At 40.2% G+C, this 144,179-nt stretch overlaps 2 protein-coding genes across 2 annotated transcripts; both read left to right on the top strand.

Annotated features, from left to right (window-relative positions):
* Positions 1–36,441: 36,441 nt before the first annotated feature.
* Positions 36,442–57,250, top strand: LOC308286806 (intelectin-like; the record flags this gene model as incomplete). Its single annotated transcript, XM_080727930.1, has 6 exons — positions 36,442–36,511; positions 48,976–49,223; positions 51,035–51,193; positions 53,724–53,805; positions 54,847–54,953; positions 57,098–57,250. 6 exons carry the CDS (start codon positions 36,442–36,444, stop codon positions 57,248–57,250), a joined length of 819 nt encoding a protein of 272 aa, XP_080584056.1.
* Positions 57,251–59,405: 2,155 nt separating this feature from the next.
* LOC308286805 (intelectin-like) lies at positions 59,406–116,680 on the top strand (the record flags this gene model as incomplete). Its single annotated transcript, XM_080727929.1, has 6 exons — positions 59,406–59,430; positions 104,146–104,393; positions 110,957–111,115; positions 113,634–113,754; positions 114,271–114,377; positions 116,528–116,680. 6 exons carry the CDS (start codon positions 59,406–59,408, stop codon positions 116,678–116,680), a joined length of 813 nt encoding a protein of 270 aa, XP_080584055.1.
* Positions 116,681–144,179: the final 27,499 nt, after the last annotated feature.

The raw sequence follows: 144,179 nt of genomic DNA, 5'->3' as shown, positions 1-144,179 counted from the left end.
TTCAGATGCCCCATCTCACTGAAACCCTTGTCACACTGCTTACACACAAAGGGATGTTCTCCAGTGTGGAGACGCTGGTGTGTTTTCAGGTGAGCTAGCTGACGGAAACTCTTCTCACACGGTTTACACTTGAAAGGTTTTTCTCCAGTGTGGATACGCTGATGTGTCTTCAGAGTCCCTAACTTACTGAAACCCTTGTCACATTGCTTACACACATAGGGTTTTTCTTTGGTGTGGCCATGCTGGTGTTTATTCAGAGTCAACACCTCAAAGAAGCTCTTGTCACATATGAGGTTTGCTTTCCTGTCCAAGTAATTCAATGTTTCTTTACTCCTGGCTGAGTTAGAGTCCTCACAATATCCTGGTTGGTCTGTGTCCCCTTGTTTCTGGCTGGTTACACAGCGGGTGATTTTCTCACAGGAAGGTGAGGGCAGCTGTCCGTTGCTCATCATTTGACAGTAGAGGTCGTTGTGGCTCCTCTTCATGTCTTCATGGAGGGTGACCTGAGACGCAAACGCGTATGGACACTCGGAACAGGGCACCTGTGTCTTGGAAGATTGGTTCATGGTCACCGCTTCTTCTACTTGGACTGTGTTCGAAGGGGTTTCTTAGTCTCTTGCGGGCTGGAAAGATTAGGTTTTAGTATATTCTCTATCAATATCCTTCTCCCCCTCTAATTGTTGGTGTCTCGATAACGCCCTGCCTCTCTGACTCTCACGTTAGACTATCCTCGGTAAAGGCCTTCTCTTGGACATACTCAGACTAAATGTGATGTTTAAAAACTGCGTCACATCTTATTCAGGTCGACCGGAGCTCTGGTCTGACGTCACACAACACAAACCGTTGACGTCATTCCTAATAACACCGATTTGCACATCTGACCGTTGCAATTCATCCATCAGTGAATTTAGTTGAATCTAGGGATGCCACGATATGAGATTTTATAGTACGATATGATATACAACAAAATACCGCGGTATACGGTTTCTACGGTATTTCACAACGTTTAACAAAAGTATATACAGTAGGATATATATATATATATATATATATATATATATATATATATAGACTGAATATTTTAATAAGATGATAGGATTATTTTTAAATGTTGGGTGTTTGTGTTTCATGTTACGTTGCGGCTGCTGACCTCGTAAACTCGCAGCCGCTAGGCACATGCACAGCACGCAATGTGGGTAGGGCATCAAGGTGCCAAGGACTCCAAAAGAAGATCAAAAAAGAAGAGCCAAGCCAATCAACATCATACTATATGTATTTGGACGCCTAAATAATCACGGTATGCAATCTAAATTATATGCACACGTGCGGGAGGAACCCGGCAGCCAGTTGTGAGTAGGGCACTCAAATGACTAGAGGTGGCCCTGGTTAAACTGCAACATGAAGAATGTTTAATGTATTCTATGTGTATTATCACCACAAGGTGGCAGCAAAGTCTGTATACTTTGCCTCCATATTATAAATTGAGCTTTAAAACCAGGGAAATCAATTTATCTGTCAGTCAGTAAGTCAGACAGACAGACAGACAGACAGACAGACAGACAGACAGACAGACAGACAGACAGACAGACAGACTGAAATGTGCATATGCATATGTCTGCATATACATTTGACTTACTGTCATTAATGCTGTTTAAGACGAGTAGCAATTATTAGAAATCTGCTTCAAATTAAATATCACATTTGATAACATTATTAAAGAGCGTAAGACACTTTGAGCAGGTTTATATGGATGTAAATCAGTTTAATATCAAGTTGTATTCCTTTACAATGACAACAAAGCAGTTACAATAAGCACATCTAAACACTGTTTTAGAGTTTGGATAATTAATAAAAAATAGCTGATTTAAAAAGTAGCTGACAAGGCATTGTGATGTAGGCTTGAAACATTTTATAAAATCTTAAAGTAAATAAGTACATGTGGAATAATCATTGGGGTTTCCTGGGTCCACGTGATGTTGTTGTTGATGTTGTTGATGTTGTTGATGGTGTGTGTGTGTGTGTGTGTGTGTGTGTGTGTGTGTGTGTGTGTGTGTGTGTGTGTGTGTGTGTGTGCGCGCGCGTGCGTGCGTGCGTGTGTGTGTGTGTGTGTGTGTGTGTGTGTGTGTGTGTGTGTGTGTGGGTGGGTGGGTGGGTAATGTAGTCACCACACACACCAGGAAGTGGGACCCCTGTCGACCTGCTTCAGATGGGATGGAGGACAGGATCTGGACTGAAGGAACGGACCGGAGCGGATCTGAAGAACTGGACCGGACCGGATCTGAACCTGTGGATGAAACATCCATTGGTTTTCATTATTAACTGTGAGTAAATAAGTAAATAAGGAAATGTTTTTTTTTAGATACTAGAGGCCCTATTTCCACCCATGTCTTACCCTTTATCCCTAAACGTCTTTGCCTTTTTTACTATTTTGAGGCAAAGAAGGGATGGATGAAAATAGGGCCCCATATTTCCAGGCCACAACAAGGCCTTCCAATCCAGTCCAGTATTTTGTCCTGATCAGAGCATTATGGTCAACGAGTTGTGACCTCCCTCATCAAAAAACACTACTGAATCACTGCACAAAACCTATTCGTGTAGTAGTGACTGTGTAGTCATGTGTAGCAATTGTGTAGTAAATCTGTAATGTTTTCACTACTCATGACACACCAGTAGAGTTTTGTAGTGAAACAGTAGTGTTTCCAGTAGTAATCAATCGTAGTAGTGAAAAAGCTGTTGAAACACTACTGCTTCACTACAAGGGCATTTAAATAGTGATTATGTAGAGATTTTACTACTTGTTTATGTGTAGTAAATATGTAGTCACAACACTACATATTCACTACTCACGACACACCAGTAGAGTTTTGTAGTGAAACAGTAGTGTTTCCAGTAGTAATCAAGCTGAGTAGTGAAAAAAGCTGTTAAAACACTACTGCTTCACTACAAGGGCATTTAAATAGTGAATATGTAGAGATTTTACTACTTGTTTACTACTAAACGTGTAGATTCACTACTCACGACACACCAGTAGAGTTTTGTAGTGAAACAGTAGTGTTTCCAGTAGTAATCAAGCAGAGTAGTGAAGGCATTTAAATAGTGATTATGTAGAGATTTTACTACTTGTTTAAGTGTAGTGAATATGTAGTCGCAACACTACATATTCACTACTCATGACACACCAGTAGAGTTTTGTAGTGAAACAGTAGTGTTTCCAGTAGTAATCGGAGTAGTGAAGGAATTTAAATAGTGATTATGTCGAGATTTTACTACTTGTTTATGTGTAGTGAATATGTAGTAACAACACGTCTACAGAAACACTACATATATTTTTAATAGTGATCAAGTAGAGTTTTTAGTACTCATATATGTTTAATAGTGATCAAGTAGTTTTTAGTACTCAAGTATTAGTCAAGTCGCTTGTGTAATTTCGTTAAATTTTTCACTTCAGAGTATAACAAATCAGAAAATCAGAAAATTCCTTGGACTAAAAACAGCCCCCACGAAACTCTGAAAAGTGATGACTAATCATCCGTTTTTAGCCCAAGGAATGCTTTTCATGCAAAACAAATGCTTGCATTGGATTCAGAATCATTAAAAAACCCTCCTCACATGCTACTTAAAGCAGATTTTTTGGGGTATTTTTTCCTTTATAGTATAGTGTATATATAGTAAGTGAATGAGACAAACTTTCAGCAGCTGCCAAAAATTCCCCTACGGATTTTGCAAATGGAATCATGGATTTTCTGATTTGTTATACTCTGAAGTTTCTAAAAATATATAGTTTTCAAAATCCTCTGAAAATTTGAACGAACCTTTCATGTTTGAACATATTAAACTGGTCTATACAGTATATGTAATGTGGTAACCAGTAGTATCTCACGAAAGTCTGTGTGTGTATATACATACTAGATCTTAAGTATTGATCAATATTCTTCAAAATAGACAATGAGATGGCTGTGAGATCATAGTTTTAAAATTAATTTACAATTCAATAAAATTACTGTAAAATAGGACAGGAATAGGAATGTAGGATAGGAATGTGGCATGCTAACACAATAGACAGAAATTGCATTTAAATCATTTATTCACTTTGAGTTTGTTTACAGGCTAAAAGCCCTCCTCCTGAGCCTAAGACTCAATCTGTTTCTTTTCTTTTTAATGACTCAGTGTTTATTACATGTTTCACACAAAAACAGGATTAAAAAAAATATATACAAATTAAACATAAACTGAGTAAGACGCCTAAGGGCAAGGTAGCACAGGATGGAATTCATTTGCAAGTTTGAAGCGAGTTGCAGTTGGTTGTTTTTAAGTTGGACAAAATGTAGACAAAATATTTTCCCAAATATGGGTATGACTGACAGAATTAATTTGCAAGTGTGATTCGAGGTACAGTTGGTTATTTAAGTTTGACAAAATATTTTTTTCAAATATGGATATGACTGATGTTGTTATAGACCACATGAGACTCACACAATATGTACATAATATGGGTATTCCAACAAATACATTTTATGCTTAATATTGACGACATCAGGGGTCTCCATATTTGGAGATAATGTACAAGGACCAAGGACAGAATGTGATGTCGGAATGTGATGTCACAACGATGTGATGTTACAACAGGTCATATAGACATTGCAGCGTTACAGACAAGACACATAAGAACAGATTAAACTGCCACCTATGGTCACGGAAAAAAAATCAATCTGTTTCTTGGTGATTTGGCAAAGGGATGACATGGAGTCTCATTTCACTTTTAAGGAGCACACATTTCCGGAGTATCTCATGTGGTCTAATGGCAAAGAAAATATCTGTCAGTTTGACCTCTTTGAGTAGAGAGTCTAACTGGATCCCTACATCATAATGTCTACATGTATTTGTGTGTTTTTGAGACAATTTCCGAAGCACCACACATGTTTTCAGCTCACAGTCACACTTGTTACTTCTACAGCTACAGTGGATACACACCAGTTTTTCTAATACGCCAAATGACCCATCTCTAACGAGAACTACAGAGTTGTCTCGTCTTGATTCTCTTGCATAGTGTGCTGTGGTAAAAATGGAACCTCGGAAAGAAAACCTGTCATAACCAGACACCTGACTGTCCTCTACGTGACACCCAAACAGTGTCTCTATGGGCTTCTTCATGTTTGTCAGGGATGGACTATGATGCCTTGACATAACATAAAGGTCAGCAGCTAGAGGCTGTCTATTTTTCAGGGTTCTCGTTTTGGTGATGAGGGTCTCATACAGTGATTTGCACTTACTGCTTTCTTGCAGTAGATGAGATGCCCGCTTTACAAGTGCTCGTTGTAAATACAGCGACTTGCATATTTGTTCAGGAATGTGTCTTGTGCCATTGAACCCACTTAACAGAACCGAATTGTTCCCCTCAAATGAAAAAGTGGACGTCGCCCACAGTGGCCCAAGATTTAGGACACTCTTGGGGACATGGAGAAGCTGGTGAACATTGTAAGTGGTGTTTTCTTTACCATACAGTACTGGCATTTTCTTCACAAACTTTGTCAACATCTCATCAGCTTCCTCAACTGCAGACTTTGTAACAGTGTCCTGCAGCAGCAGATGAATGGCAAACGAGAGTAGAAAGAGTTGTCTCAGATATGCAGTGGGCAGGATGCCCTCCAAAGCAACATAACCATAAAAAAGAAGAAAAGCTCTCCATTCTGACCCTTTCCAATGTCTCCTCTCAGACATAGCCCTTGGTAGACGGGTTATCTCAGATGGTGGGGCAAAACTCTGCAAGCGCTCATCTATAGCTTTAATCTGATTGCCTATGTACCATGGTTTCCGGTGGTGAGTAGTCTCAAACCAAAGGGAAGCCAGCTGCCGCATAACACCGAGCAACACACAATGAAGATAGTCTGGAACAAAGCCATCTACCACATTGAATAGGGGCAGAGTCATTAAGGACGTTGGTCCTTTAGTGCCACATACAGACTTCTGAGTCCTGTGAGCTTCAAGTGCATAGTTAACTTGTTCCTGGTGGGTTCGAAGTATTGGTACATCTTTTGAGCTATATGATCTCATAAATCCTGCTCCCTTAGGTACAATTTCACCTGGTGTTAAGCACCAATCACACCCATAGATGCCATTGAATTGGGTTGTATTTTTGAGAAGAGGTCTTGCTATAGCATCAGCAGTGCAAACAAGGTTGAAAACCTTGGACGTTAGTTTTTTCCCTGTGATGGGATTTCTCCACTCTACACCATCTTGAGCTAGTCTATTGCATTCCGTTATGTATGGAAGCAAGAAAGTATCCATTTTTGGCTTAATTGGTCCGAACCAAAGGGCTATCATCATTATATTTTTTTTACGCAGTTTGGGTGGTAGCTCAATTAGTTGTGTTTGCAAGGGCCATATGGAGTACTTGGACGAACGAAAAACTGGGACGCCGTCACAATTCCAAATGATAGACAAAGAATCCTTATCTAGTTTCCCCTCAGACAATAATTGCTGGTAAAGGGCCCCATCCATTATATCACCAATGCTTTCATCTTTTCTTGTTTTTTCCCCCTTCAGATGTTTAGAAACATCTGACATACTGAGAAGGTCTTTTAACTGTTCAACCAGAGGCATGTAGAGAAAGAAGCAGCCCTCCTTTAAATTGTGTTCTGCATTAAAAGGGTGTGAACAGTTACCACAATGCAGAATGCCTGGACTTTCAATGTACTCAAAGCAGTTACTACAATAATGATGTATTTCACTTATTCCATTTTTTGAGTAAGAGAATGCCTTTTGGAAGAGATATTTTGTGGCTGGTAGCATATTTGGGAAAAAAAAATTGAAAACAGATAACAAATCTTCCAGAGCCACCCCATTCACACAGTGCCTTTGACAGAATGCCAAAAGTATCAGAAGGCTTTCACCAATGGTGACTTGGGAACCGGGATACAGAGGCTCGTTGTCACTGGTCTTGTGGATGGCATTGTCCTGGCTGTCTTCATCGCACCCATCTTCCTCAACCGATTCCATAGGTTCATTGACCTGTAAAGTTGTAGAGGGATAGCAACATAAATGGTTGGAAAACAAATTTGGGGGTCCTTTGATTAAGCCCTTCATACTGTATCTAAAATAAAAAAGTAGGGTACAGTACAGTTAGGTCTGTAGTCTGTTGGCTACAGTATATACAGTAAGGTACAGTGCAGTAAAGTTTGTAATCTGCCAGCATAAGGAGGGTACAGTACTACACAGTGTACAGTAGTACACTGTGTAGTACTGTAGTGCACTGTGTAGTACTTTACTTACAGTACTGTACTCTGTGGGCTGTAGTATGATACAGTATAGTATAGTAGGGTATAGTACAGTAAAGTCTGTAGTCTATTTGTGGGCTACGGTAAGCCCTATTGTAGCCCACAAACATACTACAGACTTTACTGTACTGTACCCTACTGTTCAGTAATCCAGCCCTACTTACACAATAATGTAGTTTTATTACAGTCATCACTTATTTTGTACCTCATCATCTTCCTCTGTAGACACAGAGTCCTCTTCTTCAGCAGTGTGCTGGTCTATCTGTATTAAGGAGAACATTCAACACCATATTACCATTTCAAATCTTTCCTTTTTCTATTGTTCAAACTCTTTAACTAAAATATGTCAAAACCTCTGGGATATTTTCATACCGTTTCATCTGTAATCTCCAGGTTGTCGTCATACTGGTTGTCATCATCATCAGCCATGTGCTGGTCTATCAGGTTGTCATCAGCCATTTGTTGGTCTATGCACAGCCGATTATTTCCATCAACCGTCTGCTGATCACAAAAACATTCAAACACAATATGATGAGGTTATAAATTAAAGGACAACTTGGTTATTTTTTTCAACTCAGGATAGGTTGGTATTAGAGCATATGAAAGCTGAGTGATAAAATGATTCCCTTTACAGCTTTCTTTACTTCTTTAGTTCACATGCTCTAACACTAGCGAGATAGTCAAGATAGTAAACGTGTACAATCTTATAACATATCTCTGTTTCTTGAATTGTTGAAAAGAACTTTGAAGAGATAGTTCAACAGGTTTTCATCATGAAATGGGTATTCTTATCAAGTCCTTTATTTCCATATACATTCTTGTTTTTTAATTCTTTTCACTTTTTCTTTTTCTTTCATCTTTTTTTCTCTTTTTTTGTTTTCTTTTATGAAAATAATAATAATAATAATAATCTGAACACTTACTTATAACTAATCAATGTCTTAATTCATGAATACGTAGGATAGGCATTCACAAGCGTTCAGCTTCAGCCTATTCCTTTTGATCACCAGTAACAATGATTATATGAATGTATGACCTGTATAATAAGATGATCAAATAAACTAAACTAAACTAAACAGTCTGGCTGGAACGTCAGCTCTACACATGCACAAATGCAAAATATAGGACACCAGAGTGCTTCTGCCAACTGTTAAGGACTACGCAGGAAGCCTTTTTTAATGTATTAGTCCGTATTTTTCGCTACAAAGAGCTTTTACCAAACAGCAGAAGAGCCTAGACCCAAAGCCAATGCTTTTGTATTAGTCAATAGTGCCACCTAGTGGTCAGAAATGATAAATCTGTCAAGGTACGTCCATGGTTTGCATGGCTTACATAAGAAATCTGTCATAACTCGTCCATTGTCCTGGAAGACTTAATGAAGGCTCTGTTACATTCTGGTGAAACAGAGCCAGGGTGCTGATATTGTGAATGTTGGCTCAATGGAAACACTCTAGGCTACTACACCGGTGGGTCCCAAAGTGTGGTCCAGGGTAACTTGGGGGTTCCAAAATACCCCTTAAAAGTTGTGTAACTCTGAGAGCATACAAATGGAACTAAATGGACCTGTAACGGTCCACTTGGTTCCATTTATATGCTCTAAAATCCCCGGGTAGATGGCTGTGTTCACTCTGAACTTGATAAAACACAGTGGACCAACGCCACCAATATAATGCAATGCTAGAGTTGCTGCACATTGTTTTATCAAGGTCTGAGTCAACACAGAGATTTTAGAGCACTTTGTGCTTCCATAGGTTGACAAGGATTGTAAATCCTTCTTTTGATTTTCATGAGCCGTATGCCATAAAAATATAAATGTAAAAAAGGTTTCAAATAATTCACTATATGCACAATGAATCTAGGAAAAAAAAAACTTTTACACAATATTCTAATTTTCTGAGATTGATCTGTATCCACAACTTTCCAAAGTCCCATCGTGCATTGCGCAGAAGGTGCAGGCAGCTTACGGCGCCGCAGCCGAGTGTGATCTACAAGCTCCCAACGGTTGCATCTGCAACGCGACGTGAGCTTGTATGTCTGCTGTTAACCGGAAGTGTCTTGCAAATAATGCTCCAGTAAATTCTCACGGAAACAGCTGGATATTCACATAAACAGAAATTCTCTCAGAAATGGTTGCACACCTGAGATTAGGAGCCTACCTCAATCATGTGTTGTCTTTCCATTTCTTGATCAGCTGCTCCATCATCAAAAGTCTGCTGGTCAACCTGCACGGGTAAGGAATAATGGTTACACATCTCTATTATCTATTGGCTATTTTTTACAATTTTAATTAAAACGGCTATGAATACAAAACATGTCCTACTAGTGTTTAAAAAAAAAGAAAGTTGTCAATGAGACACATAAAGGTCGATTGAGGAGGACTGACTCTGACCTCTAAGGACCTTCCAGGGAGAGTGCTCATGTAAATCTGGCTGTGACACCCTTGCTAGTTTATTTTTCCTTTCGAGTTTTTCTTTTGACACTGCACTATTAGGTTGTGTTAGTAGTTTTGGGTATTTTTGCTTGTGTTTGACATGCCAATGAGATACTTGTTGCACTAACTAGCATTGGCTGCTATGGTCACTTTGATTTGCTTTGGACACTGTACTATTTTGATAGTTGTGCTTAAGGACACTTTATATTATATATTTATATATTATTCGTTCCCTCTCTTGATGTACCTTGCTCTTTACTGTACTCTGTTCTTGTTTTTTTCTTTTTCTCACTTCTCTGTAACTTTGTAAATAACCTTATACTGCTGCGCTGCCTCTGGGCAACTGATTTTCCCCCTTGGGATAATAAAGGTATCCATCTATCTAGGTATATTTTCCAATTGGCAGCTCGATTTTGTAAGGCTACCTGCCACTCTGGCAGCTAAATGTTTGTATCAATGGTCACATAAACAGAAATTCTGACTTTTCTCAGAAATTGCTGCACATCTGAGGAGCCTACCTCAACCATCATGTGTTGTCTTTCCAATTCTTGATGATCTGCTACTCCATCATCATCATCATCATTAAAGTTCTGCTGGTCCACCTGCACGGATAAGGAATAATTAACTATTGGCCTTTTTTACATTTTTTAATGAAAACAGCTATGAATGTCATTAATAAGCCATATAATAAGCTACTTACATTTGTGTTGGTGCCAGAGGTAACGCTTGTCTTTTCTTTGCTGTCATCTTGCCTTCTCCACCTGTATCTTGTTCGTTGTGGTGGGAGTTTGAATTCCCCCCACAAATAGGACTTGTACTGGACAGGCATAATGACTTTATGTAGGCCTATAACCTATAACATAACGTTAATATATTAATACAATAACATTTATAATAGTTAGCTGGCCCACGTTGGTGAAGAGAGACTGCGTGACGAGTGTTGACTGTTGAAACTTCCGGTCCCCACACAGCAGCTCCATGCACCAAGCCTATTATATTACAGCTGCGTCATTAAATTGGCACGCGCACTCTGGCACTAGCCATAAATCATAATACCAGCAGAGGTCGCTAATATTCGGACGTTACGTCTCTCCGTCTACTCATATACTCTATGACAGTGGTTCTCAACCTTTTTACGCCAAGTACCACCTGAGAAAATATGTGTCTCTCCAAGTACCACCATAATAACTGATGTTAAAATACAGGTGTGTAGACCTACCCCATCCTATTCGGCTATGCACAGTTAACACTGGAGGCCAATGTATTCCTTGAATTCATGGAGATTCTTTTGTTCTTGTTGCATTTCTAAGCCAATAATATAAATACAGCCAATACAATATAAATATTTCACTCCATTTACAGTATGTGTATTTTTCTTATTTTTGGGAGACTCCTCTGAGTACCACCAGAGGGGGGCCCATGTACCACCAGTGGTACACGTACCACAGTTTGAGAACCACTGCTCTATGATATTAGCGACCTCTACTGGTGTTATGACTACTCTGGCACTATAGTCTGGCACGCGCGAGCCCTTCATTAGCTCAGCTGCGCAGTTCTTTAAGAAGAAGAAAACCAAGCCGTCGCGCATACACGTCGACTACACCAGTTACAGTTAGTTTTATTAACTATTAACCAAACTAGGAGGAAGAGCACATTGAGCAGGATGAGTGACAGCGAGTTATCAAGCATACTGGTAAGTATGAGTGGTAGAAAAAGTGCTACAATGTTTTACTCAAGTAAAAATATCAATACTGCAATGTAGAAATACTCTCAAGGCCTGGAATTGATAATGTACCTTAAAGTAACAAAAGTAAAAGTGTGCCTACAAAAAAACGAAAATAGCAGATCTACAAGCTCATAACGTGTCGCAGTCGCGACGCATTGTGAAGCATTTTCAAATAGCGTAGGTATAAAATAGGGCTAAAGTGGTTTATGTATATTTTATAATATTATAATGTATGTCTGCAAAGTCAATAATTAAAGTTTTCAGCTGGGTACTTAGTTTACACCATTGTAAGTGACGTTAGCTAGCGACGTCGTTGATGTTAGCTGCCAGCTAACATTAGTTAGCTACGTAGCTAAGTTAGCTACGTTAGCTAAGCTAACGTAGCTACGTTAGCTAAGCTAACGTAGCTATAGGTTTGAAGGGGTCCGTAATAGCTGCGTGTAGCGGGAGGCTCTCTCCATTCCGACATGTCGCCATTCCGAAATTGACTTCTTATTGTTTGAGTGGCGACACTCACATGGGGGTTCGGTTTAGGGTTAGAGATAGGGTTAGTGTCTGAATGGAGACATGTCAGCTAGGGGTCCCTGGCAGTGTTGTATCAATACAGCAATGTAGAAATACTCCGTTACAAGTAAAAGACAAGTCCAGAATTCAACATGTACTTCAGTAAAAGTATTGGCATCAAAATGTACCAAAAGTAAAAGTACAAAATGTTTGAAAATAGCAGATCTACAAGCTCACAACGCGTCGCATTGAGGTTTATGTATATTTTATAATATAATTTATATCTGCAAAGTAACTTAGTAACTAAAGTTTTAAAATAAATGTAGTGGAGTAAAAGTACAATATTTGGATGGCTACAATATTTGGATGGTGGATAGCTAGATCAGTGGTTCTCAAACTTTTTCATGTCAAAGACACCCAAATGTAGTCTTAACCCGAGGATCCCCATTTGAAAATGTGCCAGGGACCCCCATAAGAAGTTTCTCAGCTGTGATTCTCAACCATTTTAATTTCATGGATCCCCAGTTTGACATGCAAGGTTGGCTCTATGGCAGTGGTTCTCAACCTGTGGGCCGGGACCCCCAGGGCCCGGGGTCTCCAAATTATTTTGGGGTGGTCCCCAGATGATAAACTTGTTTTTCTCACTCAACAGTAAACAAACCAACACAGTTTAAGTGTTAAGAGGGCATCTGCACATTTTTAAAGTGTTAAGAGGGCATCTGTACATTTCTAAAGTGACAATTTAAGGGCTTTTTAATTACCTATTAAACATTGGCCAAATTGTCAAATATTAGAAGCAGAAATTGTGAAAATAAAATAGCCGGTCGACAATGCTCACAAAGCTAGGCGTTGTGAGCATGTAGATGTGTTATTTTCACAATAGGACCGTGTTATACAAAATGTAATGTCTCAACTCTAGTGCTTGTCAGATTGTGGGGGTCCCCAGTTAAATATGATTATTTTGGGGGTTGCAGCCTTAAAAGGTTGAGAACCACTGCCCTATGGACCCCATTTAATGACATTTCCATCTCTGTGACCCATGTTTCAATTGTAAAATCAATGTTAATTTAACTCAAATGGAACGGTGTACAGATTAAACCACTCTATTCCATTTGTAGAGTGAAGACAGCACCAGAAGGAGCTCCCAGAGGCAGCGGTCCAGATCCGTAGTGAGCAACCCAACCGGGAGGTTGCCTCCAGAAAGGTCCGCACAGTCTGGCAGTGGGATGGACCAGGAGTCACAGTGTGACAGCGAAGCAAGTCAAGCAACATGCTTTGTAAGTATGAGTGGTGGAAAAAGTACTAAAATGTTCTACTCAAGTAAAAGTATCAATACTGTAATGTACTCTGTAGCGCCTGAATCGGTCAATGTATCGGTCCTAAAGTTATTAATCGGTTCACTGGATTTTAGCTTTAAATAAGTAACCCACCGTGGAATCTAAACTCACTTACTCAGCGCTTACAATTATAAATCATTGCTTCATTGCTTGAGCATGTAGATGTGCTTTTTTCACAATAGAACCGTGTTATACAAAATGTAATGCCTCAACTCTTATTCTTCGTCAGGGTGGGGGGTCCTCAGTTAAATAGAAACGATGTTTTGATCTGGCCGCCGTCACCGCGTGTAGGGTAACCGATTTTGATAGGGCACGAGTTATGGTGTAGCGCACGCATTCCCATAGTATGAGAACGGCACTCACTATACGAAAACCGGTGCCTATAGAACTTTGTGCCACTATATAGAATACTTCTTAAGTAAAAGTATCAGCAGATATACTCTATTACAAGTATAAGTCCGGTATTAAATAACAATATTTTTTAGGTTTAGGTTTAGGTTAATTGGGGGAATTTGGTTGTACAAGGAGATTGAGACGGTGTCATAGGATTCAAGTGTTTCGACTTATTATTCCCAGAGTGAAGACAGCACCAGAAGGAGCCAGAGGCAGCTGGCCAGATCCGCAGTGGGGACTCTGGGGAGGTTGCCTCCAGAAAGGCCCACAGTGGGCAGAGTGCCTCCAGAACGGTCTGCAAGGTCTGGCAGTGGGATGACCCAGGAGTCACAGTGTGACAGCGAAGTAAGTATGAGTGGTGGAAAAAGTACTACAATGTTCTACTCAAGTAAAAGTATCAATACTGTAATGTAGAAAAACTCTGCTATGTAAATACAAATCTCAAGGAATACAAATATCAAGGTCTGGAATTTATAATGTACTTGATACATTATAAATTCAAAATGTACCTAAAGTATCAAACAAAAGTAAAAGTAGAAAAACAAAAATAGTAGCTCGACAAGCTCCCAAGGCAACGTGTTGTGAGTAGTTTATGTATATTTTATAATATTCAAATTTAAGGGTGTAGAAAAATATCGATATGAATCGGTTATCGGTTTTAACATTAACGATGCGACTGTCACTGCATCAACGTGCGTTTACCTGGATCGGTCAAAATGGCGCCTGAATCTGTCAATGTTTCGGTCCTAAAGTTATTAATTCATCATTGCTTCAAAAGTGAGTGCTGCTAAACACAATACAACATAAAGATAAAAAAGAGCTGCCTGCTATGTCCTGTGGGAAGAACGCAGATCTACAAGCCCACAGTGTGTTGCATTTCGATGGGTTGTAAACTTGTAGATTTGCTACTTCCGGCGCAGCACGGAAGTAAGGAATGTTATTCGTGCAAAACAAATGCTTGCAATGGATTCAGAAGCATGAAAAAACCCTAGTTTGACCCCTCACATGCTACTTAAAGCATATTTATATTTGTGTGTTTTATTCTGTATAGTTAATTTAATGGGACCCCAACTTTCAGCAGCTGTAACAGCTTCTCCTAGGGAAACTGATTTTCAGTCTTTGTGAGATATGTTACAAGACACCTTTACAAACACATTGGTGAAGAAATGTTTTGGTAAGGAATTTATTCCAGGATATGACCCTATTTCTGAAGATATCAGACTATAATAATGGGTCCATTTGGTTCCATATACACTTCAGAGCCTGTTGACCCAGAGGCAGAGGTCCAGATCCACAGTGAGGAGGGTGCCTCCAGAAAGGTCTGCAGTTGGCAGAGTGCCTCCAGGACGGTCGGCAGCTGGGAGGGTAGCTACAGAAAGATCTGCAGCTGGGAGAGTGGCTCCAGAAAGGGTGTGTAGTAGAAATCTATCAATATATACTATGTGTTCTGTATCTGTCACTTTTCTCTACAGTATTGACTTGATAGCAGCTGTCCGTCTGGACAGCTGAGTTGCTCCATGCTTGCTCCAAAAGCCATCAGTCCATTTATGGAAGACTTCTGTAAGAATAGACCTGTATCTATAGACACTGTCTAGTAGACACTCCTTTGCCCGTTCTTGTCCAAATTTCCTGTATAAATAAGACGCTGCCCAGAGAACGGGGTGAGGACACTTGAAAGCGCGTGCCTCAAAAGCTCTTAACTTTGTTGTTGAATAAATGTTGTTTCATGCTCACTCTACCTCGTGGAAATTCAATTTTATACTATATACTATATTAAAATGTAAAAAATGCTATTACAGGTGGCTCCAGAACGACATGCAGCAGGGAGGGTGCCTCCAAAACGCTCTGCAGCAGTGAGGGTGGCAACAGAAAGGGTGCGTAGTAAATTATCAATATATACTGTGTATCTGTCACTTTTCACTACAGTATTGACTTGATAGCATCTGTCCGTCTAGACAGCTGAGTGGCTCCATGCTTGCTCCGACGTCATCAGTCCATATGGAAGACTTCTGTAAGAATAGACCTGTATCTATAGACCAGGGGTTTTCAGAGTGGGTCACAGGGCAACCTGGGGTGCCGTGACGGCAGTCCAGGTGTGCCGTGAGATCATTTGATATTTGGAATTTATTTGGACACTTGAAAAAATATTTAGTATCATTTTAAACTTGAAGTACAAACTTAATTTCAGTCAGTTCTAACCAAAATAGCTATTATCTCAACATTTTCCTCGCAACATAATCACAAAAAATATCGTCACTGTCGGGCAGAAACCTCGTATCTCCAAGTTTCAAATGTGTACGTCTTTTGGTAAAGCAAAGCCCTGCTTCATCATACAAGACTGTCGCACAAAACTAGTGGAAACAGCCGATCTACAAGCACACGACGCCTCGTGATTTGAGGCATTGTGTGCTTGTAGATCGGCTGTTTTCACTAGTTTAGTACATTCCACCCGACAATGACTATCTGCTATAGATTTAAGGTGCTGGGAGTGAAAACGTTAATGTAGGGGTGCCTCAGATTAAAAAAATATTTATGGGGTGCCCTGAGACAAAAGTTTGGGAACCCCTGCTATAGACACTGTCTAGTAGACACTCCTTTGCCTATTATTGTCCAACTGTCCTGTATAAATAAGACACTGCCCAGAGAACGGTGTCAGGACACTTGCATGCGTGTGCCTCAAAGAGCACTTAACTTTGTTGTCGAATAAAGCCCTTTGCACACAGGCGCGTTTATCCGTGCGGATAAAACGGACAATTTCACTTTTTAAAAAGAAAACAATGATTCTCTACGACCTCATGCACACCGGATCCGAATTAGCCGTGCGACGAGTGGCTGCGGCCGTGCGTCTTTTTCTCGATCGAACCCAGTTTGATTTGTGCGTCTTGTCACATGCGGTAAAAAAACTCATCACTCCTTTTATGACTCCTTTTTGGATCCGCAGCGCCGATTCCGCACAGCCTTGCACACCAAATCCAATGCGTTTTATTCATGCCACAAACGAAAAAAACGCAACTGTCCTGTGTGCAAAGGGCTTAAATATTGTTTCATGCTCACTCTACCTTGTGGAAATTCAATGTTGTATTAAGATGTAAAAAATGCTATTACAGGTGCCTCCAGAGCAATCTGCAGCTGCACCAGAAAGAGCTGGGAGGTCAACTGGTCAGAATGACCTGGTTGCCAAGATTATGGCCCAAAATAGAAAGGTATGAAAATGGTTGGCATTGGTGCTCGTTGGACAGAATTGCAGTTTCATTTACATGTTTGATTGATTATTTTATTAGAACAAAATAGAGAACAGTACAAGAAATGCATCTAATGTTCTGGCAAAGTGAAATGCATCTAATTGGGGGTATCTTCTCTCAGGATAATGCACAATCATTGCTGCTTTTCTCATCACAAGTAAGTATTGAGCTCTAAACTTCCAGTACATCAGACTGTTTCAATACAATATCAATTTCCATAATTCACCCAAGAATGAAAATTCACATCATGTCGATGGAAGGTGCAGTCACATTTGAGTCCTTGAAACAATGGTGGAAGGCAAGCAAAAAAATCATAATGGAGGTCTGTGAAGCTCAATATTCAAGTGTCCAAAAAACACCAAAAAATCTCCATACTGCTCATAGTGTCCTGAAGCCCCGACATAAGCTGTGGTGTAAAGTAACTAAGTATATTTACTCAAGTACTTAACTTAAGTCAACTTTTGTATTCATACATTACTTGACTATTTCCAATTTCCAATACTTTAACTTCTACTCCACTACATCTCGGATCAACATATTGTACTTTTACTCCACTACATTTATTTGAAAACCTTAGCTGCTAGTTACTTTTCGGAAATAAATTATAGTATTATAAAGCAGTGGTTCTCAACCTTTTCAGGCCGCGGCCCACAAAATAATTATATTTTAACTGGGGGACCCCCACCCTGACGAGAAACCTGGCTATATTACCTAGTCTGCAGACCAAGGATCGCTATGCTAGTCTACCCACACGGGCTACAGGCAGGGCGGTGCAGGAAGTGAGTGACGGGCGCGTCACTGGCTTTGGGACGGAATACGCTCTGTGTTTTTAGCCAGCTGCGCACCAGAAGAGTTTATCAACTGCCACCATATTTTGGTCTGAGGGCACCCTAACGGAGTACTTCTATGTTGCAGTATTGATACTTTTACTTAAGTAAAATACGTGAGCATTTTTTCCACCACTAGACATAAGTGTTTTTTTTTTCCTTTTTTTTTTCTTCCTTTTTTTTAAACCTAATTGGAACTTGGAAATGAGGCGGAATCAGCCATTATATGCCCAGGCATAACGTTTAAAAAAAAAAGACAAACCGGTTATTGAGCTCCATATCCTCCAACACTACTCTTTCAACGACTCCAAAATGTCACTGCACCTTCCATTGGCATGAGGTGAGTATGGGTGAATTTGATTTCTTTGCTGAATTATCTGTTTAAAGTAACATTAACATTGTTATGTACTTTTCTGTCTTCAAGGATAGCTCGGATGATGCAGATGGGGCCTGTGGGACGGGTCTCCTACTTATTAAAATTCGAACGCTAGAATCTGAAAACTCCAAACTGAGGAAGGAGAACGCAAGACTCAGGAACAGTTTGGTGTTATTTGATAGTAAGTACTAGACCAGGGGTTCTCAACCTTTTTGACTTCAAGGCACACCTATTTTTATGTCCAGTGGACTGGGGCCAATTCCCTTCCCAGGGTGCACAGGAAGTGCGAGTGAGATTGGGACAGTGTTGATTCAAAATGAAATGCAATGCATGTACATACTGTAGGCTACATGTTTTACTCTGATAGGCTGACTCAAGTTAAAGAATATGGATTGGGCAATTAACAAAACAATTTGGTCACTCACTAAACACATTCCAAGATCAGCCAGTCACCTAGTCTAGAACTTAGTCGGTCACTCATTTATATGATGTTTGTTGTTGTGTTTTTACAGAGCTACCAGATCTTCTACACAGAGTGGAAGCCCTTTCAGGGGCAATGGAGGGGGTCGGCCAGAGGTCGGCCACTTTGCCCGACGCCGAAGCTCCTGTCGCACCGAAACAGGTAAAGAACTAAGGCTGGTATTAGGAAAACCTTAAAGATTCGATAAAGTTGTTGAATACCTCGATCGATATTACTCACAATATAGTACCAGTAAGACTCCCTAATCGGGAGATAAGCTACCACCATGTCGCATACACAAACTTAAGAAGGCAATGGGAATCAGGAGGAGGGAATATGGGAAATGTGACAGATCCACGTTGATGACATGACTGTAGAGATACTGTGCACCGCTGTGATTTTTAGGCCAGGGGGCAGTTTCCCAAAATGTGTTTTGCAAAAAATCAGCCTGATGGTGGCGCTAGAAGAGGGCCATGTGAGAAATGGTTTTATTTAAATATTTCAATTTCCCAACAATGGTTTTATTGAAATAACCACACCTGCTTACTGATTAGAGATGGGTATCGTGTGCGATACTTTTAATGGTATCGATTGCATGACGTTGATACTATCGGGTATCGGTTCACCTAAAAACGAACGATACCTCGTTTTCGACTCTGGAACGCACCCCTGGTCGGTCGCATCTGTAACAGCTGGGCTACTGGGAGTTGGATGACTGCTTTAGTAGGCTATACACTTAGCCGACAGCCGACAATAGCCTATAATGGTTATTATTATGATGATTATCCAACGTCTACTCTATACTCTCCGCTCCGCCACACTGTGTGATCAACATCAATAAAAAGTATCAAAAATTATATCGAAAAGGGTATCTTATCGATTCCCAGGTATCGAAAAAGGGATTGTATCGATTCAAAGGTGAACGATACCCATCCCTATTACTGATAGACCTTTTTTGCATGTGACTGTACCACTTTCTCCTGTCTCTTTCTGGTCAATATGTAGACAGTCTGACAGTAGACACCGGTGTCTTTTGTTGAGATCCTGAAATCTTAACTCTCCTGAATCCCCGTCTCTACACCAATCCAGTAACTTTGATTGGTGTAGGGCTGAGCATGGATCAGATTGTAAATACCATAATGTATTTATTTCACTGAAGATTAGGTAGGTAATCATCCCAAACCCTTAAATTCAACATCCTTTCAATGGACTAAAATCTTGTTTTATTTGATGGCCTTCCTGCCCTGGCATTTGGCTTTCGTGCCCTAAAAAAATGGAACACGAAGGCCAAGTGGCCTTGCCCCTAAAATAACAAAATTCCAGGTCTGGTTACATCGTAATCCTGTTTTGCTGAATGTTTTAGGGGTGCCTCCAGAATCCTATATGTTGTTTTACTTGGGTGTTCTATATTCTGTCTGTACTCATTCTGTACACAATGTTCTGTATTCTTTGCCAGACTGACATTGGAGGAGGGGTCTTTGTACCAGAAACTTCGCTCCGCTGCATCGACCACACAAAACATCATCGCCTTACAAATGGTGTGCTGACACTGCTCTTCAACCGAGAGACGCTAGCAACCAGCAGCCTCACAGGGAAGACCTGCAACATAAAAAAAGAGGCCAGTCCTAAGGCCATGCTGGACCCAAGGAAGGTTGAAGCAGTTGTTGGTGAGAAATTAAAGATCTTTTCTTGCTTCAAAGATTTCTCCCCTGTAGCTAAGGAGATTGAGTGGTGGTCCAATAACCGAAGACTTATTTAAACAAATCAGATTCCACTCTTGATGTTGCACAGATCTGATTCAGGCTGGATTTGGCTGTCAGTGTAAATCTGGCCTAAATGTAGATGGGTCACATGGAATTAGATTTTTACAAATGTGACTTACGCCACATCCAGAAATGGGAAATGTACAGGAACAACCAAGGCAATAAATGAAGACAAATCTCACGGCATAGCAGAAAATGTGTTCAAAAGGTCCTATCTGCAATGTCGGTCTACGTCGTTACTAACGTAACTAAAGCAGCTATGTCGACGTAGGGCGGCTTTGGGTTGATGTTGTTAAAATCAGTCTGAACACACAGATCAGATCTGGTCACACGGTTGGGCCAGAAGATGGGATTTGAGAAATAAATCAGATTTAGGCTAGATCAGGACTGGAGTCTAAATGGGGCCTGATTCTATCATTCTGTTTTTTTCCCCCATACAGGCTACGTGATGGAGAAATGCGGTGTTCAGAAGAGGCAAGTCCTGAATATTGTGAAGGCAAAACTCAATTATGAGGCCAAGGCATGGAAGCGTTAATCGCTGATGTTTTGAGTGGTCGATGCAACGGAGCGAAGTTTCTGGTACAAAGACCCCCCCCCCTCAAGAACAGACTAACTGGGCCCCAGTTAAGTGAAAAGGACCTTTTCTTTGACGATGGCTAACCAGATTGCTGTCATAGAAACATAGGTTTTTCAAAAAATCTTAGAAGGATTCAAAAGACACTTCGGTCAAAATTCTAATTTTCAACATTAAAAAAAAAATAGCAGATCTACAAGCTCGCAGTGCGGCACTCTGTGCCGCGCTGGTAGCTTGTAGATCTGCTATTTTTCAGTAGTTAAAGCATAAAATGACACACAAAATGTGTACCCGTTCTAAATGGGTTAAATTGTCACTTTGAAATGTGCAGATAAAGTTTGTTAGTTTGTTTACTGTTGAAAACAATGTTGCACATTAAGTTAATCATCTGGGCACCCCCCGCAATAATTTGGGGACTTTGTTTGTGGAAAAAATAAACCATTTTCATACCTGATTTCACGCCTCCCCTCATAACTGAACCTGAGCATGATACTGAATTATTAAATGGTAATGTGACCAGTTTCATCATCAGAAATTGTAAAGATATGCAGCGGCAAATGTGTAAGAATGTTGCAAGTAAGTATAAAAAAAGAAAGTCGAATGAGTAGCTTGTCATCATTGCTTAATAAGTAATTGAATGAAAATCATGTACAGTTTCAAAAGTGATTCAAATGGGTTTGTGTAAAAACATGGGTTTGTGTAGAAACAAAGTAATTGAGTAGTCATTAAGCACTAATTAAGCAGCACTACACACAATTCTATAGGGATTGTGAAGCGATGCAACAGTAAATGTGTAAGCATTGTACAGTTTCAAGTGATTCTAAAGGGTTTGTTTAATAGTAAGACAGAAGTAATTGAATGATAATAGTGTACAGTTTCAAAAGGGTTTGTGTAGAAACTTAAGTAGTGAAAACACTACATAAACACTACACACAAGGTAATTTTCCACAGGGATTGAAGAGATGCAGTAGTGAATGTGTAAGCACTACTTAAACACTACATAAACACTACACACACTCAAGCGATTGAATGATAATCGTGTAGAGTTTCAAAAGGGTTTGTGTAGAAATGAAAAGTAAATCAGTAGTGATAAAACACTACATAAACACTACACACACAGAGGTGATTGAATGATAATCGTGTAGAGTTTCAAAGGTGATTCAAAAGGGTTTGTGTAGAAATGAAAAGTAAACCAGTAGTGATAAAACACTACATAAGCACTACATAAACACTACACATACAAGGATGTATTAATTCCATTGGGATTGTGAAGAGATACAGAAGTGAATGTGTAAGCATTGTGTAGTAATTCAATAATAAATGTGAAATAATTGAGTAGTGATTGGGTAGTACTTTCCCAAAAGCCAATAGTGATACTGAAGTAATTAAGTAGCAGTCGTGCAGTGATTTGAATAGTCATTAAGTAGTGATTATCAGTAGTGATTCAGTGGGTGAAACCAGCCAATACTCTACTCATTACTACTGGGAATCACTACTTAAATCACTACACATTGCAATAGTAATCAAGTAGTGAAATGGTAGTGTTTGTGTAGACATTTAGTAGTAGTGATGAGTAGTGATTCAGTAGTGTTTTTTGATGAGGGCTTGAAGCGTTAAACACTGCTGTAACACTGTTGTAGCGCCCCCTGTGTGTGACACTTAGATTTTTAGGTCCCTGACACATGATGTCCCTGGTGTGACAATAGTGTCAGACCCAAGACCAGTGTTGGTGTCAGACATTCCATATCTAGGATCAGAAATAGTAATCTAGGATCACCAAGAACCATCAGTCTAACAGTAGAATATCAGAAAATCTATAATCTTTACATTGAAACTATACACACTTTGCTAGGTCTACAAATGCAGGCAGCTGTCTACTTATAATGTCATCTAATAGTAAGCGCATTTTATCAGATATTTGACAAATCTGGGAACTAACTCGTTACCAAGAAATGTCTTCACCAATGTGTATCTAAAGGTGTGTAATATGTACTAAAGGTTTGAAATTCAACCCCCGGGGGAATCCTCATAAAAAGCTGCTGAAAGTTGGTGTCCCATTAACTGTATTACAAGAAAAGAAAACATGCTTATGTAGCATGTGAGGGGTTTGCACGAAAAACATTCCTTGGGCTAAAAATGGCTCTCACAAAACTGTGAAAAGGGATGACTCATTTTTAGAACGATGAAAAACCCCTAGTTTGACCCCTCACATGCTGGGAGTTGAATTTCAAACCTTTGGTGCATATTATCACACACCTTTAGAAACACATTGGTGAAGACATTTCTTGGTAACAATGTAGTTCCCAGATGTTTTGCCTTACTATAAATGATGTTTTATGATTATATATTATGATTTCTTACCATCCACAGAGAGTTGTATTGCTGGGATGAACACAACGTGTCTCATGGTCACATCTCTGATCTCAACTGAACTATGGATTAAAAATAATATAATAATGTCGTACCATATAATATATTATTATGAATGCATTATAAAACATTACACATACATACATTATTACACACTGTAATAACACATCATCACATGTATAATAAGAAGAAGAAGAAGAAGAAGAAGAAGAAGAAGAAGAAGAAGAAGAAGAAGAAGAAACAATATACCCCAGCAGCAGGATGATAAAGCTCAGTGATCGTGTCATTCTGTCTGTCTGTCTGTCTGTCTGTCTGTCTGTCTGTCTGTCTGCCTGCCTGTCTGCTTGTCTGTCTGTAATTTGTGGTTCAAATGATGTGGATTGAAAGTCAGTTTCCTTAAGAAAAGTGAAGTACATGTACTTGAGTACAGTACTCACTCCAGCTGTACTTTGTCCACCACTTAACATGAAGCTTTTAGGAGTGTTTTAGTGACTTTTCTCCCCAGAGGAACATTCAGGCTGAACAACAGGAAGTAGCCGTTGAGCTTCCTGTGTTTCCCCTCCAGCAGCTGGAAGCTGCAGTTCAACGGTAACATACTGTACTGTAGTGTACGGTACGGTACCTCAGGGGTTAAACTCTAGCATACAGTACAATAACATACATGGTACATAGTGGCTCTATTGGACTGGTTCCCAAACAGTGGGTTGGGACCCATCTGTGGGTCGCATGCACATTTTTATGGGTCCCTTATTTTTTATTTTTTTGGTTTCCTTTATTTAGTTTTGATTATTATTTCAGAAAATACAAAAAAGCTAAGATTTCCATGATTTTCCTAAGTAATTTCACCATTAGATGTAAGAAATTCCATAAATTAGAAAACAAATGTTTAAGAAGTGGTGAAACTAACTGATTTACAAGTTCACAGCGCGGTGCGAAGTGACACGTTGTGAGCTTGTAGATCTGCTGTTTTCACTAGTTTGGGTCCCCGTCAAATGTCTAATTTCTCTTTTGGTTCACAGGCTCTATTGGACTTCAGTGCATCAGTGGTTGTCAGCCTTGACAATGTTCCACATGTCCCAGACTCTACATACAGGCTGCACATGTTAAAAAGTAATTTAGCATGTTATGTAGACTGATGCTAGGTTCATTGTAGTGTATAGTTTCAATGTACAGATTATAGTTGTTGTTGTTTTTTACTGTTAGATGATCCTAGATTACTATGAATGGGTGAATGTCTTGGATAAAGGTGCTATATAAATGCACCATTTACCATTTATATGATATAGGTGCTAGGTTTATCTATGATCCTAGATTACTATTTATATTTTTATATATTCTACTGTTAGACTGATGATATAGTGTCTTGGTTTGCATTTTATATGCATTTTATGTCTTACCTTGTGTTGTCCTTGTACTGTAAAATGACTACATTTTAAATTGTTCTCTGTTTTTTTGTTGTTGTCAAAAACCCTCATTTTGCATTAAACTCATTGACTGCCACAAATTATGTTTTTCACCAAATTTTGAAAAATCCCAGAATAGGACCTTCAAAAGATACCCACGGGTGTGCTAGAATCTGAAAATACTCCTTGTCCATATGCGATCCTTTTCTCTCTTGGACTCCAATACAACCCTCAATGTTAATGTAACTGTGTGTACAAATGGAACCAAATGAACCCTTAGGGTCTGAAACTGTCTCTGAGAGTGTACACGTGGAAACAAACAGACTCTTAAAGGTATGTAGCTCTGAGAGTGTACACATGAAACCTAATGAACCTGTAATGCTGCCTAGCACCTTCCGAAAACAAGTTACATAGTACTTCACTATAACAACTGTGGTGAAGGACTCCTTTCAACTTTGATTATTTGTGTTCAGCCAATGAGAGAGGGACTGGCAGCTGATTATAGCTGATCTACAAGCTCAAAAATGGCGATGCGTTTTGAGCTTGTAGATCTGCAATTTTTGCTACTTTTGAATTGGAATCCTGAAAAGTAATGTTTTAATTTGAAATGCATGTTATGAACTTAAAGAGATATTTCACCGCCAGTTGCCTACTGATAATGACGTGATATTGGCCGGGTTTCCCAAAGCGATTTTAACCCATCGTAAGCCCATCGTAGCTCACGCATGGTCGTAGAGCCCATGCCCCGATCATCATGTGCCCGTGTTTATATAGGTTCGGGCAAAGCAATTATTTAGCCCCTTACAACTACATCATCATTCAGATTTCACAAACAAAGTGCTTAATAAGGTCTCACACCTGTCTAAATACGGTACGGCTTTCTATAGTTACCCGTATCCTCCGTTTTCTTTAATAAGAAGCCTTTTTTATCCGATCACTGTCTGTTTATCTCAATGAAGTTGGTGCACACGGGGAACGCCAGGAAATACATGGGAAAACAGAACGCGATCGGACAAAAAGGCTTCTTATTAAAGAACACGGAGGATATGGGTAATTATAGAATGCCGTACCATATTTAGACAGGAGTGAGACGTTATTAAGCACTTTGTGAAATCTGAATGTTGGTGTAGTTGTAGGGGGCTAATTAAGTTGCTCTGCCTTGAACCCATGTAAACACGGGAACATGACGGTCGGGGCTTGGTCTCTACGATCTACGATATTAGAGAGAGAGAGAGAGAGATAGGTGTAAGACCTGTTGTTTGTATTGCGTGTTATAGGTATAAGTGTGCCAAAATGCTTAATTTTCTATGCATTTTGGGTGTTTTAGGGGGTTTGTCCCCCCATTTTCGCGGCATGGGCTGGAGGTGACTCCCCTATCATTTCTTCCTGCCCCACCTACTCTAGGCTAGATCCGGCCCTGCTATACAAACGAACTCATGTACACATTGATACAGTGAGTAAACACTAAACTACCGTATATTACCATTTAGTAGCCCAGGCGTTTATTATGCAAAATCCATGTGGACCCCGGGCGTTTAAAAGAGACCAGGTGACTCAATGCCACTCATCATCCTCCTTCTCTCTTCCTATCTAAATACAAAAAATAAATTATTAAAAATAAATGAAAGGATTTATCGAAAAAACACGACCTGCTCACGTATTAAGAGGGCGTCAGGAGTCACCGAAAAGAAAGGACAGGTCTTTTCATGAAATCTATCATGGTTAAAAAGGAGTTTGAACTTTTGTATTGTACTTTTGTATAGGAAGGGGGCATGCAACTCAAGCAACTCAAAAACTGTCTTGAGTCAAAAACTCAAAAATTAGAGGGTCAAAAACTCAAAATTTGGATTGGGAACCAGGTTCTTCATATTCAGCACCCTTGAATTATGTAAAATGGTCTGGTTCCCCACTTTTAACCCAAAAGGCCTCTAACCTCCTTATAGAAGGCCCTTTTTTCTGAAATTCCGCCTGACTAATATGGAAACTTCTATTTGCAGTTATATTTCATACCCGATATGAGTCATGTGTGACCTCTAACCAGTGTGGCATGCATTCTTTACATCCATGTCAGAGATTGAATGTGAAGGGATGAGAGTCTGAGAAGGGAAAGTCTGAACAGACAGGTAGGAGAAAGAATGCCTAGCCATGAGCATGAAAGAGAAGAAATGCCAAGGGAGCATAGAGCGATGCCTCGCGTCACATTGTGAGCTTGTAGATCGGCTGTTTTCACTACTTCTTAAATACACCCAGCAATGTATATTTTCACTCAAACAACTGGTTTGTGACGAGGAAAGGTGTTTCCACCAGAGTGGTTTCAGTGCAAAACAAATGATTGTTATGAATTCAGAATCATGAAGAAATAATATTACTAGGGCTGATTAATTGCGATTAATTAATTACAGAAAATTAATGCGATTAAAAAAAATTAACGCATTTTAATCGCACTTAGTTTTTGCACCACAGAACCTTCAGTTTCGGGCATACCGATCATAGCGATGCACCAACCAAGAAGAGACAACAAAGGCAAAGGGAGAAGTAGCCGATCAGAGCGCTTTGCTTGGCCCAGTGGATGCGAAATTTAGATTTAAAAAACTCACTCGTTGACTAACTCGTACAACAAAATGTGTTTTACTTGAAAAAGAAATGCTTATCGGGTCAAATATTAACATGCGATTAAAATGTGATTAATTGCAGGTTTGTGCCTTGCATGGTTTCCTCCACTATAGCAGTGTTTCTCAACCACTGGACCTTTGGTGTGCCCCTGAGAAGGGTCAAGTGTGCCCCTTGAAACTGCTTGAAATCCAGTATTGTATTTATCATTTTAAAAAATGATTTAAACTACTGAAAACAGCCGATCTACAAACACACAACGCCTCGCGGTGCGAGGCGTTGTGTGCTTGTAGATCGGCTGTTTTCACTACTGTTGTGCGACAGCCTTGTATGATGAAGCAGGGCTTTACTTTGCGAAGAAACGTACAAATTTGAAACTTGGAGATACAAGGTTTCTTCCCAACAGTGACAATATTTACACCCCCGTATTATGTTGGTGTGCCCATGGATTCTTGAGACATGAAATGTGTGCCCATGCAGAAAAAAGGTTGAGAAACACAGCACTATAGTATCTGTGTGTGAATGCAATGCAAAATCTATGTAAAGCCTTGGATAAATGCACCATTTACCATTGTAATATGTACTACAGCTTAAGATCACTGACACAACTTGTGACAATGTACATTGTACACCCAGCATTTTATGGAAAGTGAAAAACTAATTTAATTTTCTTTTTATTCGTCTTTTTCCCACCACCACTTGTTAAATGTAAACAGGTGCTGACATAACCTGATGAGATTCCCCTCCAGTGATACTGTTCATATTGATACTGATATTAAATGTAAACATAGGTTGATGAGGCTTCTTGCCTAACTGGTCCACATGCAAGCATCAGTCCATCACAGAGAGGAAAAAGTCTTTGGGATATTGAACATTTTGTGCAACATATTTGCCTGTGCATACGTGCTGTATTCTCATGTTTGTTTTGTATAACTGCTGACTACAGTACATGTCCCTGTCTGTCTAAAATATGCCAAAACTAAAGCTCCTTTAACTAAAACATACCTCAAGTTTTTTTTTCACAATCATCAAACTCACCATGAAGTGAAGACATCTTACAAACGAATACCTCTCTTATATCATCATATTTATAGGGTTATACAACAAAAATACAACTAAAAGTTAACAAAACACAAAATATGTCCTTTCCTCTGGTTTGGCAATAAACCTGACAGTCTCCAGTGCTAATGGTAATGCTCCTGGGGAATTATGTAATAATAATAACTAGTAAGACACCCAAGGGTGGAATGCGACCTCAGGGTGACATGAAACCTCGCCCTAAAGGGCGAGGTCGCGCCAATTCTTGACAATCTGGCCAACCACAGCGTTTCTCTGACGATTCTAGTTGTTGTCATTCTGGGGGGAGTTTGTTCATGTTTTTGTGAGGGTATCAACCCTAGGAGCTCAGCACACTCACAGAATCATGGCACACTCACAGAATCAATGTTATGCCCATACATGGAGTTCCCTGACTATGTTATGTCAAAACATGCCCATATGTGGACATTACCAAATATGGGCATTTCCAGATATGTCCTTAATATTGATAACATTGGGACAGGGATCTCCATATATGGGCATGAAACATATGTTAATTAGTAAAGCCAAGCTTAGGTTTGATGCCTTGGGATTTCTATATTTGGACATAAGTGTGTACCCAATAGGTCATCATCTGGAAAGGTAGGGTGTAAATCAGAGTAAAGCAGGCTTTTGAGCTAGTTAGGGTCAGAGATTGATGACATCAGAAATCCCCATATATGGGCATAAAGGGATTTTGCTTTTGGGAATGCCCATCTATGGCATTTATGGAGTTCAATATTGATGTTTTTGGAGAAGGTATGTTGTAAATGTATGCTACTTAGTAAGGGGCCTCGGGTTAGATACTCTTTGTATGGCCTCTGGAGGTCCTTGGCGTCGGTTAGTAGTATGCCCAGCACATAAGATGTGGGACGTCACAAAGCCTGCGGCCATGTATCATTTTCCATCAGGCCTGTTGGTTTTCACGCTCCAGTGCGGCGTTCATGCGCTGCAAGTCAATGGCAGACTTGGCAGTCAGACAGACAGCCATTGACTCCGGCCTAACAATGGCTACTTTCTATGACGGTAGTCCCATATGACATGATGGACTGGACTATCTCCATATATAGTGTTATCCACATTTCGTGTAGCTGCCCTGTACAGGAAGTGATGTCACAACTCGCTGACATCACACTGACATCACAGAGGCTTCGGAAGGACGGTCACGAGGCTTCGGACACTCAAGCGACACGATTCTTCAGAGTATATGCGACCTTCGGTCGCAACGACCTTCGGTTATGATAGAAAAATATTAATATCCAGTCAGGGTGAAGTCAACCATTTATTGAAGAAGATTCAGCATCAGAGAAACAGCATTATCAGCATCAGAGAGCTCTGGCCTGCTGGCCAGAGCTTTGCCCTGTCGGGCAGAAGACTTCCCTAGTACCATTACCATACAGCTCTTATAGTCCAAGATGCTATTCTAACATGTTAACATGGTCTTATAAGGATATGTTCTAAACATAAAGACAACATACAAATAGTTACCCAGGGTACAGATTTGCTGACAGAGTGAGAGAGCAAGCATAGGTGGGGGAGAGAACTCAGCTGTTAGATTGACAGCTGCAGGTACCGCTAAATGAGTAGCCTTGTGAGATTTAGACTTTTGTTACTCTATAAATATTTCCACCACATTCCATCCTTTTTTTTTGTGAATGAATAGTCTATTCATTTACATACAACAGGATATTTATAGAGTGCCAAATCAATAGACATTTCAGACAATTACATGTTGATATAGCAATTTAAATAATTAATTCACTATTCCCGACCTACGTTAATAGTTAATACTTGCAATGCATGACTTTTACATGCATGGTCAATCACAGTTCAAACTTGACTTGTACTTGGTATCTTATGTTTTATATAACATTACCAACTGGCTTGCTTGTTTGCACTGAAATATGCGAAAATTAGAATTTTAGTAAATGTGAATCTATATTTGTTTGTACTTTGAAACTCTGTTTTACAAAATCAAGAGCCCGCATGCACTCTCGTCCTAGAGAATATCTTTCGTCTGGTTACGGTAATATTTTATATTTATCCTAGTCCGGAGCTGCCCGACAACTCTGCAATTGTTGGAATACCAGAGTTTAGACCATAAAACCAAATATTCTCACATTAGTGGCAAATGCCTTGTTGACTCATATTTTAGATATCAACTTTTAGCTAATTACATTACTCAGCTTAATATCAAACACATAGTTGTTGTAGTCTTCATGGCTTCTCTCCGTTCCTCCCATCTTCATTTGGCTTATGGCATGTGGTGGTTAATGTCTCTGCCTCAGCGATCTCCACTGGGCTGGTGGGGTCCAGCGTCCAGTGGCTCTCACACCGCATGTGTGTCTCCTTGGCTTGGTATCCTGCTGTGGCAAAAGTCTGTTGTTGTTCGACGTGGTGTCGATTCCGTCACCTCTGCTGTCAATCTGTGTGATTTGGTGGTAGGCTTGCTTTCCTTGTTAGTGAACAGCAAGCTTCCCTCTGTCCATGATGTTGGAGCTGTCTTCACAGAATACATCGATCCGCGACGTTCCATTCTTGTAGATGAGATGAGTTGAGCCGTCCGCTGCCGTCGCAGACACCTCTCGCACCCGCACAGCGTCCTCCGTCGCGTTGTCCTCCGACGCTGCTGCGGTCACCATTGCTGTTGTCGTGTGGATGGGACTGTTGTCGTCACGGCCTGCGGTGTCCTCATGTTGCAGGCCGTCTGCCCTCCTCCCTCGGCCATGATCGAGGCACTCGTTGATTAATCTCCTTTCCAAAAAAGTTCCTTCAACCCAGAGTTCTTTTGACCAAGTATCATCTGTAATAATTCACCGGATAATATGATAACAGTTCAGAATCAATTCATTTGTTTATTAGAAATATACAGAATGAATAGATCAAATTTAGATTTTAGACAAAAATATTCAAATATTTTCTCAGAGGAAAACATGCCTCACTGTTCTTTGCTTGGCTGTTTAGTTTAGTTAAGTTGTATGGTTTATTTCAGTCATGATGAGCCAAATACAATTATGACATTAAATAAAAACTAAAATGTTTAATACAATGAAAACAAATATAGCTCCAAGGAGCGATAAGGGGCCAAGCAGGAAAAAGAAAAAAAAAGGGGGGGGGGGGGGGGGGCATGGGAAGAAGGGGGGCAAGTGGGAAAGGAGATAAACAAGAAAACAATGATGCGTGAGCATAGCAGCAGATTTGAACTGTACATGATATATTTATGGAAGTGAGTTAAGGTGCTAGAAAAAACACACACAAAAAAGAACTACTCATTAAATATTACTTTAATTTACCCCACTGGGCATGAAGGTGTGCAATGACGTCCACACACACACAACCACACACACACACACACACACACACACACACACACACACACACACACACACACACACACACACACACACACACACACACACACACACACACACACACACACACACACACACACACACACACACACACTCTCTCTCTCTCTCTCTCTCTGCTCAGTGTGTGTATCTGAATGTCGCTTCTCTCTTTTTTCCTCTCCCCCGTCAGAAGCACACAGCATGCGCCGGATGCACAAACCATGACAAAGCCTTGTGAATCGCAGTTCGGGTTGTGATTTCGAATCACTGAATCGATTCGAATCGGATTCGTGACAGCCTTACACCTAATACTACAATAAACCATTGAGAAACCTTTTGTTGCAATCTTTGAGGGGTCAAACCATATCTGCACAGAGGAAATTTGACAACACAACATTTTGACAACGGAGAGTCGGCAGGTTAGCTACTCACCCCACGGAGGTTAGGGTTAGGGTTTGGGTTAGGTTTGTTGCCGAAAAGATGACATGTAGAAATCGCGACACGCTCCCATCTGCACCCGCCTATAGCACATCGACAAACACAGCAGAATTCGGTACACAATATTGTTGCTGTCGGGCAGAAACTTTTTATCTTCATATTATTCACTTTTTATGTGTTTTTTATAGGTATATTCAGTGATTGTATTTCATTCAAATAAAATATAATTGGTACATTTTCCATTCATTCTCCTCACTAGAATGTGTGCTGACCATATAAGGACTTCCACCATGGCCCGTGTTGCGAGCATAGCTAGATTCGGGTTTCAGTGGTGGCCAGCCAGTCCTCGACCAATCAGGGTAGAGTATGGCCGTAGTTATGTTATGATGTTCAGTTATGATGGTCAAAATAAAAGTTTTGAGAACCACAGTCGCTCTGAATTAAGAACGTCTGCTAAATGCCTAGATTGTAAACTACTGAACTCATAAAATGCCACAGTCTCATAGTAAATCAGTGTCATACATATCCTGAAGGTGGAGACGTAAGCCTAGCGATATTCAGTGATTGGGTCTAATGATCAAAACGAGAACATTATAATGGTGTAAAAAATCTATAAAAAACTAAACATTTCCATGCTGTAAGGCCAGTAACAGACAAGCTGACCCCCGGCCACTTTCATTATCACTGAATACACCTTTAACGCACTACGTGATCATACTAGAGAGAGTCACTATAATCTAAAGTAGCAGATCTACACAGATTTCCTTTGGAAATACGTAAAAAAAAAGATCAAGAACACTTTCTGGCATACGTTTAGTCAATCCAGACTTGCATGGTTTCCTCCACTATCAGTGTGTGAATGTAATGCAACATCTATGTAAAGTGCCTTGGATGAATGCACCTTTTACCATTTTAATATGTACTACAACTTAAGATCACTGACACAACTGGTGACAATGTACTGGACACGCAACATTTTTTTGGAAAGTGAAAAACCCCTTTAATTTTTGTTCTTTTTTTTTTGTTCTTTTTCTTTTGTCTTTTTCACCACGGGCTAAATGTAAACAGGTGCTGACATAACTTGATGAGGTTCCCCTCCAGTGATACTGTTCATATTGATACTGATATTAAATGTAAACATAGGTTGATGAGGCTTCTTGCCTAACTGGTCCACATGCAAGGATCAGTCCATCACAGAGAGGAAAACGTCTTTGGGATATTGAACATTTTGTGCAGCATATTTGCCTGTGCATACCTGCTGTATTCTCATGTTTGTTTTGTATAACTGCTGACTACAGTAGACGCAGAAAGTGAAGTCGCTGCTGGATCTTGGTACACACATGATTATATGCATGGACATCCCATCATAACTTGCTGTCAATATGCACGCCCAAGTATTTGTATGAATCGACCTGAGCAATATTATATAAATTTTGATCCAGGTCATATGGGGGACCTCCATTACTCATAAACAATGTAGATATTGCTCAGGTCGATTCATACAAATACTTGTGCATATTGACAGCAAGTTATCCTGGGATGTCCATGTTAATCATGTGTGTAGGCCTACTAAGATCCAGCAGCAACTTCACTTTCTCCGTAGGCTCAGGGTGTTTGGTGTACAGCAGAGAGTGATGTTGCTTTTATATCATGCTGTGATCGAGAGTATTTTCCGTTATACAATTTGTGTGTGGCTTGGTAATTTGACTGTGAGGTCAAAGGCACAGATTAATAGACTAGCTCGGATTGCATTGAAGGTGATGGGTGTGAGGGAGCACCCCACCCTTCAAGAAATCTTTGAGGACAATGTTGTTAAAAAAGCTAAGAAAATAATTGCCGACCCCTTTCTTGTCCTTCATTCAGAATACGAACTGCTACCCTCTGGTAGACGTTACAGAGTCCTAGTCAAAAACAAGAAAAGACATCTGAATAGATACAAATACTCATTTATTCTCATATCCGTTACTCTGTTAAACTCAGGCCGTTAGTGGGGTGTGGCGACTATAGTGTAATGTAATGTAATGTATGCACTTGACCTGTATGTCAGCACTGTGTGTTTTGCACTATTCCTTGTCATTTTCCTTGTCTTGTCTTGTTGTATGTTATGTAGCAGCCTGCATGTCCAAGACAAATTTCCCTCGGGACCAAATCAATTAATCTTGAATCTTGAATCTTGAATGTCCCTGTCTGTCTGTCTAAAATATACCACAACTAAAGCTCCTTTAACAAAACACATACCTCAAGTTGTTTTCACAATCATCAAACTCAAGAAAATCACCATGAAGACATCTTACAAACGAATACCTCTCTTATATCATCATATTTAAAGGGCTATACAACAAAAAGTTAACAAAACACAAAATATCTCCTTTGCTCTGGTTTGACGTAAAACCTGCCAGTCTCCAGAGCTAATGGTAATGTTCCTGGGGAATTATGTAATAATAATAATAATGTAATAATTCACCGGATAATATAATAACAGTTCAGAATCACTTTATTTGTCTATTAGAAAACAGAATGAATACAGAATGAATAGATCAAATTTTGATTTTAGACAAAAGTATTTTGTCTCAAATATTTTCTAAGAGGAAAACATGCTGTGCTGTTCTTTGCTTGGCTGTTTAGTTTAGTTAAAGGGATATTACACTTTCAAAAAACTTTTGGTCATTGTATGGTCTAATCAGGCTTGTATGAACACCCTGAACAGTTTTTAATTTGCTTCATTCAGTATTTAGATATTTGATGTAAATGTTACCAGCTCCAACACGCCCAGGCCCTCTCCACATACACACCCATTGTAACTTCAAACTCCATTTTAACCATGATAGATTCATTAAAAACACACATTATTTTTTCTGGTGACTCATAATACCCTCCTAATACGTGAGCAGGCCATGTTTTTTCAATAACTTTTTTCATTTATTTTCAATAAAATATTATTGTATTTAATGTTTTCCATTTTCCCAAAGAATTATTAAAAATAAATGAAAAAAGTTATTGAAAAAACACGGTCTGCTCACGTATTAGGAGGGTATTGTGAGTCACCAGAAAAAATAATGTGTGTTTTTAATGAATCTATCATGGTTAAAATGGAGTTTGAAGTTACAATGGGTGTGTATGTGGAGAGGGCCTGGGCGTGTTGGGCCTGGTAACATTTACATCAAATATCTAAATACTGAATGAAGCAAATTAAAAACTGTTCAGGGTGTTCATACAAGCCTGATTAGACCATACAATGACCAAAAGTTTTTTGAAAGTGTAATATCCCTTTAAGTAGTATACCATAGTTTATTTCAGTCATGAGCCAAATTATGACTTTTCATTAAATAAAAACAAAAATGTTTAATACAATGACAACAAATATAGCTCAAAGGAGCGATAAGGGGGCCAAGCAGGAAAAAGAAAAACAGGGGAAAAAAAGCAGGGAAGAAGGGGGGGCAAGTGGGAAAGGAGATAAACAAGAAAACAATGATGTGTGAGCATAGCAGCAGATTTAAACTGTACATGATATTTATGGAAGTGAGTTAAGGTGCAAGAAAAAACACACACAAAAAAGAACTACTCATTAAATATTACTTTACTTTACACCACTGGGCATGCAGGTGTCTTAAAACCCCTCAGGGGCGTCAATTGGCTATGGCAGGGGTATGCAGCTGCCATACCATGGGTCCAGGGGGGAAAATAAAAGTTACTTTTAAATATAAATCCATGAATGTCTCTTTGTCTATCCGTGCTGGTTATTATGTTGTTAAATTACAGTAAAATAACTACAAATGCAACATTTAACAAAATAGTCACTTTAACAAGGTATTATAATTATATTCTCACACACTTGTATTCTCAGGTCAGCTGCACAGGTGCAAAGCATTATTGTTAAGTGTGGCACGTTTAATAACATGCCGAGTTTAGCTGCACTTGAACAACCGTTCCAGGCTGCCATATCCAGCCCAAGAAACTGTAGAAACTGGGGAAAAGATTAAATGTACTTCTTAAAATAAATGTATCATGCCTGTTGCTAAGGTATGGCAACATGACTGGTGTCTTGCACGCCATGTTGCCATACCTTGGCTTTTTCTGAACTGACGCCACTGAAAACCCTATCCCTCCCACTGAAGTGTATGTGACCTATAGTAGCCCTGAAAATACCCCTGCACACCTCCATCCAGTCCCGTCCAATCACAAAGAGACAACGCAGCAGGGAAACTGAATAAATAGGGATGAATTATTTGGGATGAATTATTACCAACAACGTTCACAGAGAATCTTCTATTGGTGACAAGTCAAAAATGAAGGTCTTCGTGGCGTCGCTCGTTCTGCTGTTCTGTCTGTCCGATGTGTCTGTCCGAGGTGATAATGGTAAGATGATTGATTGATTAATTGGTTAATTGAATGCTTTATTATCCGTTCGCATAGGAAAAGCACAGTTCAGATACAAGGTCCACCAATATGATTTAAACCCAAGAAAGCACGTTCACATTGGGTACTTTGTACTCAGTTCATTGAGAATGGTTAGCTTGCATGATAAGATGACGGGTATGGAAAAAGAAAACACAAAATAGGATATCTAGACCAGTGGTGGAAAAGTACTCAAATGTTTTACTTAAGCAAAAGTAAAAGTAGGGCCTATTCATTTTTTCAATGGAGGAAATCTATATGGGGATGAAGTAGTTAATGTATGTTTTGTAATAATAATCTAAATCAGTGGTTCTCAAACTTGTTGGGCTTCAGTACACCCTTTTCCTGATTGCTGAATCCAAGTACCCCCTTTAATCAACAACAACATTTTGACTAGAAAATACTGAAATCAAAAGTCTAGTTTTTAGTCAATATGTTGTAAATAAAAGTGAGTAGCAAAAGTAGTAACACTATTCAGTAACAGTAACATTTGTACTAATTTGGTTTAAAGCTTTACGGAGCACCATGTTTACATACATTTGTCAATGTTTTATCATAAAAAATAAATGTTTCCATTTTCTCTCAAGTACCCCCTGTAGTACCTCTGCGTAAATCTACAAAGTAACTGGTATTAAAGTTTTCAAGTATTTATAGTGGAGTGAAGATGTAATGGATTGTGTGTGTGTGTGTGTGTGTGTGTGTGTGTGTGTGTGTGTGTGTGTGTGTGTGCGTGCGTGCGTGCGTGCGTGCGTGCGTGCGTGCGTGCGTGCGTGTATATATATATATATATATATATATATATATATATATATATACATATATATATATACTTTCTTTTTCACCACTGGTTAAATGTAAACAGGTGCTGACATAACTTTACGAGGTTCCCCTCCAGTCTTAACTGTTCATACTGATAATGTAAACATAAGTTGATGAGGCTGCTTGCCTAACCGGTAAAAAAAAAGAAAAAGAAAAAAAAGAAAAATCCATGGGCTATTTAACATACAGAGTGCGTACAGAGCTTATTTGCAGGTACAATTTTCAAACATGCATACCTGCTGTCTTATAGGGCTGAAATGATTAATGTATGTTTTGTAATAATAATCAAAATCTACTGTTATCTCTGTGGATTGTGCAGTCCAGGTGGGGAATGAGACTTTACCCCAGGTGAAGGAGTTTAAAGGGGACCTGGCTGTCACCTAAAGGGTTACTGTCACTTTAAGAATCATCTTAAAAAACAAGTTAATAGTTTTATGATGTCATTGTGGGGATGCACAATTATAAGCCAATCAAATTAATTGTCTGTATAGCCTGACTGTATGCTACTTACTGCACTGGTCAGCTGTTGTTGGGGGGGCGAGGGGCAGATTACACTGTGACATGAGCTTCAGACTGTTTCAGACCTTTTTTCAGAGAAGCTCATGTCACAGTGTAATCTGCCCCTCAACCCCTTTAGGTGACAGTACCCCTTTAAAGGGACCAATAAAATAATTGAGGTGTTTTTAATTTTACACAGTAGTTATAGAGGACAATTATAATGTATTAAGGCATATTTGTCGTATTAGCCAGGGTTCCTTTTAAGCGCTGCCAAAATGAATTAGCCCCCGCTCTAAAAAAGCCCCCCCAGTCACATGGGGGGATTATTCAGTTGCTAATGTTGCTCAGGAAAGGGAAGTTTGGAGCTCTCAGCTGGAGCTGCTGCCCCCGTGACCCGACTCTGGATAAGCGGTTGAAGATGGATGGACGGACAAAATATTGTAACCAGTAACACGTTTTCAAATAATTGTAGTTGAGTGATAAAAGTACAAAATGTGCCACCAAGATGTAATGGAGTAGAAGTAAAAGTAACTGGGATATCTGCGTCAAATCATTAGGGATGACCTTCAGTGACGATAACGATGTTCAGAGACAATACTGTAATTGATATGCAAAAGCCAATGCTGCCACGTACTTTTTATGTGTACTGTACACCACTGCAGACTGCCCACTTGTGGTGCAGCTATAGTAAAGTTAAATATAATAAGTTGCCTATGGCATACCGGTATAGGCATTAACGAAAAAGTCGACAAGTCGACTCTGTCGACTTCATTACACAAGTCGACTCCCACCAGAAAAAGTCGAAAGTCGAAGTTGAAAAAAGAAAAAACGTTCTATTGTGAAAATAGCATACGATATCTATATGCTCACAACGCCTCGCAGCATGTAGATCTGCTATTTTCACAATTCCTGCCTCTATATATTTAACAATTTTGACAATGTTTAATTTGCCATTTTAGAGGTATTAAAAAGTCCTTAAATTGGCACTTTAGAAATGTGAAGATACCCTCTATGCACTTAAACTTTATGTTGGTTTGTTTACAGTTGAGTGAGAAAACAATGTTTCACATTAAGTTAATCATCTGGGGACCCCCCAAAATAATTGGGGGGTCGTGTGATGTGATGACGTCATCAAACGATAAAGTCGACTTCAACTCAACGTTTTACTGAGTCGAGTCGACTTGCAAAAATCACAAGTCGTTAATGTCCTATTAGGCATATAATGATGCTCTCGGAAACCTGCTGAGAGTCCCGACATCCGAGGTGGATAAGTGCCAGCCAGTTGTTTGTAACCAGTGATCTTGACATCATCAGTACACTACACAAACAATGTACGTGGCAGCATGTGGGATTGTGCATATCATTTACAGTATTGTCTCTGAACATCGTCATCGTCACAGACAGACAGACAGACAGACAGACAGACAGACAGACAGACAGACAGACAGACAGACAGACAGACAGACAGACAGAGTGCCATGGGGACCATGATGACATGTTTATTTTCCCTGTGCAGGAGCGCCCCCTCTGGCCAGAAGCTGTGAGGAACTCAAAGAGAGCTGCCACGCATGTAAAGGTGAATAATGTGAAACTCCACGGCTGTCTTGCTTGTTGGCTTGATCTATTATGTGTGTAAACATGTACTACATACTGTATGTTGTACAGTACAGTCTCTCCCTCTCTTTCCCCGTCTTCTTCTTCTTCTTCTTCTTCTTCTTCTTCTTCTTCTTCTTCTTCTTCTTCTCAACCTGCTGTTTTACAACCCGTGACGTGACGATAAAGACGATTCTGATTTGATTGTGTGTTGATTCCGTCGAATGAAAACTTTTTTCACTGCAAGAACTAAATAGCCTAAAAAGTAAGCTATGACATTGGGATGTGCTGGGCCTCTGATTCAGCCCGAGAAAAAGAGTTGTAGCGGCCCTCATTGCGCGCTATAGAGAGAGATCTCTCTCTATAGCGCTGCTGCTACAAGTGACAAGCCAGTGGACCAATTACTGTACATGAGTTATATTTCGTCGTTGTCGGGTGGAAACCTTGTATGTCCAAAACCATTTGTTTTGTATATCACTTTAAAATGATTTAAACTAGTGAAAACAGCCGATCTACAAGCACACAACGCCTCGTACCGTGAGGTGCTGTGTGCTTGTAGATCTGCTGTTTTCATACATACATACATACATACATACATACGTGGGTGGGTGACGTGACGTAGCGTTTTCGCTGTCCTCGGTGTCAAACATGTATAAATAAAAAATATATTTGTCAAAAACCTTCTGAATATTGTGCAGGACATTAAGCTTTATGTGAACTTACTCAAGATTAAAACATTTCATTCCTCATTTCTTCAGAATCTTCAACCAAACATGGTAAATGTCATCTGGTGTGACTGTCCCGACCTTGTTTCTCAAAGTGGGAACTTGAATAAAACTAAGAAAAAGAATTGCTAAAATTCATTTAAAAATGAATTTAGGCAAAAAAAAATGTCTATTTGTGAGCCTATATCTTTTCAAAGTCCAAGCATAATGTTTTCAGTCATTTCTGATCAAAAAGATTTTGTCCCCCAAACCAAAATCATCTGGTGTGACACTAGTTTGGAAAAATTAAACAGGCAATAATTTGGACACCTACTGGGCTAGAGAGGTCCTTCTTCTGTAAGGCTATTCAGCACTCCCAGCACAACTGCAAGACAGGTGTCTGAGGTGAGTTATGATTTTAACATTTTCATGAAATGCCATCTTGTTGAAACTTTGACAAGTGTGGCACTTCTGGATGTCATCTGGTGTGACACCTTTTTCATTAATAAAGCAAAAGTTATTTGAAACTTTGGTCATAATTACATGTAAATCTAGGTTGTTTTGTTATAGCTAGCATGTTGTTAGCATGCTAATGTGTACCTGGTAGCCTCAAGGTAGTCCTAAATGCAGAAAACGTCATCTGGTGTGACACTTCGTCATCTGGTGTGACATATCTGCTTGTCACGCCAGATGACTTGATTGTCACACCAGATGATATATACTGTATTTTCCTACAGACATAACAATAAATAACAAGTCCCATGTTTCTTTTGTCCATTTAAAACATTTTAACATGTTTAAAACAACGTTTTAAACATTTTTACATAATTTAATTTAGCTTCATTCGGTGATACAGCAAATTCATCAGACAGAGCAGAAACCCCTTCACAGAAACCTAAACCTTATATTGTGGTAACACTTTATAATAACTATCCGTTATAAGCAGTTAATATAAGACACTTGACAACAGAAAATGGGTGGTACAGAAAATGTGATTTTATTATTTCCAAAATACACAAACATACTGTATAGTGATGAATGAATGGATATGGAGGAAGGGCATTTAAACAAAACCATAGCTGTTCTTATCCTTACTTGGATACAGCAAAACAAAAAAAAGAAGGAAAAAAAGTAGGACTACTAGTTATAGATTTAGCACAATTCAAATAAATTGATTAATTTGGACTCACTGATGTGTTCAACCAGAGGCTCAGTGCGATTGCAAGTCATCAGCTCAACTGGCTTCATCAGGTGAAGCAGTTCAGACACATCAAGGAGAGCATCCAACCCAATGAAATGGTCTTGCATATAGACTTTTCTGAGAACTATGCATGTAAACTAAACACAGAGATTCAGGCGTTTCATTTTGGTGGCAATAGGCAGCAGGCAACAGTGCATACCGGAGTTGCCTACTCAGTCAGTGGCTCCCAGTGCTATGCCACCATTTCACAGTCCTTACGCCATGATGAGCGTGCTGTGTGGGCACACATCAAGCCAGTTATTGATGATTTCCGAGGAAAACAAGACAATGCAATTGACACCCTGCATGTCCTCAGTGATGGGCCAGCAACCCAGTACCGGAATCGCACAAACTGCTTCCTCATGAGCAGCATTCCTTATACATGGGGATTCAAGAGGGTCACCTGGAACTTTTCAGAGCGTTCCCATGGAAAGGGCGCACCTGATGGTGTGGGAGGGGTGCTGAAGCGTAAGGCAGACATGTATGTCCTCGGAGGCAGTGACCTACAAACACCGAGGGATCTGTGTGAGTATTTACAGAAGTCCTCTGAAAAAGTCACTGTCATGTGGATCGAAGAAGAGAAGATATCCAACATGGATGAAATGGTCCCTCCATCAGTGCGTCCAGTGACTGGCATCAGCACTACGCACCAGGTTCTTTCTATCTTCCCGGGAAAGATAGTTTACAGAGACCTGAGTTGTTTCTGCCAGTTTCCTCAGATCTGCACCTGTCACAACCCACGGAAATTACAGTTCGACCAAGTCTCCAGGGCTGAGGTGCCAGGTGACAAGACAAGTGATGAGTAAGTATAACTAAATCATTCTCTTTGCCAATTTTATGATACCTGTAATTGTACCTGTTTAATGACAATAAAGTAACTTATGTCATCCATTCATTCCTTTTCTTCCTTAACTAAGTGGTGGCCCATCTGCGGAACTGCCCCCTTCCCAGGTCAGCTGCAGGCCCAAAACAGCTTCCGGAGCTCAGTGAGTATAACATACTTGGCAAACTTGAGGACTTGCTAGTAATTACATTTTACTACTAAAAACAATCTACCTGACAAATAAATTACATTTAAATGTCTCCTCCTGAAGGTCTTCTACTCAGGTGCTGGACACAAGTGCATCTATTGGAGAGGCCCAAGCTGAGGATTCAGACACCTCCTCAGATGAATACACACAAGGACAGTTTGTCATAATCAAATATGAGGGAAAGCCATATGTGGGGCAGATTGTTACCATTAATAAGGAGGGGCTAGAGATAAACTGCATGAATCAACTTGGAAAAATGAAAAATGGTTTTGTCTGGCCAAAGGGGCGAGACTGCATTTTCTACAAAGAGCAGGAAGTTGTCTGTGGCATAGCAGAACCGCAACAGGGCAAACGGTTTGCTACCCTCACCAAATGTGACTGGCTGATGTACAATACAGTCTAAATGTCTAGATACCCTCACCAAATGTGACTGGCTGATGTACAATGCAGTCTAAATGTCTATTCTAATCTAATCTAATACTTTTGTACTTTCACTCACTGGACTGGACAATGAGGTAAGGTAGGACCCGAGACAAACATAGCGAAAATAGCTGATCTACAAGCTCTCAACGCATTGTGCTGCGAGAGCTTGTAGATCAGCTATTTTCGGAGTTGCACAACCCAGCACTCTTTAGCTAGTGGAGATGTGGTGTAACGACATGATTCGTAAATAAATTTGTTCAACTCAAAATGCTGTGTTCAAGTTCAGGAGACTTCGGAAAAAAGTAATACACCTGAATGCTGAGTTGTTTCCAATAATTGGTGTTAATAAAATGTTGCCTTGGCTCCCAGTGTGGCTATGCACCTAAGTTATTGTCTCTTTAAGATCCTTCTGCCGTGGGCCGGCAGAAGACTTAGGTGTGCGTAGCATTCCTGTGCACATCCTCATCATCCATCTACTACTACAATTCTTTGTTATCCTATGTTAAGGCCCAACAATACTATCCTGTTCAGAAATATTAAGGCCATGTTATTTAATGTTAAAGCAATTTTACTGTTGCTGTTTTTCCTGGGTAATTGTTTAATCAATCAGTAAAGTTCAGTACTCACTAATAGGTAGGTTAAAACACAGTTTGCTTTGACACATGAAGATATGGTCATCTGGTGTGACACTAAGTCATCTGGTGTGACATTCCAAATAGTGAGAAATCATACCTTTATTAATGATGAAACCGAAAAAATGTGTATGGTTTACATAGAAAATAGTATCAGGAAGAGTCACAAATATTTGTGTAATTTTAAAGAAAGTTTTTGTCAGAATAAAATTAAAATATGTTGAAAGATCGACAACATGGGCCTCACACAGAGTGTTGATTATGAAAAAAATATACAGATTCAATTAATTTTCACAAAACTATAGTGGATCACAGGTTAGTTATGATAAAGGACTTTGATAAAGTGAGTAACTTAAGAAAGGTGTACTCCATTTTCATTTTATGAACAATTATTGTCATGTCACACCAGATGACGGTTTTAGGCACAAGTACAACAAACTGCTCAATAAAGTCTGATTCCAATAAAATATCTAAAAACAAAATGTGTTTCCATAAAGTTGAGAGTGAGTAGAACAAAAGTAAATCATTTTTATGCCTGCTATTTAAAGTTTTTTAAAAAACATGTTTTTTGGGGCGTCACGTCACTGACCCACATACATACATGGGTCAGTGACGTGACGCCCCAAAAAATGTGTTTTTAAAAAAACTTTAAATTGCAGGCATAAAAGTTATTTACTTTTGTTCTACTCACTCTCAACCTTATGGAAATACATTTTGTTTTTAGATATTTTATTGGAATCAGACTTTATTCAGCAGTTTGTTGTACTTGTGCCTAAAATCGTCATATGGTGTGACATGAAAATAATTGTTCATAAAATGAAAATGGAGTACATCTTTCTTAAGTTACTCACTTTATCAAAGTCCTTTATCATAACTAACCAGTGATCCACTATAGTTTTTTGAAAATTAATTATATCTGTATATTTTTTTCATAATCGACACTCTGTGTGAGGCCCATGTTCATGATCTTACAACATATTTTAAATGTATTCTGTCAAAACTTTCTCTAAAATTACACAAATATTTGTGACTCTTCCTGATAATATTCTCTATGTAATCCATAAACGTTTTTTTGGTTTAATCATTAATAAAGGTATGATTTCTCACTATTTGGAATGTCACACCAAATGATTTAGTGTCACACCGTATGATCATATCTTCATGTGTCAAAGCAAACTGTGTTTTAACCTACCTATTAGTGAGTACTGAACTTTACTGATTGATTAAACAATTACCCAGGATAACATGGCCTTAATATTTCTGAACAGGATATTATTGTAGGGCTTTAACATGGGATTAGAAAGAATTGTAGTAGTAGATGGATGATGAGGATGTGCACAGGAATGCTACGCACACCTAAGTCTTCTGCCGGCCCACGGCAGAAGGATCCTAAAGGGACAATAAGGCGCATAGCCACACTTGGAGCCAAGGCATTGAAGGCAACATTTTATTAACACCAATTAGTGGAAACAGAACTCAGCATTCAGGTAAATTGCTTTTTTTCCGAAGTCTCCTGAACTTGAACACAGCATTTTGTGTTGAACAAATGTAATTAGGAATCATGACATTACACCACATCTCCACTAGCTAAAGAGTGCTGGGTTGCGCAACTCTGAAAATAGCTGATCTACAAGCTCTCGCAGCACAACGTGTTGAGAGCTTGTAGATCAGCTATTTTCGCTAGTTTTGTCTCGGGTCCTACCTTAACACTGTCCACTGTCCAGTCCAGTGAGTGAAAGTACAAAAGTATTAGATCAGATTAGATTATACATTTAGACTGTATTATTTGTACATCAGCCAGTCGTATTTGGTGAGGGTAGCAAACCGGCTGCCTTGTTGAGGTTCTGCTATGCCACAGACAACCTCCTGCTCTTCGTAGAAAATGCAGTCTCGCCCCTTTGGCTCCTCTCTCCTTGCTGGGTCATTGTTTAGTTTCTCCCTGTACTTTCTCGTTCTCTCAGCACTTGTCATTTTCCAGCTGACAAAAGAAAATGGAATGTATAGTTTAAGACAAAGAGAAAATATTGTTTAGATTGAAACAATATGTTAAGGTTTCTGTGAAGGGGTTTCTGCTCTGTCTGATGAATTTGAAGTATCACTGAATGAAGCTAAATTACATTTTATGTAAAAATGTTTAAAACAAATGTTTAAATGTACAAAAGAAACATGGAACTTTGTTATTTGTTGTTATATCTGTAGTTAAATACAGTATAAATCATATGGTGTGACAGTCAAGTCATATGGTGTGACAAGCAGACATGTCACACCATATGATTAAGTGTCACACCATATTACTGTTTTCTCCATTTAGGTTTACCTTGAGGCTACTATGTACACATTAGCATGCTAACAGCATGCTAGCTATAACAAAGCAGCCTAGATCTACATGGAAATATGACCAAAACTTCAAATAACTTAAGCTTTTTTTTAAGAAAAGGTGTCACACCAAAAGACATCCAGAATGGTGAGTTTGTCAACGTTTCAACAAGATGGCATTTCATGAAAATGTTAAAATCATAACTCACCTCAGACACCTGTCTTGCAGTTGTGCTGGGAGTGCTGAATAGCCTTACAGAAGAAGGACCTCTCTAGCCAATAGGTGTCCAAATAATTGCCTGTTTAATTTTTCCAAACTAGTGTCACACCAAATGATTTTGGGTTGGGGGACAAAATGTTTTTGATCAGAAATGACTGAAAACATTATGCTTTGACTTTGAAAAGATATAGGCTCAAAATAGACATTCTTTTTAGCCTAAATTCATTTTCAAATGATTTTTAGCAATTCTTTTTCTTAGTTTTATTCAAGTTCCCACTTTGAGAAACAAGGTCAGGACAGTCACACCATATGAGTTTTGCCATGTTTGGTTGAAGATTCTGAAGAAATGAGGAATGAAATGTTTTAATCTTGAGTAAGTTCACATAAAGCTTAATGTCCTGCACAATATTCAGAAGGTTTTTGACAAATATATTTTTTATTTATACATGTTTGACACCGAGGACAGCGAAAACGTTACGTCACGTCACCCACCCACATACATACATACACACACACACACACACACATATATATATATACCAGTAAGACTCCCTAATCGGGAGATAAGCGACCGTTGGTCGCTTATCTCCTGTCACACTGCTGACATCAGTATGACATCACACCGTACACAAATGACCCTTATATAAGACCGGCATTATCTACCGACAGATTAGTAACAAGATGTCAAAATCGTTGAAGGTTGAATCTCCAGATATGGAGATAACCAACACATCCCTCCATATATGGAGATAACCGACGAATCTCACTAAGTCTGACCTCACAAGCCCCATATTTGGACACAAACAACATATAACTCCATATATAGAGACATAGCTGCTGACATCAGTATGACATCACACTGCTGACATCAGTATGACATCACACCGTACACAAATGACCCTTATATAAGACCGGCATTATCTACCGACAGATTAGATGCAAGCAGGATCTCGACTCTGACACAACTCATCGGCTCATAAGCTGGTTCTCCCTCCATATATGGAGATAACCGACGAATCTCACTAAGTCTGACCTCACAAGCCCCATATTTGGACACGAACAACATATAACTCCATATATAGAGACATAGCTGCTGACATCAGTATGACATCACACTGCTGACATCAGTATGACATCACACCGTACACAAATGACCCTGACGGCACACACCAAGCAGTGTGATGTCATACTGATGCGGAGATATGAGCAGGGCAAAGGTGTGACGTGTGACGTGTGACCGACGGACGGACGGACGGACGGACGGACGGACGGACGGACGGACGGTGGAGGTTTTGATACTAAACTGCGACCTGACGGTCGCAATTATATATATATATATATATATAAGAAAGAGGCAATTGATTCCCATCCCATCTACATGTGTTATAGTTAGGCATATCCAATATCGGCCTCCCGATCTTATCATCATGCTGCAGAGCATGCTAATTCTCTTCTCTAGGTCGTCCTCAGACGAGCCTTCCATCGTCGCTTCCAGTCATCCCGGTTCTCCATACATCTGGCCAGCTCGTTGGTGCTTTGTGCTCCTACGTCTTTCTTGAGTACATCCACGTATGTTATTGTGGGACGTCCTCGTGACCGGTGCCCATGTGCTGGTTCCCACAGCACCAGTTTGCTGGCAGGAAGCTCCTGATGTCTTTGGCAGTGTCCTGCTAGTCTCATTCTTCTGGCAGCAATTTTCTGGCTAACCCTTGGTATTCCCTCATACAGGCTATATAATATAAATTGGGGTCCCAGCGATATATAAATGCCATCAAATGGGGGTCAGTAGCCTAATGCATATCAAACTGGGAGTCCTTGAAATTAAAATGCTTGAGAATCACTGCTAGATAGCTACTGTAAATATTATATTGGATTTATTTGATATTATATTGATACTATAGCTATTTTATTTAATTTTATTTTATTAGATATGTGATGTTACCTGACAATTAGTTGACTTTTGGTGAAAAAGCCAGCGTATCGGTATTGGTTAATATCGGTTAATATTGGTATCAGAAATTAAGAGTTGGACAATATCGGTAAAAACGTCTATATCGGACATCCCTAGTTATAATTTAGATAAGTGTTTTATTGTATGCAAGCATGAATTAATTAACACTTTCAACGTGGCGTCATTATAGGCGAACATTTACAAGCATTTTATCTTTTTGCCCCCAAAAAACAGTAAAAACAGTGGATCTACAAGCTTTCGTTGATCCACTAGCCTCCCTACTTTAGAAATACGGCTTAATAAGTTACCAGACCACTTGTAACGTACTTTTGCCACCCCTTATTTATTTCTGAAATTACGCCTCTGCGTCCACCTCTGTGAAGTTGGCACACCATATGATGAAAACATGAATAAAAATAGTGTCATTAATAGTGCTGGATTTGCGCTGAATTGTGCCGTACATTTTATAATTTGTGCCGGTAGCACAAATTAAAACATTTAGGGCACATGTAACGGAGATGATCCGAACCTCCCCACCCAGGTCTCCCGCGTGAAAGTCCAATATCTTAACCATTACTCCAAAGGGATATCCCTATGGAACGAGGGCAGATACTAGACTTTTGAGGCTTCAGGCTGGGGCTGCGACTCTCTCCGCCACTCTCACCCCCCTTTTGACCTCCTCCTACGGGGAAGCCCGGATCCGGGTCACGGCACCAATGTAACGGAGATGATCCAAACCTCCCCACCCGGCTTTGAACCCGGGTCTCCCGCGTGAAAGTTCAATATCTTAACCATTACTCCAAATGGATATCCCTATGGAATGAGGGCAGATACTAGACTTTTGAGGCTTCAGGCTGGGGCTGCGACTCTCTCCGCCACACACAATTCAGCACAAATCCAATACCAAGTAAAAAATGACACCATTTGTATTCATGTTTTCATCCTATGGGGTGCCAACTTCACTGATGTTCTGCGTCCTGTACCCACTCTCTCTCCAGATGGCATCTATCGCCTCACCACGGCCGATGGCGGCACGTACGAGACCTTCTGTGACATGACCACGGCGGGCGGTGGCTGGACGCTGGTGGCCAGCGTCCACGAGAACAACATGCACGGCAAATGCACGGTGGGCGACCGCTGGACCTCCCAGCAGGGCAACGACGCCAAGTTGCCGAGCGGAGACGGCAACTGGGCCAACCTGAACACCTTCGGAACGGCACTGGGAGCCACCTCCGATGACTTCAAGGTAGGTCAAGGTCAGGTTTATTCTTCTGTCGCCAAACTGGGCAATTCATGCTACAGCAGATCATTACAAAACGCTCAAAAAATATTGAAGCAATAAGCCACAAGAGGCGAGTGGTTACCTTGTATTTTACACCGGCTGAGAGGTGTAGGGAGACACAAGGCGCAGCCGAGTGTCTCCAACCCTCTCAGCCGGTATAAAATACAGGTAACCACAAGCCTTGTGTGGCTTATTGCTTTTCTAAAACGGTTACAACATGGCAACATGACAAATCATGTACCAATTAAAACTGTTCTATTTCACTAATAATTCACTATAAGGTCTGCTATGCAAGAAAACAGTCCACAGCTACATGAAAGTAGTTCCCAGCCTTTTGCCAACAACACAGGTGTAGATAATTGGTGCACTAGCTGTGGAACACTGTGGAAAGAAATAACACATAGTAGCTAAATGAGGCATTAAAAAAAGTTACAAATTCCTATCGAATATCTTAATTACAATGAAATGAAGTTGACATGTTTTTTTTAAGGGCAACAGTTGTATAATCGCAATATTACACTCGAGGGTCTGCCTTATCACGGTTAATTGCACTTCAGCCCTGCCAACGGAACTCGCCTTTGGCTCGTTCTTGCAGCAAGGCTGGTGTGCAAATAACCGTGATAATGCACACCCTCTTGTGTAATATTGCTTAAAGGCCGCCTGACACGCCCCGAAGTTTAACATTATGATACAGTAGGTCACGTGGTATTTCTCCAAACAGTCTGAATAGGGGGAGGGGCCGTATCAGTTAGTAGTGAATGTATATTTTGTCCGTTGTGCGGTGCCGCGCACAACGGGACCGCACAGCTATTTTCGAGAACTATTGTCTGTGTGTGTACACACACGCACGCATGCGCACGCACGCACGCGCACGCACGCACGCACGCACGCACGTACGCACGCACGCCCACACACGCCCACACACACACACACACACGCACACGCACACGCACACGCACACACACACACACACACACACACACACACACACACACACACACAGAGAGTGGACATCAACGCAGTGACGTTGCTCTCTTCCCCTGCAGCACCGGTGCTTCTACGTCTCAAAGCTGGGGAGGAGACACGTTGGACGGTTACTAATCTTTTACATCTTTTTGGTAGAAGACTAATTAGCGTTTTTGTGCGATTCTATAGCAGATTTTATAAAATTTTTACCCCTAGAACTGCTTGTTTTAAAATTAGTTTCATGAAGTCGCATTTTCTCCTCCTTGCACAGTTCTGTTGGGGTAGTTTCACAAGATAATGCTCAGTGCTCAACTCCGCCCCCTACCGCCATATTACCCAATCAAATTAATTTATTTCAGTTACTGTACAGAAAGTACTACTTTCAGTACAGTAACTACAAAAAATTAAAGGAGCTAGGGCCGACACTTTGTTTACATCCTAGTCTATTGACTAGAAGTGTCGGTCTGACAATGGCCAAAATGATTATTTTATCATTATTTTACGCTTTTTGTGGTCATTTTTGAATAGAAACACATATATGAAGCTTATTTTTTTATAAAATATTTTCGAACCATATTTTTTATTTTAGCATCCGTTTTTCAAGAAAAAGTTGACTATAGCTCCTTTAATTTGATTGGGTAATTTAACATGGGGGTACATGACATCATCAAACAATTATGCTAATTTGATAGCCTTAATTCGCTGTTTTGGCCGTGCCACGCCCACCTTCAATAAGAACATAAACGTAGACGATGAGGATGATGATTAGTTGACAGAATCCTGACATTAAGTTATCATTTATTTGACAGAATCCAGGCTACTATGACATCAAGGCGAAAGACGTGTCGGTGTGGCATGTTCACAACAACGCTCCTGTCAGCCACTGGAAGAGATGGTCTATCTTACGCTACCACACCACCAACAACTTCCTGGACCGCTACCATGGGAACCTCTTCTACCTTTACCAAGTAAGACCAAGTGCATGATGTTCTCCTCAACCTTTACCAAGTAAGACCAACTACATCTTGGAACTTCCGCTACCAAAAATTGGCTGGATAGGGCAGCGAGGGGTGGGTCTTCACTCCAGAACCAGTAGAAGCCCTAGAAGTAGGCCTGTGACGATTCACTTTTTCCCGATTCGATTCGATTTCGATTCATTGGGTGACGATTCGATTATATCACAATTAATTGCGCTTTCCTGCGATTTGCGATTCGAATCACGATTATTGCGATTTTCCCCATAAATTACACCTTTTTTATATTGAAACATTTTAAAAACAATTCTAAACAATATAAAACATTAAAAGTTGAATCATATACTTCAAAATCAATACTTCAAAACCCCAAAATAGTAATATTTTAACATTTTGTATAACACGGTTCTATTGTGAACATAGCAGATCTACATGCTTACAACCCCTCACGTTGCGAGGCATTGTGAGCATGTAGATCAGCTATTTTCACAATTTCAGCCTCTAATATTTGACAGTTTGACCCTTTGTCAATTTAATTTGTCATTTCAGAGGTTGAAAAAAGTCCTTACGTTGTCACTTTAGACATGTACATAAACCATCAATACACTGTATGTTGTTTTGTTTACAGTTGAGTGAGAAAACAATGTTGCACATTAAGTTTTGGACTCCCCAAAATCATTTTGGGACCTCTCTGGGGTCTCGACCCACAGATTGACAAACGCTATGAGGCGTTTGCCTGGCTGCAGTGTGCACTAGAACCCCTTTTCCACTGGCCCAACACCACACCACTCCACACCGCCCACTTGTGACAGGTTTTCCACTACAAGGACCTGGGTAGAGTGGTGTGAAAGTAGTACTAATTGTGGTACTAAAAAGTATCCAATCTAGAGTAGGTCTGAGCTAGGCCAAACAGGGCCAAACTTATATAGATATTTTTATGTGGTGTGGTGTAGTGTGGTGTGGTGATAAAGCTGCAGTCGAAAAGGGGCTTAGGTGCTGTGTTGTGTCGAGCGCACACACTGCGCATAGTAAACAGTGATGTAGTAGTAGAGGACTTCTTAAAAAGTTTTAGATTAAGACAATTTGCTTGCATTGCGATGCAGCCTCGTGCCGTTCTGAATCGATGCAGTAACGTTACATAATTGTTACTTTTAGCCTACGTTTGTTGTTGTTTTTCCTCCAGAAGGAACGTGACTAAATCGTTAGCATGCTAGCGCTTTAGCCCCGTTCCTTTAGCCTTGGAGGAGAGGAATAAAATCATTACAGTCAGGCAGTTTTCAAAGCAGAGAATCCACCAATCATACGGTTTACAACAGCTTGTACCGTGCGCTACTTCATATCAATGCGTCGCCTCTCCACACCAGTCCCTGCTATGCCTGAATGCTGCTGTCTGGGCCGGGGGACAGCTGGAGTTAGAGCAGACGGCTCAGTCTTTGATACAAAATATGACGGAACGGACAATAGCAGGCGATCCTCCAGCATTTCTTCTTTTTTACTCATCCTCCAACCAGGTCGCACCAAAGAGAGAGAGAGGAGAGGAGAATAACAGCTCTCCTCTGTCTTTCGCCTAAATAAAAAGTTTTTTTTTTTTTTTTTTTTAATAAAATCGGGAAAATCGATTCTGAACTTTGAAAATCGATTAATTGAATCGCCAGCCTTAACATCGCGATAATATAGTGAATCGATTTTTTTGCACAGGCCTACCTAGAAGCATGCCCTACTTTATCATTATTTTAAAAAGATAATGTGAACATGAAAACGTCAAGCATATATGAACATATTTCATAGTCAGGGCAGGTTATATCTTCAGAAATAGTGTTAAATCCTGTAATAAATTCCTTACCAAAACGTTATTCACCAATGTGTTTGTAACATATCTCACAAAGACTGAAATTCAGTTTCCCTAGGAGAATCCGTGACAGCTAATAAAATTTGGGGTCCCGTTAAATTAACTATACAGGGTAAAACACACCAAAACAAATACGTTTTAAGTATCATGTGAGGGGTCAAACTAGGGGTTTTTCATAATTCTGAATCCATTGCAAGCATTTGCTTTGCACGAAAAACATTCCTTGGGCTAGAAACGGCCCCACAAAAATATGGCTTAGTGACGAGTCACTTTTCACAGTTTGGTGTGAGCCGCCTTTACCCCAAGGAATGTTTTTTCAGCAGCTGTAATGGATTCTCCTAGGGAAACTGAATTTCAGTCTTTGTGAGATGTGTTACTAGACACCTTTACAAACACATTGGTGAAGACTTTATTTGGTAAGGAATTTATTCCAGGACTTAATTTTCAGATATCTCCCCTGACTATCAGGCTAAAGTCCAGCCAAAACATCATTCCTTGAATGGGGTGTAAATGCTTCTCCAGACAGCAGGTCTGCTGGGCACCCTTGAAAGAATCACTTCCTGGGCTTCAGATCTGCCGCTTGCTTACATCACAACGTAGTTGCAGAACAGTGTATCCTGCCTATACAGTATGTTTCTGATCCGTATTCTCCTGCCTTTTCTTCCCGTTCTAAAGCGGTACCCTGTAAAATATGGAGCAGGCAAAACCATGACGGACAACGGACCATCCATCCCCATCACATACGACCATGGGAATGGTGAAATAGTGAAAAGCTTTTATGGACCCAATGTACAGAGTATGTTTATTTTTTATTTTTATATATATATATATATATATATATATATATATGTTACCGGATGTTTGGGTAACTCAGGACGTTCTATGTAAGAGCGCTTGTTTTGTCGTTCACCACACACCAATCACCACCAGGTGGCGACGACAGCCATTCACTAGTGAAGGCGCTGACGTCACTCGTTTGCGACTATTTGCGACTTTATTTACTAGCCTAGCCTAGCCTAGCTTAGCCATTAGCTCCATTGTAGTCACTTGGACAGGGCGTTTATCGTGGGCTTGCCCAGGCCTTACGGCCTGGGCATAAATATAACGATTGCATTCACCACGGCTTCGTAACTCGCGCGGCGCTCCGCCGGCCGCGCGGCCCTGGCCCGCTCTTCGCGGCCACTCGCACCTGCGGTGCTCGGGGGCGAAGAGCAGGACCAAGGTCCGCTGGCCTGCGCGCCGCTTGCAATGTCGTGGACAATCGAGCGGCTCCGTTCCGCCCCGTGCTGCACGACGAGTGCTCCGTTTCTCGACCGTCCTGTTTCTCTAACAAACCGTGACATATATATATACCGTTCGTATATAAACCGTTAGTTTTGCATTCATCCTTTTAAAAATGATTTAAACTAGTGAAAACAGCCGATCTACAAGCACACAACGCCTCGCACAGCGAGGCGTTGTGTGTTTGTAGATCTGCTGTTTTCTCTCATTTTGTGCGACGGCCTTGTATGATGAAGCAGGGCTTTACTTGCGAAAGAACGTACACATTTGAAACTTGGAGATACGAGGTTTCCACCCGACAACGACGATCTACTACTGTATGTCGGACTTGGTACGATGTGATGTGAGATTATATTGACGGGAATGTTATTTACTCGTTGGTTGGTTGGTTGGTTGATTGATTGATTGATTGATTGATTGATTTGACTGATTGATTGATTGATGGATTGATTCATTGATTGATTGATTCATTGATTGATTGATTCATTGATTGATTCATTGATTCATTGTCTTTCAGAGGAGTTTGCACCAGGCTACATCAGCTTCAGAGCCATCAACCGTGAGACTGCTGCCTTGGCCATGTGTTCTGGAACCAAACCTCTGGGACCAGGCAATGTTGAACATGTGAGTACGCCCTAGTCTCTGTAGCAACCATGTTGTGGTTCCCCTCAGAAAAGGCCCATTCATTAAACCACTGTGGTACAGTTAGATTCTTCTAAAGCAGGGGTTCCCAAACTTTTTTGTCTCAGGGCACCCCATAAATATTATTTTTTTTAAATCCGAGGCACCCCTACATTATAATTTTCACTCCCAGCACCTTATATTTATAGCATATCGTCGTTGTAGGGTGGAAACCTTATATGTCCAAAACCGTTCGTTTTGTATTTATCATCTATAAAATGTACTAAACTAGTGAAAACAGCAGATCTACAAGCACCGTGAGGCGTTGTGTGCTTGTAGATTGACTGTTTTTTTTTGTTTTGTGCGACAGTCTTGTATGAAGAAGCAGGGCTTTGCTTTACCAAAAGACGTACACATTTGAAACTTGGAGATACAAGGTTTCTGCCCGACAGTGACGATATTTTAGTGATTATGTTGCGAGGAAAAAGTTGAGATAATAGCCATTTTGGTTAGAACTGATTGAAAATAACGTTGTACTTCAAGTTTAAAAGGATACTAAATATTTGTGTCCAAATAAATTCAAAATATTATCAAATGATCTCGCGGCACCCCTGGACTGTCGTCGCGGCACCCCAGGGTGCCCCTTCACCCACTTTGAAAACCCCTGTTCTAAAGGAGCGCTTGTTTTCGGTCCGTGGCACGTCGCTGAATGGCTCTCACAATTTGGCAGCGCACACAGACACACAAAGTCTGCGAGAGGATCGCCACAGCTGACTGAGCTTCGGTCCGTGAATCTGCGTGTTATGCACAACAATTCCCCCGAAAGAAAAAGACGAGTGGCAACGCACACAGCCACACTGGGGTCAGTTGAACTGCGTGTTATTGGCTACAGCCGGACGTATTTAGAAGCTCTGTTGTTTCAGCACGACCCGACGGTCGCTTCTCGCCCTTAGGCTGTGTTACTTGTACCATAGAGCAGTGGTTCTCAACCTGTGGGTCCCCAAATAATGTTGGAGGATCCCCAGATGATTAACTTAATGTGCAACATTGTTTTCTCACTCAACAGTAAACAAACCAACAACGTTGAAGTGTATAGATGGTATCTGCTCATGTGACAAGTGACAGTTTAAGGACTTTTTAATACATCTAAAATGACAAATTAAAGTGGTCAAATATTAGAGGCTGAAATTGTGAAAATAGCTGATCTACATGCTCACAGCGCCTCGCGCTAGATCTGCTATTTTCACAATAGAATCATGTTACACAAAATGTAATGGCTCAACTCGTCAGTGCTCGTCGGTGTGGGGGTACCCAGTTAAAATATGATTATTTTGGGTCGTGGCCTGAAAAGGTTGAAAACCACTTCCATAGAGTACTGAGTGATATACTGTTACCCTTAGTGTGCTGAGTGACATGCCCATTGTAACATGAAAACATATGCCATGATTTTGTGAATTTAACCTTACACCTATTTGTGTCCCTGTATGTTTCTCCTTTAAGTGGACATAATAAATGGTTAAAAGAACGTTGCATACATTTCTCTACATTTCCATAGTTCCGTATCAGTGTTGGGGAATTTAAAGTTACATGTAACTGAGTTACATAACAAAGTTACATTTTGCTGTAACTTGCTGGTAACTGAGTTACATTCATATTTCTGTAACTCGTCAAGTAACTGAGATACTTTTTGGGTCATTTTTGGCTCAAGTTACATGTTACAAGAAGTTACAAGCAAAGTTATAATTTTACATTTATGTTTTGTTAAGATTGACGATCAAATGTCCAGATCTTTCAAAAATGTTGACATTTTCGAAATAAAACATAAAACTCAGTTGAGAGGCATATTCTGCTGGCATGTGACTTTTTTTGTAGGATATTATATTTTGTTTCATGTACACCAAATGTACATTCTCAATTTAACGCTGAAAAAAAAGTTACTTGAAGTAACTCAGTTACTTTTTCTATGTAACTTGAAACTTTATAAGTTACATTTCTCCAGGGGTATAACTTTAACTTTAACTGCCATGGTGAGTTACTTGTAACTGCACAAGTTACGCTTTCAAAGTAACTTCCATAACACTGCGTATTGAATACATGTCTGTATGTCCATAGTTCCGTATTGAATACATGTCTGTACATGTCCATAGTTCTGTATCGGCGGAGGAGGATACTTCCCCCAGGGAGGGAACAAACAGTGTGGGGACTTCAGTGCCTTCGACTGGGACGGCTACGGGACTCACAAAGGGTGGAGCGCCTCCAAGAAGATCACCGAGGCCGCCGTGCTCATCTTCTACCGCTGAGGAAGGGTCTTCAGGTTCCTCCAAGCCCCTGACCGAGAGGGAGGGTCCTTCGCGTCCTTCACCCCTGACCTAAAGATTCAAACATTCCCACATTTCAATGAATTAAAAAGAATTATAATAATAAAAACTACAATTATTTCACATATAAAATACAAAGTAATTAAAGACATTCCTGAAATTAGAAAACAAAGGTTAAGTGAAATAGCATAGAAGTAGTGGAAATAGCAGATCTACAAGTCTGCAACGTGGCGTGAGCGACACGTTGTGAGCTTGTAGATTCAAGTGGTTAAATGTCTTACAATTCACATTAACATGAATCCAATATGTAGTGGGGTCCAAGCTTCATCTCTCTCTCAGCTAAGGGGTCCCTGCTTCATCTCTCTCTCAGCTAAGGGGTCCCTGCTTCATCTCTCTCTCTCTCGGTTAAGGGGTCCCTGCTTCATCTCTCTCAGCTAATTATTCATTATCTCTCTTGGCTGATTTATTGTTCTCTCTCTACTCTAAAAACAAAGAAGAAAAAAAGAGATAATGGGTACAATTATTAAGAACTAAGGGAAAGGTCTGATAAAAAAAAAACAATCAATTTGTTTCCATTTGATTTGATTATTGTAATCACATTGAATGAATTATGTTTCTCTATTATTTACTGTCTGATTCCATCTTTCATCTGATTAACCTTAATAAATTCTATTCCTGCATTAAAAGTAAAGTCTAATTTGTATCAATGTATCTAATATAATGAACATAGTAGATCCGACACATTGTGAGCTTACAGATCGGCTATTTTCTTTTATTTATTTAGAATTTGAGGACAGCAATGCATTGATATCAAAAGTACATTTGTGTTGGGAACACGTGTGGCAAAGGAGAAAGTGTTTCGGACATGGTAGCAAACTACTTTTTTTTTAAATTTTGGCTGCTGACTGATTGACGACCCTGAGCGGAGTGCCTAGTGAGCACGGAGCGAGAAATATGCAAATCAAGGTGAGCGATCGACGCAGTGGCGGGGAATGGAGTAGCGAGCAGGACAAGAGCCCTCTGGAGCGCGGAGCGGCTTTTGTCCCCGCTCCATTTTCAAAATGCCTCAAATCATGAACACAGCTCGCGATTTTCCACTAGGTCAAGGAACACATGCAACCCTTTCACATTGCCCTGTTATAGCACCACCAAGCGGGTCGACCGAACAAACTGCCTCATATCATGCATGTATTATATATTTTTTTGGAAAGTGAAATATCCCTTTAATGCTATTATCAATACACCTACATACATACAGTACATGCCTACATATGCAGCCGAATACAGTACTTGCACGCTCTGCTGGTACACGTAATATTAAAGTAGTTAACCCTTGCATTGTGTTAGAAAACTGGTGACACTTTTGGTGTTGGCTGGTCAAATTACCGGCCCAGACTCCCGAAAATGCTCTCGCATATTAGCCTCTATACTCGCATATATAGCTTAGGTCTGAGCCAGATTTGCAATCTTATCTGAATAAAGTTGTTAAAGCACGTTTAAATGATACATGTTGGAGTGGATATTCCAACATGTAAGCGTATCCATGTCCACCGTCCAGATGCCTGTCAAATTGTTAGACAATGCTGCTCTGCATGTATATGATGGATCAAAGTGGTGTAGACCAGTGTTTCTCAACCTTTTGTCTGCTCGGGCACACTTTTCATGTCCCAAGAATCCGTGGGCACACCAACATAATACAGGAGTGTAAATATCGTCACTGTCGGGAAGAAACCTTGTATCTCCAAGTTTCAAATGTGTACGTCTCTTTGCAAAGTAAAGCCCTGCTTCATCATACAAGGTTGTCGCACATCTTGTATGGGGCACAACATATTTCCACATCGGGATACACGGACAAATATATTTGAATTTAGGTGTCCATGACATGACAAATGTTTGAGAAACACTGGTTTAAACAACATTAGGAAACAAGAAATATTGTGAAATACAATGTTGTCAACCAATCATCAAGGACGATGATACACGGAAGAAGAAGAAGAAGGAAACAAGCCCAAATAAGCAACTACACTTTAAACAAGACCCCCAACCCTCAACTAACACTAATTTACAAGCAACCAATAATAAATTTGCAAACAAGCAAGTCACTGATAATAAGCAAAGTCGCTTATAATAGGCAGACATGGCATCACTGCATCTAACCACAGGTATAAGATGTAATCACCATCCTACGTGTGTTTATAGCCTATACTTGAAGAGTACCATTCTGGGACATAATAGTGATCTTATGTGGTCATGTCCCAAATCCTACATTTTGAAAGAGAATAATTAGCTGACAGGGGATTTTACTTTATAGCTGTTATAGCTGTTAACACTAATTTAAGCAGCTAACTACATTTACTCATTTATAATATCATAGCAGTTTCATTCAAAGCGCTTTACAACGCCCAACGAGCAGGTAGACACATTTTTGGAACACACTGCCTAAAATGCATGCAGCGTCCGATTGTCGTGAAAGGCCAAAGACTGGTGAAGAAGACATGGCACCCTTTCCACATTGGCCTATTAAAGCACCACCAGGAGGCCACAATAAAACTACCTGACCTGGTGGAAACCTGTGCTCGGAAGAGCACTGCTTCTAGTTTTATACTTTAGATGTTCGAAAATGTAGAAACTGTAGAAATCTCCACTCCCAGGTTAATGTACATGCATGTGCTTGTATTAATTATGAAATACACTACTATTGAATGCTTGCATTTTTTATAAAATCATGTTAAATATATAATCTAACAATGAGAAAGCACAACTGGGAAAGGTGAATTGTTTCTGTTAGAGCTTTATGCAATACCTCTTGTCAACCAGTAGGTGTCCTACTTGACCAAAGGATTTACAGTAACCCTGTCACTAGAAGAGCAGAGCAGGACAACTAAATTCAACCACTGCAGATGTTTGTACCTCCAGTGCTTCTCAAAGTGGGGTCCGGGGACCCCCAGCGGTCCTTGAGGGGGTTTCCAGGGAGTCACCAGCAAAATGTGTTAATATAGGCCTAGCATCAAAATCGGTTTAACGACTATAATGTTGGCCTACGTAGGTAGACTATTTGAAAACAGCTGATTAACAAGCTCACAATCTATTTTCAAAAAAATAAATAAGTATAGCCTAATATAACAACACAAATCTTGTAAGGGGTCCCTGGCACTAAATATCTTCAGATGGACGGGGGTCCATGGCCAAAGACATTCATTTGGGGGTGCTTGAAATGAATGTAGTTGTACGGTAATACTCATGCCAGACTGAACCGTACTGTGCCATCTTATTTCACAGGTTCTACATTTGAGTACCTGAGACGAAAAACTGTCTAAGGGTGGTTGCACACTGCTGCGTTTTTCGTTGCGAAACGCGTTTTTCAGGGCAAGGAGAGAGAGAGAGATAGAGAGAGCAAGGGACTGAGTGGTGCGCGAAACGGTCGGCAGTGTGCAAACGTGACTGACATAACGTGAGGTTGATTTTTTATTTGCGTGCTCCGAAATTCACTCCGATATTCGGCCCGAAAAACGCAGCAGTGTGCAACCAGCTTAAGTCCATATTTTACAATTTTGAATATATATATTTTAATACAAGCAATATTCAGCAGACAAAGGGAGCAGATAAACTTAAAAAAAGACAATTGAACAAAATGAGGGGGGAGTGCATTAACAATTTAACAGATTAAAAATGACTGGTTTGTGGTTTACAGTCTGGTAAATAATAAAAAAGAACTAGAAAAGAAAATTTCTAAGAAATTTTAAGTGTGCCTGCAGCTCGCTAAGTCTGTGCAACCTTGTGTAGCGGTTGGTGTTAGCATTAGCGTTATTAACATTAGCATTTTTTTGCATGAACTTTAACATTATTGTTCTTCATATGACACCACCCACATGTCTGTACGACAAACGGTTCACGAGAAAACAGGTCACTTCCTGTTTGGTGAGGGGCACTTCCTGTTTGGCGAAATAGGCCCCAATTAAGTTTAAGGACTCTTAATCTTGTCATTTGACGCAACCCGCGTGTCTGTATGACAAACGGTTCACGAGATCAAGGGTCACTTCCTGTTTGGTGAGGGGCACTTCCTGTTTGGCGAAATAGGCCCCAATTAAGGTCATGGACGATTAATGAATTAAAGCTGCAAGCAGCGATGACCGGGCCCTCGCAGCTCTACCCACGTCACAAGGCCAGCAGCCAATCAGAAACCAAACAGGAAGTCAGCCATTTCGACTAATTAGTGGCGTTTTGGCGCATTTTTGGCCGTTATCACGGGTCGCACTTTAACGACAGTTTTGTGAGAAAAAAAAAAGTTTTTTGAGAAAAAAAAAAGTTTGAGAAAAAAAAATTTGAAAAAAAAAAATTGAGAAAAAAAAATTTTGAGGAAAAAACATTTTGAGAAAAAAAATTTGAGAAAAAAAAAATTTGAGAAAAAAAAATTTTTTGAGAAAAAAAAATTTGAGAAAAAAAAATTGAGAAAAAAAAAATTTGAGAAAAAAAAATTTTGAGAAAAAAAAATTTTGAGAAAAAAAATTTGAGAAAAAAAAAATTTTGAGAAAAAAAAATTTGAGAAAACAAAAATTTGAGAAAAAAGAATTGAGAAAAAAAAAAATTGAGAAAAAAAATTTTGGAGAAAAAAAAATTGAGAAAAAAAATTTGAGAAAAAAAAATTTGAGAAAAAAAAATTTGAGAAAAAAAAATCTTTGAGAAAAAAAAATTTTTGAGGAAAAAAAAATGTATGACACCAGCCGCGAGTCTGTACGACAAACGGTTCATGAATTATAGAGGCACTTCCTGTTTGGTGAAGGGCACTTCCTGTTATAGAGGGGGCGGGGCTTAATCAATTACAGCTCATCCCTATTGGTCGGAAAAAGACCAAAGTTGTGTGAGCATTTTACATTTTAAATGACGTTGCTAGGCAAAAGTATGGCAGAGTTATTTGGCGCCAAAGTTTCTGGGTTTTTTTCGGAGTCCCCCATTCAAAGTCAATGGAGTTTTTGGGCGTCGTTTTTTGCGAATTACGTCACAATGGTAACGCGGATCGGAAAGAAAAGTAATAGCACACCATTCCCGGCCGAGCCGCACGTTTTGATGTATATATTGCGGCGGTGGCGTAAATTGTGCGGCAGTTATTACGTGCTGAAGTTTCCCCCATTCTAAGTCAATGGGGTTTTTGGGCGTCGTTTTTTGCGAATTACGTCGCAATGGTAACGCGGATCGGAAAGAAAAGTAATAGCACACCATTCCCGGCCGAGCCGCACGTTTTGATGTATATATTGCGGCGGTGGCGTAAATTGTGCGGCAGTTATTACGTGCCGAAATTTGTGGGATCATTATTATTATTATTATCATTAAGTATGGCGGATTACAATAAGTGTTCTGCTATTGCATAGCAGGCACACTTAACTATATTAAAAAAACAAAACAAAACATAGACTTAGACTGTTATTCGTCTCAGCTACTCATTTGTTTAGTTAATAAACAACTGTGTGTTCAAACCAAAGCACCAGCTTAGATAGTAACATTAATGGTTATAAAATATTATCATGTACTTCTATACAACTATTTTCTTACAGTAGAGTTATGGCAAGCTTCCAGTATGTGGCTGCTGTTGAAGGACAGCCCCAGTGGCCAATGAGGTGTCTACATGTTTATGTCTATGCGTGGGATTGGCTGTCTTGAAAAAGTGAAATGAAAAAAGAACAGAGAAAACACCCAAGAAGCAGACGAACAGCAAGACTCCATTGTTCCCACACGGTACAGTACAGCCTAATACTTTATCTGCACACATCCATCAAATATACATTATTTAAAGTATAAAGTATAAAGTATTTTCCTGTACATAGTAATCAAAGAGGCATGTTGTATTTGTTAACATTTCAGGAAGCTAAGAAAAAAACAAAAAAAAGAATCTGCATTTCCACTAAGTTTCTAAAAGTTTCTTTATTAACTGGCTATAAATTGTCGGGATTATATCATCCTTGGAAGCGAATGGTCACACATTGTTTTTTGTAGTTTCATACTGAGCGTACTTTAGTGTTTACTAAAGGCTACATTTTCTGTCAAAGTGTTTATTGTGACACTTCCTGGTATATGTCTCTGTCAGGGGGAAACCCCGTAGGCCATGTCCAACCGTTACTTTTCAGGAAATGTAAAAAAAAAAGAAAAAAATGTGTTCCAATGGATCGAATGTAGTTATTATTTAGTAACAAGTAGTTAATACTTTTCATTGGTCCATACATTTATGAACCCCACACACACTGAACCACTTTCACCTTATATTTTTTCACATCTACAAGCTCACAATGTGTTGCATGGGGACACATTGTGTGTGTGTGTGTGTGTGTGTGTGTGTGTGTGTGTGTGTGTGTGTGTGTGTGTGTGTGTGTGTGTAGTACATGCTTATAATAAGTAGAAATGTTGTTGATTTATAAATGTATTTTAACTATGTATTTTTTGTTTTAACTTTGAATACGGTACCCAACCTCTAGGGTAGTGGTTCTCTAAGTGGGCTCTGCGAACCCCTAGGGATCCTTGAGGGGGTTCCAGGGGAATGTGGATGTGGAGTGGTGTTGTTGTTGTGGATGGGTAAAGGACCGTGTGTTATTTAAATGGGACCCCCCAGTGGTTCCCAGATGATTTTTGTTTTTCCTTGACACCCCCCCCCCCTCCCTCCCCCAGCCTCCCCCTGAGTGACTTGACCTGCTCAACATAAACAATATGTTTTATATTCACACAAATAGTCGATAATACCATGAAATGAATGCTGGCCTATTCTGATGTTTATTAAAATAAGCACATTTTATATTGTGAGCTTACACATCTGCTATTTTCACTTGTTTGGGTCCTTGGCAGACGTCATATTTCTCTTTCTGGTCATTCCGGCACATGAGCTAAAAGGTTTAGGAACAATGTTGATTAAAATTTATTTTATGGGCGATACTACAAATGCCCTCTAAATCAGTAGTTCTGCCAAGGACCCACATTTATATACAGTATGTATTTGGCCATTGACCTCCATCTGAAAATGTTTTTTGCCAGGGACACCCGGAAAAGATTTGTTTGCCAAAATAATTTAAACACTTTCAAGATTTAAAAAGGTTTTTAAAAAATAGCACATACTGTATACCTGTACAAGCTCGCACAATGGCACGCAGAGAATCGCTGCAAGCTTGTATATCAGCTATTTGTGTGAACCACTGTTCTAAATCCTAAGAGTTTTCTGGACATTATGTTGCTAACATCTAAAATGAACACAGATGCTTTCCCGGTTATAATGGGTTAATGGATTTCTCAATTTATCACAGCATTCTGGAAGTCTGGTACTCTGACTGCAAGATTGCCCTGTCTGTCTGCCATCAGACTGCACCACTGCCATCCGACAGCAAGACTCCATGGTTCCCATACGGTACAGTAGAGCCTAATAATTTATCTGCACACATCCATCAAATGAGTACCTGAGACGAATAACAGTATAAGTCCATATATATATATATATATATATATATATATATATATATATATATATATATATATATATATTTTTTTTTTTTTTTTTTTTTTTTAATATATATATATATATATTTTGGATTCACCAGACTGTAAACCACAAACTAGTCATTTGTTATCTGTTAAATTGTTTAATGCAATCCCCCCTCATTTTGTTTAATTGTCAGTTTTAATGTTATCTGCTCCCTTTGTCTGCTGAATATTGCTTGTACGGACTTAGACTGTTGGAGATACTGTTTTTCCACTTTCCATAAGTATTATGTATTATAATTCCCAATATATATTTCTAAAACGGCTAGTTCCATTCCTTGATTCTGATTGGCTGGTTGCCATGGTATACCTGAGACTGTAACCCATACCTTGAATCAGTTTATATCAAAGCCATGTGCTTCATTTCTTTCCACTGTGCCGTGAGGCTGAACTAGAGAAGCGAGCGTTTGATTTCCCCTCAAATCCTGCCGTGCGGGTGCTTTTAAGCACCGCCCGCATGCATAGGACAGTGACTGAATGACTCCAGGCGGGGCTTGTAAAGGCAACAAGCGCCCTCTATTCTCCAGGCACCACTCGGCTGTTTAGCTTAGGTTGCTATGCTAGCGTTTTTGATATGTTCACCACATAGCAGCTAAATCTGGATGAAAATAAATATGTGTATGGATCGAATATGGTTCTTAACTTCATAACATGAGACCGATCTAACACAAGTGTTGTTTCCCTATTTCTTTTGGGCAAAAAGAATGACGTGACTTTGTAAACACACACTGGCTTCCTTAAGTCCCTTTCCTGAATGTGGCTGCATGGTAAATGCAAGGAAATGTCTCTTCCTGGTGGCGGAGAAGTGTACTTTTTTCTTTAAATAATGCAATGCTATGGTTTTCATGTTGCAACATTGTGACCGTTTTAGAAAAGCAATAAGCCACGCGAGGCTTGTGGTTACCGGGGGAGTATACACCGGCTGAGAGGGTCGGAAACACTCGGCTGCGCCTCGTGTTTCCCAACGCCTCTCAGCCGGTGTATACTCCCCCGGTAACCACTCGCCTCTTGTGGCTTATTGCTTTAATATATGATTTAAGTAAAAAAAAATCTAACTCAACAAAATGAGGGGGGAGTACATTGAGACTTTAAGAAATTAAAAACTTCTAGTTTGTGGTTTACAGTCTGGTAAAAAAAAAAAAAAAAAAAAATCTTTATCCAAAATTTTAAAATACGGACTTGTGCTGCATTCACACTGAGAGAAGCCAAGCTAATGGCTTGCTTGGTAATTCAATGTATTCTCTATGCAAACCAGCTTTAAAACTTTCCAAGCTTTTTTCCAGCTTAGAGTTTGGGTTTGCATAGAGAATACATTGAATTACCAAGCAAACCATTAGCTTGGCTTCTCTCAGTGTTAATGCAGCAAGCGGGGCAGGTAAATGCATTTTTGCACTAAAATACTTCACAAGTGGAAAGAAACCTAAAACTTTTCACAAGTACTCCTTAGGGGTTGTTCCTATGATAAAACACGTTAGACACTGAAAAATCAAAATGGCTGCCATGTTTCCAAGATGGCTGCCTCTGAACAGTACGCCAGCCAGTTAATGTCCGATTTTCATAATATTAGAGTTGTTTTGTAGGTTTTAAAACATCGTGAGTTCATTTATTACTCTTTTAAAGCAGCCAGAATAACTTTTCTGACTTTTGGTTGGGTCTTTCCTCACCTGGGACCCCCCAAACAGACCCCTGAGCTTATCTGAGTAGTCGCTTTGCTCCTGCTCCAGAGCAATGTTAAATTAGATCATAACTGAAGCATTAAAGTTGTTGTAACTGGGCTCTGAAAGCAAAAATGAGTAGTAGCAAATACCCAGGGGTCTTCCACAGGGGTCCCGGACCCCTAGGGGGTCCTCAGAGTTACTACAGGAGGCCTGCCGAATCTTGATGGGGAAGTTCCTTTTTTATATATGTATATATATTTTTACATTTGAAACTGTTTTTATTAGTATTCTCAGTATGATTTATAACATGTGTGTGTTAGACAGACAGGTTCACAGGTATTGCAAGAATTAAGGTATTGCAACTTCTCACTTTGGGCGCACAGTCTAACATGTCCATTTATTGCATTGCACTAACACTGACAACACAACACACACACCTCTTTGTTATCGTCACCCCAAAACCCGCACCCTATCCTCTTAAAGAGCTCACGGTCAATTGTACCCAAAGAAATTCACTACTATACATGTCCTCCCTAATAATGTTGACAGTTTCCACTATATCATTTGCAGGGAGGAGAGTGCAAGGCAGGTTATTGTTTGAGCAGCTGCACCGTCCCTTGTAACCTGCTTTGCAAACACATTTGATGAGCTTTGCCTTTGCAGCAGGGATGGCAAGAAACCTGACTGGAACATACCCTCCACTCTCTGAATTCCATCTATTTTTTCAATTGATGGAAGCTCAGGGCAATTTGTCAGGTATGACGAAGTAGGCATCATAATACGATACCTTCATCAAGGGACATGATTTTGAGGAAGTGCAAACACATGAAGAGGCTGATACCCCGATTCCTTATCAAGTCCTTGCCTCCGGTACAAAAAAAGGAAATTGATATATTCGAGTGAGTTCAAGTTGATGTTACAAATGTCAAGGGTTCCTTTGCGTTTTTCAGGTGTTGACTGGGGAAGAACATTTGTTGGAATCACCAAAAAGACATGGGTCAATGCCTACTTGATGATGATGATGATGATGATGATGATGATGATGATGATGATGACCAAGCCACTAACCGCTTCAAGGACCTTGGCAAGGTCATTGGCCATTCCTCCTGAGCTTATAAATTGTGAGCTTCCATCAACATTGCAGTCCGAACATTTTGCATGCCATGTTTACAGTTCAAAAGGTCCAACAACCCTGGGATTACTCAGATGGGAACTATTTCTGTCAAATAACTTGGAGGGTGAGATGCTACCTCCAACTCGTGCTGCACTGCTACCACATTACCTCCGTGCCAACTCCGTCACAATGCAGGATAAATCATACCTGACAAATTTCCCTGTGCTTCCACCAATCGAAGAAAATAGATGGAATTCAGAGAGTGGAGGGTATATTCCAGGTTTCAGTTTTCTTGCTCTCCCTGCTCCAAAGGCAGTACTTGAGCCCATCAAATGTGTCTGCAAAGCAGGTTGTAAGGGACGGTGCAGCTGCTCAAATAACCTGCCTTTCACTCTATGCTATGGTGGAGACTGTGTCAACACTATTAGGTTGGACATTGAAGATGATGATGATGATGAAGACGAATATATCCTGCATGTCTGAAATTACTGTAGTGTAGTGAATCTCTTTGGGCGTAATTAACCATGGGCTCTATAAGAGGATAAGGTGAGGGTTTTGGGGTGACAATAACAAAGAGGTGTGTGTGTGTGTGTGTGTGTGTGTGTGTGTGTGTGTGTGTGTGTGTGTGTGTGTGTGTGTGTGTGTGTGTGTGTGTGTGTGTGTGTGTGTGTGTACAAACATTCCCGTGTCATTCCATCCATGTTTCATCTCTGTGATAACTTGGAAATGTTTGCATCTTTGACAGCTAATACACCAGATGTTGTTGTGGTTGATGAAGAGTCCAGGGAAGTGTCTGTATTGGAGATGGCCTGCACCTTTGACCCTAGCCTAGAGGAAGCTTTCATGACCAAGGTCATTAAATACCAACCTCTCCTAAATACGATCTCAGAGCTGGGGTACAGGTGCAGACTATTTGTTTTCATATTTGGCAGCCTAGGACATACCCACAGGCTGGTTGTTAGAGGGTTTCAACAACTTGGAGTGCCTAAAAAAGAGGCAAAAAGGCTGGCAAAGTATTGTTCCGTCTCCGCTATAATCGGCAGCCGCCACATATGGCGGAGACGCTGTTACTTATACCCGTAGAGTACCAAGTGCCTTGCTATTGTATCATGAAGACATAATGCCATGATTTTGTAAATGTTACTCTACTGCACCTATACTATTTGTGTCCTTGTATGCATCTCCTTTGTGTGGACATAAATAAATGGTTAAAATGTGTGTGTGTGTGTGTGTGTGTGTGTGTGTGTGTGTGTGTGTGTGTGTGTGTGTGTGTGTGTATGTATGTGTTGTCAGTGTGAGTGCAGTGCAATAAATGGAAATGTTGTTCTGCACCCAAAGTGAAAAGTTGCAATACCTTCATTATTGCAATCCCTGCAGTAACAGCTGTCAACCATAACTGTTTTAACACAAAAAACATTATAAATAATACTGAGAATACTAATAAACCATCAAAGTACAATACATAAAACCAGGATACATAAAAACATTCAAAGTTTCAAATGTAAAAAAAAAAAGAAAAAAAAAGATCTCATCGAGATTTGGCAGGCCCCCTGTAATAGCTCTGAGGACCCCCCCAGGGGTCCCGGACCCCCCGTGGAAGACCTCTGTTATTTGCTACTAGTCATTTTTTATTTCAGAGCATATTTCAGATCTAATTTAACATTGTTCTGGTGCAGGAGCAGAGCGATTACTGAAATAGGCTCAGGGGTCTGTCTGGGGGGTCCCAGGTGAGGAAAGACCCCAACCAAAAGTCAGAAAGGTTATTCTGGCTGCTTTAAAAGTGTAATAAATGAACTCAGGATGTTTTAAAACCTACAAAACAACTCTAATATTATGAAAATTCAATATTAACTGGCTGGCGTACTGTAAAACATATCCGAAAAGGCGGCCATCTTTAAAACTGGCGGACATTTTGAAAATTAAGTGTCTAATGTGATTTTTCTAAAGAATGACCCAAGAGGTACACTCTGTAAAATTGTGGTGCTTCTTTCCAGAACTGAAGTATTGTTCTCCTTAACAGCCCCGCTATTAGACTGTTATTCGTCTATACATCAAGTATTTTCCTCTACATGTAGTAATCAAAGAGGCATGTTGTATTTTCATAAGATTTGTTAACATTTCAGGAAGCTAAGAAAAAAAATCTGCATTTCCACTAAGTTTCTAAACAAAAGTTTCTTTATAAACTGTCTTTAACTTGTCGGGAATATATCATCATTGGAAGAGAATGGACACACACTGTTTTTTGTTTTAGTTTCATACTAAGCGTACTGTAGTGTTTACTAAAGGCTAAATGTTCTGTCGAAGCGTTTATTGTGAAACTTCCTGGTATATGTCTCTGTCAGGGGGAAACCCCGTAGGTCATGTCCAAAACTATTTCAGGAAAAAAAAGGAATATGTTCCAAAGGATCCAATGTAGTTATTATTTAATCACAAGCCCTTGTTAATAGTTTTCATTGGTCTATATAGTTATACCTCCCCCATCCCCCCCCCCCCCCCCCCCACACACACACACACTGAACTACTTTCACTAATTTTGGCACCTACAAACGTGTTACATGGGGACACATTGTGTGTGTGTGTGTGTGTGTGTGTGTGTGTGTGTGTGTGTGTGTGTGTGTGTGTGTGTGTGTGTGTGTGTATCTCATATCTATCTATCTATCTATCTATCTATCTATCTATCTATCTATCTATCTATCTATAATCTAAAATGACAGATGCTTTCACGGTTTTAATTGGTTAATAATCTCTCCATTTATCACAGCAATGTGGAAGTGTCCTGTACCTGTCGTCTGACCACAAGACTGCCTGTCTGACTGCACCTGTCTGTCTGCCATCCAACTGCTAGACTGCCTGTCTGACTGCACCTGTCTGTCTGCTGTCCCACTGCAAGACTGCCTCTGCATCAATGAATAAAGGTAAAGGCGGTGATCTGACTGCCACCATCATGTTCATGATTTCAGAGTTTATTTAATTTATTTTGTTTATTTTGCTGAACCTGGATGTGGTCGGCTTGGATTATGCATGTTTCCCAAACACTGGGTCGGGACCTATTTGTGTAAATATAATTATCCCTTTTTTTTAGTTTGTTCCCTACAAACAAAGAAAACTAAAAACAATTGCGAAAGAAAAGAGTTATGAAAATTGCAGGTGTACAAGCTCACAACGCATCACAACACATTTTTTCTCATGTCAATAAAAATAATTCCTTGATCTGTCTGGATTGTTCACAAAAAATAGAGTAGATTTTAAAAAGTCCCCAAACATTTGAAAGTGAAATATCCCTTTAAATCGTCGTCCCCATGATACATAATACGTTTCACATTTCTGAGAGTTGTCAATATTGCCCTGAAGCATCTTGACAGTGTTTAACATGCCTTAACTAGCCAGTGAATGTGTTCAGTCGTCCAAAAGAACGTGTGTGTGTGTGTGTGTGTGTGGTACACCGGATGTTGTTGTTGTCGATGAAGGAGACAAATCAGTTTTACTTCTTGACGTGGCAGATTAACCCTTCATGCTATGAGCCGTTTCCTTGCCACGCCTGGAACGGTTTGTCAACAGGCTGGGAGTTTAACCGTTTCAGCCTTCCTTCAGCAGCCTTTGCTATAGATTTCGGCACATTTGCGGTGATAGTTCTGTCTTCTTTCACTTTCTCCACACTTTGGTGCCCCCCCCCCCCCAAGCATGGTGCCCAGTGCTTCAGCACGTAAAGCATGTGCATAAATCCGGCTCTGGCCTGTACCTTTGATTCTAGTTTAGAGGAAGCCTTTATGACCAAAGTCATTAAATAGCAGCTGCTCCTCCAAACCAGCACAAAGCTAGGCTATAGGTGCAATCTACTTGTGTTCATTTTTGGCAGCCTAGGACATGTACATATAAGAGGCTTCCAACAACTTGGGATACCAAAAAAGCAGCTTGCAAAATTCTGTACAATGTCTTCTATTATTGGTAGCCGCCAAATATGGTGAAGACATTGCTATTGATTCCTTGAGGGGTGTGTGGGTAATGGATATCTGTCCAAGATTTGCTGACTATACTATATATTATATTATTTACAGCACCTTGTAATAGTTGTGTCCTTGTATTGTATATCTTGTGTGGAAATAAATGATTAAATGTGGTAACCGTCTGACAGGAAACCGTCTGACAGGAAACCGTGTGACAGGAAACCATCTGACAGGAAACCTTCTGATAAGAAAACGTTTGTTCCCACACAGTACAGTACAGGCTAATAATTCATCTGCATACATACATCAATGTCTACACACGTATTTGTCAGTACATAGTCTTTATGAATTGATTTTAACATTGTTAGAAATAATCTTTGGAAGAGAGTGGACACAACTGCTTTGTTTGTGTTTAATTAGCCTACTTAAAACCCCTAAAGGGTTTAAATATGTAGTGAGGCACAGTGGTAGTACTCAACCCCAGTATTTGAGCAAAAGTACAGATACTTTTGGTCATATTTACTCCACTACAAGTAAAAGTAGCTCAGTCAAAATGTTACTCAAGTAAAAGTACAAAAGTAATTGCTTTGCTTTTAAATAAACATAAGTCGGCTATTCACAAGTAAATGCTTTTACAAAATACTTAAAGTACAAGTAAAAATACAATCCTTTAGAAATACTTAAGTGCAACTATAATTTAAACGAAAAGTAGTACTTGGTAGTAAGTACATTTATCAATGCATTGATTTAATGTTTTCACAGTGGAACATTGTAAGCAGAGATGTACAGTAGTTTGTCTTTGAACACAGTAGGCCTACGCATTTGAAAATGTATGTTTTTTTTGTTTGTTTTTTTCTGAATGCAATTTTCATCCCTGAAATCTCAAACATGGACTTCAGATAAAGCCAGTGTTTCTCTCAATAGCCGTGTCTGTGGTTACTCTTACTTGAGTAACATTTTGACTGAGCTACTTTTACTTGTAGTGGAGTACATTTTGACCAGGAGTATGTTCTGTACTCCTACGCAAGTACTCTGTTCATCTTGGGTTCCTCAACTTTCTGTGTGCAGTGTCAGTGCTTGCACTCATGAAAGCATTTGTATTTGCATTGGTAGCTCAGGAAAAAAAAAAAAGGTGAAATCAGGCTCCTCAATTCATTGCACTGACCTAAAACGTTTATTTATTTATAGGCCAAAGAAATGTTGTGCACAACTTGTGGCCAATTGCATTTTATGGAAGAAGGAAAGCAGCCATCCTAAAAGTAACTAGTACTTTACAGCTTTCCTACAAATGTACTTCAATAAAAGTAAAATATTTGTCTTGGAAAAGTAATTAAAAAAGTAAAGTACAGATGCTCAAAATCACTTAGTCAAGTCAAGTCACATGTATTTATATGTATATAGAACTGTAGCACATTCCATAAGACAAACACATACTCAATGTGCCTATGTTTTATGTGCTGTGACTTTAACATATATAACTGTTATGCTATATATTGGACATCAACAATATAGGCTGTGTTTGTGTGTGTGTGTGTGTGTGTGTGTGTGTGTGTGTGTGTGTGTGTGTGTGTGTGTGTGTGTGTGTGTGTGTGTGTGTGTGTGTGTGTGTATTGTGTTTTGAATTGCCACATGTTGAAATCTAAACACAACTAATGTTCTGGGCACATAATTAGTGTGTAAATATCCATAGACACGTATTTGTCTTATATTGTGTAAATATCCATAGACATGAATTTGTCTTATATTGTGTAAATATACATAGACATGAATTTGTCTTATATATATCCATAGACATTCGACCTGGAAATACCTCTGAATCTGGTCTATCGTAACAAGTGGGCTGGGTGAAGGACATCAGTGATTATTACTGCTAAATTATTTCATCTCTCAATTTATCACAGCAATCTGCAAGTGTCCTGTATCTGTCTTCTGACCAAAAGACTGCCTGTCTAACTGCACCTGTCTTTCTGCCAACCGACTGCAAGACTGCCCGTCTAGACTCTGAACCCCTCATTGCTCCCGGTGAGTAGGTTGGTGCCTTGCATGGTTTCCTCCGCCACCGGTGTATGAATGTGTGTGTGTGAATGGGTGAATGCAATGCACAATCTATGTAAAGCGCCTTGGATAAAAGTGCTATATAAATGCACCATTTACCATTTACTATTTAACAGCACCTGTATCTGTCCACCACCACCACATCGGTGAGTGCAGGTAAAGGAGGTGATCTTCCACTACCATGTTCATGATTTGAGTGTCTATTTATTTGGTTGAAGGGGGGAGTGGGGGCACCAAACGGCAGGGCAAAAGTGAAAGCGTCGAAATATAGAATTAATGGCTGCTGAAGGAGTGCTAAAACAGTGAAACGTGTCGGATATTGCGGTGAAGCGTCACTTTTTCGCAGAAGCTAAACAAATAGTCATATATGTCTGCATAACCAAGTTTCTAACATGTCTTTATAAATTTGTCAGACATATATCATCTTTGGAAGAGAATGAACACACAACTGAACCCTTTTGTTTTACTGAGCGCACTGTTTACTAAGGCTGAGGAATGCAATGTTTACTGTGACACTCCCATGTCTTGATGACTCTGAGGAAGATGCAGTAGCATCGAAACATCAGTCATTATCTTTTGTAGTAGCACCTAAATAAAACCTATACACACGTTATCATTCCATGGAATGGGCTATCAGTTTTATCAACCATGGGCCAAAGCATGGGCCAGTAGTCAGCTCAATAAAAGGCTATATTTGACTGTGCTGCTCTAGTGTTTCTCTCCTCTGCTTTTTCCTGTTTGGGTGGAGACCTTGCATGTCCAAAACAGAAAGACTATGTAGTTATTATCTAGTCACAAGCTCTTAATACTTCAATATTCAGTGTTCAATGTTTGTAAAACCCAAACACACACTAAACCAGGCGTTTCTAACGTTTTTGACTTGGGGCACCCCTGTAAATAACTGTCTCATCCAGGCACCCCCGAATTACTCTGTTTATATTTTGAATCTTACATCATATTACGCAACGTAAATATGCACACCTTTCCACCTGAGATACGGTAGGCTATGTCACAGATAAATATCTGTTTCCATCAGAACTGCCTGAAAATATCTTTATACATGATGTTTAACCAACCTCAGCATCCCTATTCTGGGGGGAAGGTTCATCAAAAATATCTATATCTTTAATTGTTTTTAAAGCAGGCTCCAGTATCTCCAATATCTACAAGCTAAGTCGTAGGAGTATAGCTGATCTACAACTGTTCTAAGAACTTTCTGAAAAACGTATGTTATAGTCTATATAGTACCGTACATAGCTGAAATCTAAAATGACACAGATGCTTTCCCGGTTTTAATAATGATCTCTAAATGTATCACAGCAATCTGGAGGTGTCCTGTACCTGTCGTCTGACCAAAAGACTGCCTGTCTGTCTGCACCTGTCTGTCTGCCATCCGACTGCAAGACTGCCTGTCTGTTTGCATCAGTGACTGAAGGTAAAGGTGGTGATCTGGTCTGCAACCTTCATGTTCACAATGGCAACCATTATTTTGCTGAACATGGGCGGCTTGAATTATAATGTAGATCAGTGTTTCCCAAAGACTGGGTCGGGAGTCGGACTCAGGACCCATTGTTGGGTCGTGGGTAGATTTGGGGGTTTTCCTATTTTTTTCCTACAATCAAAAGATTAAAAACTATTCAGAAATATAAACAATAAGTAGTGAAAATGGCAGATGTACAAGCTCACAACGCACCACCACGCGTTTTAAGCTTGTGCATCTGCTATTTTCACTAGTTTGGGTCCTAGGCAGAGCTCTTTCTGGACTTGTTGGGTCTTGAGCTAACAGGTTTTGGGAACTACTGATATAGATGATGATAGAAAGGTGAATGTCTCCTACTTACTGACTGACAGACAGACAGATCCTGTTCCTGTGTTGAAATGGTGTGTTTGGATATCTGTTGTTTGTGTGTAGTTCTGTTATTTTCAATTGTGAAATAGTGAATTGTTTGTAGATTGTACATTAACACTGAGGTTTGCAATTTTGAATGGAGATTCTTTCTGAATCATCTTTATTGTTTGCATAAGCTCCATTCATTCAGAAAAAATGAACTATCAAATCAAGCTGGTAAATGATCTTTGTGGGATTCTCTCTCCTGATGAAGGACATTTTTTTTAGGAGCTGGAGAGACAGGGAGAACCCTAACGTTTCCTAGGCATTAGGCTAAGGAGATATAGATATGTTGCATAATTCGAGTGAACGATAGAATCGATATTAGCGACATCTAATGGTAGAGCGACATTGAGACTATTTGACATTATAAAATATCAGGAAAAAGTCAAGAATTAGTGATAGGCAGTCAGGTTTCTAACCCTGACATTTTTACGGGTTTGGTGCTGTCTTATGTTGATTTAAGTTTAGTCTATGTTGTGTAAATATAACTCTACATTCTGATCTGGTATTATTCTAATTATAACATGTGGGCTGGATGAAGGATAACAATGATTACTGCTAACTGTAATCGCGTATACATTAAGCCATTAAGAACTGAGGCCGATACTACAAATGCCTTCTAAATCCATAGTTCTCAAACTTGGTCGTGTCAAGGACCTCAAACATGATATGTATTGGCCATGGACCCCCATCTGAAGATGTTTTATGCCAGGGACCCCCAGAAGAGACAATTTCAAAAAATGTAAATCTAAAATAGCAGATGCACAAGCTCACACCACAGCAAGAAGAGACACAATGTGAGCTTGGGTATCTGCTATTTTTGAGAACGAATGTTATGTTGCTATATATACATAGCTAAAATCTTAAATGACAGATGCTTTCCCATTATTAATGGGTTAATTGATCTCTCAATGTATCACAGCAATCTGGAGGTGTCCTGTATCTGCCATCTGACCACAAGACTGCCTGTCTGACTGCACCTGTCTGTCTGCCATCCGACTGCAAGACTGCCTGTCTGTCTGCATCAGTGACTGAAGGTAAAGGCAGTGATCTGATCTGCCACCATCATGTTCATGATTTCAGCATTTATTTCATTCATTTTACTGAACCTGGGTGTGATCAGCTTGAATTATGATGTAGATGATGATGGAATGGTGAATGTCTCGTACTGACTAATGACTGACAGCTTTTGAAGGAGAGTAGGGTCATAAAGACCAACAGTCTTTATGATGTTGGGAGGGCATTCCACGTTTTTGTGGCATAGCAGGAGAACACGTTTAACCCCTTGTTTGAGCCAAATCTGGGTTGAACGTGATTTGTGGAGCTCCCTCTGGTGTTGTGATTGTGGACGTCCTTGACATTTTTGAAGTAGTGTGACAGGTACATGGTTGTCTTAGAGTAGACCATGTTCAGACGACAACGCTCTGTAGAGAAAACGGCGAGGGCCCGGGACATCGCTGTTGTGTTGTCACTTTTTATCCAGTGTTCATATGAAGCCGCTCCAACCATGAAAAGGTCCAGGTCGCTAGGTGGCAGTGACAGCCTATCTGGCAGTGTGTGACATCATGTCCGCTCTACTTCCTTGTCACAGCATGTGTGTATAATCACCATGGCAGCGTACAGGCTTCACTGCGCTCCACTGCTGTCGGCTTTGCAGCGTCAGTCATTACATCACACATGTTGCGGTTTCCCTGTAACTTGCCCGTTTAGATGGAAACGCAAGGAGGATCGTTTCACCGATTTTCACTAAAATTTCGAATTTAGGACTTGTGTTTTCAACTCCCGAAAATGCTGTTGTCGTCTGAATGGAAGGCATATCAGACATTTCATTTTGCGGAATTGTCATGGGAGCGGTGTTGTGTGAACAACGCATTAGCGGTGTAGTATATCTTGCAGACCAGGCATTGAAGGTTGGTGTAACTCTGTCCTGCTATCGTTGGTGAGCCAACCACCCTAGCAAAATGAGCAGTGGTTAAAGTGATCCCTGACTAATACGACAAATATGCCTTAATATATTATAATTGTCCTCTATTACTACAATGTAAAATTAAAAACACCTTAATTATTTTATTTCTTCTAGAAATAGCTATAATCTTTCACTCAACAGGGGATGTGCCCGTCGCAAGTTGATGATGTCATAAATGTCATGTGTGATCTATCCCTATGGAATTTATGGCATGCATGTGCAAATAAAAACAAACTTAAAGTTATACTATGTAACTTTTTTTATAAAACATATCTTAAAATTGTCCTAACTATTAGATCGCTAAAGTTTTAGAACCCCCACTCCGTTAATTTCAACCCCAAAAGCCTTTTCTTTATATGTTTTCTACTTAGCCGTGACAGGGGCGGGATTTCGCGGCAAAATGACGCCATCTGCATCATCCGTATACGTTGTGTATACGTTGGCCAATCACATTGCAGATCATACACACATGATACACTACCGGCCAATGACAGTGCATCTTGAGGTCTCTTCAGGAAATAGCTTGCTTCAACAGCTTTGTTTACACTGGTCTAGAAGTCTAGTCTGTAAACCTCCCCAACGCCGGTCCGCAGAGGGACACTACGGATGCGTGGCGACTTGGCGAGGCGGGCGAGGCGGACGCGGGGGTCTGAAGGCCCGGTCCGCGGCGAAAAACGGCCGAAAAAAGCAGACGTGACCGCGGTTTGCTATAACGCTACTGACCACTAGTTGAGCAACTTACACAGTATAGCTTTAATACTTCCTATGGTTAATATGAGCATCAACTCAATATTTCAAATGTGTTTTTTGCACATGCATTCCATAAATTCCATAGGGATAGATCACACATGACATTTATGACATCATCAACTTGCGACATGCATTTCCCCTATTGAGTGAAAGATTAGCTATTTCTAGAAGGAATAAAATATTGAAGGTGTTTTTAATTTTACATTGTAGTTATAGAGGACAATTATAATGTACCGGTATTAAGGCATATTTGTCGTATTAGTCAGGGATCACTTTAAATAAGTTGTTTCATGTGTTTAAATGGTGTGTTTGAAATCTGTTGTCAGCTTGTATTTCTGCTATTTTCAATAGTGAGCTTGGAGTTCGGCATTGTACATTGAGAGTTCAATTAACACTGAGGTTTGCAATTGTGAGCCTTTGAATGGAGATTCTTTCAGAATCAACTTTATTGTCACGTCACAGGTTTACAAGAGTAAAGTGGGTGAAATTAGTTAGCTCCATTCATTCATTTGATAAGCACTTTTAGGATTCTATCTTCTCCTGCACTTCATCTTTCATACTTCATACGGCAACACTGGTTTGTTGTGCTGCAAATTAACTCAATATGCCTTGCCGAGCCCTGAGGCCCATAGGGCAGGAGCCTATCTACTGTTTCCTTAGCGTGAGGCAGCATGATGTGTAAACGTACACCCTCTGGACGCTAGTCTCTAGTATGTCACAGCGACTTACCTCCAAGCCAGCCCTTGATGCTGAGTGCCAAGTAGTGTGAGTCTCAAGGCGGCCACTTTAACCACGAGGCCACAGAGCTGGTATTGGGGCTGCAGTGCTAGTTATCAATTCTACAAAGGTTATTACTGCGAGTCAAAGAGAGCAGGTGAAAGAAAAAGCAGCTTCTAGTTCTATTAAATATAAAGGTTGTTCTCAGAGACGTTTTCGTCTCTGAGAACAACCTTTATATTTAATTCCTTGGTGTAGAAACAGCCCCCATACAATTATTGTTTAGTGATGAGTCATCACTTTTCAAAGTTTTGTGGGAGCCACCTTGACCCCAAGGAATGTTTTCCGTGCAAAACAAATGCTTGCAATGGATTCAGAATCATTAAAAAACCCTAATTTGACCCCTCACATGCTACTTAAAGCCTATTTATTTTGGTGTGTTTTATCCTGTATAGTTAATTTAATGGGACTCCGACTTTCATCAGCTGTAACTGATTCTCCTAGGGAAACTGAATTTCAGTCTTTGTGGGATGTGTTACTACACCTTTACAAACACATTGGTGAATAAATATTTTGGTAAGGAATTCATTCCAGGATATGACACTATTTCTGAAGATATTCCCTTCTTAAAAAGGAACATCTAAAAATGTCTTTATGCTAAAGATTCAAAGCACACAGTTGTGTCGAGCAAGAGCTACCTGTGCTGGAATATTCCTCCAAAATATCACTGTTAGGGGTTATTATTATACTATATATTATTATATTATATACCTATATTGTTTTGTTCAAATAATACGACAACAAATACAACAGCTGTATATGCTGTTGTTTATCAGGTACCTCTCCATTGCCCCAGCTTAATCTACCGGTCAGGATACCATTGTTATTCAATCAGGAGAGAGAACTCACATAGGATGCAAGATAAACAAGTGAAATTGGAAGTTTTAAAACAAATAACACAGAATAAATAAATAAAAAATGTGCAGATACAATTGAAATTGAGCTATGGAATTCAACCCATTTAAGCTTGACCTACGTTTTCTGAATATAGTCAAATATTATTCAAAAATTACAAAAATGTAGCTACATACAGTACTGTACATGTACTGTACTACACTAAAATGTGTTCCCGGCCTTTGTGGGATTCTCTATCCTGGTGGATAACAAACATTTAAAATATGTTTTCTGTTTATTAAAGAGCTGGAGAGATGCAGGGAGAATCTTGTTACTGAAAAGAAAACACTATAGCAATGATTACTATCAGAATATAGAGCTATTTAACACTGTTACTGAACAAACACTGTATAGCTTTACTGCCCTAAAAAGCCAGAGTGCAGTAACTACTGGGAACATTTTAAATTGGTTTAAAAGTTGTCAGTCAAATGTGATAAAGGCATATAAGATATTACACTGATTTTATATCTGTTCTTGAGGTAATTGTTTATCCCCCAATATCATGAAGGCTAATTTGACCTTTGGGATACACAAATAAGTCAGTGTGTCCAAACACATAGTTACTGCAATCTGGCTTTGTAGGCCATTATAGGGTTAGGGTAGGCCTTTAGATATGTTGCATTATTTTAGAGCAAACATATTTTACATTAGCACCATCTACTGGTGTTAACAGATATCAGCAAAGACTCAGGGATGTCAGGCGGAAGGGAGTGTCATTGCAAGAGTTGGCACTTATTATTATTATTTATTCATGTTTATTTCATGATTTGTTATTCTTTTCTCTTTTCTCTTTTTTTAGGGAACACGTCCTAAAAGCTACTGTCCCATGGTGCACTGTGAGAATAGCAGTAAAATAAAGAAGATGCCCCTGTGTCATTTTAGCAGCCTATTTGCGTGCGATCCTATCCATGCACTGGTGTTACTGTTTTATAGACCCCCAACTGATAATGATCCCAGTTCCGTCCTGAAAGTATTGCTGCTACCTGGGAATGCTGTGCTGAGTAAAGTACTGGAGGAATGGAGGCGGATACACAGAGAAGATATTTACATTGAAACCCCTAGCTGTAAACTAATCCCAAATCAAGAATACACCCTCTTATTTTCCCCTCAAGATGATTCCATCATAATTCTACCAAATAGGGCAACATTTCCTATCCCCATCTCCTATCACAATTACATGCCAACATTTGAGGTTATTTTAAAGGGAATGTGTGCATGGGTTACTTTGTTTCTATGTGACAGTGATGGCTGTAAGTTGAAACGCTATGTACCCCTTTCAGCTCCTGCTATAAGAAAACAGAATGTTTCAGCAGAAGAGAGACTGTTATCAGTGCAGAGCAGCTTCATCAAGAGCATTTCACTTTCCAATCTCAAGGATGTTGTGGATAGACTTTCCAAGAGAGGGGTGTTGACCTATGCTGAGTGGGATGAGGCCAACAAGATGCAGGAGAAAAATGACATGGCACATTTTGTCATCAATACAGTGAAGCGCAAAAAACCTGATGCATGTTCAGCCATGATGAGGATTCTCTGGGAAATCGACCCATTCCTCTGTGAACATCTTAAGTTGGATTCTCCATTAGTGCTCCATAGAAAAATAAAAAAAGCAGAGATAGAGGAGTCTGATAGTCCCTCTTCTTCCAAAGATACTACACGGGAAATAATTACTCCAAAAAGGTCTCTTTCTGTTGATATAGTTTCCTTTCACTCTTCTACTAACCTATTTGGACCTCAACCTGTCACAGCACTCGTGCAAGTATTCTATAGTCCACCGTCTGACGATGATCCCAGATCAATAGGCCTACTGAAAGTATTGCTCCTACCTGGGAATGCGCTGGAGGCACTGATGAATACAAGGAGGAAGCGAAATGGTGAAGAGATTTGCACTGCATTGCCTTTCTGCTGTACACTAATCCCAACTAAAGAATACAACCTCTCCACTTCACCTGAAGATAACATCATAATTCAACCACATTTGGCAACATTTGAAGTTGATGAATCATCCTATCAGAATTACATAGAAACATTTCAAGTGATTTTAAAGAGAAGGTTTGAGTATATTCAGCTAATTCTAAGAGACAGTAACACCTCTGACTGCGTATGGAAATGCAGAGTAAATATTCCTGTTTTGAGAAGACGACGGCAACCACTTTCACCTGAACTTTCACCGGATAGACTGTTGTCTGTGCGGAGCAGCTTTATCGATTCCGTTTCACATCACACTCTCTACAGTGTCGTGGACAGACTTTCAGAAAAGAGTGTGTTAACTGATGATGAGCAGGAAGAGGCCAACAGCATACAGATGAGACATGAGAAGGCACGTTTTGTCATTGATACAGTGAGGCGTAAAGGACCTGATGCAAGTTCAACCATGATATTGATTCTCTGGGAAATCGACCCATGCCTCTGTGAACATCTGAAGTTGGCTGCTCCAATAGTGCCTCATCTAACCAGAAAAAAAGAAAAAGCAAAGGTAGATGAGTCTGACATTCCCTCTTCTTACAAAGATACTCCACAGGAAGCAATTGCACCTAACAGGTCTCCCTCTGTTGACTTAGTGCCCCCCATGTTGTCTTCCTCATCCCTATCACATCAGCTTGTCCAACATTCCCCAGAAGAAATGTCATGTGACACAGTCTGCGATGTCTCAGCCACAGACTGTCCTGTTACAGAGTCACTGACCTCTCCATGTCCCTCATTGGAGCTCCAACATAAAACTGATCTAAGTAGCTGCTTCAGTGGTGTGAGGATACAAGAATCCAGCTCCCTGCCTCGTTCTAACAGCTTATCCTCACTGAGTCAAATTCCATGTATAGAGAACGAGGCAAGTTTCAGAGTAAAGCGCTCCCACAGCTTAAATGATGTTACACTACTTGACAAAGCACAAAGAATGACACCTGATATCATTGTTCTAGAAAACCAGGAAAGCTACAGGTTCCACTGCAGCCAAGCAGGTCTGTTCAAATGTAGTGTGACCGGCCTGGTGTTTAAGACAGAGGCAGAGGGAGATGTGACTTACAGGACAGTCCCTTGGAACAAAAAACAAAGTATTCTAGCCCAGCTTGGCAAGAGGCCTGCAGGACTACTTTTTGACATAAAATGCACTCAAGGCTCTGTGTGTCAGTTACAGTTTCCACATTGTGAGATCCTCTCCATGGGTGGAGGCAAATCCTTGTCTGTTCTCCATGTGATGGATGATGGCAATGAGCTGATCAAACCCCATGAGATCACAGAAACTCATGTCATCATAAATGTAACTCAATGTTGTTACTTTGGTGTCGTCAACGAAGACAATAGCCACAATTCTTCAGCTTCAGGGTTTTTTGAGTGGTTGACATCATTCTTTGTGCCAGCTCCCAACGTTTGCAATCTCATCCATGTTAGTGTGTTACTGTTTTATGATGATCTCAGTTCAACCCTTAAAGTCTTGCTGTTACCTGGGAATGATGTGCCGAAAAAAGCGATTGACGAAAGGAGGACCGGAGTCGGAGAAGAGATTTACTTTGAAATGCCTCAATGTAAACTATGGAAAGATCAAGAATATACCCTCTCCATTTCCCCTCAAAAGGATTCCATCATAATTCTACCAAAGAAAGCAGAAGTTTCATCCTACGGCAATTACCAAGCAACATTTATAATTAATTTATTGGAGAACTTTGAGCATGTTCGCTTGTTTCTAAAAGACACTAAAAGTTGCACATCTGACTATGCATGGGAAGGTTTTGCAAACCTTTCACCTTTCGCTTTAAGAAGAGAACAAGTTCAGCGCATACAGAATCTTTCAGGAGAAGATAAACTGTTTAATGTGCGGGACAGCTTTGTCAGCAGTGTTTCAGCTCCTGTTCTTAACTGTCTCCTGGACCACCTTTTCCAGAAGGGATTTTTTATTGATGAGGAGAATCAGGAGGCCAATGCGATTCAGGTGATAAATAAAAAGGCACGCTATGTCATCGATACAGTGCGGCGCAGAGGCAATGAAGCAAGTTCAAGCATGATATTGTTTCTCAGTGAAACAGATCCATCCCTCTCTCGAAAGCTTGGGTTGACGTTGTAGTGTACACCTTTAAGAGAGACTATGACGTCACTAGGAAGCTAGGGGTAGTGAACAGGACGTGATGCTCTGTATTGTGTTCATTCTATCATCCAGTAAAGGACTTATGTTATATACTCAACACAGTGTGTGTGGACATTCAGCTCATTACAGACGTAAAGTGTGAGCGTGTAGCAGTATTGAGTATAGCTACAGCTACTGCATCTTCCTCAGATTCTTGATCATTGTAGTGTATCTGATATGGTACTGATGTACTGGATGTAGCTGAGGCCTTCCTTTCTATTCATGATGTTGTAGCCATGTTGAACTGACTTATTGTAAGAGAAATGTAAATAAATACCCCAAAGACAACTATTAAGACAATAACCTATATTTTGTTCTCACTGTATATATTTTTACAATATGAGTTCTTCTCTTGCTTTAATTTATGATTATGTTCAGAATGTTGTTTTTTTTTTATTATTCTTTATCCAAAAGTTGTTCACTCCAGAGTGTACACAAATAGTTTCCTTTGGTGACATTGTTTTGTTGATTTGACATGACTTTATTGATTGATTGGCAAGGCATTGCTCCATGATTGGACCAACCTTTAATTGTTCCTCATTATACCATACTGAACGTTTATTTCAGTTTATTCACATGCACGATGGAGATCATTTGACCAGAATATACTATAATAAATTGTTTTGTAAGTGAAAACAGTGTGTGTGACTGCTCCTTTTTATCAATGTTCTTCCTATGCACCTCCAGCTTTACTAAAAGACTACAATGACTGCTTTCTGTTGAAAGTATTTCTGTTTATCTGTAACAAGATCAGATGAGAATGCTTCTAAACAAATGTGTGGAGCGAAATAGAATGTATATCGATAGAAGAAAAACATCTATTTATAATACATAGTAGTGCTATCATAACCCAGCAATGTCATGATGATGTTATGATGACGTCCTCCGGTGACTCCGGTGACGTTCAGAACAAGGCCAGATCACAGCCCATATGGGGATGATCTTGACATCAGTACCAGGACGTCATATGGACGTTTTTGTTTGACAGGATTATTGTTATTGTTTGTAATGTTAGTTGAAATATGAGAAAGCATATAAGGTTATTTCTGGGACATAACTGACTAGTTATGATATTTATTTGGCCTCAATCGGACCCTCTCTGATTAATCCAGGACGTCCATGTTTTGTGGGCAGGATTTATGTTGGTTGAAATCAGGTGATATTCTAGGCCAGATCTGACTAGTCATGGTTTGACTTGATCTGGCCCCAATCGAGACGTCACTGATTGGTCCAGGTCCTGACCGTGCTTCCTGGGAAGTGTCCTGTTTTTTTTCTCCAGAAATATGATTAATTAATAAAAAATAATGCAATGCCACGCTGCCAGCGTTATCTATCGTGAATACATTTTTTTTGGCTTGTGATGATGTCATAATGATTTGGTCTATTAAGCCTAAGGGGCAGCTTGACATTCAGAATCAAGTGTTGAGAGTTATTAAAAATTAAATTGAAATTGAAATCCATGGTAAAGAACTTACCAGGGCTCTGCTGTTAACACAGAGGATGTGTCAGAGTTGACAGAAGATGGTGTCCAAAGTGAAGCATTCACATCCACACATCTACAGATTGTATTCTACTTTTCATTGACTTACGACAGTGATATGCTACACTTATTGATTATTTTTTTCTATCTTATTTTATTCTATAAAGTAAGATGAATTTAATCTTCACTACCAGGTCAAAAGTTGTGTCAGATTCTGTGTCTGGGTGAGACATGACCTTTGATGTGATCTAAATGTCTCAATAGAAGAGCAGGGAGGCAAAATACAACCACCTCAATTGTAAGTTATATTGTATTAACATACTCTACCATACAGATTGGAAGACATTACATTGTATTCATTAAAATAAAGGTACATTGTGAGGCTTTAAGGTTGCCAACATCTCTACATTATACAATGTGGTGGTTGTGTTGTAATTCCTGTGGTCAAGTAGGACACCTACTGGTTGACAACAGGTATTGCATAAAGCTCAAACAGAACCCACCTTCCCAGATGTGATTTCTCTCAACTGTATATTTTGGGGGATTTACACCAGGTACTCTGGTATGAATCCTGGGTAGGATATCAAATTTATGATATTGGGTTTGAATCCTGAGTAGGATGTAACAGTTATGATACTGGGTATCCATGAATTAAGGCCTGGAATCAAACCTGGGACCTTCGGCTTTCCCAGCAGGCTCTCTAAGCTATCACCGCCCCTGATTCAGCTTTGGCCGCGCTGAAAGATACAAGAAAACAGAAAGAAATATTACAATTATTGCATGTTTTAACATTTTTGTTTTTTGTTTATGCCCTACATTGTTTGTCACACAAAAGTAGCAAAAATAGCCGATCTACAATCTCACAACCCGTAGCACATAAACAAAGACTAAGCAGAATTGGGTGTATATACCATATTGTTGCTGTTGCCTGTTGGGCAGAAACCTCTAATATCATATTATTAACATGTTTGTTTTTCGTAAATGAATGCCCTACTTGATCATACTACAGTGTCACACTGAAGCATCAAAAGTAGCAGATCTACAAGTACGAAACACGGCTCAAAGCAACAAGTTTGCCATTTTTGCTATTTTTTATTTATTTTGGACAAAATGAAGTTTCCACCGACAGACAATATACATACAGTAGATACACATATGTACATGCTTATGTATAACATTACCAAAAGTGGACATTTTTATAAATGAAAACATCAATAGGAAGTTACAATTAATATAAATAAATGCAACATAAAGTAAAGGATGTTCTATATTGCCAATCAGGTGACTTTGAGAGCTATGCAATGCCACGCTGCCAGCGTTATCTATCGTGAATACATTTTTTTGGCTTGTGATGATGTCATAATGATTTGGTTTATTAAGCCTAACGGGCAGCTTGACATTCAGAATCAAGTGTTGAGAGTTATTAAAAATTAAATTGAAGGGGACTGTTTTTATTTTATTTTATTCTGCAAGACATTTCTTTTACAACATGTACTGTAGTAGCCTGCTATATCTCTCTCTCAGCATGGGATTCTTGGGCCTGGAAAAACCTCTACCAGTGTTTAGGTCAAATAGAATGCTACAGTTTTGTTGGGTGCACTGCAATGTTAAGCTGACAGATAACCGACACAGACTAAACCCTTATTCACACTTCATTGTACAACGATGTCACATGTCGAAAATAGGAGCTAAACAGCTCAGACACAACGCGCTGAGGATACGACACATTGTGGGCTTTTTCTAGCATTTGTGACCCGTTGTGTATTATGCAATAATCCCACATGTTTTGTTTGTTGAATATTGTTAACACTTTGAGTGCCAGCCCCCCCTGCCCCCCGTCCCTTACCAGTGCCACCATTAGGTCCCATTCATTTCTGCCCCAATTCCAGGGAATAAATTGGAAATGATCCGATATTCACATCGGAACAAAAATGGGAGGTTTGGTAAAAGAGGATTTTTTTTTTTACCAAAAAAAATTTGGAGTGATTTCGGTGAGCGGTTTTGGAGATAGGTGCTCGAGAGTGCGCACTGCGCAAACCAGTCAATAACCTCAGAAATCTAGATTCTGAGATATTTGAGTTCAAAGAAAAAAAACTTTAGGAAGCCATAGCAACAAATTGGTAAATGGTAACGGAACACAAGTACCCTTGACAGAAAGAATGACATGCCTACTTTCATTATGTGCAAAAAAAGTTAAAAAAATATTGTACCATCGTCTAGTTTCAAGGGGGCAAAGTGAAAAAGTATGAAATGACTCAGAAGGTAGAAATTGCCTTACATTTTGATAGAACTATGCACTGTGAATTCACTGTGTTTTTACCTGGTCTAGAAGGTCAGGAAGACAAAAAGTCAGAAAAGCGATGTCAACCTTTTATTTTATGGCAACATCGAACCCTAACCCTGGTGAGTACCTCACACATCCAGCATGAACATATTTATGTTCAACAATATTTACAAATATTTCCAAAAAAAAAGAAATCACAAATATGACTTCACAAAAATAAAATATAACTGGATAAAAGTAAAATAAAATAAATGTGCAGCAAGTAAAGAATAAATAAAATAATATAAAAGTCAGTACTGTACTGTACTGTATTCTCAAAAAAAGGCATTCAACAAGCCAACATTCAGGAGTCAAAGGCACCACAAATAAAGGTCAAAGATGGTACTGTTCACCGTGTGTGTGTGTGTGTGTGTGTGTGTGTGTGTGTGTGTGTGTGTGTGTGTGTGTGTGTGTGTGTGTGTGTGTGTGTGTGTGTGTGTGTGTGTGTACCTCAGGTGCCTCAAAATGGCCTGGTACCTGTTCCTTGCCATTGTTCTGGGAAAGTACGGCATGGCAATGTTTTTTTGACCACTGCATGGCAATCTCCGGCTTGTGAACGATAGCTGTGAGGAAGAGAAGTCTGACTCCTCCGCTCTCGCTATCTCCGCCATCATACTGTCCTCTGCGTTGTCATTGGTCTGGTTGCAGATCGGGCTCCCATCCTTCCTCCATCCAGTCAGACTCCACGGGCCCTGTATATGATAGAAATAAATACAAAATACTAAATGAACGTGCTTCTGTATAATTTGTATGTTCTTTAGCAAAGGCTGTCGCACAAAAGTAGTGAAAACAGCAGATCTACAAGCGAGGCGTTGTGTGCTTGTAGATCGGCTGTTTTCACTAGTCTAAATAATTTCAAATGTATATATGTATATATACGTGGCCACTGAATTCTATAGGCTCTGCTTTGATACAAATTTGATACAGATTTGAGATCGATTTGATAGATTATTATGTCACACACACACACACACACACACACACACACACACACACACACACACACACACACACACACACACACACACACACACACACACACACACTGATTGTATTACTAAACTATCTATCTAGGTATACACACACAATAAAAAACTAAACTATAAAGAAATGTATTCTTACTGGAAGAAGTTGGAGGAACTTCATACACCTACTACAAACCATGGATTGACATCTAGACCTACTGCACATACAGTATGAAACAGAGCTGATACCTTTATGTACTATGAGGAAAATAATGCTGCTATTTGTACCCTGTATATATATAAAACTAGACCAGGTCAACCTGGTTGTGCCAGACCCCGGTTCTGCCAACCCTCTGGGCCTATAAATTTAATGGTACATTTATAGGCTGTCTGTCCCTTTATAGGCTGTCTGTCCCTCCCTCATGTCATCATCATTTGTGACATTGTGATGACATGAAGGCTTTGTCTGTCGGTCTATCCCTCCCTCATGTCATCATCATGTCATCATCATGACCATCTATGGAGAAAAACCGGACAGACCGACATTTGCTTATGTAGGCCTACCCATTTCATGGGTCTGGCAATGACAATGCGACATAGCATTTTCAACTGTTTTTTGCCAGACCCATGAAATGGGTAGGCCTACATAAGCAAATGTCGGTCTGTCTGTCCTGGTTTTCTATATAAAGGGTATATATGATGATGACATGATGATGACATGCCTACAAAAGGCATGATGTCATAAATGATGATGACAGACAGGGGGTCTGGCACAACCAGGTTGACCTGGTCTAGTTTTATTGTATGTGTGATACTTGCTTTGGCAATGTAAACGTATGTTTTCTCATGCCAATAACGCTCCTTTGAATTGAATTGTATATTACCAAATGCACCCTACGTGGAAAAAAAACAATAGCAGGTCAGGCTTATTGACATCGGTTATTGATTGATTGAAGAATGTATTACAAGCTTGCATTAGAGTAGACCTACAGATTCATGGCTCATTTCCACAGGAACACACTTTATGATATGCATACAGTGGTGTGTTCTAGACTTTTTTTGAGGGCATACGATCAGCTACTATTCGTTTGGCCAGGGCAGACGCTATAGTACATAATCCCTATCAAATACGCTACTTTGAAAGGTTCACGAGGGCAGACGCCGTTCATATTTTATTGTTCCTCCATCACGGAGGTATAGAGGCCGGCGCCTGGCGGCGCCGTGCCTGCGAGGGTGTGCCAAGTCGGGCGAGGTGTGGAGGGTAGTCCCCGGTGAGTCCCCAGAACACAGCACTGATCTCATATAACATTGAAAGACAGACAGACGTATAGAACATATTGAAACGTAAAAAGCATAGCTTTATAATGCTTACCCGGTTCGCTGATCGCAGCACACCGAGCGACCGGGTCGTCCTCCTTGGCTAAGTCCACGCACGGCCTCATTTGGGTGTATTAGCGCCCGCTGCAACTCCGCTCTCCGGGGCCATACCTATCGGTGCAGCCGGTGGGCGCCGTAAGATGATACACTGCTCCAAACAGCCTGCCTCCGGTCCGGATCACCGCCGTAGCTCCTCCGTCCACTGTGGATGGCTGGCGACGTTCCTTGGCTCCCCCGACACAGCAGCAAAAACACAGAATTCTCTTCAAATCGCCGGCATCAGCGTTCAACGGCATCACCGTTCATCCTCACGCGTCGCCTCAGTCAAGTCCCAAACGCAGCCGCGCAGCAACAAACGAAAGTCCAACTGGTGCTTCGGGTTTTGATTATGGTCGGTGGCGGCGCTGGGCAGCTGCGGGCTTGGTGTCCACGGCCACGGGGCATGGTTCGGCTGCCTGCTTGGTCTCCATGTGCGGCCATGACTTGCTCTCTGATCAGCGGAGCAACGGTCCGGTAACTGGGACGGCGTTTTCTTTTTCTACAAAATGGACCCCAACCTACAAAGAAACTAGCCCTTCCCTTCCCCCACTCCTCCTAGGTAAAACCTTCCGATCTCTCTCTCTATCTCTATCTCTCTAAATAATACTACATCTAATGATTTTATAACTAATTCTAGCTCATTCTCTCAATATATCTCTCTCTCCCTCTGATTGCTGTGTGTCCGCTTACGGTAAAAGTCACTGAATTCTTTGAGACCCTTGTTTCTGGGGGGAACCGGCCAATCAGCATGCTTGAATTTGGTCACATAAGCGTGTGATGTCATGCAGGGGCGTCAATTGGGTATGGCAGGGGTATGCAGCTGCCATACCTTGACAGCGGGAAATAATAAAAATTTACTTTTCATCGTGCCTGTTGCTAAGGTATGGCAACATGACTGGTGTCTTCACCAGACACCAGTCATGTTGCCATACCTTAGCTTGTTCTGAACTGACGCCACTGAATTGTCATGCATGACGACCGTCCCATCGTCCAAAAGGGCTGTATCTTGGTTACCGCATAGATCCAACACTGTACTACTGTAATATGAAAAAAAAGCATCTGGCGTCATATGACGCCAATATTATTTTCTGGCATCATTGCCAAGGTCGTGTCGGACGTCATATGACGCCCTGGCACTGAAAGTGTTAATAAACATACTTTTTTTTTTCTTAACATTTTTTATCCCATAATTTTGTAACCCATTTTTCACCGAGTGCCAATTGCCTAAGCTGTAATCCTGGGCGCTACTGCTACCTTCCCTCTGCCAACCTGCATGGGTAAAAACTGCGCTCATGCTTCCTTCAGTGCATGAGGAGTGAGAATCGAATCCAGGACCTTCTAGCTGTGAGGCACTACCGACTGTGCCATCGTGCCGCTATAAACGTACATTTAATGAATGTACAGGCATAACATAATGATGTTTACCTTCCTGGTTGTCCAACAGATCAGCAGCAGCAGTGTTCAGAGGACTGTTGTTGTTCAGTTCTGAAACAAAACAATTCATCACAATTAATTCACTGTATGTACAATGTGTCCCAACACACTTTGCTTGTTTGGGATGGCTCAGTGTAGACGACAGGGTTGAGCAAATGTCAATGAGATTGGTATTTATTTAAGATAGTCTCAGAGGGACAGTGCCCTCTGTCATACCTGTCTAACGACACCCACAGCCACAACACTAGAGGGAGCCACCATGATCTGGTACCACCCAAAGTTAGAACAAACATGGGACAATTCTTATACTGCTCTGCCACCAAAATGTGGAACGCCCTGACATCATCCATCAAAGGAAGACTGGTTTCTTTCCAAAATAGCCTGAAAAAAAAAGGGGATGTAAATTGTTATGTCATTTCCCATAGAAAAGAGGCGTCATTCACTTGCACTGTGTAATTTATTTAATGCAATGTTGATCAATTGAATGGGACCACAATGGAAACAAGTCCCCAGGACCTTTGTTGTGTTATCCTTTTAACCCATTAAGACCCGGGCAGATTCTACAAATTCCTTCTAAATCAGTAAGGAATTAAGGAACCCCATATTACCTCCCAGTAGACTCTGTAGACTCAGCAGTATAGAGCTAACATCACACAGGGCATAGATATAAATGAACAAATACAGGAAGGGGGGGGGGGGGGGGGGGGGGGGGGAGACACTGGGCACTAGAGAAGAGTGGCCACCCGGCCTCAGAAGACTTGGCACTACCTACTAGTAAGTCAAGCACCACAGTGATGTGGACATCAGGGATCTCCATATATGGACATAAAAGGTATTTGTTCCCCTGACATCACAGGGATCTCCATATCTCCATATATGGCATAAAAGGGATTTGTTCCCTCTGGCATCACAAGGACCACTCTACCAGGGCATCATTAATATTGATGACATCATGGAACTCCATATATGGGCATAAAGGGATTCTGTTAGTGTGACATCCCAGTGAAGCCAGAGCGTGATGTCAGAGCGGCAAACCCATTCTGGTAGAGTTGTTCCCCTGACATCACAGTGACATGATGACAGCATGATGACACATTTCTACATTTTTACGGTCTATGGGTTTGCCCATAGAACGTAAAAATGTGTACACGGAGACAAGCTGTGACATTTCTCATGGTAAACTGCATGCGACCTTTGGTCACAAATTACCCTAATCTTAATCCTAACATCTGTAAAACTATGCCTAAATCTAACCCTAAAGGAGAATTCTGGTATTTCTTACTATTTTGTTGTTATTTTATGTCCAAAAAACTTGTCGAGGTGTTATTTTATCAAAATAGGCAATATTGTCAATTTTGTCTGACCCGTGACCACAGCCCACAACGGGAGCAGTGGGGCTCATGCAATTACACTTATTTCATTGCTCCAAAATCCATTCTTTCTGTACTTGTCTTCTGTTCATAAATACACTGTTGAGCTAATGTAGGCCCCATAGTTAGCACAGCCATGAACCAGCCCACAACAGCCCTGCCAATCGGGCTCAGCACGACTGGCACGATGGTGCGTGCGTTGGTCTAACGAGTGGGACCCTCGGGTTCAATTCTGCGCATCACTACACTAACAAACATGCACAAGTGACCGCAGAGTTAGTTGAGATTCTGCCATAAAACGATTCAGTCACGTTCTAAATCTCGTCTCGTGAGACTTCCGAAATCCCATTGATCCAATAGGATTTGGTCGTAGCCTACAATCTACAAGCTCAAAGCACATTTCAAAGCTTTGACACATTCTAGTTATTTCTTAAACCTGCACCTGAACCCACTTTGGGGTGGATTTACTGTACACACATTATACTCAGTACTAGGGGTGTAACGATATAGTAACTGTATCAAAATACAGTTTTTAACTTGAACAAATTTAAGTATATCGAAATGAAAAAAGCTAAAATCGAATCGTATCGTTTTATTTTGTATCGTATAGAATCGGCAGTGCAAAGAATCGATTGTATCGATACTACCTACTTGTGCATTGTATATAGCAGGGATTTAATTACTTTTCCTTTTCATATAGTTACACTGGTCTATCGATAAATGTGTGTAATCTCTGGGTTCATGTCAAGGTGCAGGTTTGTCAATATACAATGTCCATGTATTTGGCAGAGAATCACTGTGTTACTTATTTATATCATTAATAATACATGTTTCCCTTAAAAACCTACACTATCCACACCTTTCACACAGATTACATTTCTTTGCTAAATAGTTACTATATCGATTTCAAATAATTAAATCGAATCGTATCGTATCGCCATGAATGAACCAATAACGTCCATGTATCCTATCGTCAACCATGTATCGTATCATCAACCATGTATCATGATATGTATCGAATCGCTATTAAAATGTATCGTTACACCCCTACTCAGTACAACTGACTGACCACTACATGCTCTGTACTCGTCACCAGTGGTCAAGCAAAGAGGAACCCTCATGTTGTTTGACTGAAGGACAAGATGCAGGAAGCTGAAGTCTGTGTTGCCACAGTTCCTCAAAGTTTGATATTTCAACAGAGCCTCTTTAGAATATGGGCAGAAACATTTACACTTTCTTCAGACACAAACACACCAGTGTTGTTTTTGACAGCAAATTTTGATTTAGTTTTAGTCATAGTCTTGTGAATAAAATGTAATTTAGTTTTAGTGATAATTTAGTCACCTGAAAAGTTTAAATTTTAGTCTAATTTTAGTTGACTAAATAACTAAACTAAGATTTTAGGCAGCTAAATCTACAGTTGATTTAGTCGACTAAAATGTATTTTGGCCGGCCTTGATGGCATCGTAATGACTGATTTTACAATTGGTTGTGTGCTAAAATATATATATATATATATATATATATATATATATATATATATATTCAACAAATATTACAATAATTTGTGTTGTAATTATTACTAGAGCGCGGGCGGCCCAGCGTCTAGTCGGCGACCTGGCCAACTCGGGAACGATGTAAATAGGGAATGAATGCCCCGCCCTTTAATGCAAACCCCATTATACCTGTTGTCATAGGACCCGTTTTGACCATCTGTTTGCCTGTGTCCATTTATGCCCATATATGGAGATATCTGTTATCTGTCTGTCTGTCAGCGTCCATTTTATGTCCATATATGGAGATCACTGCAGATATAGTTCTGGGTCCATTTTATGCCCATATATGCCCATATATGGAGATATCTGTCTATTTGCGTCCATTTCACGCCCATATATGGAGATCTCTGAATCTGTCTGTCTGTGTCCCTTTATGCCCGTATATGGAGATCTTTGTGATTCTGCGTAAATTTTATGCCCATATATGCCATTTGCGTCCATTTTATGCCCATTTATGGAGATCTCTGTATCCGTCTGTCTGTGTCCCTTTATGCCCGTATATGGAGATCTTTGTGATTCTGCGTCCATTTTATGCCCATATATGCTATATATGGAGATATTCAGAGATTTTTTGTTGACTCATGTGACGTACGTGATGTCAGAGCCTTTTATGAGTGATGTCACAATGAGTCAGCGCTTGCGCCGATTTCCTCCGGAACAGCCTGATGTCAACAATCAGCTCCGCATAAGGATATTCCGAACGTTTCGGGCCGGTTTCGGAAAACCGTGCGTCGGGTCGGGTCGAGGCCCGGCACTGCACTCCGTGCCGCGGCGGGGAACGCGCGTGCCGAATCTGAAGCCGGTGGGACGAACGGTTCTCGAGATACGCGGATTACAGACACACAGACAGACAGACAGACAGACAGACACACACGCAGAGACTTCTCGCATTTATAGATAGATAATTGTATCGACCCTTGGAGTCAATATTACACCAAACAGGTACAGTATGTTGCACTGGGTGGGTGTTATTTAATTCTACAAATCTAACCCTCAATAATGAAATTATGTAATTTTGAGGCAGAAACGTAGTTAATAGCCTACTGTGGATCATTTTGGTGGGGGGAGGGGGGGGGATCTGGGAGTCCTCCCCCAGAAACATTTTAACCCTTAAGTTCTGTTCAGATTCACTACACCTTCGTTCTGTTCGGGTCATTTTGACCCGGGGGATATTTGGTTTAAAAAAAACAACACTAATATAAATTTTAACTTAACAAATCATCATGATACATTGACTTTGACTCAATACCAAACAATTCATATGATATATATGGTAAATGTTTGCATTTCTGCTTTGCTATATCACATTAAACACTGTAAGAGCTAGGCGTTTTTACTGATTTAGCTGAAATTTGTGTAAAAAAAGGCTACTTTATTTAATACTGGGCAATATTGCTCATGCTTATAGGAGAAAATGAAAATCAGACAATGTTTTTATGAACTTTTTTTTCCCAACATGCCCATTAATTGAATACTTGTGGTTCAAGAACAGGACATCATTCTCACATAGAGCTGAACACACATGTGAACACACATGAACGTCACATATGAATATACACTTGAACGTATACACTAGGACAGAGGTTTTCAAACCCTTTGGTCTCAGGGCACCCCTGTAAACAACATTTTCATCCACAGCACCCCTGAATTACAGTGTTACTTTACAGCACCTTATGTTCATGTAAAATAATGTAAAATGTCCCCTAAGATACAGGACAGTCACAAGGAAGACTTCAGATAAGTGAGGGGTGAGGGTGAGGGGTGAGGAGGAGAAAGGGTGAGGGTTGGGTTGGGTTGGGTTGGGGGGTTTGGAGGGGAGGGGGTAAGGGTGAGGTGAGGGGGGTTGGAGGGGGGAGAGGTGGAAGGGGTGGAAGGGGTTAGGGGGTGATTGTGTATCTGTGTTTGTACATGATTCCTTGTATTTCTGTGCATCAGGGGAGGGGGGTTAGGTGTGTGTGTGTGTGTGTAGGGGGGGGGGGGGGGTCTTCGGAATGGGGCTTCGGAAGGGGGGTGTTAGAAGTGGGGGTGACTGTGTGTCTGTGTTTTGGCATAATACGGTGTATTTCTGTGCATCTGTGCTTCCGGGTCAAAATGACCCGAACAGCACTTAAGGTTAAAAAAATATGAGGGGGGTGTAGCATGGGTGTATTTTTTGGTAGCACTTTATAATGAAGTACCTCAATAAAGGCTAATTAACAGCTAATAAGGCACTTATTAACAATGAATTAACAGCTAATAAGGCACATTAAGTCCTAATAGTGCATTTATAAACCCTTTACTATGCACTTATTATGAGATCAATTAACACTAACAAATCCTTAATAAAATCTTTATTATAACAGTATAAACAATTAATTAAGCCTTTATTAACACTTTATTAGGCAATTTAAAGCCACCTATTCTAAAGTGGGAACACATCGGGTACACCCGCCACTCTGACATGTCGGTTGAGTCCTAATTGTGCATTTAGAAACCCTTTACTATGCACTTATTATGAGATCAATTAACACTAACAAATCCTTAATAAAATCTTTATTATAACAGTATAAACAACAACGAGTCATTAATTAAGCCTTTATTAACACTTTATTAGGCAATTTAAAGCCACCTATTCTAAAGTGGGAACACATCGGGTACACCCGCCACTCTGACATGTCTCCTTTCCGACATGTCAGAGTGGCGGGTGTACCCGATGTGTTCCCACTTTAGAATAGGTGGCTTTAAATTGCCTAATAAAGTGTTAATAAAGGCTTAATTAATTGTTTATACTGTTATAATAAAGATTTTATTAAGGATTTGTTAGTGTTAATTGATCTCATAATAAGTGCATAGTAAAGGGTTTATAAATGCACTATTAGGACTTAATGTGCCTTATTAGCTGTTAATTCATTGTTAATAAGTGCCTTATTAGCTGTTAATTAGCCTTTATTGAGGTACTTCATTATAAAGTGCTACCTATTTTTTTTACATGTTCATCTCAGAAGAATCTTTAAGGCCAGTGAGTTTCAGGTGGAAAAAATGTAAACTTCTACCTTTTTTTTTCAAATGAAAATGTAAAACGGGTCATAATGACCCAAACAGATCTTAAGGGTTAAAAGACTAGCTGTTATTTCTGTTTCTGGTGCATTCTACAGGGAGTTTGATACTTGTGTATCAGGCTTTACTAGGATGGGAAAATTATGCCTAAATGTTTACATGTCATTAAGCTGCAAGTAACACGTCTTTTGCTTGAAGATCTGTTCTTTTTGCACACACATCCATCCAAAAGTCCCTCCCCATTTAAACTGCCTGCCTAGTAAGCAATGGCATTTTGGACGTGTTGAATTACTGTTGTAGATCCTCCTGTCGCCTGTCGATCTTACTGTAGAGAATGATGTGCGCAGGGAACGTGAACGCAGCTTTCCTCACACCAGACCCTCACGCACACAACGCAACGCATCTAATCATCACTTCAGAATCAGATACAGTATTTTAAGCCCTATTTAATTGCTCAAATCGCGGCCGAAGTGGATGTCGGATGTCTCAGTGACACTTGAGTTGACGCAGTTTTCCACTTTGTGACGGCTGGTGATATGATGGCGTGAGAAATACGATGTGTGGCGTGAGAGCGTGTGTGAAGAAGCTCATTTGCGTGAGGGTTGGCAGCTCTGGTCGACACACATTTTTCGTCATAGTTTTAGTTGACAAAATCAACACTGAAACAAACATTGCATCACTTAAAAAGTACAAAGTAGATATAGAATTATAATTTCCAACTCCATATCTGATGTAAAACATGTACGGTTGACTCGAGACAGTTCTGAACCCTTTGTGTGAACCACATTTTTAACATGAGGAAATTGTAGCATTCTTCACTCTGCACCACTCAACATAATGAGAGCAGAACAGCAAAAATGGCTTGTTACAATGTGTGCTGAGTCCTATAATGCATGTCCAGTATGATTAGAACACGACTCCCCTCTGACGCTTTGGTCAAAATGTGTATGATAATGGATGGTGGTGGTGGAATGAGCAGAGTAGGAGCCCCTGTCCCCCAAACATGTCTGTGCATGGCCCTGTAGACTGTCATGCTGGGGGACTTTAGGGGAGGGGAGAGAGGGAGAGAGAGAGAGAGAGAGAGAGAGAGAGAGAGAGAGAGCGAGAGCGAGAGAGGGGGGTTGGAGAGGGAGGGAGGGAGCGGGCGTCATTAAAGTTCAGTGTGTATGTGTGTGCTTGCATGTGTGTGTGTGTGTGTGTGTGTGTGTGTGTGTGTGTGTGTGTGTGTGTGTGTGTGTGTGTGTGTGTGTGTGTGTGTGTGTGTGTGTGTGTGCGCGCGTGCGTGCATGCGTGCGATCAGGGCTAGGACCTCTGTCCTGTCCTGGACTGGACACACAGGTTTTGGCATTTCCCCGGAGCTATAATGTCTCTGTCTCTGCTAATGGCACTGTGAGGAGGCATTATTATATTATTGATTATGAGTAAATGTGTAAATAGGTGGTGTTCATATTATATGTTTCATCGTGGTAAGATTAACAGTTTACTACTAACTACTAGACCCCCCCCCCCTCTATGCCTGTTATTCTGAGAGGACACAGATCCCCTCCCCCATCTAACAGTGACAAGAAGGACCCTTTAATATCAGACCTAACTGACTCAGCAGAAGCACAATGGGAGAACATTAAGTGAATGTCAATGAAACTGCTTATGTATTATGTTCAACATGCATCTGTCCCATATAGCGCCACCATCAGGCCGATTTGTTCAAACACATTTTTGGACACTGCTCCTACACACTTTGCCCTAAAATCACGCTGCGACCTGACGGTCTCCCGATTAGGGAGTTTTACTGGTGTATTATGTTCTGTGACTTTAAAATATATACTGTAAGTGTTATGCAATATATATATATATATATATATATATATATATGAAGTGGAGGCTGAGTGTGTGTGTGTGTGTGTGTGTGTGTGTGTGTGTGTGTGTGTGTGTGTGTGTGTGTGTGTGTGTGTGTGTGTGTGTGCATGTGTGTGCGTGTGTGCGTGCGTGTGTGTGTGTGTCCAAGTCCGACCCACATCGAGACAAGGCTCCGCCTTCGACATGTATGCCTAAGGCATCCATTGTCAACAACACAAGCAACAGGACGGTCGACTCCAGAGGTCCTCTCCACTGTCTCTCCTGCCAGGTTAAGCCAAAATGGACGTCTCCCAGGAGACGTTGAGGTGATCCGGACACGTGACTGCCAGTGGTGTTGTGGTGATTCTTTTCTCGGCTATAAGGTATTTCTCTTTCTTTATTTATATGGGTTGGGGAGTTTAGAGGGGAGGGGGTAAGGGTGAGGTGAGGGGGGTTGGAGGGGGGAGGGGTGGAAGGGGTTAGGGGGTGATTGTGTATCTGTGTTTGTACATGATTCCTTGTATTTCTGTGCATCAGGGGAGGGGCGGGTTAGTTGTGGGGAGGGGGGGGGGTGTGGGGGAGGGGGGGGGGAGGGTTCGCAATGGGGCTTCGGAAGGGGGGTGTTAGAAGTGGGGGTGTCTGTGTGTCTGTGTTTTGGCATAATACTGTGTATTTCTGACTGTGCATCTGTGCTTCCGGGTCAAAATGACCCGAACAGCACTAAAGGTTCAAAAAATATGAGGGGGGTGTAGCATGGGTGTAGTGCAAAAATATATTTTTTACATGTTCATCTCAGAAGAATCTTTAAGGCCAGTGAGTTTCAGGTGGAAAAAAATTAAACTTCTACCTTTTTTTTCCAAATGAAAATGTAAAACGGGTCAAAATGACCCGAACAGCACTTAAGGGTTAAAGGGACCAATAAAATAATTGAGGTGTTTTTAATTTTACACAGTAGTTATAGAGGACAATTATAATGTATTAAGGCATATTTGTCGTATTAGCCAGGGTTCCTTTTAAGCGTTGCCAAAATGAATTAGCCCCCGCTCTAAAAAAGCCCCCCCAGTCCCATTTCTCTGGAGCCGCCACTGCTCCCGAGCGTCTCCCTCACTGCATGTCACACTGGGAGGCAGACCGAGGGCCAGATGGGGGGATTATTCAGTTGCTAATGTTGCTCAGGAAAGGGAAGTCTGGAGCTCTCAGCTGGAGCTGCTGCCCCTGTGACCCGACTCTGGATAAGCGGTTGAAGATGGATGGACGGACAAAATATTGTAACCAGTAACACATTTTCAAATAATTGTAGTTGAGTGATAAAAGTACAAAATGTGCCACCAAGATGTAATGGAGTAGAAGTAAAAGTAACTGGGATATCTGCGTCACATCATTAGGGATGACCTTCAGTGACGATAACGATGTTCAGAGACAATACTGTAATTGATATGCAAAAGCCAATGCTGCCACGTACTTTTTATGTGTACTGTACACCACTGCAGACTGCCCACTTGTGGTGCAGCTATAGTAAAGTTAAATATAATAAGTTGCCTATGGCATACCGGTATAGGCATTAGGGCATTAACGAAAAAGTCGACAAGTCGACTCAGTCGACTTCATTACACAAGTCGACTCCCACCAGAAAAAGTCGAAAGTCGAAGTTGAAAAAAGAAAAAACTTTCTATTGTGAAAATAGCATACGATATCTATATGCTCACAACGCCTCACAGCATGTAGATCTGCTATTTTCACAATTCCTGCCTCTATATATTTAACAATTTTGACAATGTTTAATTTGCCATTTTAGAGGTATTAAAAAGTCCTTAAATTGGCACTTTAGAAATGTGAAGATACCCTCTATGCACTTAAACTTTATGTTGGTTTGTTTACAGTTGAGTGAGAAAACAATGTTTCACATTAAGTTAATCATCTGGGAACCCCCCCAAAAATAATTGGGGGGTAGTGTGATGTGATGACGTCATCAAACGATAAAGTCGACTTCAACTCAACGTTTTACTGAGTCGAGTCGACTTGCAAAAGTCACAAGTCGTTAATGTCCTATTAGGCATATAATGATGCTCTCGGAATCCTGCTGAGAGTCCCGACATCCGAGGTGGATAAGTGCCAGCCAGTTGTTTGTAACCAGTGATCTTGACATCATCAGTACACTACACATACAATGTACGTGGCAGCATGTGGGATTGTGCATATAATTTACAGTATTGTCTCTGAACATCGTCATCGTCACAGACAGACAGACAGACAGACAGACAGACAGACAGACAGACAGAGGGCCATGGGGACCATGATGACATGTTTATTTTCCCTGTGCAGGAGCGCCCCCTCTGGCCAGAAGCTGTGAGGAACTCAAAGAGAGCTGCCATGCATGTAAAGGTGAATAATGTGAAACTCCACGGCTGTCTTGCTTGTTGGCTTGATCTTTTATGTGTGTAAACATGTACATACTGTATGTTGTACAGTACAGTCTCTCCCTCTCTTTCCCCGTCTTCTTCTTCTTCTTCTTCTTCTTCTTCTTCTTCTTTTCAACCTGCTGTTTTACAACCTGTGACGTGGCGATAAAGACGATTCTGATTTGATTGTGTGTTGATTCCGTCGAATAAAACGAAAAATGTTCGTCGGCTACCTTTTTTCACTGCAAGAACTAAATAGCCTAAAAAGTAAGCTATGACATTGGGATGTGCTGGGCCCCTGATTCAGCCCGGGAAAAAGAGTTGTAGAGGCCCTCATTGCGCGCTATAGAGAGAGATCTCTCTCTATAGCGCTGCTGCTACAAGTGACAAGCAAGTGGACCAATTACTAATGAGTTATATTTCGTCGTTGTCGGGTGGAAACCTTGTATGTCCAAAACCATTTGTTTTGTATTTATCATTTTAAAATTATTTAAACTAGTGAAAACAGCCGATCTACAAGCACACAACGCCTCGTACCGTGAGGTGTTGTGTGCTTGTAGATCTGCTGTTTTCATACATACATACATACATACATACATACATACACACACATATATATATATATATATATATATATATATATATATATATAAGAAAGAGGCAATTGATTCCCATCCCATCTACATGTGTTATAATTAGGCATATCCAATATTGGCCTCCCGATCTTATCATCATGCTGCAGAGCATGCTAATGATGGAACCAAATGGACCCTTACAGGGTTTTAACTCAGAGTGTACAAATGGAACCAAATGGACCCTTACAGGTCTGTAACTCTGAGTGTACAAATGGAACCAAATGGACCCATTCCATTTGTACACTCTTAATATGATTTTATAATATAAATTGGGGTCCCAGCGATATATAAATGCTATCAAATGGGGGTCAGTAGCCTAATGCATAGTTTAGTTTAGTTCATTTCAGTCATTCATTGTGGCATCATACACATTTTTAGTTGTGAATACAAAGAAAATTTACTCCACAAAAATAAAGCCACATTTCTGACCAAAAAGGCATAGGCTGAAGCAAGGCTTATTATGCCTACCCTTTTACAAAACAGATTTGAGATGGAGATTTCAAAAATGAAGAGAAAAACAAAACAGAAACAACAAGAACAAGAGAAAAAAAGCAAAAACAACAACATATCAAACTGGGAGTCCTTGAAATGAAAATGCTTGATAATCACTGCTAGATAGCTACTGTAAATATTATATTGGATTTATTTGATATTATATTGATACTATAGCTATTTTATTTTATTTTATTTTATTTTATTAGATATGTGATGTTACCTGACAATTAGTTGACTTTTGGTGAAAAAGCCAGCGTATCGGTATTGGTTAATATCGGTTAATATTGCTATCAGAAATTAAGAGTTGGACAATATCGGTAAAAAAGTCTATATCGGACATCCCTAGTTATAATTTAGTGTTTTATTGTATGCAAGCATGAATTAATTAACACTTTCAACGTGTCGTCATTATAGGCGAACATTTTCAAGCATTTTATCTTTTTGCCCCCAAACAAACAGTAAAAACAGTGGATCTACAAGCTCTTGTTGATCCACTATTTTCCCTACTTTAGAAATACGGCTTAATAAGTTACCAGACCACTTGTAACTTATTTTTGCTTATTTTTTTTTTTTGCTTATTATTGCTTATTTTTTAATTTATTTCTGAAATTACGCCTCTGCGTCCACCTCTGTGAAGTTGGCACACCATATGATGAAAACATGAATAAAAATAGTGTCATTAATAGTGCTGGATTTGCGCTGAATTGTGCCGTACATTTTATAATTTGTGCCGGTATCGTAGCACAAATTAAAACATTTAGGGCACATGTAACGGAGATGATCCGAACATCCCCACCCAGGTCTCCCGCGTGAAAGTCCAATATCTTAACCATTACCCCAAAGGGATATCCCTATGGAACGAGGGCAGATACTAGACTTTTGAGGCTTCAAGTTGGGGCTGCGACTCTCTCCGCCACACTCACCCCCCTTTTGACCACCTCCTACGGGGAAGCCCGGATCCGGGTCACGGCACCAATGTAACGGAGATGATCCAAACCTCCCCACCCGGCTTTGAACCCGGGTCTCCCGCGTGAAAGTTCAATATCTTAACCATTACTCCAAATGGATATCCCTATGGAATGAGGGCAGATACTAGACTTTTGAGGCTTCAGGCTGGGGCTGCGACTCTCTCCGCCACACACAATTCAGCACAAATCCAATACCAAGTAAAAAATGACACCATTTGTATTCATGTTTTCATCCTATGGGGTGCCAACTTCACTGATGTTCTGCCTCCTGTACCCACTCTCTCTCCAGATGGCATCTATCGCCTCACCACGGCCGATGGCGGCACGTACGAGACCTTCTGTGACATGACCACGGTGGGCGGTGGCTGGACGCTGGTGGCCAGCGTCCACGAGAACAACATGCACGGCAAATGCACGGTGGGCGACCGCTGGACCTCCCAGCAGGGTAACGACGCCAAGTTGCCGGGTGGAGACTGCAACTGGGCCAACCTGAACACCTTCGGAACGGCACTGGGAGCCACCTCCGATGACTTCAAGGTAGGTCAAGGTCAGGTTTATTCTTCTGTCTCCAAACTGGGCAATTCATGCTACAGCAGATCATTACAAAACGCTCTAAAATATTGAAGCAATAAGCCACAAGAGGCGAGTGGTTACCTTGTATTTTACACCGGCTGAGAGGTGTAGGGAGACACAAGGCGCAGCCGAGTGTCTCCAACCCTCTCAGCCGGTATAAAATACAGGTAACCACAAGCCTCGTGTGGCTTATTGCTTTTCTAAAACGGTTACAAAATGGCAACATGACAAATCATGTACCAATTAAAACTCTTCTATTTCACTAATAATTCACTATAAGGTCTGCTATGCAAGAAAATAGTCCACAGCTACAAGAAAGTAGTTCCCAGCCTTTTGCCAACAACACAGGTGTAGATAATTGGTGCACTAGCTGTGGAACACTGTGGAAGGAAATAACACATAGTAGCTAAATGAGGCATTAAAAAAAGTTACAAATTCCTATCGAATATCTTAATTACAATGAAATGAAGTTGACATGTTTTTTTTAAGGGCAACAGTTGTATAATCGCAATATTACACTCGAGGGTCTGCCTTATCACGGTTAATTGCACTTCAGCCCTGCCAACGGAACTCGCCTTCGGCTCGTTCTTGCAGCAAGGCTGGTGTGCAAATAACCGTGATAATGAACACCCTCTTGTGTAATATTAACATTATTATACAGTAGGTCACGTGGTATTTCTCCAAACAGTCTGAATAGGGGGAGGGGCCGTATCAGTTAGTAGTGAATGTATACTTTGTCCGTCACCGCCGCGCACAACGGGACATGTTGCTGTTAGCTTGTAACACCGCACAGCTATTTTCGAGAACTATTGTCTGTGTGTGTACACACACGCACGCATGCGCACGCACGCACGCACGCACGCACGCACGCACGCACGCACGCACACACGCCCACACACACACACACACACACACACACACACACACACACACACACACACACACACACACAGAGAGTGGACATCAACGCAGTGACGTTGCTCTCTTCCCCTGCAGCACCGGTGCTTCTACGTCTCAAAGCTGGGGAGGAGACGCGTTGGACGGTTACTAATCTTTTACATCTTTTTGGTAGAAGACTTTTTAGCGTTTTTTGTGCGATTCTATAGCAGATTTTATAACATTTTTACCCCTAGAACTGCTTGTTTTAAAATTAGTTTCATGAAGTCGCATTTTCTCCTCCTTGCACAGTTCTGTTGGGGTAGTTTCACAAGATAATGCTCAGTGCTCAACTCCGCCCCCTACCGCCATATTACCCAATCAAATTAATTTATTTCAGTTACTGTACAGAAAGTACTACTTTCAGTACAGTAACTACAATAAATTAAAGGAGCTATAGTCAACTTTTTCATTGTAGGGCCGACACTTTTAGTAGAGGAAAAAATAGGCCAGAAGTTGACCATACCCCTACCCGGGGTAGAACAAAACGCGACATAGTTTTTTCATATCTTTAGGATGTCCCTTTCATGAAATGGATTGTCCCGAGTTTTGCTTTTACTGCAAAAGTCATGAAATTGATCCATGAAAGGACTCACCACATAAGCAAAAAAACGCCTTTCCTGAAAGATGGAGTTCCAAGTCAAACCTTTGTCATTTTCTACCTGCAGGTTGTTTTTACATCATACTTGCACAGATGGTCTACAGGTAGTGTCCTTACATCCCAGAACAATCAGAATGCAAAAATATGGTTCCGTTTTGAATCTGCTGCCTTTTATATAAGGACTTTCTATAGGCGGAAATGACTTTCCTACGGAAAATTCCCCTGTAATCCTTCTATAAGGGGTAGTACAAACTATGACAAAGTTTTTTCATAACTTTTACTTGTCCTCTTCATGAAATAGATGGTCAGTAGTTTTGCTTTTACTGCAAAAGTCATGAAATTGATCCATGAAGGGACTCAACACATAGGCAAAAAACGCCTACCCTGAAAGATGGAGTTCCAAGTCAATCCTTTGTAATTTTCTATTGCTGGTTGTTTTTACCTCATACTTGCACAGATGGTCTACAGGTAGCATCCTTAAATCCCAAAATAATCAGAATGCAAAAAAGTGATTTACCAAGAAAGTGCAGAAATATCCCCACAAGTTATTCATACACCATTTCCACTTACTGGTAGGGAAGGAGCTGGAAACAAGGGCCTATAATAAGCTTTGGGCTTATCAAGCTTGTTATTAAGCATAGCGGCCCATGAGATCATGTTTAAATAATCAAGACAAGAGGCGATCAATACATTGTTACAGTGCTATTCATAATATATAGCCATTTAACACTTACTGCACACTAATGAATGATTTTCCAAAGATATTAAATGACAACATCTTTTACTTTTGTCAATTCTCATCCTCATAGACAAACTCAGACTCACAACAACTGGCCAATACAAAAAGATACGAGTTCTGTTCAGAATCTCACATCTCACATCTTCCCACAAAATATTATAAAGCGCTCAACAGTGGGCTCGATAAAAGCCCATGGGTCAATAAGCAGGATCGATAAGGTGCTCATTATCAATACAAATTAACAAACTCCATTCAGATTGTCAATAGGGAATACACCAACAACCAAAAGAAACCAGAAGAATATGTCATAATATGCTTGTATTGTGAATCAAGAGTTTTTCTATATATGTGTGCCATTCTTACTGCATGCCAAATAATCAAACAGCAGCTTTTTCTCATTTTAATTTATTTCGTTTATTTCTTTTTCAATATTTTCATATCAACAACTAATTTGAGTGTGATTTTTAATTTTGTCAGGAGATTTTGTGACGTAATCGGCTGTGTATCTATTGGTCAATGGCTGGTCAATGGATTAATTGAATTCCGTCTTACTATTTATGTTATGGTAATAAATATGGTATGATGGTATATATTATTATAATATAAACGGTAAGAAGGAATTCAGTTCCCAGTGGATTACAACCTAGGGCCACTACAATGCTCCACAGTCGAGGCTGGTCCACAAGGCACAAGCTGGTGTAAAAGGATTGTGTCATTTCTTGTTTATTTTAGTTTACAGGCAATGTACTGTAAATACAGGAGCAATATTATGTACAACACAATCCCACAGAGAGACATTGAGGCACGTACTACTTTGACTGCGACAATCCTTATCATAGCAGTAGAGTTGGGTGAGGTCTCTTACTGCTTGGTGGAGGCTATTTTTTGAACAGGACAGGCTTTAGTGATGTATCCTTTAGCATCCAACCCTTCCCAACTGGATTCCACAAAAGGGGTTTGGGGACATGATTGTGGTACCATATACTGTACCAGTTTGGTACATAGCCTGTTGAACATTCAAAAATATCCTCAGTGGGAGGCAGATGTGAGACTGGCATGTCTGTCGTTGATGCAAGAATACAACGGAGCTCATCAAGACTAGAACCCACCTGGCCCTTTGCCTTCTTTTTGAGCGGTGGTCACACCGTCTCCATAGCGTGGCCGTGTGTGTATCCGTGTGTGTGTGTCTGTCTGTCTGTCTGTCTGTCTGTCTGTCTGTCTGTCTGTCTGTAGCCTGAAGTACCTTTTTTGACCACACATGTTAAGGGAGGGGCGCTGTTGTTCAGGCCACTGAGGCCAGGCACACTCACACACATTCACATTCACACTCACATTCACGCCCGCACACACACACACACACACACACACACACACACACACGCACACACACACACACACACACAGCCTCCACCGCTCAGTTCACACGAGTGTGATTTTTAGGCCATAGAGAGTGAGGGCATATTGTCTTGAACATCCTGAAGCCTCAGGTAGACTATCTGTCAAGCCAAAGGTTCTCAGACCCTGACCTAATTTATATGTACAGTACTATGGATATACTTGTGTTGCTCGTCTACTAGTACTATGTCAGTCAACAACTCCTAGGAATAGCTGCCATTTTCATGCATGCTGGTCATGGGATAGACAACGATACATCCCAATGTCTGATATTACAAATACATTGGGAGTGGCTTTGTGTGAGAGTCTTCCAGCATGGCACGCATTGACTGGATGCAATGCAACGAGCAGCCTGTTCAGAATAAGCAAGCAATAATACAGATTTCAACAAGCCGGCGAAGCACATTCATGAACTTCAGGATCTGAGAAGCTTTGGCTTACTGCATGCCAAATAATCAAACATTGGTCAGTCTCCCTTACACTGCTCAAAATAGTTGTTGATTGAAAAAGAAATAAATTAAAATGAGAAAAGGCTGCTGATTATTTGGCATTAAGAATGGCGCACAAAGTGTAGTGTATTCTACTGAATATAGGCTTACATACATACTGTAGTGCATTTAAGTCTGAATACCATAGACTGCTTATAGAACAATATGTTTGCTGCTTTTGAGGTGAAGAGAATTAGGCCTTGGGATGTAGGGACACTACCTGTAGACCATCTGTGCAATATGAGATAAAACAACCAGCAGGTAGAAAATGACAAAGGATTGACTTGGAACTCCATCTTTCAGGGTAGGCTTTTTTATGGTGAGTACCTTTATGGATCAATTTCATGACTTCTGCAGAAAAAGTAAAACTACTGACCATCCATTTCATGAAGAGGACAAGTAAAAACACTGTCAGGGTTTGTACTATACCCCTTATAGAAGATTATCTCCAGGATCACAGGGGATTCTTCCTTAGGAATGTCATTTCCGCCAATAGAAAGTCCTTATATTAAAGGCTGCAGATTCAAAACAGAACCATATTTTTGCATTCTGATTGTTCTGGGATGTAAGGACACTACCTGTAGACCATCTGTGCAAGTATGATGTAAAAACAACCTGCAGGTAGAAAATGACAAAGGATTGAATTGGAACCCCATCTTTCAGGGTAGGCGTTTTTTGCCTATGTGGTGAGTCCCTTCATGGATCAATTTCATGACTTTGGCAGTAAAAGTAAAACTCGGGACAGTGCATTTCATGAAGGGGACATCCTAAAGATTTGAAAGAACTATGTCGCGTTTTGTTCTACCCCTTATAGAAGATTATCACCAGACTTACAGGGGAACATTCCTTAGAAATGTAATTTCCGCCTATAGAAAGTCCTTATATAAAAGGCTGCAGATTCAAAACGGAACCATATTTTTGCATTCTGATTGTTCTGGGATGTAAGGACACTACCTGTAGACCATCTGTGCAAGTATGAGGTAAAAACAACCTGCAGGTAGAAAATGACAAAGGATTGACTTGGAACTCCATCTTTCAGGGTAGGCTTTTTTATGGTGAGTACCTTTATGGATCAATTTCATGACTTCTGCAGAAAAAGTAAAACTACTGACCATCCATTTCATGAAGAGGACAAGTAAAAACACTGTCAGGGTTTGTACTATACCCCTTATAGAAGATTATCTCCAGGATCACAGGGGATTCTTCCTTAGGAATGTCATTTCCGCCAATAGAAAGTCCTTATATTAAAGGCTGCAGATTCAAAACAGAACCATATTTTTGCATTCTGATTGTTCTGGGATGTAAGGACACTACCTGTAGACCATCTGTGCAAGTATGATGTAAAAACAACCTGCAGGTAGAAAATGACAAAGGATTGAATTGGAACCCCATCTTTCAGGGTAGGCGTTTTTTGCCTATGTGGTGAGTCCCTTCATGGATCAATTTCATGACTTTGGCAGTAAAAGTAAAACTCGGGACAGTGCATTTCATGAAGGGGACATCCTAAAGATTTGAAAGAACTATGTCGCGTTTTGTTCTACCCCTTATAGAAGATTATCACCAGACTTACAGGGGAACATTCCTTAGAAATGTAATTTCCGCCTATAGAAAGTCCTTATATAAAAGGCTGCAGATTCAAAACGGAACCATATTTTTGCATTCTGATTGTTCTGGGATGTAAGGACACTACCTGTAGACCATCTGTGCAAGTATGAGGTAAAAACAACCTGCAGGTAGAAAATGACAAAGGATTGACTTGGAACTCCATCTTTCATGATAGGCGTTTTTTTGCCTATGTGATGAGTCCCTTCATGGATCAATTTCATGACTTTTGCAGTCAAAGTAAAACTTGGGACAATCCATTTCATGAAGGGGACATCCTAAAGATATGAAAAAACTATGTCGCGTTTTGTTCTACCCCGGGTAGGGGTACCTCAAAAACTAAGGCTCTTTTTTAGGGTTTTTTCCTCCTCTATTTGTTTACATCCTAGTCTATTGACTAGAATGTAAACAAAGTGTCGGTCTGACAATGGCCAAAATGATTATTTTATCATTATTTTACGCTTTTTGTGGTAATTTTTGAATAGAAACACATATATGAAGCTTATTTTTTTATAAAATATTTTCGAAACATATTTTTTATTTTAGCATCCGTTTTTCAAGAAAAAGTTGACTATAGCTCCTTTAATTTGATTGGGTAATTTAACATGGGGGTACATGACATCATCAAACAATTATGCTAATTTGATAGCCTTAATTAGCTGTTTTGGCCGTGCCACGCCCACCTTAAATAAGAACATAAACGTAGACGATGAGGATGATGATTAGTTGACAGAATCCTGACATTAAGTTATCATTTATTTGACAGAATCCAGGCTACTATGACATCAAGGCGAAAGACGTGTCGGTGTGGCATGTTCACAACAACGCTCCTGTCAGCCACTGGAAGAGATGGTCTATCTTACGCTACCACACCACCAACAACTTCCTGGACCGCTACCATGGGAACCTCTTCTACCTTTACCAAGTAAGACCAAGTGCATGATGTTCTCCTCAACCTTTACCAAGTAAGACCAACTACATCTTGGAACTTCCGCTACCACAAATTGGCTGGATAGGGCAGCGAGGGGTGGGTCTTCACTCCAGAACCAGTAGAAGCCCTAGAAGTAGGCCTGTGACGATTCACTTTTTCCCGATTCGATTCGATTTCGATTCATTGGGTGACGATTCGATTATATCACAATTAATTGCCCTTTCCTGCGATTTGCGATTCGAATCACGATTATTGCGATTTTCCCCATAAATTACACCTTTTTTATATTGAAACATTTTAAAACAATTCTAAACAATATAAAACATTAAAAGTTGAATCATATACTTCAAAATCAATACTTCAAAACCCCAAAATAGTAATATTTTAACATTTTGTATAACACGGTTCTATTGTGAACATAGCAGATCTACATGCTTACAACCCCTCACGTTGCGAGGCATTGTGAGCATGTAGATCAGCTATTTTCACAATTTCAGCCTCTAATATTTGACAGTTTGACCCTTTGTCAATTTAATTTGTCATTTCAGAGGTTGAAAAAAGTCCTTACGTTGTCACTTTAGACATGTACATAAACCCTCAATACACTGTATGTTGTTTTGTTTACAGTTGAGTGAGAAAACAATGTTGCACATTAAGTTTTGGACTCCCCAAAATCATTTTGGGACCTCTCTGGGGTCTCGACCCACAGATTGACAAACGCTATGAGGCGTTTGCCTGGCTGCAGTGTGCACTAGAACCCCTTTTCCACTGGCCCAACACCACACCACTCCACACCGCCCACTTGTGACAGGTTTTCCACTACAAGGACCTGGGTAGAGTGGTGTGAAAGTAGTACTAATTGTGGTACTAAAAAGTATCCAATCTAGAGTAGGTCTGAGCTAGGCCAAACAGGGCCAAACTTATATAGATATTTTTATGTGGTGTGGTGTAGTGTGGTGTGGTGATAAAGCTGCAGTCGAAAAGGGGCTTAGGTGCTGTGTTGTGTCGAGCGCACACACTGCGCATAGTAAACAGTGATGTAGTAGTAGAGGACTTCTTAAAAAGTTTTAGATTAAGACAATTTGCTTGCATTGCGATGCAGCCTCGTGCCGTTCTGAATCGATGCAGTAACGTTACATAATTGTTACTTTTAGCCTACGTTTGTTGTTGTTTTTCCTCCAGAAGGAACGTGGCTAAATCGTTAGCATGCTAGCGCTTTAGCCCCGTTCCTTTAGCCTTGGAGGAGAGGAATAAAATCATTACAGTCAGGCAGTTTTCAAAGCAGAGAATCCACCAATCATACGGTTTACAACAGCTTGTACCGTGCGCTACTTCATATCAATGCGTCGCCTCTCCACACCAGTCCCTGCTATGCCTGAATGCTGCTGTCTGGGCCGGGGGACAGCTGGAGTTAGAGCAGACGGCTCAGTCTTTGATACAAAATATGACGGAACGGACAATAGCAGGCGATCCTCCAGCATTTCTTCTTTTTTACTCATCCTCCAACCAGGTCGCACCAAAGAGAGAGAGAGGAGAGGAGAATAACAGCTCTCCTCTGTCTTTCGCCTAAATACATTTTTTTTTTTTTTTTTTTTTTTAATAAAATCGGGAAAATCGATTCTGAACTTTGAAAATCGATTAATTGAATCGCCAGCCTTAACATCGCGATAATATAGTGAATCGATTTTTTTGCACAGGCCTACCTAGAAGCATGCCCTACTTTATCATTATTTTAAAAAGATAATGTGACCATGAAAACGTCAAGCATATATGAACATATTTCATAGTCAGGGCAGGTTATATCTTCAGAAATAGTGTTAAATCCTGTAATAAATTCCTTACCAAAACGTTATTCACCAATGTGTTTGTAACATATCTCACAAAGACTGAAATTCAGTTTCCCTAGGAGAATCCGTGACAGCTAATGAAATTTGGGGTCCCGTTAAATTAACTATACAGGGTAAAACACACCAAAACAAATACGTTTTAAGTATCATGTACCAACTAGGGGTTTTTCATAATTCTGAATCCATTGCAAGCATTTGCTTTGCACGAAAAACATTCCTTGGGCTAGAAACGGCCCCACAAAAATATGGTTTAGTGACGAGTCACTTTTCACAGTTTGGTGTGAGCCGCCTTTACCCCAAGGAATGTTTTTCAGCAGCTGTAATGGATTCTCCTAGGGAAACTGAATTTCAGTCTTTGTGAGATGTGCTACTAGACACCTTTACAAACACATTGGTGAAGACTTTATTTGGTAAGGAATTTATTCCAGGACTTTTTCAGATATCCCCCTGACTATCAGGCTAAAGTCCAGCCAAAACCTCATTCCTTGAATGGGGTGTAAATGCTTCTCCAGACAGCAGGTCTGCTGGGCACCCTTGAAAGAATCACTTCCTGGGCTTCAGATCTGCCGCTTGCTTACATCAAAACGTAGTTGCAGAACAGTGTATCCTGCCTACACAGTATGTTTCTGATCCGTATTCTCCTGCCTTTTCTTCCCGTTCTAAAGCGGTACCCTGTAAAATATGGAGCAGGCAAAACCATGACGGACAACGGACCATCCATCCCCATCACATACGACCATGGGAATGGTGAAATAGTGAAAAGCTTTTATGGACCCAATGTACAGAGTACGTATATTTTATTTTTTATATATATATTATATATATATATATATATATATATATATATATCCGTTCGTATATAAACCGTTCGTTTTGCATTCATCCTTTTAAAAATGATTTAAACTAGTGAAAACAGCCGATCTACAAGCACACAACGCCTCGCACAGCGAGGCGTTGTGTGCTTGTAGATCTGCTGTTTTCTCTCATTTTGTGCAACGGCCTTGTATGATGAAGCAGGGCTTTACTTGCGAAAGAACGTACACATTTGAAACTTGGAGATACGAGGTTTCCACCCGACAACGACGATCTACTACTGTATGTTGGACTTGGTACGATGTGATATGAGATGATATTGACGGGAATGTTATTTACTCGTTGGTTGGTTGGTTGGTTGGTTGATTGATTGATTGATTGATTGATTGATTGATTGATTGACTGACTGATGGATTGATGGATTGATTCATTGATTGATTGATTCATTGATTGATTCATTGATTGATTCATTGATTCATTGTCTTTCAGAGGAGTTTGCACCAGGCTACATCAGCTTCAGAGCCATCAACCGTGAGACTGCTGCCTTGGCCATGTGTTCTGGAACCAAACCTCTGGGACCAGGCAATGTTGAACATGTGAGTACGCCCTAGTCTCTGTAGCAACCATGTTGTGGTTCCCCTCAGAAAAGGCCCATTCATTAAACCACTGTGGTACAGTTAGATTCTTCTAAAGCAGGGGTTCCCAAACTTTTTTGTCTCAGGGCACCCCATAAATATTATTTTTTTTTAAATCCGAGGCACCCCTACATTATAATTTTCACTCCCAGCACCTTATATTTATAGCATATTGTCGTTGTCGGGTGGAAACCTTATATGTCCAAAACCGTTCGTTTTGTATTTATCATCTATAAAATGTACTAAACTAGTGAAAACAGCAGATCTACAAGCACCGTGAGGCGTTGTGTGCTTGTAGATTGACTGTTTTTATTTGTTTTTTTTTGCGACAGTCTTGTATGAAGAAGCAGGGCTTTGCTTTACCAAAAGACGTACACATTTGAAACTTGGAGATACAAGGTTTCTGCCCGACAGTGACGATATTTTAGTGATTATGTTGCGAGGGAAAAGTTGAGATAATAGCCATTTTGGTTAGAACTGATTGAAAATAACGTTGTACTTCAAGTTTAAAAGGATACTAAATATTTGTGTCCAAATAAATTCAAAATATTATCAAATGATCTCGCGGCACCCCTGGACTGTCGTCGCGGTACCCCAGGGTGCCCCTTCACCCACTTTGAAAACCCCTGTTCTAAAGGAGCGCTTGTTTTCGGTCCGTGGCACGTCGCTGAATGGCTCTCACAATTTGGCGGCGCACACAGACACACAAAGTCTGCGAGAGGATCGCCACAGCTGACTGAGCTTCGGTCCGTGAATCTGCGTGTTATGCACAACAATTCCCCCGAAAGAAAAAGACGAGTGGCAACGCACACAGCCACACTGGGGTCCGTTGAACTGCGTGTTATTGGCTACAACAGCCGGACGTATTTAGAAGCTCTGTTGTTTTCAGCACGACCCGACGGTCGCTTCTCGCCCTTAGGCTGTGTTACTTGTACCATAGAGCAGTGGTTCTCAACCTGTGGGTCCCCAAATAATGTTGGAGGATCCCCAGATGATTAACTTAATGTGCAACATTGTTTTCTCACTCAAGAGTAAACAAACCAACAACGTTGCAGTAGATGGTATCTGCTCATGTGACAAGTGACAGTTTAAGGACTTTTAATACTATCTAAAATGACAAATTAAAGTGGTCAAATATTAGAGGCTGAAATTGTGAAAATAGCTGATCTACATGCTCACAGCGCCTCGCGCTAGATCTGCTATTCTCACAATAGAATCATGTTACACAAAATGTAATGGCTCAACTCGTCAGTGCTCGTCGGTGTGGGGGTACCCAGTTAAAATATGATTATTTTGGGTCGCGGCCTGAAAAGGTTGAAAACCACTTCCATAGAGTACTGAGTGATATACTGTTACCCTTAGTGTGCTGAGTGACATGCCCATTGTAACATGAAAACATATGCCATGATTTTGTGAATTTAACCTTACACCTATTTGTGTCCCTGTATGTTTCTCCTTTAAGTGGACATAATAAATGGTTAAAAGAACGTTGCATACATTTCTCTACATTTCCATAGTTCCGTATCAGTGTTGGGGAATTTAAAGTTACATGTAACTGAGTCACGTAACAAAGTTACATTTTGCTGTAACTTGCTTGTAACTGAGTTACATTCATATTCCTGTAACTCGTCAAGTAACTGAGATACCTTTTGGGTCATTTTTGGCTCAAGTTACATGTTACAAGAAGTTACAAGCAAAGTTATAATTTTACATTTATGTTTTGTTAAGATTGACGATCAAATGTCCAGATCTTTCAAAAATGTTGACATTTTCGAAATAAAACATAAAACTCAGTTGAGAGGCATATTTCTGCTGGCATGTGACTTTTTTTGTAGGATATTATATTTTGTTTCATGTACACCAAATGTACATTCTCAATTTAACGCTGAAAAAAAAAGTTACTTGAAGTAACTCAGTTACTTTTTCTATGTAACTTGAAACTTTATAAGTTACATTTCTCCAGGGGTATAACTTTAACTTTAACTGCCATGGTGAGTTACTTGTAACTGCACAAGTTACGCTTTCAAAGTAACTTCCATAACACTGCGTATTGAATACATGTCTGTATGTCCATAGTTCCGTATTGAATACATGTCTGTACATGTCCATAGTTCTGTATCGGCGGAGGAGGATACTTCCCCCAGGGAGGGAACAAACAGTGTGGGGACTTCAGTGCCTTCGACTGGGACGGCTACGGGACTCACAAAGGGTGGAGCGCCTCCAAGAAGATCACCGAGGCCGCCGTGCTCATCTTCTACCGCTGAGGAAGGGTCTTCAGGTTCCTCCAAGCCCCTGACCGAGAGGGAGGGTCCTTCGCGTCCTTCACCCCTGACCTAAAGATTCAAACATTCCCACATTTCAATGAATTAAAAAGAATTATAATAATAAAAACTACAATTATTTCACATATAAAATACGAAGTAATTAAAGAAATTCCTGAAATTAGAAAACAAAGGTTAAGTGAAATAGCATAGAAGTAGTGGAAATAGCAGATCTACAAGTCTGCAACGTGGCGTGAGCGACACGTTGTGAGCTTGTAGATTCAAGTGGTTAAATGTCTTACAATTCACATTAACATGAATCCAATATGTAGTGGGGTCCCAGCTTCATCTCTCTCTCAGCTAAGGGGTCCCTGCTTCATCTCTCTCTCAGCTAAGGGGTCCCTGCTTCATCTCTCTCTCTCTCGGTTAAGGGGTCCCTGCTTCATCTCTCTCTCAGCTAAGGGGTCCCTGCTTCATCTCTCTCAGCTAATTATTCATTATCTCTCTTGGCTGATTTATTGTTCTCTCTCTACTCTAAAAACAAAGAAGAAAAAAAAAAGATAATGGGTACAATTATTAAGAACTAAGGGAAAGGTCTGATAAAAAAAACAATCAATTTGTTTCCATTTGATTTGATTATTGTAATCACATTGAATGAATTATGTTTCTCTATTATTTACTGTCTGATTTCATCTTTCATCTGATTGACCTTAATAAATTATATTCCTGCATTAAAAGTAAAGTCAAATTTGTATCAATGTATCTAATATAATGAACATAGTAGATCCGACACATTGTGAGCTTACAGATCTGCTATTTTCTTTTTATTTATTTTGAATTTGAGGACAGCAATGCATTGATATCAAAAGTACATTTGTGTTGGGAACACGTGTGGCAAAGGAGAAAGTGTTTCGGACATGGTAGCAAACTACTTTTTTTTAAATTTTGGCTGCTGACTGATTGACGACCCTGAGCGGAGCGCCTAGTGAGCACGGAGCGAGAAATATGCAAATCAAGGTGAGCGATCGACGCAGTGGCGGGGAGTGGAGTAGCGAGCAGGACAAGAGCCCTCTGGAGCGCGGAGCGGCTTTTGTCCCCGCTCCATTTTCAAAATGCCTCAAATCATGAACACAGCTTGCGATTTTCCTCTAGGTCAAGGAACACATGCGACCCTTTCACATTGCCCTGTTATAGCACCACCAAGCAGGTCGACCGAACAAACTGCCTCATATCATGCATGTATTATATATTTTTTTGGAAAGTGAAATATCCCTTTAATGCTATTATCAATGCTATTAACACATAATAAGGTTAACTAGAACTGCACTCTGTCGAGGCGCCAACTTGCCTCTTGTGCACAGGCCTACTTGAGGTGAGCTCACCACTGGCATCACCAGGAATGCTGGTCCCTCATTGGCTGTTAATGATGATGGTGCCAGAAATGCTGGTCCCTGATTGGGCCATGGGCTTAAACCAGGGGTTCTCAACCTGTGGGTCGGGACCCCCCAGGGGGGGTCCCCAAATTATGTTGGGGGGGTCCCCAGATGATTAACTTCATGTGCACAACAGCAAACAAACCAACATAAAGTTTAAGTGTATATAAAGGGTATCTGAACATTTTTCTAAAGTGACAATTTAAGGATTTTTCAATACGTCTAAAATGACCAATCAAACATTGGCCAAAGTGTCAAATATTAGGCAGAAATTGTGAAAATAGCAGATCTACATGCGTTGCGAGGCGTTGTGAGCATGTAGATCTGCTATTTTCACAATTGAACCGTCTTATACAAAATGTAATGCCTCAACTCTCAGTGCTCGTCAGGGTATGGGTGGGTCCCCAGTTAAAATATCATTATTTTGGGGGTCACAGCCTGAAAAAGTTGAGAACCACTGGCTTAAACACACACATACACCTACATACATACAGTACATGCCTACATATGCAGCCGAATACAGTACTTGCGCGCTCTGCTGGTACACGTAATATTAAAGTAGTTAACCCTTGCATTGTGTTAGAAAACTGGTGACACTTTTGGTGTTAGCTGGTCAAATTACCGGCCCAGACTCCCGAAAATGCTCTCGCATATTAGCCTCTATACTCGCTAAGCCTATAGCTTAGGTCTGAGCCAGATTTGCAATCTTATCTGAATAAAGTTGTTAAAGCACGTTTAAATGATACATGTTGGAGTGGATATTCCAACATGTAGGTGTATCCATGTCCACCGTCCAGATGCCTGTCAAATTGTTAGACAATGCTGCTCTGCATGTATACGATGGATCAAAGTGGTGTAGACCAGTGTTTCTCAACCTTTTTTCTGCATGGGCACACTTTTCATGTCCCAAGAATCCATGGGCACACCAACATAATACAGGGATGTAAATATCATCGCTGTCGGGAAGAAACCTTGTATCTCCAAGTTTCAAATTTGTACGTTTCTTCGCAAAGTAAAGCCGTGCTTCATCATCATACAAGGCTGTCGCACAACAGTAGTGAAAACATCAGATCTACAAGCGAGGCCTTGTGTGCTTGTAGATCGGCTGTTTTCACTAGTTTAAATCATTTTTAAAATGATAAATACAATACTGGCTTTCAAGAAGTTTCAAGGGGCACACTTGACCCTTCTCAGGGGCACACCAAAGGTCCCCAGGCACAGTGGTTGAGAAACACTGGTGTAGACAATCCCTATTTGTTATGATAAATGCCGACGAAGTCCATAATTTGGTTTACACCAGTTTGATAAAATGAGGGCCAGGGTGAGTAGACAGAAATGATGATGACTTATAATGAGCGTTAGTGAGAACCTCTCAAGATCTGCTATTTTCATTTCTTCTTAAACAAGCTCACAACGTGTCGCATCGCAGCTTGCAGAGCTGCTACTTTCAAATAGCCAAAGTTTAAATAGGGCTGAAGAGGTTAATGTATGTTTTGTAGTAATAGGCTAATTCAAATCTAGAAAGCAACTAGTAACTGTTGCTTCGACCGCATGTTACAGTCGTACTGTACCATGCGATGCTCAGATACGCACAAGACTTGGCACAAACTGGTCAGGGGTCTGCCATCAGAATAACCACATCAGGGCCCCGGGTCACATGTGGTCCGCAGAGGCCCCATCAGCGAGTATTCACAGGCGACATATAACCAGCGTTGCCAGATTCTGCGAGAGAAATAAGCAACCAGGTCTACGAAAACAAGCCCAAAAGAAGCGACCAAAGCATTTTAACCTAGCTATATGCTTCGGCTATTTGAAAATAGCCAATCTACAAGCTCACAGAACGTAGTGTAAGACAAGTTGTGAGCTTGTATATCTGCTATTTTCAAAATAATCCTTTTAAAAAGTGAAATCTATAATATTTTGGAAACATTTGAACAACATCTTGTATGGGAGTCCCTGGTACAAAATATTTCCACATGGGGATACGCAGACAAATACATATTAATTTGGGGGTCCATCACATGAAAATGTTTGATAACTACTGGTTCAAACGACAAATAGGAAACAAGCCCAAACAACTACACTTTAAACAAGCCACCCAAAAAAGCACAACCCGCAACTACCAATATACCAAGCAGACAAGGCAACACTGCATCTAACCCCAGCTACAGAATAAGATGTAATCACCATCCTACGTGCGTTTATACTTGAAGAGTAAGCTGACAGGGGACTATAGCTGTTAACACTAATTTAGTCAGGTAACTACATTTACTCAAGTACTGTGCTCGCTAAATCAAATGGTGCATTTATAATATCCTAGCAGTTTTATTCAAAGCGATTTACAATGTGCTTTGGATTCACCTTCGCAAATACACACACACATACACACACACACACACACATACAGTACACGCACACACATTCACCTTCACAAACATGCACACGCTCACGCGCCCCCACACAGCAGAGGAAACCAACCAACCTGCTCAACAGTCTGGAGTTCATCATTGTCTCCGCCAGGCCGAAAGGCATAGCCGAGAGTATGTTTTTGCCCCTGTCCGTCCATCTGTTCGTCTGTGTGTCTGTGTGTTTTTATCTGTCCGTGATTTTATTCCAAAATCACGCAAATCAGCACACAGTATCTCTATAGTCATGTGATCAAGACGGATCTGTCCAATATTTCATATTCCATCCTAATTGGCTAACATTGGCTTCCAAAGTTTGCAGGATTGAACTCAAATGAACGCAGCTTGCAATTTCCGAGAAATTTGGCACACATATTCCCACTAGGTCAAGGAAACCCTTTTCACATTGTCCTGTTATAGCGCCACCAACAGGTAGACTTTTGCTAAATACATTTTTGGAACACAATGCCTCAAATCATGCATGCAGCGGTCCGATTGCCGTGAAAAGGCCAAAGGTTGGTGAAGAAGACATGACACATTGGCCTTTTATAGCACCACCAGAAGGCCACAATAACCTTCCTGACTTTGGCTGTTCGAAAATAACTGTAGAAATCTCCACTCCCAGGTTAATGTACATGTATGTGCTTGTATTCATTATGACATGCACTAGTGATTGCTTGCCTGTTTTAATAAAATCATGTTAAATATATAATTTAACAATGATAACGCACAACTGGGAAAGGTGAATTTTGTTAGAGCTTTATGCAATACCTCTTGTCAACCAGTAGGTGTCCTACTTGACTAAAGGTTTTACAGTAGAAGATCAGAGCAGGACAACTAAATGCAACCACTGCGGTCCTTGAGGGGGTTTCAAGGGAGTCACCAGCAAAATGTATTAATATAGGCCTAGCATCAAAATCAGTTTAACCACTATAGTCCTACATACAGTAGGTAGACTATTTGAACATAGCTGATTAACAAGCTATTTTCAAAAAAAGAAAATAGCATAGCCTATTATAACAACACAAATCTTGTAAGGTTCCCTGGCACTAAATATCTTCAGATGGATGGGAGTCCATGGCCAAAAACATTCATTTGGGGGTGCTTGAAATGAATGTAGTTAACTTGTATTCAAGTATACTCATGCCCGACTGAACCGTACTGTGCCATCATATTTCACAGGTTCTACTTTTGAGTACCTGTGACGAAAAACAAGTCCATATTTTACAATTTTGAATAGATTTTTTATTTATTTACCAGACTGTAAACCACAAACTAGAGGTTTTTAATCTGTTAAATTCTTAATGCACTCCCCCCTCATTTTGTTGAATTAGATATTAGAATTATAAGACAATACTTATGGAAAGTGGAAAAAACAGTATATCTCCAACAGTTTGTGTAACAACAGTATAAGTCCGTACAAGCAATAGCCTATTCAGCAGACAAAGGGAGCAGATAACATTAAAACAGACAATTGAACAACATGAGGGAGGAGTGCATTTACAATTTAACAGATTAAAAGTGACTAGTGTGTGGTTTACAGTCTGGTAAATAAAAGGAAAGAAATTGACTGTTATTCGTCTCAGGTACTCGTTTGTTTAGTTAATAAACACACCAAAGCACCACCTTGCATAGATAGTAACATTAATGGTTAACTATTACAGTGGAGTTATGGTAAGCTTCCAGTATGTGGCTGCTGTTGAAGGACAGCCCCAGTGGCCAATGAGGTGTCTACATGCGTCTATGTGTGGGATTGGCTGTCTTGACAAAGGAAAGGAGGAAAAAAAGGAAAAAGAAAAGAGAAAACACCCAAGAAGAAGCAGACAAACAGCAAGACTCCATTGTTCCCACACGGTACAGTATACAGCCTAATAATTTATATATTTACACAACCTATTTTCCTGTACATAGTAATCACAGAGGCATGTTGTATTGTCATGATATTTGTTAACATTTCAGGAAGCTAAGAAAAAAGAATCTGCATTTCCACTAAGTTTCTAAACTAAAGTTTCTTTATAAACTGTCTTTAACTTCTGGAATATATCATCCTTGGAAGAGAATGGACACACACTGTTTTTTGTAGTTTCATACTGAGCGGAGCGTACTGTAGTGTTTACTAAAGGCTACATTTTCTGTCGAAGTGTTTAATGTGACACTTCCTGGTATATGTCTCTGTAAAAAAAACCCGTATAGGCCATGTCCAAAACTATTTCAGGAATATAATTATAAACCCCACACACACTGAACCACTTTCACAATTATATTTTTTACATTTACAAGCTCACAACGTGGTGTGTGTGTGTGTGTGTGTGTGTGTGTGTGTGTGTGTGTGTGTGTGTGTGTGTGTGTGTGTGTGTGTGTGTGTGTGTGTGTGTGTGTGTGTGTGTGTGTGTGTGTGTGTGTGTGTGTGTGTGTGTGTGTGTGTGTGTGTGTGTGTATATATATATATATTCTTTTTTTAATAGCAGATGTACATGTGGCTAAAATCTGAAATGACACAGATGCTTTCCCGGTTTTAATGGGTTAATAATCTCTCAATTTATCACAGCAATGTGGAAGTGTCCTGTATCTGTCGTCTGACCACAAGACTGCCTGTCTGCCTGCACCTGTCTGTCTGCCATCCGACTGCCTGTCTGACTGCATCAGTGACTGAAGGTAAAGGCAGTGATCTGACCTGCCACCATCATGTTCTTGATTTCAGAGTTTATTTAATTTATTTTGTTTATTTTGCTGAACCTGGGTGTGGTCTGCTTGAATTATGATTTATGTTTCCCAAACAATGGGTCGGGACCCATTTGTGGGTCAGGGACCATTTTTAAGGGTTACGGGTAAATATAAATAGCCCTTTTTATGGTTAGTTCCCTACAAAGAAAGAAAACTAAAAACAATTGCGAAAGAAAAGAGTTGTGAAAATTGCAGATGTACAAGCTCACAACGCATCACAACGCGTTGTGAGCTTGTACATCTGCTATTTTCACTAGTTTGGGTCCTTGGCAGACGTCATATTTTTCGTTCTGGTCTTTCTGGGTCTTGAGCTAAAACGTTTTGGGAACATTTTTGATTCAAATGTATTTTATATTATGTAAATATAACTTATTTTCTGGTGTTATTTTGTAACATATGGGCTGGGTGAGGGATATCAATGTTGAAAAAAAAAAGCCTTCTAAACCAGTAGTTCTCAAACAAACGTGGTCATACCAAGGGCCCACAACATGATACTATATTTGGCCACGGACCCCCATCTGAAAAATGAGTTGTGCCAGGGACCCCCAGAAAAGATTTGTTTGCCAACAAAATTCAAACACAACAAACATAACAAATAGCACATGTACCTGTACAACCTCGCACCGCAGCACGAAGAGAATCGCTGCAAGCTTGTATATCTGACTGAAGGTAATCTGATCTGCCATGTTCATGATTTTAGCATTTATTTTGTTTATTTTGCTGAACCTGGACAAAAAATCTGTAGGAGTGCTGTCAAAAATCCAACCTTGTTCTTTAAAAAAACAAGCTCACTGCAAGCTCACAATGTGTCACTTCAAGACGCATTGTGAGCTTGTAGATTGTCTACAATCTACAGAAAAATCTGGAGAGTTGTATTCGAAATCCAGGACACTCCTGCTGGAACCAGGACGGTTGGCAGCCCTGGGTGAATATAGCTGATCTACAAGCTCACAACGTGTCGTGGATGCGATGCGCTGTGAGCTTGCAGATCAGCTATTTTCGGCATGCAACACGTCGTACGACAGTCTACTGTAAGTCAGGCCTTACTTGGTTGACAGACGTGTGTTACTGTTGATGAACGAGGAGGTGATGCACACACATCGCTTCAAAGTGAATGACCCTAGAGATAATGGCCGAGTTTCCCAAAGCGATTTAGTCCATCGTAGCTCACGCATGGTTGTAGAGACCAATAGTGTGGGGCCTTAAGGGGAGCAAATGCTAATTTCGTGCAAATTCGTCTTAAAGCGCCAAATTTTGCACAGATGTAGCCCAGGGAATGCTCTAATGATTTAGCTAGGGCGCCCAAGTTTGAGACATTCGGGGTCGCCACAGCAGTCAAATCAAGTTGGGCTCCCATCGACTTTCTATACAGGAGGAAAATACCCTGGGTATTTAAGTAGGATGTGAGGGGTCTAACTAGGGGGTTATCATGATGCTGAAGCCATTGCAAGCATTTGTTTTGCACAAAAAACATTCTTTGGGCTACAAATGGCCTCAGAAAACGATGGTTTAGTGATGAACTTTTCATCACTAATCACAGTTTTGTGGGCGTTTTCTGGGGCTATTTGTAGCCCAAGGAAAGTGTTTTGTGCAAAACAAATGCTTGCAATGGATTCAGCATCATGACAACCCCCTAGTTAGACCCCTCACATCCTACTTAAATACCCAGAAAAAAAATGTTTTTCTGGGTATTTTCCTCCTGTATAGAAAGTCGATGTGAGCCCAACTTGATTTGGCCGCTGTGGCGACCCCGAAGGTCGCAAACTCGGGCGCTCTAGCCCTATCAATAGAGCATGCCCTGGGCTACATCTGTGCAAAATTTTGCGCTTTAAGACAAATTTGCACGAAATTTGCATTTGCTCCCCTTAAGGCCCCACACTACAAGCCGTCATGTTCCCGTGTTTACATGGGTTCGGGCAAAGCGACATATTTACCCTCCTACAACTACACCATCATTCAGATTTCACAAAGTGCTTAATAAAGTCTCACACCTGTCTAAATACGGTACGGCATTCTATAATTACCCATATCCTCCGTGTTCTTTAATAAGAAGCCTTTTTATCCGATCGCGTTCTGTTTTCCCATGTATTTCCAGGCGTTCCACATGCGCACCAACCCTATTGAGATAAACAGACAGTGATCAGATGAAAATATCACTGTCTAAAATGGAGGATACGGGTAATTATAGAAAGCCGTACCGTATTTAGACAGGTGTGAGACTTTATTAAGCACTTTGTTCGTGAAATCTGAATGATGGTGTAGTTGTAGGGGTCTAATAAGTCGCTCTGCCCGAACCCATATCAGCACGGGAACATGACGATCGGGGCTTGGTCTCTACGACCATGCGTGAGCTACGATGGGCTTACGATGGGCTAAAATCGCTTTGGGAAACCCGGCCATTGTCTGTGATTTGTGTGAGTTTTGTTCCAACTTTGTAGGACAAAAAAAAAGTTTGTTTTACAGAAAAAACTTTGATTGTATGATTGTATTATTTTGATTGTATGATTATTTAAGTAACTTTTTTCTCATGCCAATACAAATAAAGCTCCTTAAACTTAAAAACTGTCTAGGTTGTTCACAAAAACCAGATGGATTTTAAAATGTCCCCAAACATATTTGAAAGTTTAATATGCTTTTAAATTGTTGTCCCCATGGTACATAATACGTTTCACCTTTCTTAGAGTTGTGTCAACATTGCCCTGAAGCATCTAGTCTCTGAACAGTGTTTAACATGTCTTAACTAGCCAGAGAATGTGTTTGGTCGTCCAAAAGAAGAAAAAGGTGTGTGTGTGTGTGTGTGTGTGTGTGTGTGTGTGTGTGTGTGTGTGTGTGTGTGTGTGTGTGTGTGTGTGTGTGTGTGTGTGTGTGTGTGTGTGTGTGTGTGTGTGTGTGTGTGTGTGTGTGTGTGTGTGTGTGTGTGTGTGTGTGTGTGTGTGTGTGTGTGTGTGTGTGTGTGTGCGTGCGTGCGTTACACCAGATGTTGTTGTTGTCAATGAAGGAGACAAATCAGTTTTACTTAACTCTGGGAATTACCATATATGGACTTTCTATTTTATTTTATCCTTTATTAATAATAATAGCCTATGTATCCATATACATACAATATATTTCATGCCCATACATGGAGATCCCTATCTGAACCAGCCACACAGATATGGGCCATGCCTTTGCCATCTGGCCAGTGATATACATCAATGACATCAGGGATCTTCATATATGGGCATAAATGGGATACCCATATATGGACTTTTTCATGGTAACAGTCTGACAGGAAACCATCTGATAAGAAAACTGTAAAAAGAAAAGAGAAAAAGCCCAAGAAGCAAACAAACACAACGACTGTTATTCCCACACAGTACAGTACAGGCAAATAATTAATCTGCATGCATACATCAATGTCAACACAAGTATTTGTCAGTAGGTCTTTATAAATTGATTTTAACGTGTGAGTCCATGCACTCATGAAAGCATTATATTTGCATTGGTAAGTCAGGAAATTAAAAAAAAGGAGAAATCAGGCTCCTCCATTCATTGCACTGACCCAAGTTTATATATTTATAGGCCAAAGAAATGTTGTGACGTTCAAGGTTTCTTTATTACATCTAGTAAATATTTTGTTCTGGTTTCTCATACATTGTAGCAAAAATAAAACATAAAGCCTGCCCTATATATACCGGTATAGACACAACGTACAGGTATGCCCTGGGATCTTTTGGCTATGGATAGTGTGCCCAGGCAGAAAATAAAGGTTGGTAAACACTGCCCTAAGCCTAAGGCCATGGGTGTTCTGGTTTGTCAGGTAATGTTTGTTAGGCTGATTCAGCTGCTGATCAGACCACATTCTTCCTCTGTTTCCACAGGCCCGCCACTACCCTGTTCTGTTTTGAGTTGAAATAAGAGAGCAAGGTTAATAGACAGGTTTGGCGCTTGGATGACACGCTCACAATTTGAAATAGATCCTTGTGGAGAGTACTGTGAAAGGTTTCCTTCTTTGAAGAACACAGCGTGTGGCCAATTGCATTTTATGGAAGAAGGAACACAAAAAGTTAAAGAAAGGAAAAGAAAACCAGACAACCTAAAAGTAACTCGTACTTTACAGCTTTCCTACAAATGTAAAAGTATTTGTCTTGGAAATGTCATTTTAAAAAAGGAACAAAATAAATAAATACATAAATAAAGTAAAGATACTCAAAATCACTTGGTCAAGTTAAATCATATGTACAAACAATTATGCAACAATGATTCACAGAACTTTTAAAATGCTGATGACAGTTTCACGTAGGCCTACGGCACACATTTCAGTTCCTTTTGATCCTTTTCTCAGTTCACTTTTTGCTGGAAACATCTGGTCAGATGGTTTGTGGTTTGTCTGAATGTGTATTTGCTCAAGTTCCTTGTCTTTGCCAGAAATGTGCAGTTTCTGCTAAAGGGACAAACACATTGTGATCCAGCTTCATGTGCGGTGCACACATCAAGGAGCGAACAAAACCTTTAGTTTGCATAATCCCGTGAATATTTCGGGGAAAAACGTATTTGATAGGAAATGTAATTATTAATATTAGCCTACCCATAATCACCCATGTTCCCTACAATGTCCAAACATGTATTTCCTGGTATGCAGGACATGCCATTAGCATCACATTGGAGGAGTATTATTTTTTTTAATTAACCACATTTCTTATTTATTTTGTTTTAAATGTCCACATGTTGAAATCTAGACACATCTAAATGTTCTGGGCACTTAATTAGTAGGGGTGCAACGATACATTTTAACAACGATACGATACGCATCAAGATACATGGTTGACAATACGATACATGGACAATATTGGTTCATTCATGGCTATACGATTCGATTTAATTATTTAAAATCGATATAGTACCTATTTAGCAAAGAAAATAAATCTGTGTGAAATGTGTCAATAGTGCAGTTTTTATATAGTGCAAGGGGAAAATCTATTATATGATGTATATATGATGTAAATAAGTAAACACTGTGATTCTCTAGCAAATACATGAACATTATATTTCAACACATATGGACACTTTGACATGAACAAAGAGATTACACACATTTATTGATAGATCAAGAGTAGCTATATGGAATGGAAAAGTAATTAAACCCCTCTTTTTCATTTTCCTTCTTAAAATTGCTAAATACAAGGCACAAATACTTAGTTTCCATACAATCAATTATTTGCACAGCAAAACAATTCGATACTGATTATCTGCACTGCAAACCGATACCGATACCATACAAAGCCAAACGGTACGATATATGCTTTTGCATATCGATATAGTAGATCATTGCAAATTAAAATCGATTTTTCGATTCAGTTACTACATTGTTACACCCCTATTTATTAGTGTGTAAATATCCAGACATGTCATTGTCTTATACTTTGTAAATATCCATAGACATGTATTTGAGTTCTATTGTATAAATATCCATAGACATTCGACCTGGAAATACCTCTGAATCTGGTCTATTGTAAGTGGGCTGGGTGAAGGACATCAGTGATTATCACTGCTAAATGCACATTATTTCATCTCTCAATTTATCACAGCAATCTGGAAGTGTCGTCTGACCACAAGACTGCCCGTCTGACTGCACCTGTCTGTCTGCCACCTGACTGCAAGACTGACCATCTACAGTATACAGCACCTGTATCTGTCGACCACCACATCGGGGAGTGCAGGTAAAGGAGGTGATCTGCCACAGCGCCACCATCACGTTCATGATTTGGATATTTATTTTGTTGAACTTGGAGGGGGGGGGGGGGGGGGGGGCACTCCCATGTCTTGATGACTCTGAGGAAGATGCAGTAGCATCGTACATCAGTCATTATTTTTTGTTCTCGCACCTAAATAAAAGGCTTTATTTTTGCTGTGCTGCTCCAGTGTTTCTGCAAACTCTCATGTCTCTGGGGGGGAGGTGGAGACATTGCATGTCCACAACAGAAAGATTTATAGTTATTATTTAGTCACAAGTTCTTAATAATTCAATATTCAATGTTTGTAAAACCCAAACACACACTAAACCAGGGGTTTTCAAAGTTGTTTTGACTTGGGGCACCCCGGTAAATAACTTTTTTCATCCAGGCACCCCTGAATTACTCTGTTAATTGTTTGAATCTTACATCATATTACGCGACGTAAATATGCACATCTTTCTACCTGAGATACGGTAGGCTATGTCACTGAGAAATATCTGTTTCCATCAGAACTGCCTGAAAATATCTTTATACTTGATGTTTAACCACTTGAACCTCAGCATCCCTATTCTGGGGGTATGGTTCACCAAAAATAGCTACATTTTTAATTGTTTTTAAAGCAGGATCCAGTATCTCCAATATCTACAAGCTAAGTCGTAGGAGTATAGCTGATCTAACTGTTCTAAGAATGTTCTGAAAAAACGTATGTTATAGTCTATATACGGTACCGTACATAGCTGAAATCTAAAATGACACAGATGCTTTCCCGGTTTTAATATAATGATCTCTACATTTATCACAGCAATCTGGAAGTGTCCTGTACCTGTCGTCTGACCACAAGACTGCCTGTCTGACTGCACCTGTCTGTCTGCCACCCGACTGCAAGACTGCCCGTCTGTCTGCATCAGTGACTGAAGGTAAAGGCGGTGATCTGATCTGCCACCATCATGTTCACAATGGCAACCTTTATTTTGCTGAACATGGGCGGCTTGAATTATAATGTAGATCAGTGTTTCCCAAAGACTGGGTCAGGAGTCGGGACCCATTTTTATGGGTCGTGGGTAGATTTTGGGGTTTACCTATTTTTTCCTACAATCAAAAGATTAAAAACTATTCAGAAATATAAAAAAATAAGTAGTGAAAATAGCAGATGTACAAGCTCACAACACAGCACCACACGTTGTGAGCTTGTACATCTGCTATTTTCACTAGTTTGGGTCCTAGGCAGACGTCATAATTCTCTTTCTGGACTTTTTGGGTCTTGAGCTAACAGGTTTGGGAACCACTGATATAGATGATGATAGACAGGTGAATGTCTCCTACTTACTGACTGACTGATAGATCCTGTTCCTGTGTTGAAATGGTGTGTTTGGATTAGGGCTTTCACCGACTAGTCGACTAGTTGACTAGTCGACTAGTATAACCACTAGTCGATCTTGTAGGTACTAGTCGAAAAGTCGGAAAAGAATAATTAAAAAAATATATATTTTTGTTTTTTTTTTGTTTTTTTTATGAAGACCTAGCAAACTCATTTCAATTCGATTATAGTTGTTTTATGTCTAACAACCATTACAAACGGAATATTATTATCCAGTCACACACACACCTTGCTGCATCTCCCCACCGAGGGGTTAATATTCCCAAAGACAGTGGAGTGGAGTTCACCCAGAGTTCACCTAAAGTGCTCCGTGTCGCGTCTGCACACAGCAGTGAGTTGTGAGACTAGTCCTACAGTCAGAATATAGTTGTTTAACAGTATAACATCGTAGCGCGATCATAGCAGCAAGTGAGGACAGGCCAGTTCTTGCTACAACGAACAGACCGACAGACGTTCCGCACGTTCGTTTGATTAGAAGTAATTAAAAGACAGAGGAGTGTTTGTGTTGTGTAGCAATCTAGCCAGCTAGCCTGGCTAGCCGACCATGGAAATGGATATATGTCCTTTGTTTACGAGAGACAGCAGCTATTGGTGAGTAAGCATGGCTTTCTATTACTGTAGCAGCTCAAATGGATGTGGTGATTGTGAAATGCTGGTCTTGTTGTTGCACTGACTTGCACACGTGGGGTTTGTGTGTGAGTATCCGTTGTCATGGTAACTTGGCTGCTGTGAAAGCCGTGCCACAGCGCTCTTTATTATGACATAATATGTTAACGACTAGTCGACTAGTCGACTACCAGTGGCTTCAACTAGTCGATCTGTAAAAAATGCTTGAAGTGAAAGCCCTAGTTTGGATATCTGTTGTTTGCTTGTAGTTCTGCTATTTACAATTGTGAAATAGTGACTTGTTTGTAGATTGTACATTGTAGTTAAATTAACACTGAGGTTTGCGATTTTGCGATTTTGAATGGAGATTATTTCTGAATCATCTTTATTGTTTGCATAAGCTCCATTCATTCATTTCAGATACAATGAACTATCAAATTAAGCTGGTAAATGATCTTTGTGGGATTCTCTCTCCTGATGAAGGACATTTAAAAACGTTTCCTAGGCATTATGCTAAGGAGATATAGATATGTTGCATAATTCGAGTGAAAGATAGAATCGATGTTAGCACCATCTAGTGGTAGAGCGACATTGAGACTATTTGACATGATAAAATATCAGCAAAGAGTCAAGAATTAGTGATAGTCAGTCGGAAGGAACTGACATTTTTTACGGGTTTGGTGCTGTCTTATGTTGATTTAAGTTTATTCTATGTTGTGTAAATATAACTACATTCTGATCTGGTATTATTCTAATTATAACATGTGGGCTGGATGAAGGATATCAATGATTACTGCTAACTGTAACTTTGTGTACATTAAGCCTTTAAGAACTGAGGCCGATACTACAAATGCCTTTTAAAGCAGTAGTTCTCAAACGCGGTTGTGTCAAGGATCCCCAACATGATATGTATTTGGCCATGGACCCCCATCTGAAGATGTTTTGAGCCAGGGACCCCCAGAAGAGAAGATTTCAAACATGTAAATCTAAAATGGCAGATGCACAAGCTCACTGTCTGCATCAGTGACTGAAGGTAAAGGCGGTGATCTGATCTGCCACCATCATGTTCACAATGGCAACCTTTATTTTGCTGAACATGGGCAGCTTGAATTATAATGTAGATCAGTGTTTCCCAAAGACTGGGTCGGGAGTCGGGACCCATTTTTATGGGTCGTGGGTACATTTGGGGGTTTTCTATTTTTTTCTACAATCAAAAGATTAAAAACTAATCAGAAATAGAAAAAAATAAGTAGTGAAAATAGCATATGTACAAGCTCACAACACAGCACCACGCGTTGTGAGCTTGTACATCTGCTATTTTCACTAGTTTGGGTCCTAGGCAGACGTCATAATTCTCTTTCTGGACTTTTTGGGTCTTGAGCTAACAGGTTTGGGAACCACTGATATAGATGATGATAGACAGGTGAATGTCTCCTACTTACTGACTGACTGATAGATCCTGTTCCTGTGTTGAAATGGTGTGTTTGGATATCTGTTGTTTGCCTGTAGTTCCGTTATTTTCAATTGTGAAATAATGACTGATTGTACATTGTACATTGTAGTTAAATTAACACTGAGGTTTGCGATTTAGCGATTTTGAATGGAGATTATTTCTGAATCATCTTTATTGTTTGCATAAGCTCCATTCATTCATTTCAGATACAATGAACTATCAAATTAAGCTGGTAAATGATCTTTGTGGTATTCTCTCTCCTGATGAAGGACATTTAAAAAAAATTGGAGCTGGAGAGACAGGGAGACCCCTAACGTTTCCTAGGCATTATGCTAAGGAGATATAGATATGTTGCATAATTCGAGTGAAAGATAGAATCGATGTTAGCACCATCTACTGGTAGAGCGACATTGAGATTATTTGACATGATAAAATATCAGCAAAGAGTCAAGAATTAGTGATAGTCAGTCGGAAGGAACTGACATTTTTTACGGGTTTGGTGCTGTCTTATGTTGATTTAAGTTTATTCTATGTTGTGTAAATATAACTCTACATTCTGATCTGGTATTATTCTAATTATAACATGTGGGCTGGATGAAGGATATCAATGATTACTGCTAACTGTAACTTTGTGTACATTAAGCCTTTAAGAACTGAGGCCGATACTACAAATGCCTTCTAAAGCAGTAGTTCTCAAACGCGGTTGTGTCAAGGATCCCCAACATGATATGTATTTGGCCATGGACCCCCATCTGAAGATGTTTTGAGCCAGGGACCCCCAGAAGAGAAGATTTCAAACATGTAAATCTAAAATGGCAGATGCACAAGCTCACACCACGGCAAGAAGAGACGTATTGTGAGCTTGTGTATCTGCTATATTTCTAGAATGGATGTTCTGAAACACATACTGTACATAGCTAAAATCTAAAATGACAGATGCTTTCCCACTATTAATGGGTTAATTGATCTCTCCATTTATCGCAGCAATCTGGAAGTGTCCTGTACCTGTCGTCTGACCACAAGACTGCCTGTCTGACTGCATCAGTGACTAAAGGTAAAGGCTGTGATCTGGTATGCCACCATCATGTTCATGATTTCAACGTTTATTTCATTCATTTTACTGAACCTGGGTCAGCTTGAATGTAGATGATGATGGAATGGAGAATGTCTCGTACTGACTAATTGACTGGCAGCTTTTGAAGGAGAGTAGGGATTTACACTTCTTTATGACTGTTGGTAGGGCATTCCACTTTTTTGTGGCATAGCGGTTTCCCTGTAACTTGCCCGTTTAGATGGAAACGCAAGGAGGATCGTTTCACAGGTTTTCACTCAAAATTTTGTACTTAGGACTTGTGTTTTCAACCCCCTAAAATGCTGTTGTCGTCTGAATGAAAGGCATATCTGACATTTCATTTTGCGGAATTGTAATGGGAGCGGTGTTGTGTGAACGCCACTTTAGTGGTGTAGTATATCTAGACCAGGCATTGAAGGATGGTGTAACTCTGTCCTGCTAGGTGAGCCAACTCACCCTAGCAAAATGAGCAGTGGTTGATCAGTCGTTTCCTGTGTTTAAATGGTGTGTTTGTATAATCTGTCGTCTGCTTGTATTTCTGCTATTTTCAATTGTGAGCTTGGAGATCGGCATTGTACATTGAGAGTTCAATTAACACTGAGGTTTGCAATTGTGAGCCTTTGAATGGAGATTCTTTCAGAATCAACTTTATTGTCACGTCACAGGTTTACAGGTATAAAGTGGGCGAAATTAGTTAGCTCCATTCATTCATTTGATAAGCCCTTTTGGGATTTTATCTTCTCCTGCATTTCATCTTTCATACTTGCTTTGTTGTGCTGCAAATTAACTCAATAAGCCTTGCCGAACCCGAGGCCCATAGGGCAGGAGCTCTATCTACTGTTTCCTTAGCGTGAGGCAGCATGATGTAAACGTACACCCTCTGGACACTAGTCTCTAGTATGTCACAGGGACTTACCTCCAAGCCAGCCCTTGATGCTGAGTGCCAAGTAGTGTGAGTCTCAAGGCGGCCACTTTAACCACAAGGCCACAGAGCTGGTATTGGGTCTGCAGTGCTAGTTATCAATTCTACAAAGGTTATTACTGCGAGTCAAAGAGAGCAGGTGAAAGGAAAAAGCAGCTTCTATTAAAGATAAAGGTTGTTCTCAACTGCAGAGTTGCAGCGTACTACATTTTATGAAGCACAGTGCTGTGCTTCAAAATGTTGTCAAAATGTAGATGTGTGCAAAAGGAACATCTAAAAATGTCTTAAAGATTCAAAGCACACAGTTGTGTCGAGCAAGAGCTGCCTGTGCTGGAATATTCCTCCAAAATATCACTGTTAGGGGTTATTATTATACTTATATGCTGTAAGTGATATTGTTTTGTTCAAATACACATCAAATAGCTTTATATGCTGTTGTTTTATCAGGTACCTCTCCATTGCCCCAGCTTAATCTACCGGTCGGGATACCATTCAATCAGGAGAGAGAACTCACATAGGATGCAAGATAAAGAAGTGAAATTGGAAGTGATAAAACAAATAACACAGAATAAATAAATACAAAATGTGCAGGTACAATTGAAACTGAGCTATGGAATTCAACCCATTTAGGCCTGACCTAAGTTTTCTGAATAAATTCAAATATTATTCAAGATTACAAAAATATGTTGCTACAGTACTGTACATGTACTGTACAACACTAAAATGTGTTCCCGGCCTTTGTGGGATTCTCTATCCTGGTGGATAACATTTAAAATATATTGTCGGTTTATTAAAGAGCTGGAGAGATGCAGGGAGAATTTTGTTACTGAAAAAAAAAACACTATAGCCATGATTACTATCAGAATATAAGCTATTTAACAGTGTTACTGAACAACCACTGTATAACTTTACTGCCCTACAAAGCCAGAGTGCTGTAACTACTGGGAACATTTTAAATTGGTTTAAAAGTGGTCAGCCAAATGAGATAAAGGCATAGAAGTGATATTACACTGGTTTTATATCTGTTCTTGAGGCAATTGTTTATCCCCCAATATCATGAATAATTTGACCTTTGGGATACACAAATAAGTCAGTGTGTCCAAAAACATACGGCACTCTGGCTTTGAAGGCCAGTATAGGGTTAGGGTAGGCCTATAGATACTGTATGTTGCATTATTTTAGAGCAAACACATTTTACATTAGCACCATCTACTGGTAGAGTGACATTGAGTCCATGCATGTTAAGATATCAGCAAAGACTCAGGAATCGTCAGACCGAAGGGAGTGTCATTGCAAGAGTTGGTGCTGTAAATGGTTGATGTTTATTCATGTTTATTTAATGATTTATTCTTTTCTCTTTTTTATTTTTTTTAGGGAACACGTCCTAAAAACTACTGTCACAAGGTGCACTGTGAGAAGATAGCAGTAAAATAAAGAAGATGCCCCTGTGTCATTTTAGCAGCCTACCTGTGTGCGATCCTATCCATGCACTGGTGTTACTGTTTTATAGACCCCCAACTGAAAATGACCCCAGTTCAGTCCTCAAAGTATTGCTGCTACCTGGGAATGCTGTGCTGAGAAAAGTACAGAAGGAATGGAGGCGGATACACGGAGAAGACATTTACATTGAAACCCCAGCCTGTGAACTAATGCCAAATCAAGAATACACCCTCTCCTCTTCCCATAAAGATGATTCCATCATAATTCTACCAAATAAGGCAACATTTGATGAATCATCCTATCACAATTACATGCCAACATTTGAAGTTATTTTAAAGGGAAGGTGTACAGAGATTACACTGCTTCTAAGTAACACCTATGGCTGTGCATTGAAACTCTATGTATCCCTTTCAGCTTCCACTTTAAGAAAACTGAACGTTTCAGCAGAAGAGAGACTGCTTTCTGTGCGGAGCAGCTTCATCAAGAGCGTTTCACTTTCCAATCTCAAAGATGTCGTGGATAGACTTTCCAAGAGAGGGGTGTTGACCTATGCTGAGTGGGATGAGGCCAACGGGATGCAGGAGAAAAATGACATGGCACATTTTGTCATCGATACAGTGAAGCAAAAAGGACCTGATGCATGTTCAGCCATGACGATAATTCTCTGGGAAATCGACCCATTCCTCTGTGAACATCTTCAGTTGGATACTTCACTAGTGTCCCATCTAACCAGAAACAGAAAAAAAGCAGTGGTAGAGGAGTCTGATATTGCCTCTTCTTCCAAGGATACTCCACCAGAAATAATTGCACCCAACAGGTCTCCCTCTGTTGATGTAGTTTCCTTTCCGTCTTCTACTGACCCATTCCTCCATGAACATCTTGAGTTGGCTTCTCCACAAGTGCCCCATGTTACCGTGGAAAGAAAAAAAGTAGAACTAAAGGAGTCACGTGGCTCACTTTTTGGCACAATAAAAAACATGCTATATGGACCTCAGACCGTCCAGGCATGCGTGTCATTATTTTATTCACCACCATTTGACAACGATCCCAGTTCACTGCTTAAAGTACTGCTGCTACCTAGGAATCTTAATATGAGTGAAGTGTTAAAACAAAGGAAGACTATGAATGGGGACGAGATTTACATGGGCATGCCTCCCTGTAATCTAATCCGAAATCGAGAATACACCCTCTCCACTTCACCTGAAAATGATAGCATCATAATTTTACCAAATAAGACAACATTTAAAGTTGGTGAGTCATCCTATCACAATTACACAGCAACATTTGTAATTCATTTAGAGGAAAGGTTTAGGCAAGTTAGGCTGATTCTAAGAGACAGTAAAACCTCTATCTGTGCATGGGAACACATTGTAAAACTTCCAGCTGCTCCTTCGAGAAGACAACCCTTTCAGCACACAATTTCACCGGAAAAGAGACTGTTTTCTGTGCGGGCAGCGGAACACATTGTAAAACTTCCAGCTGCTCCTTCGAGAAGACAACCCTTTCAGCACACAATTTCACCGGAAAAGAGACTGTTTTCTGTGCGGAGCAGCTTTATCGATGCTGTTTCACATTCCAGTCTCAACAGTGTCTTGGACAGACTTTCAGAGGAGAGGGTGTTAACCGATGATGAGCAGGAATTGGCCAACAGCTTACAGAAGAAATTTGATAAGGCACGTTTTGTCATTGATACAGTGAGGCGCTTAGGATCTGATGCATGTTCAACCATGATATTGATTCTCTGGGAAATCGACCCATTCCTCTGTGAACATCTTAAGTTGGCTGCTCCAATAGTGCCTCATCTAACCAGAAAAAAAGAAAAAGCTAAAGTAGATGAGTCTGACATTCCCGCTTCTTCCAAAGATACTCCACAGGAAACAATTACACCTAACAGGTCTCCCTCTGTTGACTTAGTGCCCCCCATGTTGTCTTCCTCATCCCTATCACATCAGCTTGTCCAACATTCCCCAGAAGAAATGTCATGTGACACAGTCTGCGATGTCTCAGCCACAGACCCTCCTGTTACAGAGTCACTGTCCTCTCTACGTCCCTCATTGGAGCTCCAACATGAAACTGATCTAAGTAGATGCTTCAGTGGTTTAAGGATAAACGAATCCAGCTCCCTGCCTCGTTCTCACAGCTTATCCTCACTGAGTCAAATTCCATGTATAGAGAACGAGGCAAGTTTCAGAGTAAAGCGCTCCCACAGCTTAAATGATGTTACACTACTGGACAAAACACAAATAATTACACCTGACATCATTGTTGTAGAAAACCAGGAAAGCTACAGGTTCCACTACAGCCAAGCAGGACTGTTGAAATGCAGTGTGACCGGCCTGGTGTTTAAGACAGAGGCAGAGGGAGATGTGACTTACAGGACAGTCCCTTGGAACAAAAGTCTTCTAGCCAAGCTTGGCAAGAGGCCAGCAGGACCTCTGTATGACATAAAATGTACACAGGGCCCTGTGTGTCAGTTACGGTTTCCACATTGTGAGATCCTCTCCAAGGATGGAGGCAAATCCTTGTATGTTCTCCATTTGATGGATGATGGCAATGAGCTCATCAAACCCCATGTGATCACAGAAACTCATGTCATCATAAATGTAACTCAGCTTTCTCCCTATGGTCTTGTCAACGAAGACACCAGCCAGGAACCCACAGCTCCTATCCGCACGTTGGTGTTATTGCTTTGTACGCCACCGATTGGTAAGGATCCCAGTTCAAACCTGAAAGTCTTGCTGTTACCTGGGAATGATGTGCCAAAAGAAGCGCTGGACAAAAGGAGGGAGGTTCATGGAGAAGAGATTTATATTGAGATGCCTCAGTGTGATCTAATGCCAAATCAAGAATACACCCTCTCCATTACCCCTATCCCTAAGTGTAACTCTGACGATTCCATCATAATTCTACCAGAGAAAGCAAAGATTGATGAATCATCCTACGGCAATTACAATACAACATTTGTAATTGATTTATTGGAGAAGTTTGACCATCTTAGGCTGTTTCTAAAAGACAGTAACACCTCTGACAGTGCCTGGAAAGGTTTTGTAAACCTTTCACATTCTGCTTTAAGAAATCAAAAAGTTCAGTGCACACTGAGTCGTCCAGAAGAAGAGAGACTGTTTTTTGTGCGGGACAGCTTTGTCGGCAGTGTTTCAGATCCTGTTCTCAACCTTCTCCTGGACAAACTATTACTGAAGGGGGTTTTAAACGATGGTGAGCTGGAGATGGCCAATGAGATGCAGGGGAAAACTGATAAGGCACGTTTTGTCATCGATACAGTGAGGCGCAAAGGCACTCACTGTAGTTCAATTATGATACTGATTCTCATTCAAATCGATCCATACCTCTCTGAAGATCTTGGGTTGTTGCCCCATACCAGAAAAAGAAAAAGAGCAGAGGTAGAGGAGTGCGATATTCCCTCTCCTTCCAAAGATAGAAAAAAGGAAGACAACCCCATTAAAAAGAGTATAAAAAAAAAGAGAAACAAAAAGGAAGACAAATTAAAGTTGAAAGAACGTTGTTGTCTATGTTGATTGACCAGCATGGCTCTATGATTGGACTATGCCTCTCTTTGTTCCTCCATCTCAACCTGGGGGCCGGGGCCCCAAATAATTGTCAAAGCACAAAAATGTGCATGATGATCAATATTACCAAAAAAGAAAATAATAACACCTTGAAAATGTGTTTTCTTTGTGATGCAGATTAAAAGAAAGAAAAGAAAACATATAACGTACTATGTTGATTCCATTGATCCAAACCGTAACCCAATTGATTGATTGATTGATTGATTTTTAAATAAACATGCTCTGAAAATACAAGACCACTTAAATGTCAAGTGGAACCTGATCCAGAACGGGTTGTTAACCAGTGCAGTATATGCATTCATTTCTGTTTATTTGGATGAAGGTCATGTGACCAAAACCTTGTAGCCTACCGTAATAAATTGAAGACAGTGTGCAGGACTCCTTTTTTTCCCCCAAATGTTTCTAGCTGTAACCTACAATGACGGAAGACACACTCACATTTTGTAAATTCCAGTATTCAACATTTACTTGAAATTGTAAAAGTATTGGCGTCAAAATATACTTAAAGTACTAAAAGTAAAAGTTATGCAAAATGTCCCATTTCACAATTTTTAAAATGTACCGTATAAACATCCCTTGAAAATAGCAGATCTACAAGCTCATAACGCGTCGCTTTGTGACACATTGTGAGCTTGTACATCGACTATGTTCATATGGCCAAAGTATAGGGCTGAAGTGGTTAATATATGTTTTGTAATAATAATCAAAATCTACAAAGTAACAAGTAACTAAAGTGTTCAAATAATTGCAGTAGAGTAAAAGCACAACATTTGTCTCTGAGATGTAGTCGAGCAGAAGTACAGTTATTGAAAATTGCAAATACTCCAATAAAGTATAAAAAATAATCCTCAACATTTAACTGAAGTACAGTACTTGAGTAGATGTACTTAGTTACTTTACACCACTGACAATGGTTGCTATTGGTTGAAATCACAAGTTCATCATATTAGACAAGATCAGAATGTTTATAAACAAACGTGTATGCGGTAGGGCGGGCCTATACAATGCATGGATATTTACATTATAGAACATATTTAGATCAAAATGATATATTTCTAATGGTGAATAATAGTTCCGTTATTACAGATATAAGGTTAATAAATAATAATACTGCTCCAATGTGACGCCGCCGGCCTTATCCTGGAAATACATGTTTGATTGGTGTCATGAGGATTTGGTATTTTAAGGCACAGTGGGGAGGAGACTTGTATTTGTCATAATATTGTAATATGTCATAATATCAAGGTATTTTATTTGTTCTGCTTCATACATTGGAATTCACTTTGTGTGTTTTATGTAGTTATAATTTAGAAGAAGGCGTTCTGCATTAAGCAAATGGCTTATAAATATGAATGTGGTACATCATCAATAAGTGTATATTGAAGCAACGATTAAGGTTTCACTGTGATTCTGTTTGGTCCATCCAGATTGGAATCAGAATTGTTGGATCAAGCCTGAACACGAAAGAATAATAGCCTAATAATAATAATAATAACAGGTCAATAATTATCCTTGTCTAGAAACCTTAAATAAAATGCAATGCTGTCATGTTTTATATGCCGATACATTGTTTTTGTATTGCCCCTGTTAAATAAACATAAACAATGGCTCTCGGCATCAAGTGACGACAGTTATATTAAAGTGAAGCACCATGGATTGCATTGGAAAAAAACAAGGAGAAAAAGGATAATGATGCAACAAATATGGTGCCCAACATGTCCCATGGTATAAGAACTCGCCAAGGCTCCTCTGCTGTAAGCATAGAAGATGTGTCCTTGTGTCTGAAGTTGACTGAAGATGGTGTCCACTGTCTAGGGTCGGGCCTGGTTAGTACTTGAATGGGAGACCGCCTGGGAATACCAGATGCTGTAAGCTGTTTTCATTTGATGGTCATATATGGAACTCCTTCTACGCTATGGACCAGAGCTAGTGCAATACTAGCCCTGAATCATGACGGTCGTGAGACTGAGATACAAATGTTTCAAACATGGCGGTCGTAGTTTCAGGGCTAGAACTAAAGTAGCCTACACAAATGCTGGTATCATGTTCTCACTTCTCAGCCCCCATCAAAATCCATTCAAGTGAATGGGGGATGTTGTTTTCAGTTCCGCCAGCAGTTGGCGCCAGATAACCTTGTATTATTACCTCTGCAAGTAATAAGCTTGTAGAACTTCTATTTTTACAATATCTATCAGAGGGAACTGAGTCAAATGCCTCAACTCCCGAACGGGGGAGTTAAATTCTGACGGGTCGTGAGAACATGATACCACACCGGCCGTTATATGGACAGGGTAGGCTACACTTAAACTTGGACCCAAGTACATATCAAACAATGGATATGATCAATTAGGGGATAATATATGAAAATAAATACACACACATCTACTAGCTTAGCTACTTATGGTGCCATGACATGAATTCCCCTCTGGCTCTGGGCTTGTACTTGAAGCACCCAATCCGCTAGCTGGGGCGTCACCAGTATACTCACACGCAAAAGTAATTAACAGAGTAGCCTATAGATACTCCAACTCAAATAACCTGCAAGTGAAAGTGTCTTTACTTGAGGTGAAAGTACAAATCAAATAATGTACTTTTTTCAAGAGTGCAATACTTCATTTACATGTAGTGAAGTGAAAGTCACAAGTATCCCCATAAAATAAAATACTCAAGTACAGATTAAACCTCCACAAACTGTGAGTCCGTCAGTCCGTCAGTCTGTCTGTCACACGTCACATGTCACACTTTTGCCCTGCTCATATCTCCGCAACCGTTGCCCCGATCCATGCCAGATTTTGCACACACACTCCTTGCCTGCCAAACTACAAGCTCCAAGGACCCCCGGAGCTCCAGGGACCCCCAGGTCCCTGGGGGACCCCCAGATGTAAAAAATGACCAAATGTGCAAAAATGACCAAATGACCACCCCAACGGGGCTGCTCACGGGGAATTCCCGGGGACCACCGACTCCTGGTGCTCCAGAACGGATGCAAAAGTGGTGGCGCCCCCAGTGGAGGACCCCCTGCCACTGCAGCGCACATAAAATGCCGTAACTCGGGCTAGGAGCGACCGGGAGAGCCGGGGCCGGTACCTATTCGTCCGCCTCGGCGGCGCGGAGAACCCACCCCTCATTTCTCACATGGCCCTCTTCTAGCGCCACCATGTGGCGGATTCTTGCAAAACACATTTTTGGACACTGCTCCTACAATTTTTGCCCTAAAATCACTCAAATCGGTACACAGTATGTCTACACTCATGTCATCAACATGGATCTGTCCCATATAGCGCCACCTTCAGGCCGATTTTTTAAAACACATTTTTGGACACTGCTCCTACAATTTTTGCCCTAAAATCACGCAAATCGCTACACAGTATGTCTACACTCATCTCATCAACATGGATCTGTCCCATATAGCGCCACCTTCAGGCCGATTTTTTCAAACACATTTTTGGACACTGCTCCTACAGATTTTGCCCTAAAATCACACAAATCGGTACACACTATGTCTACACTCAGCGCCACCATCAGGCCGATTTTTTTCAACCACATTTTTGGACACTGCTCCTACACATTTTGCCCTAAAATCACGCTGCGACCTGACGGTCGCTTATCTCCCGATTAGGGAGTCTTACTGGTAAACATATATTTAAGTAAGCTACAGTACTCAATACTTTGTTACTATCCACCGCTGCATATAAAGTAGCTCAATTGGCAATTTATCATTTTAATCTTAAACCCAATGACCGGGCTGCCACTGGGCTCTGTACTTGGACCCTTCTTGTTTTCCCTCTACACCTAATGTCTTCGCTGAAAACAGCAGACATACAAAGCTCACAGATCTGCTATCCATGTGGGTAGGCCTGTCACAATTATTACATAATAGTCTAAACGCAGTTATTTGAGATAATCGTCATAATTGTTTCCATGTTGAACATTTTGAAAACTATCAGAAATAGCAGATCTACAAGCTTAAAACGTGTCATAAGCTTTTAAGGAAAGTTTTTTTTTTAAGTAGATGACATAAATGTCATCTGCCCTGTACAGTTTGTGATTATGAAGCCTAAATGGCAAACATAAATTAAGTTTGTATTCATATGTTCCAAAAACATGATTACATCGTTAATCACAATTATCTGTGTGACAATAAATCGTCAAGTGTATATGTGTAATCGTGACAGCTCTACGTGTGGTTGCAGTTGTCTGGCGGTAAGCCGTCATGTGACATAAAACACATTTGAATGGCTGAGGTGAAGACACAAGGGGATCACGTGACTGAAAATCTAAGATGACTGCAGGAGTACAGATCCAGAGTAAGAAACATATATATGTGTGTGTGTGTGTGTGTGTGTGTGTGTGTGTGTGTGTGTGTGTGTGTGTGTGTGTGTGTGTGTGTGTGTGTGTCCATCCATCCGTAAAAAGATATAAAAAACCTTTATCTTCGATACAACATGTAAGAGATTTGTTAGGACCTGGTCTAGGGTTCACCTAGGGGTCACCAGGTTGTAGTCTGCAATTAAAGGAACAGGTGTTCAAATCAACCTTTATCACTGTAGGGAGGAGGTGTTGAGCTTGATGTTACTCTGCTGCCACCTGGTGGCGAGCACTAGATCAGGTAGTGGGAGAAATATGTAACAAAAATAGGCTAATGTGTTCACTTCCGGCAGAAAGCGTGAAAATTTGCACCTAGGGGTATTTTTGTGTGCCGAATTCAAAAATTGGCGGTCCCAAGCACTTTTCCCATGGGATCTGGTGGCTCGAATTCACTTACCAT

The sequence above is a fragment of the Nannobrachium achirus genome (genome assembly GCF_963921795.1).
Source record: "Nannobrachium achirus genome assembly, chromosome: 6".
Classification (NCBI taxonomy): Eukaryota; Metazoa; Chordata; class Actinopteri; order Myctophiformes; family Myctophidae; genus Nannobrachium; species Nannobrachium achirus.
This window is presented reverse-complemented; position numbering and strand designations above follow the sequence as displayed.